General features: G+C 36.3%; 6 protein-coding genes and 3 non-coding genes across 19 annotated transcripts; 7 read left to right on the forward strand and 2 right to left on the reverse strand.

Moving 5' to 3' along the window:
- Window positions 1-4,034: 4,034 nt before the first annotated feature.
- On the reverse strand, window positions 4,035-8,284 carry LOC131954508 (ankyrin repeat domain-containing protein 50-like). Its single transcript, XM_059318229.1, has 2 exons — window positions 8,184-8,284; window positions 4,035-6,776 (listed from the first exon to the last, which is right to left on the reverse strand). Exon 2 carries the CDS (start codon window positions 6,772-6,774, stop codon window positions 4,291-4,293), a length of 2,484 nt encoding a protein of 827 aa, XP_059174212.1. The 5' UTR covers window positions 6,775-6,776; window positions 8,184-8,284; the 3' UTR covers window positions 4,035-4,290.
- Window positions 8,285-8,943: 659 nt separating this feature from the next.
- On the reverse strand, window positions 8,944-69,403 carry LOC131954511 (N-acetylneuraminate 9-O-acetyltransferase-like). Of its 2 annotated transcripts, XM_059318235.1 has the most exons (22): window positions 69,242-69,403; window positions 67,707-67,803; window positions 67,113-67,305; window positions 66,731-66,844; window positions 65,671-65,722; window positions 65,220-65,291; window positions 64,056-64,146; window positions 63,761-63,872; window positions 62,935-63,059; window positions 62,352-62,422; window positions 61,573-61,696; window positions 24,240-24,348; window positions 23,460-23,549; window positions 22,880-22,999; window positions 17,735-17,797; window positions 15,795-15,951; window positions 15,598-15,677; window positions 15,218-15,322; window positions 14,773-14,913; window positions 14,239-14,316; window positions 13,585-13,677; window positions 8,944-13,026 (listed from the first exon to the last, which is right to left on the reverse strand). In XM_059318235.1, the coding sequence occupies exons 1-22, from the start codon at window positions 69,393-69,395 to the stop codon at window positions 12,772-12,774; spliced, it is 2,496 nt and encodes an 831-aa protein (XP_059174218.1). In that variant the 5' UTR covers window positions 69,396-69,403; the 3' UTR covers window positions 8,944-12,771. The 2 variants fall into 2 exon arrangements, with proteins under 2 accessions (XP_059174218.1, XP_059174219.1); XM_059318236.1 differs by lacking the exon at window positions 17,735-17,797.
- On the forward strand, window positions 19,872-35,975 carry LOC131954510 (uncharacterized). 3 transcript variants are annotated; one of them, XM_059318232.1, is made up of 5 exons: window positions 24,714-24,889; window positions 28,517-28,699; window positions 29,500-29,887; window positions 30,915-31,040; window positions 32,153-35,975. In XM_059318232.1, exons 4-5 carry the CDS (start codon window positions 30,974-30,976, stop codon window positions 35,518-35,520), a joined length of 3,435 nt encoding a protein of 1,144 aa, XP_059174215.1. In that variant the 5' UTR covers window positions 24,714-24,889; window positions 28,517-28,699; window positions 29,500-29,887; window positions 30,915-30,973; the 3' UTR covers window positions 35,521-35,975. The 3 variants fall into 3 exon arrangements, with proteins under 3 accessions (XP_059174217.1, XP_059174215.1, XP_059174216.1); XM_059318233.1 differs by lacking the exon at window positions 28,517-28,699 and having other exon boundaries at window positions 29,667-29,887; XM_059318234.1 differs by lacking the exons at window positions 24,714-24,889; window positions 28,517-28,699; window positions 29,500-29,887 and adding an exon at window positions 19,872-20,059.
- A 1,596-nt stretch (window positions 69,404-70,999) lies between the features above and the next one.
- Trnaq-cug (transfer RNA glutamine (anticodon CUG)) lies at window positions 71,000-71,071 on the forward strand. The gene has a single exon. It is a non-coding gene; the product is annotated as a tRNA-Gln (tRNA).
- Window positions 71,072-78,969: 7,898 nt separating this feature from the next.
- Trnaq-uug (transfer RNA glutamine (anticodon UUG)) lies at window positions 78,970-79,041 on the forward strand. Its single transcript has one exon. It is a non-coding gene; the product is annotated as a tRNA-Gln (tRNA).
- Window positions 79,042-80,640: 1,599 nt separating this feature from the next.
- Window positions 80,641-91,731, forward strand: LOC131954512 (uncharacterized). Of its 2 annotated transcripts, XM_059318238.1 has the most exons (13): window positions 80,641-80,705; window positions 80,930-81,090; window positions 84,562-84,592; window positions 84,772-84,818; window positions 85,027-85,173; window positions 85,339-85,481; window positions 85,652-85,813; window positions 85,983-87,127; window positions 87,418-87,594; window positions 87,841-87,990; window positions 88,671-88,960; window positions 89,335-89,445; window positions 89,857-91,731. In XM_059318238.1, the coding sequence occupies exons 2-13, from the start codon at window positions 80,974-80,976 to the stop codon at window positions 90,466-90,468; spliced, it is 3,132 nt and encodes a 1,043-aa protein (XP_059174221.1). In that variant the 5' UTR covers window positions 80,641-80,705; window positions 80,930-80,973; the 3' UTR covers window positions 90,469-91,731. The 2 variants fall into 2 exon arrangements, with proteins under 2 accessions (XP_059174221.1, XP_059174220.1); XM_059318237.1 differs by lacking the exon at window positions 80,641-80,705 and having other exon boundaries at window positions 80,864-81,090.
- Window positions 91,732-92,068: 337 nt separating this feature from the next.
- LOC131954509 (ras-related protein Rab-5B) lies at window positions 92,069-102,191 on the forward strand. The gene is made up of 5 exons (XM_059318230.1): window positions 92,069-92,230; window positions 97,666-97,918; window positions 98,340-98,491; window positions 98,889-99,105; window positions 99,611-102,191. The coding sequence occupies exons 2-5, from the start codon at window positions 97,756-97,758 to the stop codon at window positions 99,721-99,723; spliced, it is 645 nt and encodes a 214-aa protein (XP_059174213.1). The 5' UTR covers window positions 92,069-92,230; window positions 97,666-97,755; the 3' UTR covers window positions 99,724-102,191.
- Window positions 102,192-105,137: 2,946 nt separating this feature from the next.
- On the forward strand, window positions 105,138-105,221 carry Trnal-cag (transfer RNA leucine (anticodon CAG)). The gene has a single exon. It is a non-coding gene; the product is annotated as a tRNA-Leu (tRNA).
- A 6,968-nt stretch (window positions 105,222-112,189) lies between these two features.
- LOC131954513 (innexin unc-9) lies at window positions 112,190-120,781 on the forward strand. 7 transcript variants are annotated; one of them, XM_059318243.1, is made up of 6 exons: window positions 112,190-112,314; window positions 112,681-112,802; window positions 116,701-116,766; window positions 117,503-117,633; window positions 118,362-118,521; window positions 119,119-120,781. In XM_059318243.1, coding segments are annotated over exons 3-6 (1,272 nt in total). In that variant the 5' UTR covers window positions 112,190-112,314; window positions 112,681-112,802; window positions 116,701-116,764; the 3' UTR covers window positions 120,098-120,781. The 7 variants fall into 7 exon arrangements, with proteins under 7 accessions (XP_059174226.1, XP_059174222.1, XP_059174229.1 ...); XM_059318239.1 differs by having other exon boundaries at window positions 112,681-112,795; XM_059318246.1 differs by lacking the exon at window positions 116,701-116,766 and having other exon boundaries at window positions 112,681-112,795.
- Window positions 120,782-133,406: the final 12,625 nt, after the last annotated feature.

Raw genomic sequence — 133,406 nt, forward strand, 5'->3', positions numbered from 1 at the left:
GTCTAAGTGTTCTGTTAATTTCAAGCTTTTGATTTCCCCGAATCCCCTGGTTGCCAGAAACGTGTCAGGTTAAACAAGCCGAACTTAAAAGTTTGGTTCGTTTTCCAACTCTCTGGGGTAGTACTTATTACACTTTAAACTTTAAAGGAATAGAAAAACGAATTGTTTTATTTTTTGTTATAGTGATAGTATTTTCGTTTCCCCAAAGTGATAGATTTTTACAACACTAGAAATAGAATTCGAGGGTAGGTACTGAATTGTCATGTAGTGAGAATCATTGCTTAATCGTCAGCATTAAAACGGACGTATTCGTACAGGCGTGTGAATGATTACTCTCCTAAAGCCCCGGGTTCGGACCCCGGGCAGATGAGATGCGTTGGCTGGGGACTGCAACCCACTTAAAAAAGAACCATCAAAAACATCCAATAACTGCTGCTTGGAAGCAAATCCTGAAAGGCACTCTTGAGTACCAGTTGAGTAACATCATAGTTAGCTGGGTTTCTAAATGTAGAATTCTATTATTTTCTATTATTTAGACATATTTTAAATGAAGAAAACTTAAGTTGAGAGGTAAAAGATTTTAAAGTGGATTGCAGCAAAGAATTCCGTGGACCCTTGAAAAAGTCGATTTTGTGGATTACATCGGCACCCTATCACATCGACAGCAGCAAGCCAATTCAGGCTAAGCTAAATCTGTGATGAAGTATTTAAGACAGGCTTAAAAAGATTTTGTTTTTAAAACAAGAACAGAGCTGTTGAGATTTTACAACAAACTGAAGCTAACCCTTAAGATATCATCATCATTTCCCGTTCGTGCCCAAGCCCAAGCTTCAGAGACCTAGGCATATAAATATAAAGGGATAGTGTGGTCAGTACTATGCCCAGCCGCCTTTACTTTCCCTAACATTTTTTTCCGGGGGGGGGGGGGGGCACTTGAAATTTTCGGGGGGGGGGGGGGCGGTAGACTTTCTTCGGGGGGGGGGGGGGGGGGGCGGACACTGTTAAAAGTGTGTATTTTCTATATAAATTATATAAATTTAATTTCGTTCGGGGGGGGGGGCGGTAAAAATTTTTCGGGGGGGGGGGGGGGGGGGCCCCGAAGAGATGCCTGGAAGAAACTCTGATGTACCCATTAGAGCTGGGTGGACTCATTGACGTTCCACTGATTTGAACCCGGATTAGGCATCTCGGTTTCGCAGTCTAGCCTCTATGCCACGCCGTCCCATCCCCTAAGATATAAGGTATGACTATTTATTAGGTGGATCACTTCATTCAAAAGTTGTAGTATAACATAGTAGTGAGCAAGGTTGAGGGGGAACAAACGAGGACACCAAAAGCCCAGGTACGCTTTCAACACCGCACAACCTGGACGTCAAGAGCAATGTCTACACTTCCCATAATACAACTGTTGATAAGAAACATGAGATATATTGTCCTCTGTGGTTCTAAGATGTGGAGAGTAACACAAACTAATAACAACAAACTTAACGGATGGCTGTGATGCATATTGAATATCAAGTGCCCTGAGAAAATGACCAACGGTAAATTATTTTTTAAAAGGGGAAAAATCATATAAGTATAATCGAAGAAATACAAAAGCGCAAATGGGGATGGATTGGGCATATCTTGCACAAACCAACCAACACCACCACCAGACAGACAGACATTAGATTGGAACCCCCATCGAAATAGTGAAAGAAAGTAGAATCTAGGCCAAAACAAACTTAGAAAAGGTCAATTGTGGGTGGGGGTACATGCGGCCGGAATCGCCCAAAGTTTTATGGTCCAATATACCAAAGTTTCCAGCGGCGTGGAGATTATTTTATTGGGGGGGGGGGGGGGTTAAAGTGTTCCACATCTATCTCTGTCTGTATTCGTGATTCTGCCAAGAATTATTTTTGTTTTTTAAGGCAAGGGAAGTGACCTTTGTAATAGAAGATAATGGGACACAATACTCTACATTTTACACATCATCATCAAAGTCTTTGCCAATAGGTCGCTTCTATAGAAGTCAGGTAATTAATAGCATGAGTTTTGTACAAATTCTAGAACTATGACAAAATTTTAGATCCTGTCCAAAATAATTTAGCCATATAAAAAGTGTTTCTTTTTATACCTACATAATCACGACTTAAGTTTGAAGTTGCAGGAAAATTGTCGTTTAAATATTCAAAACGTGTCTATTTGATCACCATTAACCCTTTTTAATACAATAGGAAGAGATTTTACTCGCAACATTTATTTCAATGCCGCATCAATTTAAGTTAAGTGTTCAGTCAACGAGACAAACGTAGAACTTAATGCTGAAAGGTAAAACGCGGACCTCTGGGGATATACAGTTAAGATAAAAACAATTATTAAATCGGTTAAATCTCCAAGGATAAAAGTAGAAAGTTTTTAATTGTTTGGATTCGCCGCGAGTTTTTTGTGATGTTACTAGATTCTAGAAAGGTCAATGTAAAATAAAGTTCCCATTTCGGACCTGACGATCGATTGTGTAGATGAAGTAGAGTTCATTTGTTTCTTGACCAAGCATTCAAAGAGATGATGTGGTCAGCATTATGCCCAGACACTTGCACATTCCTTAAGTTTACGCGAGTCAGGTACCTATCTGGATGGACTCAGGGACTTCGAAATCCGAACTTGAAACTTTCGAGTTGGCGATGGAACTCAGGGAGGGAGGGTGGGGCGGACGCCCCGGGCGCTAATCCTATGGAGGAGCCAAACAGGGTATTTAATTATACAGTCTACTGATTAGCTTTACAAAGTGATTTAACTGTTTTCTACATACATTTTATGACACTAAAACAACAACTATTCATGTACAGTAACTGGTAAGAAGCGCTTACAACCTCGAAGAGCTATATATAGAGTGGGTGTGGCGCTAAATCAATCGATTGAATATTCGGGGCGCTGGAATGGGTGGCTACGTCTCTGCCCATAAGGTCCGTGTATTAAACAACAACAACACAAAACACACGTAATGTAACTTTAAGTAGCAACACATTTTAGAAAGCAAATGTACAATACAAATTAATAGCTGCAGTACTGTTTTTCTTTATTTTAATAAATACATTTAATATTCTTCTAAAAAAGAAACAACTTGAGAACAATAAACAGTCAAGAGTGGTTTTGTTGGAAGTTTTCCTTCTACTAGTGTCTAACAATGGACTCTTTCAAAAGTGGGTGTAGGGTTACTAGCAGTATTGTAATATCAGTTTTAGTCTAAGTGCAAGAATATGGGCAATGGCAGAACTTGAGTTAGGTTCAGGTTTATAAATTATAAATATTAATAATATAATCATAATATAATTATAATTCTATACATTTTTAATGTATAGCTTTTAGGCAGAAACCAACACCCCTCTTTAAGAAGATTCCATTATTGTGGCATTTTCAGATGCTGATTAGAAATATACATCTTTTGTTCAGTAGCTGCCCTTGAATTCTGAGTTCAACTTAGGAATTTATATAAAGTCAAGTAAAGCTATGTAAGAAAACATAAAATACAGGCAGTTTTCTTGATAGTCAATAGTTATATCACATCATAATTATTTTGAAAAAATAGTTTTTCATAAAAAAAAATATTTTTTGAGATCATATGGGAGAAAATAAAAACCCAAAAGGCCAATCATTGTGCTGCTTATGTGATCATATGCCTTTACATACTAGACTAGCTGAGAAAAATCTGGCCAATTAAAAGGAATATATCAAAGTGTGTGGTTCAAGTGGGAGATTTTTGGTTGAAATAGGAATGTGGCACATCCTGAGTTCAATAACAAACCAATCAGCGCAGGGATTTATACCATTCTGAAGCAGGGTTTCTTTCTGACATTTTTCACTGGCTGTGGTGGGTGGAAGGGGTGGGGGGAGGATTAAAAGTGTATAATATTTATACGACTTCCTTTTTTTGTCCATAGCGGGTGGGGGGGGGGGGGGGATGGCTGAAAGAAACTATTTTAGAGTAGTGAACCATTTTTTAATTTCTGTTATAGATGTTTATGGCGCTACATTGGAAGGTTTTATTATTCAGATGTCAAACAGCTGAATCCTCATCACAATATTATTTTATTTTTATACACACATTTGTTCTCATTTTTCAAAACCAGTTAATATTGGCACTGATGCTGCAGGTCAATAACCTTGGAGTGGGTACAACAAAGCCATAAATAAATTTAACCAATCTCAAACATGAAAAATATTATTTTTTATCAATATTTCTGAGAAAAAAGTTTAAGTTAACAATCAAACAAAGTTTTTAAAAAATTCTTACCCTAATAGAGATACTGGCTATAAAAATCTATAGCATGTGTTTGTACAGATATCGCAGTCATTCTCCACCAGCTTCCTTCCATACGGCCAGTAATACAACAACGGGCGGGGACAGGGGAGGGTCTCGTACACCATAGGGTCAAAACATAACGATATGGACTGCCACTGATGAATGCACAGCTTAGTGATGGGCTCTTGGAATAACAGGAGTCTCTGAAGTCTGCCAGGTAGCTGAGATTCTTTGATGCGCTCCAGGCGTTTGGGTCCAGTGCCCAGCAAGGTGGAGACGGAAACGAAACACAACTTAACCAGAGGCCACGGCTGGGAATAAATTTCTACCAACAAACTAGCCCTATCCCTGAGTAGTTTATCTCTGTCTTCTTGATAAAACATTGAGCCTGTTGTCGTGTGGATATAGTACTTACCAAACAAATCAAATCTGTATAAATATCCCACGCAGATTAAGTATTTTGCATATTCGAGACGACAGGCTGAAAAAGATGCACCAATTGCAGAGGACCCACCACTAAAAGGCATGCAACTTTCTGCCATAGGTGGCATAATTCCATTAGAGATCATTAGCTGCAGGATTTCTTTCTCATCAGAGACAATGAGAAATCTGAATTCGTCCCACTCCATGTTTAGTTCAGCACCTTGCGATATCAGCAGTTCTAACAGCTGAACGTTTCTGTGGTAAAGAGCTAGAGGGACAACAGTTTTGCCTTTAAATGTTCCGACTTTAGGGTCAGCACCTGCGCTGATTAAAACTTCCGCGTGGTCTAATGCTAAGGAGTCAGATCCAATAGCATAGGTCAGCGCTGAAGCGCCCTCTGTATCAACAACATTGACACCAACACCTCTCTCAACCAACAGCTTTAAGATCACAGTATCTGAAGAATTTTTAACACAGTACATCAGAGTTGTCTTCCCTTGTTTGTCCTGAACATGGACATCCGCCCCATAATCTAAAAGACACTGAATACACTCGGAAGAATTATTGTTCCACCCATGTTCGATGGCATAAATCAGCGGTGTCTTGCCGATTAAGTCTGTTTTGTTCACACTTGATCCGGCATTAAGAAGAAATCTCACATTTTCCACTAAACTTTCACTGACGGCTAATGCCAATGGTGTCTTACCATTAAAATCACACAGTTCAACATTAGCTCCACCTTTCACCAAAAGCTCCAAGATGGGAATACAATGCTGGAACATTGACGCGTACATGAGTGGTGTTTTCCCCAAGCTGTACGAGTCTAGCCTGGCCCCAGCATCAATGAGATACTGAACACATTCTGTAACGTCTGAACTACCAAATGCAAAATTCAACTTCCTATGCTGGGAGAAATAATTGCACGCATTTTTTACTGCAAGAATTAGAGCCGTCTCTTTTGATTTGGATGCCTTGTTTACAGACGCGCCAGACTGGATTAAACACTGTAGACATTTGACATGACACCCTTTCACAGCATACATCACAGCAGTTTGTCCTAGGGAGCAGCATGTATTCAATTCTTCCTCCCCTAACCCAGCAATCAGTGGGGACAAGCAATCAGGATGGTTTTTCTCCGCAGCCATCATTGCAGCTGTTTTACCATCGTCGTCTTGTAAACACCGGGCCGCTCCGTGGTTTAACAAATGCTCAACACAACTCACGTGGTTATTTATTGTCGCCCACATCAGCGCGGACCTTTCACAATCCCCCTGAAAATTCACATCAGCTCCGGCTTGTATAAGACACGCAACACAATCAACGTTTCCGTATCCTGCAGCCAGCATAAGAGCCGACCGGTTTTTACGGTCCGTCCGATTTACATTGGCACCAGCTTTAATTAATGTCTGTAAACATTCACAGTGGCCGTCCACAGCGGCTATGATGGCTGTTTGGTTGTGTCTATCCACCATGTTAGGGTCAACTCCTGCTTTGATTAAAGTTTGTAAACAAGAGTGATGGTCCTTGAGAATGGCTGTCACCATGGGCGTGTGGTTGTTAAAATCTGTAAAAGCCAACTCTGCCTTTGCTTCTATTAAAAGTTCTAAACAATCGTGATGTCCTTCTTCAACTGCGATCATTAAAGCTGATTTCCCACGAATGTCTTTCATGTTTAACTGACCACCACAACTTAACAAATGTCTTAAACACTCAAGATGGTTTTTCTGTGTTGCGATCATCGTTGCTGTCATGCCAAATGAATCAGTCAAATCAAGATCGGCTCCAGAATCTGTTAAAAGTTTCACAAGCTCCAGGTTATTTTTCATGACTGCTAGCATTAAAACTGTTTGCTTAGAGCGATGTGTTTTGTTAATGTTAGCCCCAGCCTCTAAAAGAGTTTTTGCCGCTGTGGGATTCCCACTTTCAACAGCAAACCAGAGAGCTGTTTTATTGAGAATATCACTGACATCAATGTGCACTGACGGATCAGTCAACAGCTGCAAAACTTCAGCAACGTGGCCAGTACTGGCTGCTTCAAGTAGCTTAGTGGGTCCAAACTGGCGATCCATTCCTGCAAAAACAAGACATGCAATCATTAGAGAAAAAGTCGCTAGTTATGACTATGAGAAAACAGTAGCTTTAAGTTAAACCTATTATCTATTTTTATATTATGGGCCTGTAAAATTATATGATTGTAACATATCTCTAAATTAAATTTGCTCTGAAGTAATTTTTTTTTAATTTGATCTACTACTTGGGCTAGTAATTGTTAATTATTTTATTAATTCAGACATACCACCTATGCCAACTTTGATTGAACTAGGACTCTAGGTCAGTCTAGGTCCTAGACAAAACATATGTACTATTACGTACTCACCTACGTCCTAGACTCTAGGTCACTCTAGGTTCTAGGACCTGCCTAGGTGAGTACGTAATACTAACAAACAGGCCTACTATTTATATTTATTTATTATTTACTAGACTAACTATAATATAGTTTTTCTTACTAAATCTAAAATTTACGCAATTTTCAATATAAACATGACCACTGAATAATAGACATCCATATTTAATCCATTAGGCACTAATTTTGAAGTTTTTAGTTCATTTTAAACTAAATTACTTAATTTAATATTTATTGACACTCACTGCCATGGCCAACACATCTCTCCATGACAACTCTTCTAACCCTTGATGCTAAAGAAAACCGCAAATCAGGTTAGACTTTTTAAGTGGCCATGCACCCAGAGTTCCTCACTAGTAATCTCAAATAGCGGTCACGTGGTTTTTAAAAAATAAAAATAAATTGGTTGTGATATGAGAGCCGATCTTATAAAAAAAGTGCCGACAATATTTGCTTTCTTTTTACATAGACTGATAGACTTAATAATGCTTTACTTATATGATCATTTTTGTACCTACATAGTTGATATTTTTCAAATTCTATTAATTTTAATGAAACCAACTTTTAAATTTAGCCTCCGTTCTCCAAACCAAATTTTAAAATGCTTTTCTGGCATATCTAACCCTGCCACCTATTGTTTGTTGTTATGACACGGAAATCCCGCCATTTTGCGCGTGGTAAACATTTTTAAATTTAATTAGTAGAAGGTCTCTGGAATTTGGCCAAAAAATCGCCGGAAATCATGCGTCCGGTCCGGACGCCATATTGTTGTTAGCAACCGACCACGCCTCCAAGTTAGCGAGTAATACTACTATAATAGTATAGTATAGTACTATTAGTAGGGTAATACTAAGTATTATATAATATTAGACATTAGTATTAGTCATTAGTACCATTCAATAGTAATACTTGTGACATTGTAAATAAAACAATCAATAGTTCAATAGTAAAAAAGTAACTTTTTAATTTTATTAAAATTAAAATTTATTTTTATTGTTTTTAGTTACGTTAGGGAGGGCGGGTATTTAATTAATATTAATATTAGGCCTATTAATAATTTAATATTAGTATTACTTATTGACTCAATAGACAATAGGTCTGGATCTTGTTGATTCAAGTTTTTAATTGCTAATTAATAATTAGACTTCTACTGCTAGATCAATCTAGAATCTATATCTTGCTGTACAAAGCTTCATTAAATTTGTTTACATTGGAAAGGATTATTACATTGTGACCTTTCAACTTTAGGACGAAGGTTAGTCTAACTACCCGTTGCGCGGATTGATATTTTTTTAAACACAGGTAATTTAATTTGTTTTTTAGCTGACTTTTTTTAAGCATTTGGTGTTAAATCGTGCTCGTCTTTAAATAAAGCGAGGATTTGTTAAATATAGATCTATGGACTAGCTCAATGAGGCATTACTGATTTGGATACATTCAATACAATAAAGAAAAACAATAGGCCTAACAAAAGGTTATTTTATGTCATTCATATAGACTAGAGTGTTTCTTTCAAAAGTCTCTTCAGAAGAGGGGAGGGGGAAGAGCGCATCAACCGCCGCCCCCCAGATGCAATAGAAAAAATATTACGTTTGTGTGTGGGAGGGGACAGGGGGGGGGGGGCGGCGGACACTGGTAAAAGTAAACATTTTCAATATAAATTCCATTTTGTTCGAGGGGGGGGGGGGGGGGGGGCTCGAAGAGATGCCAGAAAGAAGCTCTGCACCAGCACCACCCAACACCACATACACACACACTGATTATTTTGTGATACATCTCAAACCTATAATCTACACTCAACCCACAGCAAAGATACATTCAAGAAATGAAAGTGTACAAAACAAATGGTTTGATGGCATATAAAACATTTTATTGAATCATTCACATATATTAAAAATGTATAGAGTCTATCCCAGGAAATGACTGTTTGTCATCAGTATGTACATAAGATGCATGAAACTCTAGAAAACTCATCACATCAAACATAAACAGAAAACTTTGACCAGTAGGCCTACAGTTTAAGAACCTCTGTCATAAAAATAAAACTAAATGTCATCTTTTTAAATAATTAGTAATGAGTGACATGATAATACATTGATGATTATATAATTGTTAGAGAATTCATGAAAACTGCTTCATTTTTTAAAACAGATGCAATTATTACGTGATAGATCTATATTTTAATACACAATTACGAGTGACCTCTTAAATCCAAGGCACTTTTTTGTTGTTTTGAGAAAAGTACCTTTTCTTTATACTTTTTTAAAATTTCTCCCAAATCTAACTTAAAAAAAACTTATAAAAAAGTAATTATTGTTTTTGACATGAACAAGAAAAATATTACAATTTATAAAAATCAATGATGAAATTACGTGTTCACTGTTTTAATTACAATCAAGTACCAGATAAAATAATATCCATTACATGTTATCCAAAATTTAAATAATTAATTTATAAATTAATTAGGCCTATAGAATTCAAGCACAATTTCAAGTAGTTGTCCCATTTCACATCTAATATTTTATATATTTTACAAATAAAACAACCTGTTTTTGAACTAAGTGTTATTAATTTTGATTTAAAAAATATTTCCAATAAACTGCATTCACAAAATAGCAAAAAAACATTTCTAAAATAAATAAGTCACCTAAAAACATAATAACTTTTCTCACACTTAATGTTAGTATTTATACACTAACTTTAAAACTGATTTCACCAATTGAAGATTCAGGGTAGAAAATTCACATACTTTTATCAAGTCCAAACACGTACATACTGTGAAACTTCTAGTTAATTAAAATATTATACCTAAGTTTGTACATATTTTGTAAACATAATATCAAAACTAAAATGAGTTCAAATAAAAAAGTATTTAAAATAGGTGCAAAATATTAAAGAAAATTGACATAGTGCAATGTTGATTAAATTTATGTTAACTCCACACTCCATGTTATATGTTTTAACACATACAATTTTTTTTTAACCTCTCATGGGTGCAGGTAGACTACAATGTTATTTTTACATAGGAATAATCCTGAACATGAAACCAAAAAATTGTAACATATAATTATAACGTATAAGTATAAACAGTTTGATTTTTTAAAATATACTTCATATACTGCATATAATTTCAGTCAATCTATTTTTACTATTTAACACAACCAAGTTATGATAGCACTTTTTTTTTTAATCCACAAAAAGTTGATTTTGATAAGATTTTGATGCTAGTCTGTAAACAATAAAAACAATTATGGAATGAGCTTGCTCATACTGTTTTATGGAATGTTTCTACAGCAAATTTTTTCTTCATTTTGGCATTATAAACCGGTCCGTACATTTGACTAGATATATTTCTTAACAACTTTTGTTTTTTTTTATCTAAATGCTATTCTTTTATTTTATTTTTAACTCGTTCAAAAGTTATGTGAAAAAACAAAACAATTTGACTTTAGAATAATTTGACTTAAAAGATTTATTTAAGCCTACTACAATACAATATGAACACACAGTAAGATTTTAAGTTGAATTAGGATTATAACTCTGATTAATATACATTTTTTTTAAATTAGTTTTTTTACAAATTTAATGAAATTTGTTAATCTACTGAATGTTGAGTGTAATCATGTTAAATAATATATGAAGAATAATAAACATAAAACAATCACAAGTTTTAATAATGACCACATTTCAGTTATTATTGTGGATTAAGCCACAATATTATTTCAAAACTACTTACTGTCAGTAGATTTTAAAATATTAAAAAATCTTATAAATTAAAACAAGATTATAACGAAAAAATTTATTTTTTTATTTTGGCTTTTATGAGCAGAACTAGAGAAGATGAGGGCAACTATTACATTAAGTTAAATGTTAACGCAAAGGTTGTTTATTTTCCCCTAAATGTTTTGATGTGCAAACAGTTGGAATGCACATTTTGATTGCAATGGCATAAATAATGTTTAAATTTACATAGAGTAACTAAATTCTTGTTATTAATTATATTAACAATCCAATCATCATTGGATACAAAAATTAATCTTAACTTATTATTATGTAAACTATTTGAAGTGAAAGCATCAAGTTTATAAAAAATAAAAAACTTTACAAGCCACAACAAACACAAAAAATGAAGTTCAATCTTAAGGACTTCAGAATGAACAAAGAATACTGTATTATTATGTTTGTAGAGTTGTTTTTTTTTAAATTTAAGATCTCTTATGAACTTAGGCATTTAGTTTTGCTTAGTGGTTTTACTAATGTTACACACAAAATAGTGCACGTAAAATTGATGCAATCACAATTCTAAAATGTTTTGATTTGATTTATTTACACAGTAAATAATACTTCAATGACAGAAATGCCAACAAATGAAAAGGTATTTTAATATTATTAGTGATAATGAGCATTTTTTTAGAGGAAAATCTTCATTTTCAACATATCAACACTCACAAGATAACTCAAATGGGGCGATCACTGTCTCATACATTAGAAATGAGCATGCCAGGATTTTATTTTGAGTTCATACAGCTGTTATCAGTACCTGGCAGTTTAATTTTTTTTTTTTTTAATGGCCTTGTCTGGAAAATACCCAGCTAAAATGAGTACCTGACAGTTTAAAATTAATGATGGTTCAACATTAAACTGGTCACAATAGAGATGCCATGAGACAGATAAACTATAACAAACCTTTAACATTAAACTGTTATATTTTCAAAAGAATGTATGATTTAATTTTTTTTTGAAAATTCTAAAAATTGGAAGCATGGTTTAAAAACAAGAACATTTTGTTTTACAAAATTAGATTTTAAAAATTCACACAATGAAGGATTAATTCACATTGTAATTCACGGATAAATAATGCAGGAAAAAAAATCATCACCTTCTTATTTTATAGTCAATAAATATTAACAAACCTACCAGTCCATGACTGGCTTTAAACAAAATATTATATAACCCTATTCATCCACAAGTCCAGTTTTTTCCTTTAACTTTTAATGTAAATAATTTTTTTATCTCTTCATCAATGTGAGGGATGAAAACATTACACGCTTACAAATGTGATAATCATTTTTTTTTATCGAAGAATTAAACAAAAAAATTATTAGTGCTTTTTGTTACAACAAGTTATTATTGCATTGATTTTTTAAATTAAAACTTAAAACACCTTTACACTATTACACTTCATTCACTGTGTAATTATGACTGTTTCAATAAAATAACACAACATAACATAACATAAAAAAAGAGTAGGTTTTATACCAGTATAATGAAACAGTAGCCAAGATGAGAAGCAGGATGGAAACTGGTCTACAAAGCTAAACAAACATGCACTGAAATAGAATGTATCTTCGCCAACCATAACTGTCAACAACCATACAACCTGCATTTTCCTATCATCAAGCAACACATTTAACAATTTTACTTTCACTTTACATTTCATCACACCATCTTATTTCTTACCATATTCTCTTATGTATTTACAGTACAGGCTTAGAATTAATTAAAGCACATTAAAATTTATAATAATACCTTATAAAAAAAAAATTACAAATACCAAATTTTCAAAAGCTTTGTACCTGAAGTCGTAAAAAAATGTAATAATGCACACCAAATGAAAAGAGAAATAAATAATTAGAACATGCTATCACACTTTGAGTGTCTGCTACAACAACAGCCCGTTGAAGTAACACAAAGGTAACAAGACAGCAATAAAGCCTATGATGTTGCGCAGTAAAGCTTTCAATTCTTGAGGTACAGCGTAGGTACATAACGACTGAGTGATGACGCTGATCTCGTGGGAGATGACGATGAAGATGAAAGAGGTGATGACAACGTTGAGTACGGGGTAACTAGGGATGAGGACGAGGGTGCCGTGAGTGTCCGCAGCCATCCATATGTGGTATTGGCATATAAATAACTGTGAGGATGGAAACAAAGATGTTGACATATTTGGTACTATAAATAACTAAAAATATAAAAATATGTTGACATATGTGGTACTGGCATATAAATAATATTAAGGATAGAAACAAAATATAGAAAAGTGTGGTAGTATGGTAGAGCTCACGACTGTTAGACCAAAAGTCTTGAGTTCAGATCCCAGACTAAATCCCTTAGAACGTCCACCCAGCTCAGATGGGTACCTAACTCAGTTAAGGAGAGTAAAGACAGATGGGCATAGTGCTGACCACACTATCCCTTCATTAGCTGAGGTCACAGAAACAAGTAAACTCTACTCCATCTGCCATATGGATCGCTAGGTCAGAAAGGGTAACTTAATTTATGGAAAATACAAAGATTCACTGTCGCAATACATCAACTGTAGTAGACATCAGTTTAAATATGCAACTAACACTTATTAAATAACAAATCTCTAGAGTTCTTATAATAGCCATAAAATATTGCAGGATAGCTGAGATTAATACTGAAATTGAAGGGGAAACTATTAAGATAGTTGTGGATGCAAATCTCTTACCTCTAATGAAATTTTACCAAACCATGCAAAAAATGAGCTGTATCTGGTACGCAAACAACCAAGCACATTTCTCAGAAGTATAAAAGATATTATCTGCCAGTAGAAATAAAAAATATGAAATTTGTGATGTATAAAAGATATTATCTGTCAATAGAAATAAAAATGAAATATGTGGTTTTGTAATCATGCTACATTGGTACGTTAATGTTAATTTAAAAAATTATTCTCTAGACCAGAGACATGTGGTCTAGTGGTAGAGCCAATTCCTGCTAACCTAAAAGTCTGGTGCCCATTTTATCCTTAGCTTTATTGAGAATCTGCCTTAACTTGGTAAAAAACATTGGGCTTTGAACTAACAACTAGTTTCTCTTTATTTTACCATACAAAATATTTTCACTATAATATGACAGGTCCAAATGAGTGGGACTACTTTTTAAAACTGAACAGCTTTTAAATAAGATATTTAACTGATCATTTGAGGTATCTTAGGGTTCATCCATTTATGACGTCCACGCAGGGGGGGGGGGCATCCGAAAAAAAAATATACTTGTGCGGACACATGTGGACTTTTATAAGGGAATTAGATCTATAAGGACTTGGAGGGAGGGGGGAAGGTCCTTATCAAAATTTCTAATAAGCAAAGTGTGAACTTACAGGTAGGAAGACCAGGTAGGAATGGACTTCATTGCACTGAATTTTACTGCTACACAGCACAGAGAAAACAGCATAGCTCTGCAATTAAAAAAGAAAATTTGCAAACAAGCATATAAATATAGTATTATAAACAGTGTTATTTCAGCTTACAAGGTGACAATCAAATAACTGACGGATCAGTCAACACACTAAATATTTTTAAAACCATTATTACAAGAATGAATGGAAGGCATAGCCATGTGTTAGTGCACATGACTACTAGTCCAAATGTCTCAAGATTGGCCACCTAATTCCATCCAGCTCTGATGGGTACCTGACTCACGTTAGGGAAAGTAAAGGTGGCTGGGTTTAGTTCTTACCACACAAACGATTTATACGCTAAAGTCAGAGTAACAGATGAATTCTACTTCATTTGCCATATTGACCAAAAATGTCCAAACAGTAACTAAATAACAATAATTCTAAAAGTGAATATTAAAATGTATGAACTAACTTTTTTTTAAACTTTAAAAGCAACAAAAAACATAAACTTACAGCTATTCCAATAATAGACAGCCCACAAAGCGACCAAGAGATTGGGTTAGAGAACAAATTATTTGGGCTGTCATCTTTAACTATCCTGTACCTCACGAGCACCTTGTACCCAAAGGCAAATAACATCCCATAGACTGGACTCTGTAAATATACAAATGTTCACAACTGTGTTGCCAATCTACATGTTCAGAGCACACTTTAAAAACAAAGATTCATTTCAAATCATCAATGTGTTGACTAGTCCTAAATAAAAATGTTCACAACTGTGTTGCCAATCTACTAGTTAACAGGGACTTTAAAAATGAAGATTCATATCAAATCATCATCTTGTCGACTAGCCATTCCCAAATTTTAATTCTGCTTGATTACCAGTAAAAATAGACTTAGCCTTTAGCCCAAAACAGATCAGCTGCCAGTACAAATTTTGCTTTCTAGGCCAACTTACAAAGCGGTCAAGCTGCCAACGAAATCTCCACTCATGTATAGAGTCATCTGATGTGACGAATAAAGCTTTGATTGGTCGCGTGAGGAACACTTTCTCAAAAAACACCTGGCCAGATGAAACAGATTAAATGATAGATCATACATGTTCACAAGTACAGCAGTTATGTTTTTATATCTATTCTTTTTGGTTTTCAGGAGATTGTTGATTTGTTTTACAGTAGGCCTACAATATAACATAACTTGGCCATTTAAAAATGTTAGGGCAAATATGAAATATTTTGTATAATTAAATATTTTTAAATATATTTCAAAATATCAGCCTATCAGCTCATGTTTATTAATTAAAAAAAAAATTTAAATATTACAAATTAATTGACTCACCTCTGAGAGATAGAAGAGACAGATAACAACTATCAATGCCACAAACTTTAAGATCATGTACAAGTATTGTATTGGGTTAGCTGAAATATCAATATTATTATTACAAAACCTTAGATTTCATACTATATTATTTTAGAGTTACTTCCCTTTAAATCATTTCCCTCCCCTGAATGACACAGTTAATGTTAACCACCTACCTTCTGATGATTCACTGGTCACATGTGGAGGTATGGCCATGACCAGGTAGATGACCAGGAACCAAAATGAGACCAGAGGAACAAAATAGTAGAACTGGTAGGGTCGGTTCATGACAAAACACAGGGTCACAACCAGAAAGTTGATCCGAAACAGCACCTACAAAATAAAAAATTCATCCAATAAATGGAAATACTTTCAAAAATAAAGGAAACTTAGATAATTAAAATATGATTACTACCTGTCATCATTTGACATAATTTTTTTTTAACACACATAACATAGTCACATCAGGGTAAAGATATATGATATAGTATTTTTATAAGTCTGAACATGCCAACTGAACTGCCATTAATAGTAATGGAAGTTAAGAAAGAAGAAATATCAATGAGTACATTATGTTAAAATGTATTACTGAACATTCATTCAATTAACCATCAATCAGAATGAGCAATTTTTAATTTTTAAAGGACAAAATTTAATTTACAGTATTTAATCTAGAACACAAAACCAAAAATAGAAGATATACATAACGTGATTTAGTATCATTGAGACCAATTGAATATGAAAAACAGAAGGGGATAATACAGTTATTTTTTACAGGATTTAATTAGCTTAGATAAGCAGAGCAAGTAATGGAAGGTTAAAATTACACCTTAAAACTATATAGACCTAAGCAAATATATGTTGATTATACAGTGTAATTACAACTCCACAATAACAAGTCAGAGCAGTGCTTTTTATAATTACCTGGACTCACATCTTATGAATCAACTGTTTACTAAAACACTAATGTTACTTAAGTATTTTACAGTTTATAACACAAAGTTAGCCCAGCAAAAACCTGATACCATAATGCAGTAATGTAGTTCTCGTTTGCTCTATGATTAATTTAAAAAATCAAACGATAATAGACTGGTCATCTGCCCTTGAATTTAAAAAAAAAAACTAACAGAGTTGAATAAATGTGAAAGCCAATGAAAAAGAGATCTATTTTTTTAAAAGTATATGCATAAAAACAGGATATTATCAAATCAGTGTTAAGTTTTACAAAGCAAATCCCAGACAGCTATGTCTACATATACGACATACACACATATGTGGTTGGGGGGGGGAGGTTATAAAACAGTCAATTTTGCATTTGGACTTGGGGGGGGGGGGTATTAGATGAGGATATCCATACATTTCCTTTTTTTTTTAAAACTATTAACTATTTTTTGACAAACACGAAAATTTAGTTAATCTTCATACAAAAATGTAAAAGAAATTAAAATGCTGTGTTTCCTGTTTAATTAATGAAACAGCTCTTTGTTTAAAAATAAATAATAAAATAAAATAAATTACTCCAGGGTTAGCAATTGATAAGTGAAAGCAGATACAGAAGCCATGAACCCAATGTGGTGTGATAAATAAATACAAGTATCAGTAAATATTACATTTATCCATCTGGTCGAGTGGGGGGGGGGGGGGGTAAAAAATTTAAACCGTGGATTAATTACACTTAAATGGATAACCCCTATAACACACAACACATATTTATCACATATTCTTTACTTGTATTCCATCCTCATCCACTCCACACTTTTTTTGTATAAAAGCGATTGATGCCTTCAAGATGGGTGTCAGGGCTTAATAGTTTTGCGATCACAGGATTTATTATTTACACCTTGCTAATTATCCAAAAAATAGCCATAACCCAACAGTAGATTGAAGATTGAATACTTATCTAATTAAAATATGTTTCATGTTTATTTTAGTTGAAGAAATATAAGAGCGATAACAAAAATGAGGAGAAAAAAGTAAATGATGTGTGCTATGTTAATTGTAAAAAAAAAATGTATATTACTGTTAGTGGCGACTAGGTGGGCTCAAAAGCACACTAATGATGTAGATAAAGAAAAGAGGTTTATAAAAGAAAAACAGAAGTAAGACATGAACTTACTTCACAAACTCTGCGCACCTGACTGTTACGAGAGCGCCAGACCACCTGGCAGTGACGCCAGCCCTGGAGAGACAAGTCAACAGGGTCAGGAGAGGAAGGCAGGAGAGTTTTAGTGCTGTCATTGTATGTGGTGTCGGCTACAGGACATTTACCCCCGTATTTACCCCCCGGAGCAATTACCCCCCCCCCCCCGGGGAATTACCCCCCCCCTCCCCCACCTCTCAAGTTAGAATCCTAACTCTAACTAGAATTCTATACCTATATACTACTTTGGTCCAAACCTTAAGAAAAAGACCAAAACCTAAGCATCCACCTTAGCCTAAAACTTCACACAAAACCAAAACCAACGCTAGACACAACCCTAACCCTACCCTTACACTAGCTCTAACCCTAACCCTAGCCCTAACCCTAATCTTAACCCTAGCCCTAACCCTAACCCTAGCCCTAAACCTAGCCCTAACCCTAACACTAACCCTAGCCCTAATCCTAGCCCTAACCCTAACCCTGTCCGGGGGGGGGGAGTAATGTCCTACTGGGCGGGGGTAATTGACAGGGGGGTAATTACTCTGGGGGGTAAAGTTGGGGGGGGGGGAAATGTCCAGGGGGGGGGGGGAATTGACAGGGGGGAAATGCCCTGTTCCAGTGGTGTCATAACATGAAAACAGAAGAGTTTCTATTGCTGTCATTGTATGTGTTGTCATAAAGTGAAACGATAGAGTTTATTACTGTCATTCTATGTAATGTCATATCATGAACCATAGAGGGTTTTTTTGGTGTCATTCTATGTGATGTCATGAAGCCATGAAGTATAGTTGTCATTCTAGTGATGTCATAATATGATGCCATAGAGTTTTTTATTGCTCTCATTGTATATCATGTTATAACATGAAGCCATTTATTGCTGTCATTCTATATTTAGGTTTAGCTTTAATCATGACATGAACCCACAGGAAATTTTGTTACTGTCATTCTATATTTTAGTCTAATTTTTCTCATGATAGGAAGCTATAGGAGGAATATTTTTATTATTGTCATTCTATATTTTAGTTTAATTTTACTCAGGATAGGAAGCCATAGGGGGAATATTTTTATTATTGTCATTCTATATTTTAGTTTAATTTTACTCAGGATAGGAAGCCATAGGGGGAAGATTTTTATTACTGTCATTTGACAGTCTATTGTAGAGGAAAGATTATTTACCATCTTTCTTTTAGTCCATTGGTGTATATGAAACAGTTTTATTTACTCACTTTTCAGACTATTTTAATTGTATGAATGTAATTGGTGAGACCATTTTATATATATACTTGAATCAATATTAGTGGGCTGTAGTATTATAGTGGGCTAGGTATAACACATTCAATAAGAATACACTTATAGCTAGCGCAGTGGCATAGCCAGGATCATCTCAAGGGGGGGGGGGGGGGTTCCAATTTTTACCCGGGGACAAACTTTTGATTTGCACCACCCCCCCTCAGACTTTTGATTTGCACCCCCCCCCCCTCAAACTTTCGATTTGCACCTCCCCTCAGTCTTTTGATTTGTACCCCCCCCCCTCAAACTTTCGATTTGCACCCCCCTCATACTTTATATATATATATATATATATATATATATATATATATATATATATATATATATATATATACCGAGAGTTCTATGGGGGGGGTTATGACCCCCCCCCCCTGCCTACGCCACTGAGCTAGCGGGGCTAATTACATTTGATCTCAACTGTTAGATAATTTTTGAATGAAATTCCTTTAACAAAAGGAGAAGGTAAATTATCTTCATTCTGTATCAATCAACATCGTTTATTGTACATTTTAATAATTACTACTTTATGTTCCAAACACTATAGGAATTAAGTTCCTTTTAAACAAAAACTAGAAGCTTTGACAAAGACTTGAACAATTATTTATCTGAACTTGCCAGGAGATAAAAATTCCAGGAAATTACCGTAAACAACTCACTAACCAGGGCTGTTTATGTCTGGGGTGAGGGTGTAATGACCTCCACGCCAGTTCCCGTAGAAACAATTTACACCAAGACAATTCCCAGATGGACAAGAGGGAAGGGGAGACAACACCCATTCACACGGCCAACGTGAAGTTTCCATGTAATTACAAGATTAAAAAACAGGTGGGGGAGGCAGCCTCTAGCACAGTTACCAGAAGAAAAAAAATGTACAGAATGCTGGAAATTCCAAGAAGGAAAGGATTTCAAATTATTTTGCACTGAGTGGATTATACTGACCTAGGATTTATTTCCCCTACTGTTGGAATAAGATTTATTTCCCATGTTATAGGAGTTAAAAAGAAAAACCAGGTAAGCCCATTTAGCTTTAAAATTTAATGGGATTATATACCATTTTATTTTAAAACATTCATGTAATGCTGACATCAATATATTCCTTACCAAATTAAAAATAAATAAATAAACATGCTGACAGCTAATGCACAGCCTGCTTTAAAAAAAAAAACTCTTAATGAAATCTTTCATTAAACCAAAGCTACATATTTATTACAATGTAGTAAATAATAAAAAGTAAACAACCATTCTTGATAATTCACTTGCGCAATAATGAAGAAAACAAAAATAGTGAGTCTGAATTGATTCTTTAAATTTCTTTTTAAATTAAATGATATTTCCGTTATTTTAAACAAAAGTTAATCCTTGTGTCAATATCCTGGAAAGGGTCATATTACACTTTTATCTTCTCTGGTACTAGAGTTAATAATCTATATTTAATTGCATTTTCTTGAGCCATCATGATAAGAAAATTTTTTATTTTTTTATTTTTCTTCAAACATTGAAGTGAAAGTTCATCTAGTTTGGGAACATAATGTAAGTAAAGGCCTGCTCGTGTAGCTATTTGAAACTTTTGAACATTGTCTAATCAGCCTTTATATTGGCAAACAATACATGGTTGACATGATTTCTCCCCCTTTCCTGCCTCAAAGCGAATTTTAGCTTTCTCAACATTACATATTTCAAAAATTAAAATCTCATTAGCGGCGCCCTCGTATGTCGAGATAACAGTGTACTTCAAAATTCTTAGTCAACTATGAAATACATTTTCAATTATTAATTTTTAAATTAGCAGTTTAGTAAATCCAAGAAGGATAGGGCACCCATAGTTTGCAGTATATATACATATATAATCTGACCAGTCTCCATACAGTTTGAATAAAAGGTAGATAACACTGCATTAGTGCCCAGGTATCCCATTAGTATCAAAAGATAAAAAGAAAATATTTTTGAAACACATGTAACCCAAAGGTTTCGCCATCTCACCATACACATTCACCTAGAGGGACAGTTAGAGACAATCAAAGCCCAGAAAGCAATTCAAACAAATAAAAATACATTTTACAAATACAAGTTCAAGGGCAGAAGACATTCTATTTATAGCCCACTAAACAGCTTTTGCTGTACCATTTAAAAAAAAAAGTTTTATATTGATACACTCAGCTCTATAGATGAGTTAATATCCCATCTGCTGAAAACATAGCTTAATTAAAAATTGTTTGTCAATGAAAGTGTGGGTACAAGCATCTAACTGTCAAGTTTAAATCAATCAATTATACTTATTCAAATACTGAAATTAATGTCTCAATAAATCTATAATTATACATAGTATTATATATTATCTATTATTTATTTTACTTCAATGGAATTAAAAATAAATTGAAAATAAGGGAGGATACAGATGTATTCCAAGGTCAACAAGCTGATGTTTGGTTACTAAGATAGTTATTCTGAGTTTCTCATCATCAATATGAGTCTGCCCAAGGGCAATTTATAAAAATACAAAATCGTAGACTGAGCAATTATAAAATACTTGATGTACAAGTATTTTCACACTACCATTGTAAATTTATTAAAGATAAGTTTTTTTTAAATAAATTAATCCTAAGTTATGCAGGATTGTTTCCCTTGATTTAAATATACCACTACAACAAAGTCAAGCCTTAGTGATCTGAATGTTAAAATTTACAGCAGTGTAGTCAACATAACAATCTGTGAACATTAAATGACAGACACCAGACATTCCCCTAGCAGGACTTACCAGACAATTGACAGACACCAGACATTCCCCTAGGAGGACTTACCAGACAATACCAGACAAATACAAAAAGACAGACACCAGACATTCCCCTAGGAGGACTTACCAGACAATACCAGACAAATCCAAAATGACAGACACCAGACATTCCCCTAGGAAGACTTACCAGACAAATCCAAAAAGACAGACACCAGACATTCCCCTAGGAGGACTTACCAGACAATACCAGACAAATCCAAAAAGACAGACACCAGACATTCCCCTAGGAGGACTTACCAGACAATACCAGACAAATCCAAAAAGACAGACACCAGACATTCCCCTAGCAGGACTTACAATACCAGACAAATCCAAAATGACAAGACATCAGACATTCCCCTAGGAGGACTTACCAGACAATTGACAGACACCAGACATTCCCCTAGGAGGACTTACCAGACAATACCAGACAAATCCAAAAAGACAGACACCAGACATTCCCCTAGCAGGACTTACAATACCAGACAAATCCAAAATGACAAGACATCAGACATTCCCCTAGGAGGACTTACCAGACAATTGACAGACACCAGACATTCCCCTAGGAGGACTTACCAGACAATACCAGACAAATCCAAAAAGACAGACACCAGACATTCCCCTAGCAGGACTTACAATACCAGACAAATCCAAAATGACAAGACATCAGACATTCCCCTAGAAGGACTTACAATACCAGATGAAGCCAAAAAGACAGACACCAGACATTCCCCTAGCAGGACTTACAATACCAGATGAAGCCAAAAAGACAGACACCAGACATTCCCCTAGCAGGACTTACCAGACAATACCTGACAAATTAAAAAAGACAGACACCAGACATTCCCCTAGCAGGACTTACCAGACAATACCTGACAAATTAAAAAAGACAGACACCAGAAATTCCCCTAGCAGGACTTACCAGACAATTGACAGACACCAGACATTCCCCCAGCAGGACTTACCAGACAATACCTGATGAAGCCAAAAAGACAGACATTCCCCTAGCAGGACTTACCAGACAATTGACAGATACCAGACATTCCCCTAGCAGGACTTACCAGACAATACCTGACGAAGCCAAACTCTCCCTTATCCCAGTAGTAGCAGAAATGGCCAAACCCTGTGAGGAACAGGTAGGAGGAGACCAGGACCCTAATGTGCATGTACAGAGGTAGAACCTGCAGTTGTAAAAAGTGAAACTGGAATTAGCAACAGCACAATACATATTATTACTGGACAGTCGTTTTTAAAAGTGAAACTGGAATTATAAACTGAATAAACATTATTACAAAAACATCCACATAGCATTTACACACAAAATATTTAAGCATCTTTAGACCTAGTGATCCACTGGGCAGATGAAGTAAAGTTCATGTTTCTTGACATCAGTATATGAAGGAATGGTGTGGTCAGAACTATGCCCAGCCGACTTTACTTTCCCCAATGTAAATCAGGCACCCATCAGAGCTGGGTGGACTCAGTGATGTTCTACTGTCCAAAACCAAGAAGCAAACTGAAGACTAGCAGCTGAGCACTCTACCATTTGACCACACTGCCCCTTTAAACAACATATGGGAATAATATAAACGTAATCTGGTTGATTAATACATTACAAGAGAAATGTATGTGGGAGCTAACCTTGCTGGCACCGGTTAAGTGGTATATCAGTATCACCAGCTGCATCCAGCCTTTCCATTCATCAGTCTGGTCTCTGTGTAGCACAGTCACCTGGATATGTACAAGCACAACTGTATGATGACTGGGTAAAACATGATTGCATGACTGAGACAAATATGACTGCATTATGACTGGGACAAACATGACTGTATGATGACTGGGTAAAACCTGACTGAATGATGACTGGGACAAACATGACTGCATAATGACTGGGTAAAACATGACTAAATGATGACTGGGTAAAACATGACTGCATGACTGACACAAATATGACTACATGATGACTATGACTAACATGACTGCATGATGACTGACACAAATGTGACTGTATGATGACTGAATAAAACATGACTGTATGATGACTGAATAAAACATGACTGTATGATGATTGGGTAAAACATGACTGTATGATGATGGGTAAAACATGACTGCATCATGAATGAGACAAATATGCTTGCATGAGTTACTTGCTCAAGTTATTTAAGAAACATCACAAGGTAGTTTCCAGTCTGGCTTCTGGATGATGCCCTCACCTCCTTTTACCACAGTATGTCTTCATGCATACACAATCTAGTAACCACTGGAACTCATCCATTTGGATAATATCCCCCCCCCCCCCCCACGGTTAATCACTTTAAGTTTACAACCTGATTATCACTGGAACTCATCCTTCTGTATGAGGGCCCCCCTCCCCCAAGTGATTCACTTTAAGTTCACAACCTAAGAACCCTCAGAACCCACCTTGTCAGTGTTCTCAGTGAAAAAGAACCCCAGGATCATGATGTAGGCAAAGGGGAGACAAAAGTTGAGGGTTGTGTAGTACTTGTTTTCCTTCATGAAAAAATTGGTTCTGAAAAAAAATAATATATCTTATTAGACTTTTAAAACAAAATTTGTTTTCAAGAATTTTTAAAATTATCTTTATCTTAAAGTTAAAAATCTGATTATTAAAAAAGTCACCATATCTTCATAATGCAGATAATTTTAAGAATAAAGGGGCACAACTCTCCATTTAGTAGTTACAGAGTAGGGTTATCTCCCTCCTCCTTTGTTCTTAATTGTACCAACACAATTGAATATCACTTGTCAACAAGTTAGTCACATAATTACAACTAGATTGCCACTAATGAGGCTTAATGAGGTGGTGACACATGGCATGTATGTTGAGAACATAGGGAGTGAGACACTGGTACTGGAGATTAACACACATATGAATACAAGTCTGTGTCAAGGTATTGTTAACTAGTTGAGCTAATCTGTAATCATACACGGTCCTAATAATAAGATGTTGATAGAGCTACTTCCTGGTCTAGAAAGAGAAAATACTCAATGGGATTGAGCTGGCCAGATTTTTATTTGTATGGATGAAATAAAGCAGAAAACAAAAGACAGTAAGTTTTACAATTTTAAAAGTTGTTTCATAGATTGAATCTAAAGATAATACGAACCCATAGATATTATGTTTAATTAAAGTATATACAAATTTTAATGTTAGTTATTAGTTTTGTTTAAATCTACGCACTCATAAAACTTGAGAATTTCTTCAGAAAATCTCTGATTTATTTAGACCTTTTTATACTAATTTACTTTGATGGTATTTTAAAACAATCAAAATCTAAATATTTGGCCTGTGTGCGGGTATGTGGCCAAAGTGAGGGCATGTGGCCGGGGGGGGGGGGGGGTATGTGGCCAAAGTGAGGGCATGTGGCCCGGGGAGGGTATGTGGCCAAAGTGAGGGCATGTGGCCAAAGTGAGGGCATGTGGCCCATGTGGGGGGCGTGTGGCCAAAGTGAGAGCATGTGGCCAAAGTGAGGGCATGTGGCCTAAATATAGAGGCATGTGGCCCAGGGGGGTATGTGGCCAAAGTGAGGGTATGTGACCCAAGTGGGGGTATGTGGTCCAAGTGGGGGTATGTGGCCAAAGTGAGGGCATGTTGCTGAGGGGGGTATGTGGCCAAAGTGAGGACATGTGGCCTAAATATAGAGGCATGTGGCCCAGGGGGGTATGTGGCCAAAGTGAGGGTATGTGACCCAAGTGGGGGTATGTGGTCCAAGTGGGGGTATGTGGCCCAGAGGGGGTATGTGATCTATGTGGGGGTAGGTGGCCAAAGTGAGGGTATGTGGCCAAAGTGAGGGCATGTGGCTAAAGTGAGGGCATGTGGCCAAAGTGAGGGCATATGGCCTATAAGGAGGCATGTGGACTGGGGGGGGGGGGGGGGGTAGTAGCATGTGGCAAAAGTGAGGGCATGTGGTCCATTCACTTCGTTTTATCAAACTCCAACTTTCCTCACACCACACTTCTGCACATCTATACACTGGAACGCCTATGTATTTTGTCAACACCGCACGATGACTTGCTGTTTACATCAACCGAGTTAAGACGCAGTGACCCTTACACTGGGGCCCACACTACCCCATGCTATACACCTTTATACACCAGGGCACCCCACACTCACACTGTTTAACACACCCCTGAGAAATGTTGATGCCCGTTTACATTACGACCCACCTGTGATATTTCATGAAGGGTTGAACATAAAACATGCAGGTGAGGTAATTGCTTTTAAAATACCGGCACCCGATCTGTGTGTGTGTGTGTGAGAGTGTGAGTAAGGTGAGGGGAATAGATTATAAAATGGACATACACCATGCCTGTCTATCATAATTAGATGCTAAATATTATGGCAACTCAAAAATCCAATCCCATTTCACTAATTTTCTACTTTAATTGAATTTTTAATTTCTGAAAAGGAACATTTAAAAAAACAAAAAAAAATTTGTAAAAACTTCTCAAACTATAGGTATCTAATAGTATAATGGTTATACTATGTGAAAACAGCGCATGTTGATGTAATAAAATACATAAAGACGCCCCCACCCCATTCCAAACACAAATGTCACATGACATTTAAAGAAAGACCCCCTTATAAAAGACGAGCTAGCACTGTGCCCTGGGTGAGCAGGGGTGGGGAGGGAACTACCCAGCACTAACGTGATCCTTGCATCGGTTCTAAAAACGTCACCTAAATCACGAGTGACCCCTCCACCTGTTCTAAAAACGTCACCTAAATAACGAGTGACCCCTCCACCTGTTCTAAAAACGTCACCTTAATCACGAGTGACCCTTCCATCTGTTCTAAAAACGTCACATTAATCACAAGTGACCCCTCCTGCTATAAAAACGTCACTTGACTCACCAGTGACCCCCTCCTGTTCTAAAAACGTAACCTTAATCACGAGTGACCCCTCCTGCTATAAAAACGTCACTTGACTCACCAGTGACCCCCCTCCTGTTCTAAAAACGTAACCTTAATCACGAGTGACCCCTCCTGCTATAAAAACGTCACTTGACTCACCAGTGACCCCCTCCTGTTCTAAAAACGTAACCTTAATCACAAGTGACCCCTCCTGCTATAAAAACGTCACTTGACTCACCAGTGACCCCCTCCTGTTCTAAAAACGTAACCTTAATCACGAGTGACCCCTCCTGCTATAAAAACGTCACTTGACTCACCAGTGACCCCCTCCTGTTCTAAAAACGTAACCTTAATCACGAGTGACCCCTCCTGCTATAAAAACGTCACTTGACTCACCAGTTACCCCTCCTGTTCTAAAAACGTAACCTTAATCACGAGTGACCCCGTCCATCTATTTTAAAAACGTCACCCGACTCACGAACTACCAAGCTCACTGTGTTGGCCGACCCGGCACAACAAATGCTCAAACAAACAGTGCCACAACAGAAGCCATTCATCCCGGGGCTGGGGCAATATTTGGGAACTGGCACGGCCCGGCCCTTAATGAGCCATTTATCTCACCAGCAGATCAACCTCCAGGCAGATGTATCGAGGTTAGCTGACCGATAAAGACAACAGAAAACAAAAGAATTCTCACTAATTGATGAAGAGACGATACCTTGACTGGTGATGTAGATGTAAGACTGCTGTTTTTGACGGTGTGCTGAAAAACTACCAAATGAGAACTTTATAAGTGTGCGTTTGGATGACACCATGGAGAGATGTGGCCGAGTAATTGAACGCTCGACTACTAAACCTTAGTCGATGACGCAGAAGTATTCAATTCGGATAGCTCAGATTAACATGCAATTAATGACTCCAGCCCATATGGATCAATTCTGTAGAGAGTTCATGAATCCAGCCATATGGATCAATTCTGTAGAGCGTTCATGAATCTAGCCATATGGATCAATTCTGTAGAGAGTTCACGAATCCAGCCATATGGATCAATTCTGTAGAGCGTTCATGAATCCAGCCATATGGATCAATTCTGTAGAGCGTTCATGAATCCAGCCATATGGATCAATTCTGTAGAGCGTTCATGAATCTAGCCATATGGATCAATTCTGTAGAGAGTTCACGAATCCAGCCATATGGATCAATTCTGTAGAGCGTTCATGAATCCAGCCATATGGATCAATTCTGTAGAGCGCTCATGAATCCAGCCATATGGATCAATTCCGTAGAGCGTTCATGAATCCAGCCATATGGATCAATTCTATAGACAGTTCATGAATCCAGCCATATGGATCAATTCTGTAGAGCGTTCATGAATCCAGCCATATGGATCAATTCTGTAGAGCGTTCATGAATCCAGCCATATGGATCAATTATGTAGTAAATTCTAACTCTCGTAACGAGAGAGCTACCAACGACTTTACGATAGAAGACATTACTTCATTCATGAATCAAGATTTTAAAAAAAAAACTCTGGTCCATTTATTTGTGTAGCCATGTTTGAAGCTACAAAAGACAATCCCATTAACTGGATGCAATGCTCTAATCACGTACACTTTAAGAAAGTAGATATTACATCATTCAGGAATCAATATTTTTTTTTAAAAACTCAGCTGTTTAATTTATTTGTGTCTCTATGTTTGAAGCCACCAAAGACGATCCCATCAACTGGATGCGAGGCTGTGATCACGTACGCTTTAAGCCGAAAGAAAAGAATTTACCCAGGAACTAAGTTTTTTTAAAACTACTCATTATTTCATCCCAGGTTTGTTGCGTGCATTGTGTACTCAACGGCTCCAAGCACCAGGCTGCACTTCCTGATAGGGTGCCGCTGCCTGGCGCCCTACGACTTCCGGTGCCATTGACAGAAAAAAAAAATTAACATAATCTGGGACATTTGAAATGCAGTAAATCGAGTTCAATTATGTAAAAGCTTGTTTAAGAAAACGTAAGAAAAACGTCTGTTTTTTTTTAAGTAGTAGCAAGTTAAATAATTAGAAGATATGTGATTTCTAATTAAGTAAAAATGAAAAAAATTGTTTTAATTAATTGAAAATAGAAAATAGTTTCGGGAAAAGATTCACGAATAAAACTACTCCTAAGTAATTATGAACCTTTCAATACTCGGGAACAGGGCATTCCCCCCCCCCCAGTCAATTACAATTTACTCCCCTGATATCCTCCCGTCATTCCCCCCCCCCCATGTCAATTACCCCCAGCCCAATAGGACATTACCCCCCGGTCATAGCTTAAAGTTCAACTAGGGTTAGAGCTAGGGTTGGGGTTAGGGCTAGGGCTAGGGCTAGAGTTAGGGTTAGGGCTAGGGTTAGGGCTAGGGCTAGGGTTAGGGTTAAGTTTAGTGTTAGGGTTAGGGGGTAATTGCTCGGGGGGGGGGGGGGGGGAATGTCCGGGGGGGATAAAGTCATGTAGCCCAATACTGTAAGAATCTTGCTGTCAAAAATATACAATACTTTCTTCGACAAATATTCATACCATTCAAGTCTAATTAATAATGTCATTAACCTTTACAAATTACTATTTCAAATAGAACATACTGCATTATCGTTATCTCCAAATTCAGACCCAAACACCCCAAACTTTTAATCTAATTACTTTAACTTACGTACGGAAAGTTTTAGGCGTGAAAAATAATGTATTAACGTCATATCTTTAACTCATCGCCACATATTTCCATAATCCCAACCTAATTAATCAAATTAATCACCATCCTCCAAACTACTGTTTCAGATATGATACGATTATGGTATTAAATCTCCGCCCCCACGTTACCGCCCGACCCCACGCGAGGTCACCGTGCCCCTGCGTTGTTTAACCACCACCCAGCGGCGTGCCAAACACTGCACCCGTCCCACGGGCCCCCAGCGGTAAACAAAACCCATGCCTCAATTCTCCAGACTCTCCGGGCCAGGCACCGAGGGCGGATGTCGTCACGAGAGACAGGAACCGTGGGGTGGGCGTGCACCCACCGGAAGTGCAAGTCTCCACGTTATCTATTAAAGGAAAGGGAGGTTCGGTGAAGATCTATTGGGCAGATTAGTCTCAAGGTAGAACGGTGTTTGTTACATAACAAAAACATTCCCAGGACTCACCTGGTCATTGAAAATACGGCACAAAGGTAAGTTGCTCAAATACAACGTTTATAAACGTATGTAACTCTATCTACAACACACACACACACACATATAAATATATAAATATATATATATATATATATATATATATATATATATATATATATATATATATATATATATATATATATATATATATATATATATTTATATATTTATATGTGTGTGTGAATAGGTACTTTTCAATTCGATTAAACTTGATAAATTCTTACGCTATTAACAATTATAATCGTGTTACCATGTTTCTAAAACAACTAACGATTATGAAAATAAAAGCAGTTTACTAGTGCAGGTATATTTTCCCTTCAAAGTATGGATATTTTATTCAATGTTTAATTAATACAAACCTTTGTAAGGAAGACACTGATTTAATACAAAGATAATAATATGACAGTAATGAAATATATACATTGAATGGAAACCAGAAGAAGAACTATTCTTGTAGAACACAAACTGTATCTTTTGATATTTACATTTCCCCAAAAAGGTCATGGTAAACTAATCGCAACCCCCCCCCCCCCCCCCACAAAAAACTCGCCTTACCCTGACTTAATCCAAACTAAAACTGCGATACCAAAAAATAAATAAATACTGCATTGGATACTGCCATACTCCTGACCACAGTAGAAACAGTTAATTTGTTACATCAATGTACACCTGCCGGGTACACGGAGAGGCTGAATTGGCTCAGTGCAGTATTCATATTGGGTCACTTCCTTGTCGTAAGTATTGGTACTAACTTGTTGATGGGTCAGATTTGGGTCATTACTTTACATTAAAACCATTAATTTAAAATGTCCCTCAATCCTAAGGGTTGTTTATATATATATATATATATATATATATATATATATATATATATATATATATATATATATATATATATATATATATATATATATATATATATATACGTATACATATTTAGATAGATATACTATTTACGTTCAGCTAAGAGATTACGCCTAATAAAAAATAACAGAACAGGTTTTATTTTTAAATTGTGTTTAGATACAAGAGAAACAAAGGATAAAAAGGTGGATAAACAAGCAGAGAAAATAACAAGAGTTATGGGACTTAGAGTGAGTCCGATTCTATTGGCGTTATTCATCGCCCTTTCCCTCGGACTGCACGTTGGTATGTATTCTTCTCTTTATTTGCATGCACGTCAAATCACAACACTGGTAATGTTATGCAATGAGTTCTAAATATAGAAAATCTCAGCATTTCAAAACGAAACTTTTAAAAATGTGTTTCCAGTGTGTTGAAATGTATCTAGATTTGTTACATCAAGTTATCAAGCTAACAACATTTATTATCACAAAGCTCTAACACCCAGCCCCCACCCCATTCCTGTGTATGTCTACATTTTACAAAACCATAGATTAAAAATCGCTAACTTTATATATATATTGTCATGGGTGAGAAATGTGCACAGGCGTCATCCATTATTCCATTTAACATGACATGAAAACCTAGTGACCAGAGGGGTAGCGACCGATTCCGGCGCCTTTCCTTCCCATTCTATTTATAGTTATTCCTGTCTTTGAAAAAGCGCCCCCCCCCCCCCCCATCCCCAAGTAAATAAATAAATAAATTGGCAACGTTTGGAGCTTCTTACCAGTTACTATCCCATTAGATTTTCTATTTCGGTGCCACAAAATTGATATAGAAAACAGTAAAATCAATGGGAAAAGCCTAAAAGTCGTTTATTTTCGTAACTTTGACCGCATATAAATTAATACTTCAGCTTAAAATGAGCTTAAAATGAGCTATTAAATTAATTTTGGGTCGGCGCCCGGGGCGGCCGCCCCACCCACCCTCCCCTAGCTACGCCACTGCTAGTGACTCTTCCAACAATGTCAATCATGAATATATTTGGTATTTGGTAAAAACGACTTCGCGTACAAAAACGTGTCCTGCTTCCATTATTAAATACTCTGTATCGGCTATAGAGAAGCTGAAATTTCAAGATTAAAAATAGATTTTTCTTTAATGTAAATGATGCTGCAAATGACTCATAAACAGAACAACCGGATGTTAGTGTGTAAACCCCACCCCTTCGATTTCCTGTACTTGATTACAATTCTTCCCAATCAAGGGGATACTACACTAAAAAAGAGAAGTAATTAATTAAGTTCGCTCTATCACTAGTACATGGAAGATATTGTTAAGGGAGGCAATTAAAAGTATCTGAACATTCTCTCGGTATGTTTTCCTGATAACAATGAAGATATTTTCTTTCACAGCATCGTCCGACAGGACTTCAACTGCTAGGGCGAAGGTGACAACAACACGTCGGCCGTCTTTTGGGGCTACAACAACATCAACTTTAAGGGCGACTAAAGACACAACGACCGCAACCACAGCAATGCCTCATAACACTAAGGGAGAAAACCGCGACGCCCTAGTCTGCCCCGAATACCCCACCTGCGCACAGATGTGCGGGGCCCAGGTGCAGCTCAACGACACCTGCCACTGCGACGTGATGTGCTGGGTGTACGGCGACTGCTGCCCCGACTACTACCACACCTGCCTCCACACCAGCATCTACGCCAAAGACGACGACGTCTTCAAAGCCATCTTATCCACACTCAAATCCTACTCCGAGCTCCTTAGCTTTTACGAAGGGGTACGCTTATCCCATTTATCTACTTGCGAGTCACTGGACTTGCCTAAAAACCAAGTTCACATTGTAACGAAATGCGACAGGGACAAAGAAACAGCATCCAGGTTTGATAGTATTTATCTAAAAATAAACAAAAGAAACCAGAGTTTATTTTTGGGAATTCCCAAAGAGGAAATCATCCAGCGCTGTGAAGAACTTGAAACCCTAGACCAGAATATTTGGAAAAACCCGTTGAATGATATACGCGTCACGCTTAAAATAGCGAGCGGGCATTTCCATTTCTACAATGTTTTCTGCGCGATTTGTAACGGGGTGGACCCAAGAGAAGTGACCCCATGGAACTCGGTCAGTCCATGTGACAGTAAATTCAACAATTCCGATTTTGCCCGTATATTCGCCAGCAACATCACGCAAGCTGTAACGACCTACACATGCACGACAAAATTAGAACTGCCGGACGATACCAGGCGATGTTTCGACGCGTCGTCGGCACGGCTGAGCCCGGGAACCAGAAGGAGAACCGTTGTAAAGGAAGACGACGGGCTGACCGGCTTCACCAAGCAGACAAAACACAGCCTGAACTGCAAGGACCCCGAGTCCGCCAACACGCTCCTCTGCATGAGATACCAGTACCCGTACGTCAACAAAACCACGGGACACACCTACAAAAACCCCCACTGCCTGGCGTGTCAGACGGAGACCGATGGTCGAAACGTGAATACAAGTTTTCAAGCGGCGTACTACTGTGAAAATCAAAAGTGCGTGTGTTTAACTCTGTACCGTGGGGAGAAATCAACGACGTTTGTTGGTGGTATCCCGAGTTTTCGAGTTCTCTTCGACTTCTGGTCGATTTCCGCTGCTGTGGATAATAAGACCGTTGCTATGGAAACGAGAACATGTCCCGACGATCACGTGTACGTCCCCTTCCATCAGACATGTCAAAGGTTAGTCTGTCTAAACGGCTGGACACTTCAGAGTGGACGCTGTCAAAAAAAGTGTGACGGAACACACGACGATTGCGACGCGGCGCTGAAAATGATCGGAGCCACTCCGCTGCTCAATGCCAGCGACACCCTGCAGATGAACATCGAGTACAAGTACATCCTTGACGGTGCCAGAAAAACGTCACATCCGAAAACACCCGTCACACCAGAAGAAACTAGCTCTCTGTTGCCGTCTCGGAAACTGAAGGAGACGATTCGTTTCTTGTGGGTTCAGCATATGATACAAACAGGACACAAAAACAAGCAATCAGAACAAAGAAAGTTGCTTGCTGGTATAAAAGAAACCATGGGAAGACTATCACTCAACTCGACGCGAGTCAACAACATCGATGTGTGTCCTGGTAAAACAACAGCAACGTGTGTGTCGGTCGAGCTTACGTCTCTAGATACATCAGGATTAGACACAGTGCTAGCAGAGTTAGAAGATAGTTTAATCGTAGAACTGACCCGGGCAGGACACGATAAAAACTTCGATATCCACAACATCACCATCACCAACGAGCTGTTGTCGGGCAGGGGCAGTAACTCGTCCAAAGCGAAGGTAACGAAGGTAACCGAGCTGGCTTGCCCACAAGGGAGAAAACCTCAAACAAAGGTAGTCGGGTTAACTCTTAACGAAAAGGGAAACTACCAGGTTGGCTCAGAGTCTTCGAGCTATCCACTGAGCCAGTTCTTGTTTACGTTAAACCTCCAGCCAAATCACGTGATCACGGAAGGTCAGGTGACCAAGGCTGTCGTGCGATATTGTGAATGTGACTATGTCTTTGTGAATAAATCAGAATATGTTCTCTACATGAAGACTATCATTATACCGGAGAATACTCAACATTTCATGAACGTTACACAACTTGACAGGGACAGTGGCAAACCTACTAAAACAGTACAAGATTTAATTGCAAGTTATAAAGATAGGTACGCTAATGAATATGTGTATTTGTATAAAACTGGAACGTACGCACTGGACGACGACGGCGCCTATATATGTTCTGATTTCAACACGACATACGTACTGAACACATCCGCGAATGTTATGATGTATGTTCCAAGCTCGGATGTAGAGCGGGTCAGCACCATTATTGCTTTCAGCGTCTCCATCATCTGTCTCGTCGTCACCATCGCCGTCTACGGGCTGGTGCCAGAACTGAGAAACGTGCCTGGTAAAATCGTCATGTCCATGTCGTCTGCTCTCCTTGTGGCCCAGACGATGTTCCTGTGTTGCACGTACCCCCAGGGCCTGGCCTGTGAGATCTACGCTGCCTTACACCACGCTGTATGGCTGGCGTCCTTTGCCTGGCTGGCTGCCATGTCCCTACATCTGGCCTGTGTTCTACACCTACAATCACATGGATGGCTTGACCCATCCCGGTCTACAATATTTTATTTCTTCTCTATCCTATGTTGGGGAATCCCTGCCTCCATAGCCGGAACTTGTTTTATACTTCACATAACAAACACGTCTCCTGTTAAATATGGATACAACGGAATCTGCTGGATTGGAGATTTCACGACCATGATAGTTGGGTTCGGCGTCCCCTTGTTTCTTCTACTATCATTAACATTCCTCAGCGCTGTATTCGTTCTTCGAGCCATCAGACAAAGTTCGGAATTCAGGAACAAGAACTCCCAACACCAAAAAGGGGAGAAAAATCAAATAATTCTTTGTATAAACTTATCTCTCATGATGGGAGTAAACTGGGTATTTTATTTCGTGGCCATTGCTGTTGGGACGACGCTTGTGTGGACCATCTTCATCCTGACCAACGGCAGCCAAGGGCTCTTCATCTTCCTGAGCTACATCGCCAGGAAGTCTGTGATGGTCAAGCTGAAGAAGCACGTCCAGGGGTTACTCCAGGGGACCGGTGGATCACAGGCGTACAGGAAGAACCCATCCAACAGGACACAGTCCAGCAACCTGACCAAGAGCACCGTCACGTCGTTGAGGAACATCCCGCTGGCTGTCAACGCTCAAATAGCTCAGCTGTAATCAGCTATAGCTCCACTATAATCAACTATAGATCAGCTGTAATTAGCAATAGCTCAACTGTAATGAACTAAAGCGCAGCTGTCATCAGCTATTGCCAAGTTGTGTTGATATGATTATGTCCAACATGAACTTAACCAGTGACCCAGAGAACAAGGACCACACGAGGTCGACGAGCCAGGAAAATCAGACGTGCTAACCAAACACTAATGACTTTAAGGATCCGTGATAACCGTTTGTACTTGAGGTTTGTTATGAGGTTTCTCTTAGAATATAGCAAGAAAAAAAAACAGGAACAAAAATAAACGTGTGTAACGGTTTAAGCAGCTGTGATTTTATGCTCATCGTTATTTGAATTATAGTATATAATTTTAATTGACTTATTATCGTTATTATCATGAGTGTGACGAGAGAGAACCCAATCGCTACTAAAACATGCCTCAGTGTTTTGTCAGAAATATTTTAACATGTTTTAAATCTAAAATAAATATCGTACAATAACAAGTGTTGTATAATTATTTCTCTTACTAGTGGTGTTATGAAGCTTCTAGCCCTTGTAACAAAGCAGATAGGAAAACAGGGCATGCATTTTACTCAATGCAACTGTGAAGAGCAATATTTAAAAAATGAAAATTTTTACCACACACCAAACTAGGTGTATTGTATGGGAGTGTAGTCAATAATTTTGGGACGGCGCGGTCAAGCGGTAGAGCGCGCGCTAGCTAACCCGATAGGCAAGAGTTCGGAAACTCATGGTTCCAGCCCGTTGGCCGTCCACTGACTGATCTGCGCCTCATGTCCAAACCAGATGATGCCGTGTACTGCTAGAGGAAGCAAAAGCCTGCTGAAACCCACGGGTTTAGCGGCTAGGAGATATGGACGAGAGAAATGCTCAAGTCTTTAACAGTTCCAGTCTGACTGGCCAATATGCATTGCTTTTAAGCTGGTACTGACCGTATACGAGATACAGTATAAAATCTACAGCCATTACAGCCATATGTAATCAAGGCCCAACACAGTATAGCGTTTGTTAGATCATGGAGTATGGTGAGATACTTCAGAGAAAGGACACAAAATCTGCCATATAGGCCTACCAGTCACATAAACAGATGGACTCTACTTCATTTATCCCACTGATCATTTACAATTAGATACTTCTTATAACTAACGTTACTAGAAAGTAAAAGGACGTAGGATCAAACTATTTTTTCTCCTTGGTTAAAATCTATGTTGATCTAACCTGCTACTACTTCAAGTGCAGTACGGCGATTTTCTGGTAAAACATCACGTCCTTCATTCCTGATTATTGACAGCTACATATTATACACAGCTCACTAAATGGCTTGCCACCTGGCTAACTATTTATAGAGCGGCAAATATAGTTCTTTGGTTTACACGTGTTTACGATACAAACGCAATCAGAATAACAAAACCGTCTTGTATATCTTGGTATGAGAGAGCTAACTAAAACAATGTATTATCTATAGTTAGATCAGTATCTACATTAGAATTCGACCCGACCTTCCCCATTCGCCCCCACAAGAACAAAAAGAGAAACGTGAACCGAACTCTACCCCCACCCACACACCCACACACCCCGAACTCTACCCCCACCCACTCACCTAAACACAAACACACAGAACAAGAATTTTAAAAAGTGAACCTACCTACCATTACTCCCCCTTTCCCACTTAGACAAAAAAGAACAAGAAGAAAAATGTGAACCTAACTCTACCACCACCCCCCCCCCCCCTTCGCCACCTAAACAGCAACACAAAAAAGAAGAAAAATGTGAACCTAACTCTACCAACACCCCCCCCCCCCCTTCCCCACCTAAACAGCAACACAAAAAGAAGGAAAATATGAACCTACCTCTACCACCCCCCCCCCCCTTTCGCCACCTAAACAGCAACACAAAAAGAAGGAAAATATGAACCTAACTCTACCACCACCCCCCCCTTCCCCACCTAAACAGCAAGAAGAAGAAGAAGAATATGAACCTAACTCTACCACCGCCCCCCCCCCCTAACCCACCTAAATAAAAACACAAAGAACAAGAAGAAAAATATGAACCTAATTCTACCACCCCCCCCCCCCTTTCCCCACCTAAACAGCAACACAAAGAAGAAGAAGAAGAATATGAACCTATCTCCACCAGCATCAAGCGAGAGGAGATTGTTTACCTAACGTTGTACGCCCATCTAACAGGGCCGGACAAGGTATGTTTATAGTACAGTGTGCTACACGAGAGGGGGCGCACATTATCAAATCTTTCATCAAGTTTTTTTTTGTTCTTCGGAGAATTAAAATGAAAGAAAATACAATAGTGAGAAAAAGGAAGAGCCAATTTATTTATATTCTTTTTTTTTTAATCCTAGTAATGTTTTGAATTACGCATGTTGTTTTTGGTCACAGAAGTACATTTTTAAAATCTAAAAAAAAATAATTCTGCACGGTTTGATAGAAAAAATATTTAAAAATTCAGAAACTGGTGTATGAAAAATAAGGGTCAATAAAACATATTACACAACGAAAAGAGTTAGTTCTGTACTGGTGTGTTACGTGAAGGATACCCTATGGGACCTTGGGGGTCTAAAGGGCTAATAATATATTTTTATGTCTTTTTTAATGTAATATTTCCTTTTAATAAAAACTATGGTCAGTTCTATGAGCAGCCGCCTTTACTTTCTATACCCGAGTCCGGTACCCATCAAAGCTGGGTGGCCTCAGGGACGTACTACAGACTCCAAAACGGGATCCGAACTCAAGACTTTCTGGCAAGCAGTCATGCGCTCTACGGTCCGAAAACGGCATTTAAGGGCCGGAGCTGCTCCCAAACTGTAACCCAGCAAATATTGTATTTTTTAAAGAGAGAGGGATGCAAACAAACAAAAAAGTGGCTTCGTTTTATTGAGCAGAGGAGATATTTTGACAGTGACGTCGTTTAAGTGTCTCGAGTCTGATATTTTCGTGACGATGTGTGACAAAAAAATATCTCTTTGTTGAGATGGGCACTTTACATAAAATAACTCATGTTGACTACTGATGAGCTTCACACAGAGAATTCTGGGCCATGGAAGAGTTGAGTGAACGATCATGATGCAATCAAACATCTTCAAAGTTCCGGTGCCGATCAGAGGTACTCACCGTGCGACAATAGAAACACGCTCCACACCCTTTGCCATTAGGCGTGGAGGGTGAGTTTTAGAACGTGCTAATGGCTACTTAAAAATCGTATTCCACGATTGCTCGATTAACTACAATACTCATAGGTGGATTATGCTACAGTGGTGCCCACGATTACTCGATTAGCTAACGATATCCATTGGGGTGGATTATGCTACAGTGGTGTCCACGATTACTCCATTAACTAACGATACCATATGGTGGATTATGCTACAGTGGTGTCCACGATTACTCAATTAACTAACGATACCATAGGGTGGATTATGCTAAAGTGGTGTCCACGATTACTTGAGTAGCTAACGATACCATATGGTGGATTATGCATCAGTGAAGCCCACAATTACTCGATTAACTACGATACCCATGGTGTGGTTTATGCTACAGTAGTGTCCACGATTACTCGAGTAGCTAACGATACCATAGGGTAGATTATGCTACAGTGGTGCCCACAATTACTCGATTAACTACGATACCCATGGTGTAGTTTATGCTACAGTAGTGTCCACGATTACTCGATTAGCTAACGATATCCATTGCCGTATTATGCATCAATGAAGCCCTCGATAATTCGATTGGCTAACCAGATACATATAGATACCTATATATTCATGGGCGGATTGTTTGAGAGCGACCACTATTTCTCGATTAGGTACCTACCTGCATAGGGGGATTAAGCTAGAGCAAAATTCGTGTGTGGAAAAATTCCTATCACAAAGTGTATATTTCATATTAAAAAATAAGATTGGTCCACAAATTTGCAGGTCCTGAAAATTGGGGCCCCTGAATGCAGTCTAACTTGCCATCCCCTTTCGTCCGCCATCGACAGAGATAGCAGCCCACATTTAAGAACGTATAGCTATTGAACAATGTAACGTTTAGTGCTTCGTCAACATGATAAACGCGTTTAACGTACAATGTAAACACAACTAATGGGACACTACGAGTGTTTGTGATGAATCCATTTACACAAACGGGGATGAAATTACGGCATTAGTTCGTGCAATTATGGTCACCCTTTAAAGTTAGTTATTAGTAAAACAAAAAGCGTGATTTATGAAAGTGTTGCCAGCGTACGATGACGGGAGAGTTGTGAGGTGATTAGATGGGCGTAGGTGATCAGAAAGAGTAGCGTTAAAAGGTTTGCGTCCTAGACCTATACACAAAGAAAATTGTTGTCGTATTGAGATGAATGTCTCACTATTCGAACTTTGAGACGCAGATGTCGTATACTAAGAAAACTACAATCGTGTGAAGATGAATAAGTGATAGAAAAAATTTAACTAGCTAGCTTGCTAAGAAAACAGTAGTCCTGGATAAAATATAAATTTTAAAAAGCAAGAGTAGAACAACGAAAGCTTTGGGTTTTATTAGATACACTAAGAATATTGTAATTTACTTTCATTTATAATTACCGAATAAATTGATTGGAATTTTCTTCTGTGTGACCCATAGAATATCGTCCTCACAGTATGAGGTTTGTGGACGTAAAAATAATTCAACTAGCAGTGACAGTATGTGTGTTCATTGCGGGTAGGTACAATTTTAATTAAGCTAAATTGTGGTTACTCAGTCTTCATAGTATCCCTTATAATAGTAACCATCTTCGATGTGTTGCATCCTACCCAAAACGCATATTACAAAACATCAGTGACGGAGTTTTCAATGTTTAGAATATTAAAAATATGAAAGAGCAAAGAATTTATTTCTGAAAATCACTCTTTCCTTGTCACCTACACACTAAATTATATCTCTATATCACGCTCTACGCGTAGGTATACTGTTAGGTAGCCAACAAGGCTTTTGACTAAATATATAAGCATTTAAACACAATAAGCTTTCTCTTGTTGCCATGATTTGTTTTTGAGTGTATTGGCTATATTTAAATTTTAAATACACCAACACAACAAACTACACGATTTAACCTCCCTCGTTAAGACTTAATTCTGAGCTGAACCATTTTTAACACAAGCTCATTTTAACAGGTCCAAGCCGTTCGTTTAGCTATGGAGCAGACTACGGGCAGCAAGAGAGAACTACCGCAGCCCAGGAAGGTTCTGACTTGCAGCAGCCTACAGTACTTGATGTCACCGTTCCTGCTGTAAGCCGTGGTGCCCAACCCAACACCAGTCAGTCTAACGATACGGCACCTAGTTATGGAAATGACAGTTTGGTTGTTAACAAAAAGCGAGCAGTTGACTGCCCGGTGTACTCGACATGCGCTGACCAGTGTGGGGGTACGGCTAACCAATATGACTACGTCTGTCAGTGTGACCTCCAGTGCTGGATCTACGGGGACTGCTGCTACGAGTACTACAGCACCTGTCTGAACACCAGCATAGAGCTCGATGACCTGGAAATCATCAGGGCTACGGTAAAATCTCTGCGCTCGTATTCCCAGGTGGTCCACTTCTACGACCACTACCGCTGGCACCGGCTGATGACGTGTCGGCTTGTGGTCAACTCCAGGGTTCAACTGGTCACTAAATGCAGCGAGGACGTAGACGTCCGCGACAAGTTCAATGACCTACAGCACACACTCACCCAGCCCTCGGAGAACGGTAGTGTGTTTATTGGTCTGACACAGGAAGACGTCATCACACGGTGTCATGGTCACCCAGATAACTCTACGTCCCTGCTGGACAAAGTACCGGTCACTGCCCACTTCATCTCCACAGAGATTCACTTCTATAACATCTTCTGTGCCGTGTGTAATGGCATCCACCCGGCCAATCTTGAAGCCTGGAATACAACTTTCCTCTGCGACAACTTAACCCAAACCCCCACCGAACCATCGGTCCAACATTGGCAATCAACGGTCAACGTTTGTAGCCCACAAGTCATCATGTCTAAAAGTTCTCGGCGGTGTTTTCATAAAGATGAAGAGGAAATTTCCTTGAACGCGACTGAAACCATCTCGAACAAATCTATTGACAGCTTTATGCAAAATGGTATTATCAGCCACAACAAGGATATGTTATCGTCGAACCAAGTCGATAACAAAACGAAGGCATGCACATCCGGTTCATGCGACGACTTGCAAACAACGTTGTGCCGCAGATACCAGAATCCCACCCCAAACTCCGAAAACTTGTATTCAAAAAACCCTCACTGTTGGTCTAACGCGACTGAGAACTACCAAGTATCTGACGCGAAAATGGCATGTGTGGTAGAAGATGAACAACCTAAAGCCGGGTTTTCGGGTAGTAGTAGTAGTAGTAAAAACGAGCTTCCCAACTTCCGCTGTTTGTTTGATCTCAACTGTTATAAAACACACGACGACACGACATGCCCGGAGAACCATGTCTTCGCTCCGTTTTATCAAAAGTGCGTTCAAGTCACGTGCCCGTCAGGGAGTCAACTTCAAGGTCGCGCATGCGTCAGCGACATAGCATGTGATAGCGCCGATGCCACGTGTGACGCAAACACTTTATCTGTTATGAAATCTTACAACATGTCGTTGCCAGCTAAACACAATGAATTGAAGCTTTATATCGTGCTAGAGTACACGCTGAAAGACAGCCACAATATGACAGATCTATGCGATTCTCAAAACGACATCCAACAACCGCTGGAGGAAGAAACATCACAGATTCAATACCCAGACAAGGAAGAAGGAACCAGACAAAACTTGCTGATATTCCGTGAGCTGGTGTCTCTATGGAGGGAGCAAATGGTGGAGTCAGGTTCAGCCGACAGGCAGACGTCAACCTCACAGTTGCTACACGACCTCGCTCAAGCGGTCAGTCAGACCAATGTCCAGGCCACGACGAGTCTCGTCTGCTGTACAGACGTCCACATCGAACGGCCAACAGATATCATTACTTCTAACACAATGAACACTTGTGTCTTAGTGAAGCTTCAGCTCAACGACTCCAAGACTATAGACGACGTAATATCAGATATAGAAACCACCGTTTTCACTCAACTAAATGAAATCGTCAACAGGAATAACTTTCGTTTCAAATTCGTCACACTGACAAATCACGTCAGGGGTTCTAAAACTGTAGAAAACCTCACTTGTCCCTTAGGCACAACACTTATCTTTAACGAAATGACAATGTCTATCAGTCAAAACAAAACATACCTCGTTAACTTCAACTCTACAAATTTGCCGTTATCCAAATTTATATTTTACATTCACTATAACGGAGAATATATTTCATACAAGAAGCCTAATAAAACAACAGTGGGATGGTGTAATGTGACAAAGCTAAAATGTCAATATATCCACGTCAAACGCTCAGATACCGTTGTCTTTGGTGATTATCTTCTAGTAACGACAAATACAGAACGCGTGAAGTCATATTTACAACAATATATAAATACAAATATATCTTTGGCTGAGCTTACGACAATATTGAACCAACAATTTCAGGGTGACAGTATTTCTGTATTCAAAAACCAAAACTACATGTTCACATCTACGGATGCTATGGTGTGCTCTGATCAAATGAACAACAAAAAACCACGTTCAATGATGCCGTCAACTCGAACTGAAGGGTTGATTACAGTGATCGCCCTTGGTGTCTCAGTGACATGTTTGGTTATCGTCCTTGTCGTCTACGGGCTGGTGCCAGAATTGAGAAACGTGCCTGGTAAAATCGTCATGTCCATGTCGTCTGCTCTACTTGTGGCCCAGACGATGTTCCTGTGTTGCACGTACCCCCAGGGCCTGGCCTGTGAGATCTACGCTGCCTTACACCACGCTGTATGGCTGGCGTCCTTTGCCTGGCTGGCTGCCATGTCCCTACATCTGGCCTGTGTTCTACACATCAAGTCACAACGTTGGTTTAACCCATCAAAACCAACTACATTTTATCTGTTCTCTATTCTTTGTTGGGGGCTGCCATCTTTGTTAGCTGGAATTTGTTTTTCACTCCATAAAACTGGGACAGTGGCGATTGATTATGGGATAATTGGATTCTGCTGGATTGGTAACTTGAACTCTGTCATCTATATATTTATAGTTCCAATATTTTTATTTCTTTCTGCATCCGCTGTTTGCGCCGTTTTAGTCATCAAAGCGATCAGACAAAGCTCAGATTTCCGAGAGAAAAACTCGCAGCACAAGAGAGAAAAAACCCAGCTGATATTGTGTGTTAACTTGTCCCTCATGATGGGCCTGACCTGGGTGTTTTACTTTCTGGCTGTCGCCGTGGACACGACTTACATGTGGATTGTCTTCATACTGACCAACGGCTCTCAGGGGATCTACATCTTTATGTGCTATGTGGGCAGAAAGCTGGACAAACTATTTCAGCTTCTACATAGAAAAAAGGATTCCCATGAAGTTAAAACCAGCATGACAAGATTTGAAAACTCAACTGGTTCCACAAGTGTCGCTGTTTATGAACATGACAGAAAAGAAAAACCTACACAATAAGATATGACAGACCAGCAAAAACACTAAATGGCATACCAGACCAACACAACACGACATAACACGCTAGTAAAGTAACACGCCGGGGGGAAAAACGGTTGAATACACGTAGTAAACCCTGAGATCAACCTCTCTCAAATTTATAAACACTTCATACCTATATCTTTATTATTTAGTGTCATAGGTCAGTACGTAAAGGGGGATAGTGTGGTCAGGAAGTAGAGCGTATGAATGCTAAATCCAAAGTCCGGAGATCGACTCCCGGATAGATGAGGCGGTTAGCTTGGGGCAGCAACATATCTAGGCGAGATACCTCCAAAATCAAACAACTGTTGACTTGCAGGTTGCTCTTGAATGGACAAAAGCTATGGAAGCTAATTCAGAAATAAAAGCAAGCTGAAGTCGATGGCGCATAGCCAGTTAACATTTAATTGTGATGGAGACTATCTCCTTAAATATTACATATTGATGCTAAAATAAAGAACGAGGAAGTATAACAATGTTCATATGACATCTCCGCTTTGTGACCTGACAATAACTTTTTTTAAAATATGAAAGCTTTAAATAAAACAATATTCAACATCAGAAAACTCATCTCTGTTAATTTCAAACTATGCTCCGATTACTTGTCTCTGTTTCTCAGTTATTTCAAGAAAAAGAACTTGTCAATAAATGTTCAATATAAATATAGTATCCATAAAACCTCGATTCAATCGATACATATTTCTTTTAACGTATGAAACGATGTTTGTACGATTGTGATGAGAAATTGTATTGTTGTTTACGTCGACTATATTGAGCAGAAGAAATACTTTATTTAAGTGTAACATAACATACAAACGGTGTTTACTTTCACCAAAACGTTTTCTGTAGTACTTTAAATGATATTTCCGAAGTTCATTTTATTGTTATCAATAACGTTACAGAAAAAAAGTATATCTCTACTGTTTTTCGACCATATATTGGGAGAAACTCTCGTGCAGACTACAAAAATTGACCTTGTTTGTTAAAAAAAATGACTTCCTTTGTTGGAAAAAATAAACTTTGTTGAATAGAAAAAGTGGAAAAAGGACTAAGCTTAATCAAGAATCTAAAGTTCTGAAAACAATTCAATAAAAGACACTTATTTTTTTAAGCAATTTTCTGGGCTATTGATTGAGATTGCCAATCAAGTTTATCAAATTAAATGAGGAGAAAAATAAAGTGTTCAATCATACCGGTCCTTTTGAACAATAATGAAAAGTTCATCCTATGCGACACCTTCAGTCAAATAAATCCCGGTTTAATTAAAGGCTGACTGTAGCGATTGTAAATATTTAAAAAACCGTAACAATGTAACAATATTTTTAAAAGAGGCTGTACTGTATAACGTGAGTTAATTATCTGGGAAGACAGCTATGCCACTGGACAACTTGAAACATACAGACACATACAGAAATTGTGTCTGAATAAAACAACACCCCATTTTACAATACTAGAATTTTTTTTTAATAATGAATTTTCTGGATGTGTGTGCACCTTTAAGCCGAGGCGTAGCGAGGCGGGGGGTGCGGGGGGTGCGGACCGCACCGGGTGACACCACTTAGGGGGGTGACACCAAGGCAAAAAATAGTAAAATATATAGAGAAAAAATTTGAGAGGGGGGTGCAAATCGAAAGTTTGAAGGGGGGGGGTGCAAATCGAAAGTTCGAGGGTGGGTGCAAATCGAAAATTTAAAGTTTGTCCCCGGGAAGAGTCGCTACGCCCCTGGAAGGGTGACACCATTAAGTGCCGCACCGGGTGACACCCGACCTCGCTACGCCACTGCCTTTAAGTACGCAACAATGTCGATGGCAGATCTATTCAAATCGTATGTAGCTTGTGAAAATGTACGTCAGAGCTAACCACGGCAGCCATACGCTGTAACATTGTTAAAGAAACGCCCCATGTTGTGATGTTATTTGTTGAGCTATGCAAGTACGGTGTTCACATGATCAGATATTATCTAGACATCAACCAGTGCAGATCAAATAGAAAACAAAAAGAAATAAAACAAATATTGTAAAAAAAAACTTAAACAATAAAAAGCTTTTAAATGCACTAAAAATAAGAAAATAAAACAAACTTGCATTCCTTAATAAAAACCTTGGTCGCTCATGATATCACTTATATATTTTATCGACCAAAGCTTTTATTTAAAAAGCGTTTAGAAGCTCTTTATTATAAAGGCTTTTATATTTGTTATATTTGTATATCTAATGTACAATAAAATAAAAAATTGAATATTCTTGCATTGTCATCAGGGACGAATGTATCTGGAAAATCGCTGCATTAGAAGTAGGTCAAAACTGAGTTAAAAGATTTGCCGCAAACCCATAAACAAAGAGACACTATAAACAAAATTAAAGGTTATAAAAAATTGCCGTGTTTATTTATACTGTTTAATACTCAGTCTTAATTCAACGGGTATTCAATAAAGAACGATCGATGTGATCATAAATGCGAAAAATATAAACGAAACGAGAATTAGTTTGCAAGCTGCCAGTCTGACAAGCGCCTAATTCAAAGGATCAAAATATCAACCAAAGACAGCTGGAGCCGAGACGTGAAAAAGACAGCTGACAAGTGGAAAATCAGAGCAAACGCTTCTTCCATGGGCTGTAGAGACGCATTGATGGATGGGAATATCAAAATTAATTAAAATTGATGACAATTTTTTAAAAATCTAATTAATATAAATAATTGTGTTTTTTTGTGTAAAGAATTACTTAGAATCAACCACGGCTTAAGATGGTTTTGGTTAATAATTTGTTCTTGAGCCTGGCGATTCAGGTATTGCCGCACTTAACCGGGTACTGGAATGATTTGGTCAGTCGCCGTGTCTCTAGCACTCCGTATCCTACGTCGCTGGCGAAGAACCGGAGCTATGAAAACTGTAGAAAATAGACGACTGTACTGGGGATTGTTGCGTTTACTGCTCCTACTCACAGGTAAGTTATTGGTATAGTTGAGTTTACTGTTCCTACTCACAGGTAAGTTATTGGTATAGTTGATTTTACTGCCCCTACTCATATATATATATATATATATATATATATATATATATATATATATATATATATATATATATATATATATATATATATATATATATATATATATATATATAAAAGAAAATTGTGTCTATCAACAGAGTTGACGGCGAATGTTGAACATCAGAATGTATCTCTCAACGCCACTTTCGACGACGTACTTGAAAGAGAAGCAAGCAACCCACTGGTAACAATGGCAACGCTAAACCAGAATACAAGTGCAGAGGGCGTATATGAGATGAATACTAGAGTATACGTAAAAACAAACAGAACTTCTCGACAGGCTTCGATTCTCAGTTCAAAGAACAAGAACAGTTATGAGACAATGGAAGATGTAGACTGTCACACAGACATTGTGTGTGTGTTGTACAGGGACTGCTGCAAAGGGTACGGTAGAGCCTGGAATGAGGTTGAGGCACTGGCTGTGATCCTACAAGAAACAAAGTCCTACTTGCAACTTGTCCAGTTCTATGAGCTGTATCGTTGGTACCAGCTGTCGTCATGTCGAGATGATGTCCGTCTAGTGAAAAGTTGTTGCAGGGATGAAGACGTCCGTGTCAGATTTAACCACTTCTTCAACAAAGTAAAACAACCCTCGGGGAAGGTCAGTTTGTTGTATGGTCTCTCACAGGAAGACATCATCACACGATGTCACAAAACTACAACAACACGGGATCCAACTGCCTATAGAGTACCTGTAACCTTAGACACAGGTAGTACTAAGGTAGATTTCCGAAACATGTTCTGTGCTGTATGTAACGGGTTAGATCCGGAAAGTTTGACACCGTGGAAAGTGAAATCCAGTTGTGGATTTGAAGACTCAAGCAAAAACACAACAACAGAAACAATAAAACATAACGGTACGAAAAATAACGAGAAATGTAGGCTAGAAAAGATTACACCGATTCATGCACGAATCTGTTCCGAAGTTGACGTAACGAAAACAACCAGGACTTTATCTACTTTAAGACTTCTATTTGATTTAAATTTATATTCCCCCGCCAGAGAAAAAACATGCGGAGCAAATGAAGTTTATACACCGTTTCTTGATAAGTGTTTACTAGTCACATGTACAGCAGGACGCACGCTGGTTGGTCAAGCGTGTGTGATGGAAGATGTTTACGACAATACAACTTGGGACAACAACACCGCACTCGTCATGGAAGCCTACAACATGACTTTACCCACACCGCCGAACGGAATCGAAATTGTCGTTTGGCTGGAGTATATTCTATCAAGCCAAGATAACACGTCTTATAGTAATGAGACGGCCAACCTTTATAGCTTAGAAGAAACAATCGTCAACATGATCCAGAACATCGCGGAATCTTTCCGTGTCTCGAGTGAGAAGACGCACCTCTCTCTACAAGATCTAACGACACTCTGGAAGCAGGAGGTTTTGAGAACAGCGACTATTAATAAAACTGAAATGGTGAGCAGGTTGTTAGAAGATTTGAAGATCATGAACAACAGCATCTCGTCAGTTTTAATGCCTATTCAGCAAGTGAGTACAAGTGTATGTTCAGGCGATGTTGGAACAACACTTAAAAACAGCAGGTCAGATGCCTGTGTAGTGATTGGTTTCAATTTAACTTCACCGCGCGAGATTGATAAGATGGTATCCGTGACCGAATCGGAGATTTTTCCTGTAATCAATAAAATAGCAAACCAAAACAACTTTTTCCTTACCAATGTCACAGTGACTAATAATGCCAACGAGTCCAAACCAGACGAAGACAAAATTTGTCCTTTCGGTGGAAAACTTGTCTTTACTGAAATGCCAATTTTTACTCATCAAAACGGAACTTTTCTTGTCGACTTCAATATTACAGCTTTAGAGTTAGCAAAGTTTATTTTTTATATCAAATTCAATGGAACTTTTCATTCAGAGGAACAGCCAATTGATCAAGCTACAGTGGGATGGTGCAGCCAAACAATATTACAATGCCCACATATCCATGTCAAACACTCAGAGTTAGTCGCCTTTCAAGGTTATCTTCTGTTAGCTAACAACGCAGAGCAAGTGAAGAGATATCTACAACATTATAACAATGCAAATGTATCTTTGGGTGTTCTAAAGGGTGATATAAACCAACAGTTTCCAGGGAAGAGAGTATCTATAGTTAATAAGAAAGACTACATGCTAACCTATAACGGCGCTAATGTGTGTGCTGATCAATTTGACAATAAACTACCAAAAAAATTTGTACCGACAACTGAAGAAGAGAAGTTGGCTACAGTGATCGCCCTTGGTGTCTCAGAGACATGTCTGGTTATCGTCCTTGTCGTCTACGGGCTGGTGCCAGAACTGAGAAACGTGCCTGGTAAAATCGTCATGTCCATGTCGTCTGCTCTACTTGTGGCCCAGACGATGTTCCTGTGTTGCACGTACCCCCAGGGCCTGGCCTGTGAGATCTACGCTGCCTTACACCACGCTGTATGGCTGGCGTCCTTTGCCTGGCTGGCTGCCATGTCCCTACATCTGGCCTGTGTTCTACACATCAAGTCACAACGTTGGTTTAACCCATCAAAACCAACTACATTTTATCTGTTCTCTATTCTTTGTTGGGGGCTGCCATCTTTGTTAGCTGGAATTTGTTTCTTACTCCATAAAACTGGGACAGTGGCGATTGATTACGCGAAAAATGGAATCTGCTGGATTGGTAATTATTACACAGCCATTGCTGTATTTGTAAGCCCCATGTTTTTTCTTTTATTAGTAACTGCATTGTGTGCCGTTTTTGTAATCAAAGCCATCAAACAAAGCTCAGATTTCCGAGAGAAAAACTCGCAGCACAAGAGAGAAAAAACCCAGCTGATATTGTGTGTTAACTTGTCCCTCATGATGGGCCTGACCTGGGTGTTTTACTTTCTGGCTGTCGCCGTGGACACGACTTACATGTGGATTGTCTTCACACTGACCAACGGCTCTCAGGGGCTCTACATCTTTCTGTGCTATGTGGCCAAAACATCTGTCACAACCAAACTTCTAGCAGTATTGAGGAAGTTCAAATCCCACCAATTCAACACAGCTCACACTGACTTGTCCGGGACTACTATCCTGTCGACCATCTCATCCACAGAGCTCAATCAAAGGTCCAGTTTTAAAAACATCAATGCCTGAACATTCCAACTACCAATAGGAAGAGAGTAAATGCCTGAACATTCCAACTACCAATAGGAAGAGAATAAATGTCTGAACATTCCAACTACCAATAGGAAGAGAATAAATGTCTGAACATTCCAACTACCAATAAGAAAAGAGTAAATGTCTGAACATCCCAACTACCAATAGGAAGAGAATAAATGTCTGAACATTCCAACTGCCAATAGGAAGAGAGTAAATGTCTGAACATTCCAGCTACCAATAGGAAGAGAATAAATGTCTGAACATTCTAACTACCAATAGGAAGAGAATAAATGTCTGAACATTTCAACTACCAATAAGAAAAGAGTAAATGTCTGAACATCCCAACTACCAATAGGAAGAGAATAAATGTCTGAACATTCCAACTGCCAATAGGAAGAGAGTAAATGTCTGAACATTCCAGCTACCAATAGGAAGAGAATAAATGTCTGAACATTCTAACTACCAATAGGAAGAGAATAAATGTCTGAACATTCCAACTGCCAATAGGAAGAAAGTTAATGCCTGAACATTCCAACTACCAATACGAACAAAGTTAATGCCTGAACATTCCAACTACCAATACGAACAAAGTTAATGCCTGAACATTCCAACTACCAATACGAACAAAGTTAATGCCTGAACATTCTAACTACCAATAGTAAGAGAGTAAATGCCTGAACATTCCAAATACTAATAGGAAGAGAGTTAACGCCTGAACATTCCAAATACCAATACGAACAGAGTTAATGTCTGAACATTCCAGCTACCAATGCTAACTAATGTCTGAACCTATAAAAACACAATAAACAATAAATAAATGAGTTTTACTAAACTATTTCCGGCCTTAAATAGTTCATATTAATCTTTTTTTTCTTAACATTGGAATATATTAAATAATGATATAATTAAATTAAAACAAGATTTTACTTTATGATTACGAAAATACTTTCACCGATTGATATGAGAGTTCCTAACCAATATGATAGTGCGTTAGCTTATCACTCATTGTCATTTTTTTTTGTTTAAATGTTCCCACCCAAAAAGTGGACAGATGTAAGTCTCAAAGCAGGCAAATATCTCTAAATCATTGCTGGTTTTTTTTTCATTTTTGACGTTTGGTTATATAATTCATTTATTTATTATTCATGTGAGGTTCGCGCTCAAAAAAGAAGCCGCCTAATTATTTTGACTCTTGATTCAGACTTAAGTGAATCGCGGGTTTTGTTTTGAAAGTTAGTTTCCTAATTTTAATAAAAAAAATACAAATGGGGTGTGCTGAAGGAATCAGTTTACGACTGGCAGCTCCTTTCCAACCGGAATTCTTTCACTATTATGGAGACGATAGCTTGCGTGCTCCACAGCATATCCTCAGCAATGCGACGCATACACAAGGGACGTGCTACCACCACAAGCGCGCAGCGCACTGCGGGTGCTTTGCTGGTATATATATATATATATATATATATATATATATATATATATATATATATACATATATATATATATATACATATATATATATATATATATATATATATATATACATATACATATATATATATATATATATATATATATATATATATATATACATATATATATATATATATATATATATATATATATATATATATATATATATATATATATATATATATATATATATATATATATATATATGTATACATACATATATATATATATGTATACATACATATATACATATATGTATGTATACATATATATATATCTATGTATACATATATATATATATATGTATACATATATATATATGTATATATATATACATATATATATACATATATATATATATACAAATATATATATATATACAAATATATATATATATATACAAATATATATATATATATATATATATATATATATATATATATATATATATATATATATATATATATATATATATATATATATATATATTGTATTTACAACTATATAATATAGTTTAAAATGACGTATGTGCTTTAGTAAAATGCATTTAATAGGTTTCTTATCTTAACATAATAGTAATGAAGGATAAATGTTTTAACCTAGTAATGGATGTCTGATGTTGGGTTAGTGGTTGATTACATTTACAGTTCAAGTACGACTGATTGGAATTGGGTTACACAGGATCAAGCACTGTTTTGTGATCAGATTAAATAAAGCACTTATTTTTGTTTTTCTCATACCAAGGCAAGTACGCTAAGATTTTAAAAAAATTAAGTGCATGACTTTAAATGAATCAGTCTATAACGTGTTATGATGTATCTAAAAATAACCATTGATGTTTGTTGCTTTAATTTTAAAAAAAAGCTTTTAGCGACTATTTAGAAGTCAAGTACTTAAAATTTAATTAAGCGTCAAAGAGGTATGCTAACATGGACTAGTCCACATTGCGAGGGGAAAAAAATTGAACGACTGAATAAGTTAATTAGATTATCTCCCCGTACCTAAGTAAGTCCCTAGGTGAATCAAGGCTAAAAGAGTACAAACATTGAAACAAATCCGATTAAATCTCCACACGAAAACAAAATTAGAAATCCCACTGATTAACTAGAAAATGACCTTTTAACATTTTCAACGTAAACATCAGCTTGTTGATGGAGGGTATGTGATAAAAACCCGTCAGGCCACGCGATGTCGACAGTGAGCAGTAAAACACGGACATGGTAAGGACAGGGTAAAACTGTGACCATTGGTCAAGTGGGTAGAGGTCACTGACACTGGCGAGTCTGGTTTGGTATACACTGGACAGTAGTGACAGTAGAATGTACAGATAGATGATATTGGAAAGTACTGGCCAAAGACAGTATGGAAATTTTAAAATTACTGAACAAAGATAGTAATGAAATTTGAAATTACTGACCAAAGACAGTAATGAAATTTGAAATCACTGACCAAAGACAGTAATGAAATTTGAAATCACTGACCAAAGACAGTAATGAAATTTGAAATTACTGACCAAAGATAGTATGGAAATTTGAAATTACTGACCAAAGACAGCACGGAAATTTGAAATTACTGACCAAAGACAGTATGGAAATTTAAAATTACTGACCTAAGACAGTATGTAAATTTGAAATTACTGACCAAAGACAGTACGGAAATTTGAAATTACTGACCAAAGACAGTATGGAAATTTGAAATTACTGACCAAAGACAGTACGGAAATTTGAAATTACTGACCAAAGACAGTATGGAAATTTGAAATTACTGACCAAAGACAGTATGAAAATTTGAAATTACTGAAGAAAGACAGTATGGAAATTTGAAATTACTGACCAAAGACCTCGCTGAAAGTGTAGAGTACTGACGATAGGCAACATTGTAAGTGGAAAGTACTGACCATTACCAATATTGACAATGGGGATTACTTGCTACTGGCCATAGAAAATACTGATACTGATCACGAACAACACTTAAAATAAGAAATTTGACAATGGACATCACTGATAGTGGATAGTATTGAAAGTAGACAGCACTTAGCAGAGGGAATACTGACTGTCGAAAGCACTTACTAAAGTAAGACAGTAGTACTGATTTAGTGGTCAGATCTGAAAATGGATTACATATTAAAAGATGACAGGAATGTTAATTAGACGATTCTGTCAGTAGATATCTATTTTACCCCACTGACATTTCACAGTCATGTTTCAAAGCTTAACCCAAGGGAAAAGATAAAACAATTTCAGAGATGGTATCAGCAAAAAAATGGCGGGTGTTTTTAAACTTTTTCATTTTACTACTTCAACTGAAAGGTAAGGGCGTACATCGGTAATAATTTGTAAGCTAATTTTAAAAGTTGTATCTTTTCTTTAAATATGATGAAAAGTAAAGGTTCCTCTTTAGAAGTAGCGATCCATTGAGCAGATAAAGTAGAGTTCTTGACCTCGTCATGTAAAGGGATAATGTGGTCCGCACTACGCCCACTATGCCCAGCATTTACTTTCCCTAACGTGAGTTAAGTACCTATCAGAGCTGGGTGGACTCAGGTACGTTCAACTGACTTGAACCCGTATTCGAACTCGAGACTTTCGGATTATATAAAAGTCACAGGGTTTGTATGTTTATTTCTATATAAATGATTATATTTGTTTATGTGTGCATTTCTTTAAACATAAGATCAGCATGTTTTCTATACATTACATGTAGCATTAAAAAGTGCACTAACAAAATTGAAGAGACCGAATGTTTCAACTCAGTAATTTAAAAGTTTATTCTTACAAAGATGTGGACCAAGTTATACTTTTTAATATAAGGAAGTTTCAAAACTAATATTTAGCCCATTATCAAGTTGTTTTTTTTTTTAAATTTAATATATATGTCCGTGGTCATTATCGCTAATTCAAACTTACTTACATTCCGACACGAAACTCAACAAAAAAAAATAATGATAATTTATTTAGGCAATATAATCATGCTTTATCTCCTATGTTTTTGCTATAAAATTCAGGATTTTTAATTTTTTAATTTTTTTTATTTTCACGTACACGAAGTATAGAGGAAGTATGTAATCGCGCTAAACATCGAAATGGAGATTTTTACCCCTCAATAAGTATAAGTCGGAAAAACTTAGTTGTGCAATTTTGTCTGTATGTCTATAAACACGATAACTTGAAAGTTATGCAGACAAAAATGTCATAATATATAGGTATTATATCAAATTCTAAGTTGAGTATCAACTTTTCAACTATTTCTGATAACCGAAAGTGGTACTTACTCTAATTCCGGTTTCCAAAAAGCCAATAACTAGAGAACCATTCAAAGTAGGTGGACCAAATTTCGCATGTATTATATTGTACTAGCCGTCCCGGCCAGGCCCTGCTCTGGCTTCTGTGAAAAACCTTTCTGTTAAAGACCATTACCTGTGTGTTTAGTAATCATCATAAACCCGGCATTGCCCACCCAAACCACAACCAACCAAAACAACAAAACGCAAACATAACGCTAACACAATTACACATACAAACGAAAACAAAAACCTAACAACAAACCCAACCACAACCACAAACACCAATACAAACACAAAGAAAAAATAAACAAAAAAGCAAACGAAAACAAAAACCTAACAACAAACCCAACCACAAACACCAATACCAACAAAAAAAAAAAAAAACAACGAAAAAGCAAACGAAAACAAACCAAATCCAAACGCAAAACCAACCAAAAACACAAATACAAACCCAAACAAAAAAAACACAAACAAAAACGAAAAAAGAAAGAACAAAAATGAACCAAATCAAAACGAAACCACTAACGCAAACCCACCTAAACACAAAGAAAACACTAACGCGAACATAAACGCCCGGGGCGGAATCACCTGTTTTAGCTTAATGAACGACTATAGTACCCCAACTTATTCATAGTCTTTTGCACTCACTTAAACGAACGCGCCTGTTTCAATTTAATGAACAATTTTAATACTCCAAGCTTATCCGTAAAATACCTACAACATTTGCACTTGATCAATCCCCGCTAATTATGTAATTATTTTTTTTTCCCAACACCAAAACAAAGTAATTAAAAAGTAAATTATTTTCCACAAAATGCAATGGTTTTATAAAGGGAAGTAATTTTGTTTTCCTAATTTATCAAAGGGAAGTAAGTGCTATAGGACTAAATAAAGACATAATTAGAATTTTTGTAAAAGATGATATTTTTTTTAAACTTGTGTTTAATGAACATGCCGACAATTATTATTATAATTTGAAAAATGAAAATTATTTCCCAACACTTTCAATAGTAATTTTTTAGCTCATAAATTTAGACAAATGCGCACGATAATTTTCTAACACTTAAATTCATCCAAGACCAACGACAAACATATGCATTACATACAGAACTGAGCTTTATATATTAGATTCACATATTTCTATCATTTTAATCTATTTTCGGTAACCGGAAGTGGCATTTTACAGTATTTTTGTGGGAACGCGCTAACTTGAGTACTGTTTCAGTATAAGATTTTATTACTGGATCATTTTAATTTTTTTAGGGACCTCCGATAACCAAAAGTGGTACTTTACTATTTTTTTTATGTCTAAACTACCGATAATTTAAGTATCGTTTCAGCTAGATAGATCAAATTTTATACATAGGTAAAAGTATTTATTCTCTGGATTCTGTTAAATTTTTTGTCATTTCCGGTGACCGGAAGTAGTACTTGACGCTTTTTCTTCAAGTTATCATAAAAAGATAAGAAGTTTCTTTTATTAATTTTCCGCTGCATTATATACTAGCTGATTGTGTTCAATAGGTGTGCAATTTTGTTTCTACTTTATTCTATTCTATCTTTAGAATGTAAGCATTAAAAAAATAATTAAAAACTCATTTCTAAAGGCCGGTCGGACTGAAAGTGCCGTGCATATTTCTGTTATATAAGAATATGCGAGAAAGTTTAGGGGAGATCACCCCCGCTTTATTCAATCAAAGAATTGTAAAGCTTTGAAAGTGTAGAATACAAATGAAATAATTTAAGACAAAGTTTTATTGTGTCCGCGCTCTCGAACATACAACGAGTGTATAGACACTGTTTTTAAATGCTCCCCGATACATAAGGGTTAAACATTACATATTAAATTATATAAAATCTCTTCCACTCAACCAGAATCGTCGTCCAATAAGGAATCACATGAACTTTTATCAAATAAAACTGGAGATGGGCAATTAAATTTTTCACGGCAATGGTCGTTTAATGATACACCAGGTACGACCACACAGGATACTGAAGCAACATATAAACACCAGGACACAATGTTATATGATACAGACATGGGTACTACATTACATACTACAACTCCCAAAGACTTAGATACTACTATACAGGATACAACCAAAGACCTGGATACTTCATCACATGATAGAGACCTGGATATATTACATGATACAGAGCTGGATATATTACATGATACAAACCTGGGTACTAAGTTAGATGATAAAGATTTGGATACTAGATTACAAGATACAGACCTGGATACTAAGTTAGACGATAAAGATTTGGATACTAGATTACAAGATACAGACCTGGATATATTACATGATACAGACATGAATGTATTACATGATACAAACCTGAATGTATTACATGATACAAACCTGGGTACTACACCACCCCCAGTCAATAAAAACACCTCTCAGTGTCAAGACTGGATAAAGGTCAATATGATAAACAGTTCTGATAACTTGGACACATATTGCCACTCTGACAATATGTGTATGTTTTACTACGACTGCTGTTCAAATAATCCTCTTGTCAATCTAAGAACAGCAGATGCCATAGCCTTAATCCTAACTCAAACCAAATCCTACTCGCAGCTTGTTCAATTCTATGAGGAGTATCGCTGGTACCAGCTGACCTCTTGTGAGTCATGGGTCAACGTATCCATGGTTACCAAATGCAGCCAGGAAGAAGACATACGCGCCAAGTTCTTAGACCTACACAACAAACTCAACCAGCCTTCGGAGAACGGGAGTTTGTTTCTGGGTCTCTCACAAGAAGACATCATCACACGATGTCACAAAACTACAACAACACGGGATCCAACACTCTACAGAATACCTGTAACCTTAAACACAGGTAGTACTAAAGTAGATTTCCGTAACATTTTATGCGCTATATGTAATGGGCTAGAACCTGAATCTGTTACACCATGGGAAGCAGGATTGTATTGTCCAAACTGCAGCGTCAGCTTCAACAAACAATCCGCAATGCTGAATTTACTTCAATTCAACAACACCAACAGCTACAACAATACTTGTATGATGAGAGTAACACCACCAACTCATTCAAGAAAATGTGTCTTTGGTTCCTCAACCGATTACGACCATGAAAAACAAACTTGGACACTAGACTATGGAACTCCGATTCTTAGCTTCAGAAATCTGTTTGATCTTAAATCCTATTCTGATATAGTTGAAACCTGCGGAACTAATCAAGTTTTCGCACCATTTTATCAGAAGTGTCTAGACGTCACATGTCCACTGGGAAGAAAGCTCATTGGTCAAAGCTGCATTATGGAAGATGTTTGTGACAATAAAACATGTGACAAAAACATATCACTTGTCATGGAGGCGTACAATATGACATTACCTAAACCTTCTAACAAAATAGAACTGAACATCATGTTGAAGTATATTCTTACAGAAACCGATGATGAAAACAATGAATTTTGTTTTTTCAACAAAACAGACCAATTTATTAGCCTAGGCACAAAGATACAGCAAACTGTAATTAAGAAAAGTAAGAAGCTACGGTCAAAGTTCTACTTCTCTCTACGAGATCTGACTTGTATCTGGAAGGTAGCAATGCTGACGTCAAAAGCTATCAATGAAACAGAGATGACATTACAAATAATGAGTGATTTGAAAACTGTGATGGAAAACACTTTTTCTGACTTGCCCATACGGCAGGTTAATACAAGCTTATGTCCAGAGACTGGCTGGGTGATGTTGGATGATTACCACTGGTCAGATGTATGTGTACTGGTCACCATCCAGTTACATTCATCAAGTGTAACAACTAATATGATCTCTGTCATAAAGACCCAATCCCTATCAAAAATCAATACCATAGCAAACCAAAATAACTTTTTCCTTACCAATGTCACAGTGACTAATAATGTCAACGAGTCCAAACCAGATGAAGACAAAATTTGTCCTTTCGGTGGAAAACTTGTCTTTACTGAAATGCCAATTTTTACTCATCAAAACGGAACTTTTCTTGTAGACTTCAATATTACAGCTTTAGAGTTAGCAAAGTTTATTTTTTATATCAAATTCAATGGAACTTTTCATTTAAAACAACAGCCAATTGATAAAGCTACAGTGGGATGGTGCAGTCAGCCTATGTTAAAATGCCCATACATTTATGTCAACAACTTGGAGATGACGGTTTTTCAGGATTACCTTCTGGTAACAAAAACTGTAGGTAACATTAACTTGTATCTACAACAATACCAAAATAGAGCCATTTCTTTAAAAGAACTTCAGACAACTTTAAATCACCAACGCCAAACTATATCTGCAATTAATAAGGGGGATTACATTTTAACTGAAAATGGTGCCAAAGTGTGTGCTGATCAATTTGACAATAAACTACCCAAAAAAATTGTACCGACAACTGAAGAAGAGAAATTGGCTACAGTGATCGCCCTTGGTGTCTCAGTGACATGTTTGGTTATCGTCCTTGTCGTCTACGGGCTGGTGCCAGAACTGAGAAACGTGCCTGGGAAAATCGTCATGTCCATGTCGTCTGCTCTCCTTGTGGCCCAGACGATGTTTCTGTGTTGCACGTACCCCCAGGGCCTGGCCTGTGAGATCTACGCTGCCTTACACCACGCTGTATGGCTGGCGTCCTTTGCCTGGCTGGCTGCCATGTCCCTACATCTGGCCTGTGTTCTACACATCAAGTCACAACGTTGGTTTAACCCATCTAAACCAACTACATTTTATCTGTTCTCTATTCTTTGTTGGGGGCTGCCATCTTTGTTAGCTGGAATTTGTTTTTTACTCCATAAAACTGGAACGGTGGCGATTGATTATGGGATAAATGGAATTTGCTGGATTGGTAATTATAACACGGCCATTGTTGTATTTGTAAGTCCCATGTTTTTTCTTTTATTAATAACTGCATCATGTGCCATTTTAGTCATCAAAGCCATCAGACAAAGCTCAGATTTCCGAGAGAAAAACTCGCAGCACAAGAGAGAAAAAACCCAGCTGATATTGTGTGTTAACTTGTCCCTCATGATGGGCCTGACCTGGGTGTTTTACTTTCTGGCTGTAGCCGTGGACACGACTTACATGTGGATTGTCTTCATACTGACCAACGGCTCTCAGGGGCTCAACATCTTTCTATGCTATGTGGCCAGAAAGTCAGTTGTGGCCAAACTACTTGGACAGTTAAGGAAATTAAAACCTGACATACAGAAATCTACCAAAACTACAGAATAGATTAAATCAATGACATTTTGGAACTTATATTCACAGAGTGTACCAAATTAAAGAAACTTTAAAGAGCCAGGAGACTCTCATCTCAATTTAACTACCGCTAAAAATACACATAATTCTGAGAGAGGACACCTGACTTGACTGTCACTTAGAGAAGCAATTGCAAAGGGGATGTGGTAAAGTGTGTTTTTTCTATTAATTTATTATAATGAGAGTGTCATAGTGAGCAGTAGTATGCAGGACCAGTAACCCAAAAGTCCAGACCCCTGGCAAGTGAGGCTCTTAGCTTGGGACAGCAACCCATCTTGGACAGAAAAACTCCAGAATCAAACAATTGTCGCAGTGTAATTTTTTCTTGGATAGAAAGCAAATCCAGAAAGAAAAGCAGGCTAAAATCAGAGTCAACGAGGTATATGGCGCATAACAAAATTAACATGTTAACACGTAATACTTAATTGTGTAGGAGGAAATTCCATCCAACATTACAATTAACGAAGGAAAAAGAAGAGAGGATAATGTTTTGACAAATTCTAAGACTTTAGAAAAGCAAGGATTTTTGCTTTTTAAATCATAAAATATACGTTATAATATTATGTTACATTTTTCATCTATGTTTCATATTTCAATCATGTATAACATAAGTTCTATTGTAGGAATTTATGTATAAGAATTCCCTTTGTTATCAAAATAACTATTTATTATCAGGAGTTGTGGTATGTATATTTTGGGAGCCGCATATTTTACGTTTTTAAGAAAACTAAAAAAAAAAACCAGAATAACAGCCGAAATATAGACTAATTTAGTATTTATATTCTGATTGGTTCCTGATTGGTTCCAAAATAATACACACTTCAACTACAAACTCAAAAAACCAGCAAAATTACTTAGATAATAAGACAATATCCTACTAGCAAACACATTTTGTAGACAAGTAAAAGCTAACCAGAAACAGACCACAACACACAATCATTAAGTAATTTCTGGTTTCAAGATTTTTTTTTTAAATTTGGTAAAGGTGGATGACATTATTGGTTTAAATTAGTTTTGATACTTAGCCATACACACATTTCTCTGTAAAGCAGTTTCTATAGATATTGGTAGTTTGATCCATATGAGTAGAGTTAGTGATTAGGTATATTGCTGATGATAAAACTAGCTACACAAAAAAGTGGGTATGACCGTATTTCTCTGTAGAGCAGTTTCCACAGATTTTGGTATTTTGATCCATATAAATAAGGTTAGTGATTAGGTATATTGCTGTTGATGTTAAACAAAAAAGTGGGTATGTCTAAACAACAAGTGCCATCTAAACCTACCTGTCACACAGATAGAAGTATGCCATGATCAGCCCCATTTTAGCCAGGGACGTTATGATCTCCCAGAATGTTTCATTATAATCTTTCTGTGTGCCATTAGTACCATTCCGTTGACCATTTTCAGCTGCAGTATAATAAAAAAGTGATTTTAATTAAGTATCATATTTTGTAGTCTAAAAAGGGCAGTACTGAAATACTTAACTACAGCAATAAATACATGACTCTATGTATTTTATTTCTGTATAATTTGTATACATTTGTAAAAAATATTTTTTTTACACATAATTAAATGTGGTGCAGTCCAAAATTATTGAAAGTCATAACATTTTGATTATCAAATACGAGTTATTATAAAGTTAGCATTCATATTATCACCCACCTCTTATTAAGTAGTTAGCACTGAGGTTAGCATTTGCCAATTTTACACCAGTATAGCTACCATTTATTAAAAGAATTATCACCTACAAGTTATTAAAAGTTAGAATAAACATTATCTACCAGTTAATTAGAGTGCTAGAACATTAAATTGCTAACCCGATAGTCTCAAGTTCAATCCGGGTTCTAATTAGTAGACCGTCCCTGAATCCACCTAACTCTGATGGGTACTACTCAAATTAGGGAAAGTAAAGATGGGTGGGCATAGTGTTAAACACACAATCCCTTAGTATGCCAAGCTCACAGAAACAGGTGAACTCTACTTTAATAGCCCCATCCATGGACTATCAGGTTCAAAAAGAAAACTTTACTTTTTAGTTTTAATTTAAAAAACTATCACCTACCAGTTCTGGCTTTGTTTCCATTTCTAGGTACTCTGCGTCTGTACAGCATTAGACCCCCACTGATGCACATACTAAAGAAACAAATCAGACAGATATTACGTTCTAACTAGCTTTTATAGTAAAGATATAAAATTATGAGTCTTAAATTTAAAAAATAATGAGCTATTATATGTAGCACTGGCAGAACTAAACTATTGAGTAAATAGTATAGTAATCTGCACTCCAATCACCTAACAAGTAATTAGTAACTAATTTTTACTCAACCATAAAATAAAAATTCAAAAGTATCTTGTATCCTTAATACCCCAGGTTACCTCCCTTTAAATAGGTTAGTTGATCTGTTGAAATATTCAAACCAACTTTCTTATTTGACTTCAAGATTAGAAACAAATGACTAGAAATTTTCACTCGCGCTACTAAATAGAATCAAATTAACATTTTCACAGAATTAAATATTACAGTTTATTCCAACTCCAATGACTCATTTCTGATACATCTTTATTTAAAGCACCTATGGCTAAGCTATTATTTGTCAGCTATACCAAATAAACAGGTTTATAGAGTGTAAATTACAAAGACTCACCAGACAATGAAAGCAACTCCAGTGATTATCTGCAGGGTTGTTGCCCTTTCAGGTGTGTTACAGCAAGTGCCGTCATTGTGATTCATGTCATTATTGCAGTACATGTTTATCAGCATTTGGGTGTCCTACAGTTTCAGACACATAAAAATTGTTCATTTAATTTATGATTCATGTCATTATTGCAGTACATGTTTATCAGCATTTGGGTGTCCTATAGTTTCAGACACATAAAAATTGTTCATTTAAATTTAATTTATGATTCATGTCATTATTGCAGTACATGTTTATCAACATTTGGGTGTCCAAGCGTTCCAAACACATAAAAATTGTTCATTTAATTTATGATTCATGTCATTATTGCAGTACATGTTTATCAACATTTGGGTGTCCAAGCGTTCCAAACACATAAAAATTGTTCATTTAATTTACTATTCTTGTCATTAATGCAGTACATGTTTATCAACATCTGGGTGTCCTACAGTTTCAGACACATAAAAAAAGGTGCACAACATTTTTGTACCAAAACTGGTATCTTTCAAGTAACTCACACTGAACCAAATGTCCACCCTATTACATTGATGAAGAATTTTCCATCATGCATTTCTTCATTTTGATATTGTAACCTTCAGATAATCCATGTACTGTTTTTCTTTTTGTTAAGTCTCTAATTAAGCTTGCTAATAAGACCTTGGTTCAAAATGTCTAATTTATATAGGCCTACTTATAATCATCTTTAAATTGTAGGGTTACTAACACTATGTTTAAATTTCCTGTTGAATATGTTTTTTTTTTACAGAAAACTTGGTAAGGTATTTAAAAAACTTACTATTTCAAGGGCTTTCTTACGCAAGTGCAGACCATCTGTAGAAAACTCTTCCTTTTTTAACCCTTGGGCTACCAGGCGAGATGAGCTCCATAGGTGAGCTGATGAGTCTTGTCTGCATCATTATTAAATAATAAAAATTACATGCATGAATAATATATTAAAAAATAAGCCTTTTGGACAATATTTTAGAAAAGAATTACAATAATACAAAAATATAATTTTTTTTATAATACAAATTACTTTTCCTACAATAAAATACAGGTTTACTTGATTTAAAAGGAGCAACAATACTCACAGCACTGTAATCGCTATTTTATTATATTTGTCAATCTGTTCATTTGTAATCATTTTCCTGTTTTCAGACAACTTATCTTCTTCAGCTGGATCTACAACCAATAAATACTTTTAATGTACTCATTGCCTATACTATTTTTAGCTAATGCAACACATTATTCAGAAGTGCAACGAGAGGGGAAGAAAAATAAACACAGCATTAGTGATAAATCAGTGGTAATTTTTTAAATTAATTTTCATTAAAAACTAATCACTATAACTAAAACCATGAATGTTTAGTGTTATAATTCTATACAACATTTTTGCTTGTTTTTGAAGTTTATTTATCTAATCATGTCCAGCCTATTAATTAACATATTTTTTTACCTTTATGTTTGCATGCTAATTTCTTACAAAATGTTCATTCTCATTATATATATATATTAGTTAATGACTTTTTATTTGAAATACTTGTGTGTGAGTTTGTTTGTGTTTTGGTTAAGATATCTTTTTGAATTTACATTTTCACAGTTCAATTGTTACTCTGTAATTATATTAAGCGTTGTTTAAATGTTGTATTAAACATTGTCACGAAAGGATTAGTTTAATTTTATTTTCAAGTTATTTATACATATCATGAAATCTTTATTAGACACCTTAACATCATTAAGTCAATATATAGCATACATTTAAATTAGCAATAAGAAACATCACTACCACTACTGGTTTACTCAGTGTAAGGATAATAAAAATAGAAGTTATTTCCTTTCAAACATATTTACAGAAACATGTCTCATTTTATTCATCATAATAATATACCATAAAGAATCCTCTTCAGACCTAGCAATCCATTGGGCAGATGAAATAGTGTACGTATGTTTCTTGACCACAGCACATGAAGGGAAGGTGTGATCAGCACTTTGCACAGCTGCCTTTACTTTCCCTATATGAGTAAGGTACTCATCAGAGCTGAGTGGACTCAGGGACGTTATACTGACTTAGACCCGGATTCGAACTTGAGACTTTCGGGGTTAACAGCCTATTGCTCTATCGCTTAAGCCACGCTGTCCCATAATAATATACCATAATCCTCATATACTACATATAAGAGAATGACCTAACCTTGTTGACTATCATATGTTTGGCCTCACACACACAACGAAAAATAAAAACCATAGTATCTTACCTTGCAGCATCCATACAACTTTAGTGGAGTCTTGGAGCTTGTTATACATCTCTTTGATCATAGTCAAGTTTGCTGGAGAAAAAAAAATTCTGTTGTAGACAAACCATATCAGATGTTGCATTTGTTACAGTTAGGGGTAGGATTAATAATTTCAAAGCATGGATTAGTCATTTTATGCTGCTATGTAATAGTACACAATGAAATTAAATAACCAGAATAATAGGCAACCACTAATTATCTCCCTTGGTATTGAAAGTCATTTCAACTGTTACAAACCATTTACAACGAAAAATTTAGAGTGATTTTTCTTATAATAATTTTTTTTTATTGTGATTCAAACATACACTCAGTCTGTGATTTCTATCATCTTTCTTCAAGTGGAGTAAATTAGCAGTTTGAACATTGATATTCTACGAATACATTTTCCTCAAATGCAAATGTATGTACTTACATTGAAAGTTTTTTGATGCCAACGTGCTTCCATTGAATAGCTTTATGGCCCACTATAACAACAACAACAAACTTTCACCAGTCTTTCGAGAGTAATACACACATTTTAAAAAATCATTTATAGTAAGTTTTTAAAGCAATAAAACTAAAGAAAATAAAATGGACTTTTACTTCTTTTGATATAATAGTTAGTTGGTCGCTAAAATGTATTTGTGCTTTTGTGAGCCACCAACTAGATGGAAATCATTTGATGTAAACCAATTTAAACAGTGTAACAAATATAAACTTTCTATATACTCTAATATAGCAAGCACCCAGAACTGGAATAGCAAGTATTCTTGCATTGTTTTCCTCAACAAACCATAAAAGCATCTCTGATTATTTAGAAAGAAATTTTAAAATTCAGGTAGGGGTTTTAGTTATTTCTAATTACTTGTAAATTAATAAATATACTGTAATGTATTTTATCTTAAAATTCTGTCTAAATAACTTATGAAAAGCAGGACCTTTTAATTTAAAATAAATAGTATTTAAAAAAATAAAGCTGCAAACTTTTTTAGAAATCTTAGTACAAATGTGATAAATAAATTATTGGGAAATATTTCACATTGTTTTTTTTTTAAAAAGAATGTATAGATGTGGTACTTGGAAACTAGAGGGCACACTATGATCTACATTAGATGGTGTGCTCACTAACTCGAGAGCTATGAGTTCAAAACCCAGACTTGGGACCACAGGTTGTCCCATGATCATACTGCCCTTCACATCCAAACCAGTTTGTGAGACCCACTAGGGGAGGAAGCTAAAGTCTGGCCGAAACCTACAGGTCTAGCGGCTGTCCATGGAAGAGAAAAATGCTCTTCATCCTGGTATAGCTGTCTGACTCATGAGCATTGCTTAAGCCAGTAATTTCAATGTACATCAGAGTTCGCTTAAGACTAAAAAATTACCCTAAATTGCAAAATCACACAAAACTTGACAGAGGGTCTCAACTTTAGATAACAAAAAAACAAAGAGTTCAATCCTAACCAATCAAACACAAAAATATAGATGTAGCTTACAGTGGCACTGCCTGTGATCACTACATTGGGCCTTGCCCCTGGCTGGTCACTTTTCAACCACTTGTGATAAACATCATACATTGAAGCATTCACCATTGGGTGCCATAAAAAATCCTGCAGGAAATAAAAACATGCACTAAATTCTAAAATCATCAGCAAGATTTTAGTACAGCAAATACTTTCTATTTATAAAGTTTTTTTGCTGTTTTTAAAATACATAATTTTGCTTTGATGCCTGTTATTTATTATAAACTCAAATAATTTCATATATAAAAACATTTTAAAATGATTTTTAAGTTAGGTTATTTTGTTTTAAGTAAGCACATGTTATATGATTTACAAATAATTTTAAATGCTAAGTAAAATAAATCACAAATCTTACAATTTTTATATTGATTTTGTTATCCCGGTAATGCATATCATGATGTACTTTTGTGTCAGTGATTTCTTCTCCACCTTCGCTAATTAGATCAACCATTTCATGATAAAGCTGCCGTATTCTTGAATCTCCTATGAAAGCTATGTGATTATGCCCACCCCAGTATGATACATAATGCATACAGGTCCTAGCATCTCTGTGGAAAAGGAAAAAAATTAGATAACATAAAGATATAGTTTTTTTTTTTTTTTTTTTTACAATTAAATGCAGAATTTTTTTATAAGTAAAGTACACTTTTGAACCTTACACTCCAGGAAGCAAGTGAAGTAGAGTTCACTTATTTGTGTGACCTCTGCATATGAAGGAATAGTGTGGTCTGTACCATGCCCAGTCACATTTACTTTCCCTAAATTGAATCAGGTACCCATCAGAGCTGGGTGAGCACAGGGATGTTGTACAAACTAAAGACTTTCAGATTACCATCTGACCATGTCGATCCTCTAAAAGTTTATTTATTTTTGGAATTCACGAGCTGTGTAGTAAATTTCAGAAAATAAATAAACGTGTTACATAAGATTTTTTTAAATTTAAGCTTACGCTTTACTGTATTTATGCATCATACATCCATACGGCTGCCAGCTGTCACTACCAGGGAATCTTCCTTCACTCATAAGCCACTTACAAGAATCATTACCTGTAGAGAGCAGAGAAGATAAATAAACTTAATAGCTAACACTTAAATATTTATCAGCAAATGAAGATTTTTTTGTACAAAATTTATGAAAACAAACTGTTCATTCTGATTGTTAATACAAGGAAGAATTAAGTTAACCCAGCTCAATTTTTAGTTATGGATTACTGTGTTCATTTTTACTCAATGTATTTTGTGTTTGTTTTATTTATATTGAATAAATATATTTTATTTTATCAAAATTTTATTAAAATTCTTTGTAGTCTTAACAGTAGTAATGTATGTTTGTGCCTTGACACTGAGATGGAGACTTATAATGCTCAAATCTGAGAAAGCGGTTCAGTTTTTAAGGAGAATTTAAAAGTTGTCTACAAAAGCCTGTAACTATAGTTTTTAATTAAAAACAAAAAAGTTATACATTTTTTCTGGCATAGAGTGATAAGGCATTCATTTTTTAACAGTCTCAAATAAAAATAATACTAGAGATGTAACAAGTATGTACTACTCTTATGTTGGTTTTACTGACGAAATGATGCAAAGCAGGTCATACATTATTAATACTTAGTAAAAATCTAGTTCACTCAAAATCCAATTACTTTTATATATTGCCCTGGAGCAGAAACAATTTTTGACAAACTTTCACACTGTAGCTCAACAACAAGAAATAAGGTCATATACACATGACTCTAGGTCTTGATTAACTGAATATATTATTATAGTAGACTGACAGTAATTAACCAAGAAATATAAAATAATCCTCAGTTAACTTCAACTTCAATCATCAAATACCTGTAACTTGAAGAAATAATGTATCAAAGTAAGCCATTTTTACAAGCACTTCCAGAATGAGGATGGATATAAAACAATAAAATTGAAAGTTGACATACATTTGCACAGCTATTTAAAGTGTTACGGGTAATCTGAGCCCATTGTGCAGCTATTGAGGTTATTGTGTTTTGCATCTTCTCTACAAGCCAGACTAGCGCTGGAGGAAGAAGTTTCTTCCGAGTAGTTAGGCACTTAGTTTAAGTTTAATAAAACTTGAAACTCAATCAAGATCTAGACTTGTGACTAATAGACTACAATAGGCAAGACTATAAGAAGACTAAACTGAAGATTCTGAAAGAATTTCGGGTAACTGTTACCACAGTTAGTGAGTTACGGTTAACAGTTAACTTAAAATACTTAAATCAAACTTAAATTTTAAATCTTTCTACATAGGGATCTAATTAATAATTCTAGTTTATTTAGTTTAAATTTTAAAAAAAACTAAACTAAAACTCACTTTAAAAAATTGTTCACAAAAAATTAGGCCTACAAACTACGAAATGTTTAATAAATTTTATTTATTAATTTTCAAAATTAGTCGCTTTTCATTTTCTAAAATTTTTTTTGAATCTTTGAAACTATTTTTTATTTAGCCTTGTATCAATCAACATACCGTATTTAAAATGTAGAGTACTGTGGTATAGGATAAATGCGAAAACCATCGCAAGTGCAACAAGTTTAGCATTGTTAACATTTAAGTACTGTGTGATTTCTTTGGTTGCACTACTAGTAGCAGTAGTGGTCGTATTACTAACTTGGTCGGCCATATTGTTTGCATACTGCTAGTGAACTCTTTTAAAGTGAAAATTAATTCAGTGTATTGGTTCACTTCTAGATATAAAACTGCCACGGTTCCCACAAATAGATTTTTTATTAAAAAAAAATAGGCCCTGTTTTTAATGTATGAATGACTTTAAATGCAAGATGTTTCCATTCGCCATGCTGATTCAATATAATTTTATAAAAAGCACATGAGCTCCTCCATGGCCATTGTTAACTAGGCTACCAGAAAATCAATAATAATAATATTAATATGCCGAAAACCAAGCCATAAAGGCAATAAAGTATGATGACGTTTTTCATAGTAAAAAGACCCCCCCCCCCCCCCCCCGCACAACCACACCCATAAAAGAATTCACATTATCAATATTTATAAAATATATAGATCTATATATTATTTTAAAAAAAAAAACTAATGTAAGCTTGTGAATCTACAAATTAACTATGTGACTCAGCCTGGGTTTTAAAATAAGGCCTCTACTTATAGGCCAATATGCTTTTAATGACGTTCCCATCTGTGACTAGAACTAAATCCGTATAGGATATACGGGGATCTGGAAAGGTATTACAGTGTGTAACTATAATATATGGGTCCATTTGTTCGAAGTTTTACTAATATAATTTCTATATAGAAGTCACAAAATGGCAAAGTAGGTATGTTGCGACGAGTTCGATCCAGCGCACGTACGAGTATGAGTGTTACATTATTGATTATTGTAAATGATACGAGTTGTGGCTTTCTGAGAACCGACCTTCAAAAATAATGATGTATGCCTAACCAATTCATTTTCGTATTTCATTCTCAAGTAGACTTTTATAATAGACATTTAGAAAATAGGTTCAACTACAATGGTTTAGGGGTAGTTCATAAAAGACGTTACACTTTTAATGGAGGGGGGGGGGGGCGGGGCGGATTTTTGCGACAATGTGTGACAAGGCCAGGGGGAGGGTCAGAAAGTTTGACGACTTTTTATTTGCAAACCCCCCACAAACTTTCATTTTGTTTTTCAAACCCATTTTGGCGCCCCCTTAAGGTCGGCGCCCGGGGATATATGCCCGTCCCCCCTCTGCCATACCATATATCATGACCGATACTGATTTAGCCGAGATAACCGCAGCCTTGCTGGCCCGTAAGCCGTGTCCTTATATATAAAACAGTAGCGTAGCGAGGGGGGGGGGGCGGGGGAGGGACATATGTCCCCGGGCGCGGACCTTAGGGGGGGCGCCAAATTGAAAGTTTGAGGGGGGGGGTGCAAATGAAAAGTTCGAGGGGGGGTGCAAATCGAAAGTTTGAGGGGGGGGTGCAAATGAAAAGTTCGAGGGGGGAGTGCAAATCGAAAATTTGTTCCCAAGGGGGCGCCAAATTGAAAGTATGTCCCCGGGCGCCGGGAAGGGTCGCTACGCCTCTGATATAAAACTAATAAATGTTTAACGCCTGCCATCTACCATATGTTATTTAGCTTACTAGACTGCTTATATATGGACTTTCCTGATCTATGTTATGAAAATAGTCTAATATTTCTGATTTTTTTAAAATTATTAATAATTATGTTAATATAGTTGAATATAGTCTTATAACATGTGTATCACTGGTTCCATGGTGTAATGGTTAGCACTCTGGACTCTGAATCCAGCGATCCGAGTTCAAATCTCGGTGGAACCTAAATTTTATATAGTTTTAATTTTGCCGTTCAACGTCAATTAATATTACTATCTTTTTAAAGGAATAGGACGAATTAATCTAAAAACATAGGGATCGAGGGGATTTGCTAAATTCTGACATCATTAAAGGTTTAGGTGTTTGACGATATGTGACAATGAGCAGACGAAACAAAGAGCTTGAATTTAAAAAAGAAAAAAAAAGACCTTGATGAAGAAAATAAAATCATTTTTAAAACGTTCATACAAAAAATTTCTTCAAACTGCACTGAACATAATTTTTCAAAATAAAAATTAAAAAAAAAAAACAAGTTAATAAAAAGTCTAGTGACAATTTAAGCGCAATTTCCTTATGTTATCCATAACAATTTTTAATTTTTTGTGACCGAACGAAAGGATATTTTTTGCGCTAAAAAAAACAACTATATTAACCTATATCAACGGAAATAGTTTTATTTTAACGAGTAGGCCTACACGATGCTCATTTAAAAAAAAAATATCATCCTAGGCCTACACGATGCTCAGTTTAAAAAAGTAGCAATTAATTTTTTGTGACCGAACGAAAGGATATTTTTGAAAACTTTCTTCGGCAATATTGGTCTAAATTATGGCAGGAATCGATTGGTAAATGTTTCAAGTCGCTAAGTGGTTTGGTTGCCGAGATATGGATCAAAAACTGTATTTGTTCGAGTTTTTTGGCTTTTCCGGGAAATCCAGGAAGGAATTCCGGGAATTTTTTTGGCCCACAATCATCCTTGGAACTTGCTTAACATATTTGCTTTGGAACTAGTCCTCGATATTGCTTCGTTGAGGAGGAGATACGACTTAAAGCTGCGGACCCACATCCATCCATTCATTCATTCATCCATTCATCCATCCAGAAATGACGAGTTAATAATCGCAATTGTCCAGTATGGAAATTGCGCTAAAAAAAGCATCAATCGCTCAAGTCTCAAGAAATCATTGCAATTCATTTCGCCAAATAGTTTGTAAATAATAGGCTTCTCTGATTTTTTACCACACATGTCGGCTCCTTTAAAACTGGTCTACAACTTTAAAAAAAATTAAGCTTACAATTATTTCACTATTTGGTTATATTTGATTTTAAAAGTACCTGTATGTTTTATCTTAAGATAACATATTGGAATATTTTAGGTTTTTGATATAGTTTTATAATAGAATTATACAAATAATGGCTCTGGATATGTGTTGATCTATAGTGGATTCGCCTCATTTCTACCTCTAAAAATGTACACTGTCTCACTTTTTGGTATACAAAATAAATCAAACGCAAAATCAGGTGAAACCCTTCAACACGCACATACATATACATGCGGCTACACAAATACCAACTACGACACCATGTGTAAATCTTTCTTTAACCCTTTATTTACGGAATTAGGTTCCGAATGACATTTTTTCTTAAATAGTGTGTTATCATATTGCTTTTGGCACATTTAAAGCATATGTGGAAGGAAATTTTGTTTCATAAATTTTTAAGGGCCCAAACTTGTATTGGTACTTATAAGTACCGTCAGGAATGTAGGACATTTTTTCCAAAAATAAAAAAAATTACAAAACAGGAAAAAAAGCTACAAGTTATTAAATAATAACATGGCAATCATTATAACAATCATTGTTTTGTAATTTTCACACATAAACCCAACACAAAAGTATATTTTGAGTACGATTTTTACTGGATTTTCTATCGAAACACATCTTAGACCTCAAACACAGCAAAAGGTGCCGACATGTCATGCTCCCGGATTCCTCATTTCTGAGACATTTGTAATAGATTGAGATAATTGTGAGGTCAAGGGAACTCACTCTTCTGTATTAGTATTATATTTATATTGTTATCTTGAGTGATGTCCCTTACATATATATAAATAGTTGTCTCTCGTCATTTCCGCCTCTCTCTGGTTATCACCATGTAGTTAGACCCAATAAACGTTTTATATACAACCACATGCTTCTATCGTCAATCTATCACATTGGCGACGAAGGATAAACATCTACTAGAAAGAGCACCTACTTACGCAAAAAAGAGGTTTGCTAGAGCTTATTAGCTAAGTATTTCTAGAATAATGGCGCTGTATGGCCAAATAAAAGAATTTGATTCGAATGATGAAATCATTCAAGATTACCTAGATAGGTTAAGCTTTTACCTTGAAGCAAACAACGTGACGATAGAAGCCAAAAAGAGAGCTGTTTTGTTAACAGTCATAGGGCCTCAGCAATTTAGGCTACTAAAGGACTTATGCGCACCAGCTAGTCTAACTACCAAGAGCTTTAACGAGCTGAGCAAATTGCTAACAGACCACCATGCGCCTACCCCATCAAAGTTTCTATGTCGAGCTAGATTTGACAGTAGGACTCGTCAACCAAACGAGTCAATATCAGAATATGTTGCTGCTTTACGTCATTTAAGTGAATTTTGTGAATTCGGAGACACGCTCAGTGTTTCTTCCAGACTTTTTTCTCCGGGGGGGGGCTCTTGAAATCTTCGGGGGGGGGCGGTAAACTTTCTTCGGGGGGGCGGACACTGTTAAAAGTATATATTTTCTATATAAATGATACAAATTTCATCTCGTTCGGGGGGGGCGGTAAAAATTTTTCGGGGGGGCTTCGCCCCCCCCGAAGAGATGCCTGGAAGAAACTCTGGACACGCTGTCTGACAGACTATGTGAAAAGTTTGTGACAGGTGTAAACAGCCCTGATGTTCAAAGAAAGTTGCTGCTCGAGTCAGATCTAACATTGGAAAAAGCAATACAACTTGCAACTTCATTTCAGCAGTCATCAGATGCGGCGAGATCTTTAGCACCTTCAGAGATCCATGCAGTAAACAGCAGGTTAGTCAATAAACATCAACCCCATCAGAGCATTCCAACTTATGCTAAACAGCCTGCTCGTTCAAATCCTAGATCTAAATCTAGTAATAATTATCAAAAATGTCATCGATGCAAAGGTCCCCATGCATCTCATCGATGCAAGTTCAAGTCTGCAACTTGTTATAAGTGCGGTAAGCAAGGTCACATTGCCAAGGCCTGCTTTGCAAAGTCTTCGTCTGTTGCTAAATCTAGCCAGTCAAGACAGTACCGCAACCAAAAGCAGCACTATGTTAACTCTCACCAAGACTACCTAACCCAACCAATGAACCACTCTACCGGTGAAAATGCTCAAACTGATTCGCAGCCGGATTTCAGCCTGTTCTCTGTAAAATCAATAAGTCATGCTCCCATCAATGTACTAGTTAATATCAACGGTAAGAGCATCAGCTTCCAACTTGACACTGGAGCATCTCTAACAGTCATAACAAAGAAAGATTTTGACGCTGTCACAGGAGGATCAGTGCCTCTACAGCCATGTCACAAGTGTCTAACAACATACACTGGTGACAATGTTCCGGTAATAGGAGAGTGTATGGTTCATGTAAGTTATAATGGTCAAAGTGTTAAACTTCCTCTTCTTGTGGTTGAAGGAAATGGACCACCATTACTAGGTAGGAACTGGTTAAGTGATCTTAAGTTAAATTGGGAGAGTATTTGTTCATTGAAGAATGTAAAAGAATCTAGTCTTACTTCACTAGATAAAGTAATATCTGAAAATAAAAGTGTTTTTGGTAATCCAGGATTACTAAATGATAGAACAGTGAAGATAAGCATTAAAGACACAAATCCAAGATACTGCAAAGCTAGAGTTCCACCTTATGCAATGAGGAATAAAATTGAAAATGAGCTAAGTAGATTGGAATCTAATGGCATCATAAAGAAGGTAGACTATTCCGATTGGGCAACGCCCATTGTGCCAGTGTTAAAGAAGGATGGTTCTATAAGAATTTGTGGAGATTATAAAACTACACTGAATAAGCAAATAGAGCTAAATAGGTACCCTATACCTAACATTGAGGAAATTTCTTTGAATTTGGCAGGAGGAGACAAATTCACTGAATTAGACTTTAGTCATGCTTACACTCAACTAGAACTGCATCCAGATTCAAAAGTCTATACGACAATAAACACACATAAAGGACTCTACCAATATGAAAGACTATGTTTTGGCATATCATCCAGCCCTGGAATTTTCCAAGCTGTCATGGACAGTATTTTTAAGGATATTCCAAATGTTTGTGTGTACTTTGACAATGTGTACATAACTGGTAAGAATGACACTGAACATCTTAAAACACTAGATAAAGTCTTGAAAATTGTTGGTGAAAAAGGTTTAAAGATAAACAAAGATAAATGTCAATTCATGTTGACAGAAATTAGTTTTCTTGGTTATATATTAAGCAAGCAAGGTATCAGACCTCAACCTGAGAAAACAAAAGCCATTAAAGAAGCACCCAAACCTGAAAATACCCAACAACTAAGAGCTTTTTTGGGCTTGATAAATTACTATGCAAAGTTCATAGGAAATCTGTCTGGTAAACTATCACCACTGTACAAGCTGCTACAGAAAAATGCAACTTGGCACTGGGGTAAACAACAAGAAGCTGCTTTTAATACAGCAAAAGAGGCTTTGTCTTCTGACACCTTACTAACTCACTATGACCCAGGGAAAAGACTTGTATTGACATGTGATGCTTCACCAGATGGTGTAGGAGCAGTCTTGTCCCACATGGATGAGAAGGGTGACAGACCCATTGCTTTTGCCAGTAGATCTTTGAACCAGGCTGAGAAAAATTATTCTCAGTTAGATAGGGAAGGCTTAGGCATCATTTTTGGTGTTAAGAAATTTCATAAGTTTCTGTTTGGTAGGAAGTTCACCATCTTTACAGATCATAAACCATTGCTAGGTTTATTTGGAGAAAACAAAACCCTACCTGAGCATGCCTCACCAAGAATTCAAAGATGGGCTATCACACTAACTGCATACAATTATGAATTGAAATACAAACCTGGATCTGAGAATAGTGCAGATAGTCTGAGTAGATTACCTTTAAAAAACCAAAGCCTGAGCTATGTACCAGAAGATGTATTTGTTCTCTTCACTATCATGGATAACTCCAATATAAATGTGAATGATATTAAAAGAGAAACACAAAAAGATGAGTGCTTAATAAAAGTATATGAGTACTGTAAAAATGGTTGGCCTGAAGAGTCAGTGAATGAGGACTTAAAGCCATATAAAATAAGAAAAACAGAGTTAAGTCTAGAAGATGGATGTATACTATGGGGGTCAAGAGTAATTATCCCCAAAATGTTACAAAAAGAAGTTTTAAGAACTTTACATGATACTCATCTTGGTTCTTCCAAAATGAAGAGTCTAGCAAGATCATGGTTCTGGTGGCCACATATGGATGCTGATATTGAAAAATATGTAAAACTTTGTTCAAGCTGTGCACAACATTCAAATCAACCAGCTACAGCACCTTTGCAAAACTGGGACTGGCCAATCGAACCATGGAAACGTATACATATAGATTTCGCAGGACCTTTCATGAACAAAATGTTCTTAATTGTTATTGATTCACATTCTAAATGGTTAGAAGTTAAAATCATGAACACAATCACTGCAAATGATACCATTATAGAACTGAAGGAAATATTTTCAACTCATGGATTACCAGATCAAATTGTTTCAGATAATGGGCCTAGTTTCACAGCTCATGAGTTTAAACTGTTTTGTGTAGCAAATGGTATTGAGCATATAACCACATCCCCCTATCATCCTGCTGGGAATGGTTTGGCTGAAAGAGCGGTAGGCATATTCAAAACCGCTATGGTAAAAATGAATACCGGTAACAAGTTTTCTCTTAGAGAAAGAGTAAACAGGTTCTTAACCAAATACCGCACAACTCCTCATATAACAACAGGTGTTGCACCATGTGAATTGCTATGTGGTAGGAAAATTAAAACTCATCTTGACCTACTACATCCAACTGTTCAAAGGTCTGTTTCCCAACATCAACATACACAAAAAGTAAATCATGACAAATCATCCATTGAAAGAGAATTTGGTGTTAATGACAATGTGTATCTAAGAAATTATGGGAGAAAGGAAAAATGGATACCAGGTCAAATTGTTCAATGTACAGGACCTGTGTCTTATAAAGTAAAAACAAATGATGGACTTATTGTCCGTAGACATGCAGACCAGTTAAAAATAACTTGTGCAGATAATAAGTGTGAATCTGTCAATCCCACCAAATCTGATCAGTTCACACCAACTCAGTTTGTTCCACAACCAAGTTCTGTTGATATGAGTGAACCAAGTTGTCTGGAGTCAGAAAATGTAAATTCTGGAGTTAATGATTTAAATCCTAGACCTCCTGAGATAGAGAATCCAGATGGTCAGAATCTTGAGTCACCAAATCAAAAGCCACTGAGAAGGTCAAGCAGGACAATCAAAGTCCCAAATAAGTTAGACCTATGATTTTAAGGGTCAAAAGGACTTTGACATTATTGTTTTGTATCTTGATTATGTTGTAGCATATTGTGCATTGTTTGTAAGAATGTAATCTACCATAGTGTTCATGTTACAATATAATTGGTGATTTTAGGATACTATCAATTGTTCTATTGAGAGATGTGTTATTGTGTTCTAAGGGTAAAGGGATGTAATAGATTGAGATAATTGTGAGGTCAAGGGAACTCACTCTTCTGTATTAGTATTATATTTATATTGTTATCTTGAGTGATGTCCCTTACATATATATAAATAGTTGTCTCTCGTCATTTCCGCCTCTCTCTGGTTATCACCATGTAGTTAGACCCAATAAACGTTTTATATACAACCACATGCTTCTATCGTCAATCTATCACAACATTCTTGTCTGTCGTCTTTCTGGTGTGGCAACAGTTGCCGGACTGAACCTGCTTTTGCTGGAGGCTTCCTATAGCCATTACAATGAGCCGCATAAACAAATATTTTGAAAACGAAATCCTAGTCATTCAGTTCACAACTACTAGTAATACAAGTATAATTGTAGCCTACTAGAATGTTATGACAAGTCTACACTACAGTGTAAAGTCCATAAATAGAAGTGAGCTCAATGTGTTTGGAATAGCCGTAGTTGCCTACTGTTTTGTGTTTACTGATTCAAAATTACAAAACGATCTATATTACATGCAGATGTATGGACTATTACTAGTCTACATGTATACATTACGTACATGCTAGCTATTGTATGCAAGACAGTTTTTTGCAACAAATATAACTTACGAATCTTACTTCTAGAACTAGTCTTTAGTATACAAATAACGTATACTAAACCTAGTAAACGAGCCTGCAACTGCCACCTCTATTCTTGTTATTCTTTTACTACTTGAAATCTGCAATTAATTACAATTTTTCTGACGAAAACCCTACGCTAACCTTCTTATAAATGCATAAATATATATTTTTTAAGTACATTTCTATAGTTAATTATCAAAATAATATATATGTCACATCACATCGAAAATCAGCAATTTCCAAGAAATATTTAAAAAATGTCCGTGTGCCCTGACGGTACTTATAAGTCCACTTGTAAACATCGATCTATTACAAAGACAATTTGATAAAAATTGTATAACTAGAAGTTAAACGCATTTGCTTGACTATTGAAGATGCCAATAAAAAATATTCGGTCTTGAAAACGTGAAGAATAAGGTAAAACAAAGGGAAATCAGGAACACATGTGAGATATGTACAGAACAATTGTGAACTACCGATACAGGTAGAGATTGAAAATGGCACCACACCAGAAATTTTCAAAAAACATCGATCCCTCCACCCACCTGTGACTCAAGGGAGATAATACTATCAATTACATCAATAATTTTTAAAATTCGTCTTAAATTAAAAATAATACAGGCGCTTAATTAAAGTGGTACTTATAAGTACCGTCAGTAGATAAAGGGTTAATAGCTATCATCTGATAAGAAAATGTAGTCTGGCGCTTGAAGCAAGTATGAAGGTTCCATGGTGTAATGGTTAGCACTCTGGACTTTGAATCCAGCGATCCGAGTTCAAATCTCGGTGGAACCTACCTTTTTAGAGAAAACGTTTATTACCCCTCCCCCCAAACGAAATGGAATTATATGTATTTATATAATAAATAATATAATTTATTACCCCCCCCCCCCCTCCGGAAATTTTAGTACCCCCCCCCCCCCACCTCCGGAGAAAAAAAAGTCTGAAAGAAACACTGAATGAGGACATGAGTAACAATATTTTAGACCTATTATTCAATAATTGAATCTATTTTTAAAAAGTGTATACATCTTTTTTTATTTGATTTCCAATCAAATACCGAGTACGCAGAATTTTGAACTAATCGACACCCATCGGCCGCATCCAAAGTGTCGGGGCGTCGCTAAGCGTTTTTGGGAGCCAATGCCAGGGCGCCGGGTGCCACCGTGGTTCGGTTTAATCATCTATTCTAGTAGCCTGCCCATCTTATATATAGTGCGCTCTTTAAATCTAATGGAGGCGCCACAGTGCTCATGGGGGAGTACGGGGGTCACCCGACAGCCAGGACACCGTTGTCTGTTTGATAATTGAGTGAAGTAGACCTCCGACACCTGAGCTGGACACCCAAAAAAGTATATCCCCCCCCCCCCCCCGAACGAAATGGAATTTATATTAAAAAATATATACTTTTAAAAGGTGTAGGCCCCGCCCCCGGAAATTTTAGTCCGCCCCCCCCCCCGGAGAAAAAAAAAACTTTAAATTTCCCCCCCCCCCCTCCCCCCGCCTCCCCCGGAGAAAAAAAGTCTGGAAGAAACACATCCAATCAACAGATCCCAGATGCTAAGACAGCCGCTAGGAAACTTCGGGCGCAAAACTGCACCCTCCTGCCGGGGCGCCGCCCCTCTGAATTTGTTTTTATCGCACAAACCCCCGCAGGAGTATTTTCAATAACTTCCGTGGCGATCTGTTGAAAGACAAAAGGCCCACAGACACTCAAACTTTCACTTTTAAATAGATGATTTTAAATCTCTTCACAGGCTGACGACGTGCACGATCTCTAAATTGTTACTTTCAGTTTAGCGCAGTGTAACTTGTAAGTGAATTGGAGTTTCTGTGACCTCAGCACTATGTCCAGCCGCCTTTACTTTCCCCAAGTTGAGTCAGGTACCCATCAGAGCTGTTTGATACAGGGTTGTTCTAAGTACCTAAGCCATGTACCCGAACTCGAGACTTTTGGGTTAGCGGTTGTGTTTTCTACCATCGGAAGACGTGGTACTTTCAGGAGGAAGGCGGACACCGGTTCAAGTATGCATTTTCTATATAATTTATTTTTTCTAATTCGCTCGGGGGTGGGGGGGGGGGGGGGAAGGGGTTCCAATTTTTACCCGGGGACAAACTTTCGATTTGCACCCCCCCTCAAACTTTCGATTTGCACCCCCCCCTCAAACTTTCGATTCGCACCCCCATCATACTTTATATATATATACCGAGGGGTCTATGGGGGGGGGGTTATGACCCCCCTAACCCTCCCCCCTGCCTTCGCCACTGCTAGATTCATTTACTGGGAAACTATATAGATCTAGATCTAAATGCGTATAAACATTAAATATTTTCGTTAAGCATGCCTAATTTTAGTAATTTAAAGGGAACTTTGGTTGTTATTGGTTAGTGGCGGTAAACTTCTAATGTCTGCATATTTTGCCTGATTGCCTTTTATACTTCCTAATCAATTAAAGAATGTATGTAAATTATAATATATAAAATATTAAAGAAAGAATCGACATACTATTCCTTTTATTGAACTATTTTAGATTCTTCTTAATAATATTTTGATATATTAATTCTGACAAAAGTCATTAAGAATGTTTAACACTTTATATGCATTTGCATCTGGCAAGACTGCGCCATTGTCGATATCATTCATTACTGTGATAAAATTACGGTTATTTTGCTGTTGATGTAGATTTTAGATCCAATTTCTTCACGAATTGTGACAAAGAACGCAAAATGTCTGCGGCACCGGTTCCAGTGACGGATAAAGGAAGAAGACGAAGACGTCTGAATGATGAGGGTGAAGATGAAGATGTTGAAATATCACCGGTTATCGTCAGACCCTCCGAATGTGTAAGTCAGTCAGTGGCCCAGTGAGTGGGCAATCTCAATGAATATCTCATCATTCATGGATCCAGAAGATTTACTAATGTAGTAATAGTATTTCTAATTTATCACAAGGATTTGCCTTGTATTCGAATAGAGTTGTTATTGTTGTAGTTACATTCTTAGATTCTACATCTAGATCTACAACGTTACTCAACGTAAATTTTGTAATTTTGAATTTAAACCTTCCTGCCCTCTTTATAAATTATGAGAAATAAGAATTAGCCAGAGCACTCGACTAATAAAAAAATTATATTACTAAAATACTAAAACTATTGGAAGTGGCTATTCGAACCCGGGTTATTCAATTTTGAAATCTTTGCAAAAGGTGACTTTAAGACGAGACAAACCAGCCCCTCCTTGTAGCAACTGTTGCTAATTAATAGCACGGCTCGTTGCTTAGATGGCAGGATTGACCTCTGACCCTGAAACGTCACGCGTCGTTTTCTGACTGTTTTTACGTTTATTTTAGGGGTCCTATCCACGACAAATGAAAAAACTGTTTATGTCGCCAATTCTCATCATTATTTTAATGCAAAATGCTAATAAAATGGATAATATGCCTTAGAAAGCCAGAAAAAAACCCAAGATTTGTGGTTGTAAATAATGAGAGGATTTCTAGTGGAGCACTCACAGTAAAAACTGAACCGCCGTCAAAAACGACCCGATAACGGGGAAAACGGCTCTGATAACACTAAGTTAATATATAATTGAGATATTTATCATGTATATTTACAGTATTATCGATTCTGGTTTCCAAAATCTTATTCCAAAGTAAGGTACCCACGCTGACATTTATTTCCGCTATTTTTAGTATCATGACGTCATTGTTAAGCTAGTTGCCTCACAGAAACAACTAGTTTTTGTTTTTTGCGGAATGAACTGTACTAAAGTCTAGTATTTTAATTAGAATTCAATTGTAGCACGTGCAGCAAAAGTAAAATTATGGACATTATTATTGAATTAGTAATTTTATTTGTATATTGATTTTTTTTCTTCACTGTGGGCCTACAGTAGCTGCATTGAATTTAATTCGTGACCGGTGGTTAACCTCGTCAACGCTGCGTGGCCTATTCGTATAGATATATATAATTTGTATGAAATGTTGTATGGTATTTCTAACGATGCTCGTTCAGTGGCCTTTTTCAGAGCTAGGCCTAATTAATTACGGGTGACTATTATACTTTATTGATCAGCCGTTAACCTTTGCAATTTTTTGCGTATTTTAAACAATGCTCGTTCAAGGGCTTTTTTTTTGGTGCTATGATCTGTTTACGGGCATTTTTAGCGACATTTTTTTCTTTTTTATCTAGGCCTAGATTTTACGCGAGCATCGTTTTCGTCTGTCAAAATTACAATAGGTATAAGTACAGGATGGAGAGCTTTTATCGTTTTTTTTTCGTGACAGATTGTATCAAGATAGATGGACTTCAAGTTGAAATTGAATATTTAAATTACTTTACCTTTCTACATTAAACTACATTTGCTTTATCTTTTAAGAGTTTAAAAATAACGTGTGCCTTTTGTGTAGACAAAAAAAAACATTAAGCTAAGTTTTAAAATTAGTCTTAGCTTTGTATCCATTCGTTAAAAAATGTAATAATTAGTTTAGGTGATATGTGAAAAAATGACCAGGAGTAGCGAAGTAGGTCTGTTTTTCAAATTTCTTGAAAAAAAGGGGGGGGGGGGGGTGAGAAGTGAAGACACCTACGATCTCGTGTACGTGTGTTCATTCTATGACGTGTATTATAGGCCTGCTGACCTCACAGTGACTCCTCGACCGTGGTGGGATTTTTCACCCACGGGATAGTAAACGTAAGCAAGAAATCATGCGAGTGACGATGTTTGGAGATTTTAATTTAAAAAAAAAATCACACGTCATGTTTTTAATATGAAACAAAAATTTAATGTAAAAAAAAGAAAAGACACTAATACCGTGTATGAACTTTCAGCTTCCACACTGTTGACTCAATATAGTGTGAATTGAGTGCAAAATGTAGGCCTATTTCTTGTATTTATTATAAACTATTATAACAATCATATTATTTAAGCATATTTAATAAAATTAGAATTTAAAATAAAAATATTTTTATGGTAATTTGATTTATGCAAGTGTTCATTATTTCATAAAATGGTATGAATAACATGTAGAGTAGATTTTGAAATGTATATTTTCCTTTACCAATTTACTAAATATCTAGATCTAGTTTTATTATCAACCAGTTGTTTTTTTGTTATTTTCCGGTGAGTAAATGACCTAAGTTGACACAATTACCATGGCGGGATTTAAAAACTCGTGAACACAAGTCCATGAAGTCCTGTTATGCCGGCAGGGGGGCAAGAATGTTGTTTTGGCTTTCATTTTCCATTCTAGGATAATTTTAAAATTCTCTCTTTTCTCGGCCACTGAGTAAGCTAGATATTTAAATGTGGTGTCAAATGTTCTCTTAAGGGGTAAGGAACTTAAAAGTGTATTTGAAATAACAGAATATTTTATTTTTAAAAATCCATAATTAAACCTACTAGGCTAATTAATAAAGTTATTAAATTAAGCTTATGTGTGCTAATTTCTAAGCTTATGTGAACTTAAAGTTATTTGATACTGCTTATATTTAGGGAAAATTAATGTGCAAAATTAATGTGCCTCATTTGCCTGGGTTTTAGAACTTTAGAATTTTGAGTTAGTAATCATGAGTTTTCCCACCCGACCAAGCCGTTTAGTCAAAAACAGAGAACCCTCTACCCTTTACTGTACATAATTATTTGCAGGTTCATCACAAATATCAACAAAGCTAAAGCTGGTAACTAACTAGTAACTTTGAATGCAGATTTACAAAGATATATAAATAAGTTATAGCATACTCAAAATTGAAAGTTCATATAAAAATAATTACTTGAGTGATGATTGTTGTTTTTATCAAACAGAATTAATGACATTAATTTATGTGATAAGAAAATTTGACTAGGTAGAGACTCGAGTTTCTGTTTCATAATACAATTTTCTCTAAAACTGTTTTACTCGGATAATTGACACTGGCAATTAACATTGGCATCTGAAAATCAACATAAATATAGCTGTAAGATAAGTTTATCTAGGCTTTCAACACAAAATGTTTAATATCAACCAAATTAAAATCATAATCCCATTTCAACTGACTGCTTCTAGAATAGATGCTCCGTATTTAGGAGTATAGCTGTCAGCATGATTGTGTCAGACAATTTTTTACTGTGTGAAACACTGTTTACTTTTTAAATTAAAATAAATTAAGCTATAATAGTTTGTTAAAATCATTGACTGCTAAAAATTATGCATGCTATCTTATCACAAACTACTTAACAGTTAATTTGAAGCTCATCTTGAAAAACAACTTAATGTTAAGTTTAGGCTGTTTTTAAAATTCAATTATTCTAGAAAGTTTTTCCTGTTTTTCTTTTTAGGAATCTGAAGGAGAGACCCCAGATATACAAGGTATAGTTTTTCCTATGTTTTTAGCTCACAAAACTAAATGTAGATGTTTTATGATTAAATGTTCATCACAAAATGGATTGCTGTTAAGTCATATTTGCTTAGGTTATTATAAATATAATCACAGGTTCTATATTAAGTTATACATGTTTGTCTTGACTTGTTTATCTTTTATTCAACAGATTTATCTGAATATGAAAGTACTGTAGAAGATGCTGCTGGGCCTGGAGTAAGAATTTTTTATTTTTAATATAGAAGACGGCTAAAAAAATAATGTTTACTATTACAAAAATTTTTTTTACCATTTATTTATATTATAATTATGTAAAAATGTAATCATAATATTATGTAATGTTCAAACCAGCTTTATTTTTGAGTAACTTAGAAGAGTTTAATTTAACAGCATCCTGAATATAATTTAAATAAAATTATTATAGGAAGAAAGTGAAGAGGAAAGTGAAACAGAGACTGAAGAAGGTTCTGAGACAGAATCAGAAAGTGGATCAGGGTCAGAAACAGAGGGAGGAGAAGAATATTCAGATGAAGAGGGTATTGAAGAAGAAAGGCAAAGTGGTGATGGAGAGGTAAGTCTGTAGAACGTATCTTATTTTCATAAAGCTCGTATTCAGTAAGTTATTTCTTTTAAAATGTAAAAAATTCAGTTTGTTTCTGGTTATGTAGATCTAGTTTTTTTTTAAAGTTGTTATCATATGAGATTGAAATAGTTTGTTTCACTTGATTAATATTAGGAGCAGCCTAACAATGATAAACCTGATGATGATGAAGATAAAAAGAACCCAGCTTACGTCCCTAGAAAAGGTGCTTTCTATGAGCATGACTTTAGGCATGGTGATGAAGGCCCTTCAGTACAGGAAGTTGCAGATGATTCAAAGTACATTTTCTTTCTTCTTATGTATCATTTATATTTTTTTTTTACATTATTTGTTTATTATTTATGCTGTGCTATATCTTTCAGTTTATCTACAACATTGTTAAAGTAGAAATTATGTAAAAATTTTGTGCACAAATAATAAACTTACAAAAATAACCATTGATTAACAGACCAAAGAAAAAGTTATGGCAAGATGAAGGTAAATGGTCACATGATCGCTACAGTGATGACCTGCAAGCTCCAAAAACAAGAGAAGAATTAATTGCTCTCTATGGCTATGACATTCGAGCAGCTGATAAGCCACCTGAAGCTCCGCCTAAAAGACCTGGCAGGTCAGAGCATTTTCTTGAATGAAAATTTTTTTATTTATCATTTCAGTTATAGTTAAGGAAAAATTTGCAACAGTATTTTGCAAAATGGCAAAGGGATTTATATTATACAAAGTTCTCAAACATTTTTCCAGATCAGGTTATCTTACTGATTTATATATATTTTTTTTAGAGACAAAGGTCCCAGAAAACAACGCATGCAGGACTTTATTCCTCGTATGGCTGTCATTGACACAACAGAAGATGGTTCTGATTCAGTTCCAGCTTTAGGAGGAGAGCTAATTCTTTATGATGGAACTTCACCACCAAGTGTTAAAAGAAACAACACAAGAAATGCTGAAAGTAAGCGAGGAGGCATGGGCTACAAGAGGGCAAGTGGTGATGTTGATAAGCGCAACAACAGAAACAATCAGTACGGTGATTCAAAATATAACTCAGAACCTGAGATGTGGGATGATCCTTCAACTCAGGAAGTACTATCTCAAGATTTTCCAAGTTTGGAAGACTCCACAAAATCTTCAGTGGCTAGAGAATCTGAAAATGGAGACAAACCCAGGAGTGATAACAAGCAGTCCAGTGAGAGAGGGCCTAAATCATACCCTGCTGATGCTAGGGATGTTAACTTCAGGAAAGATAATAGGGAAAACAATAAGAATGTAAAGATGAACCAAAGTCAGGATGTTAGACGCTATGATGATAGTAACCGCTACCAACAAGGCTACAGAGAAGATAAGAGGGGAGGCTTCAACAATAGACCAGTGGGTAGAGATGGAGATTTTAACAGAGGCGTGGAAGAAAACTGGAGGTCATCACCAAAAGATCCAAGGGATAACAGAGGAGGTGATTTTAATAGTGATTATAATTACAACAGGAGGTCACAGCAGTCATACAGGGGGAGAGATAAAGGTCCCCGAACTGGTAACCCAGCAGAGGGCGATAGATATTCTTATAACAACCGTAATAATCGTTATGAACAGCCACCTCGCTACCAGCAACAGAAGGGTGATGCCAGTTCGGCAAAAGAGACCAGGGAATACACCAATACAACTTACAGATCTACTGAAGACAAGACGAAACAGAGAAACAGCTACAATGCTTCAGCTGTAAACACGGAAAATATAGTTGGAGAAAATGGGGATGGAAGCTCATCACAGAATGTTGTGTTTTCTAACAAGGAGAATGTTCAAACTATTAATGTTACTATTACAAGTACTACAACAGAAAAGAAGTCGTATGCTAAGGAGCGCAGAGCTAAGGGATCCTCTAGGCTGATGGAAGGGGCAACTATGGTTGGGCATCCGGAACAGCAAAATCATGGTATGTGTTTAGTCAGTTGAGCTTGTTTTGTCCTTTTAAAAAAATTACACTTGCAATAAAACACTACTTATATCCTATCTCGACTCTACTCAAACCAATAGGAGACAATAACAATAGGATTAAACACTTTCCTAGAAATTATCAATCAGTTATAGTTTTACACAAGATTAAAGGATAGTCTCAAACTTAGTTTCTTTTTGTTTTGATTCAACTTTTTATTTAGTAGGTAAAATGCCTCTAAATCTGCTTAATTGCTTGCTTACTTATAAAGTGTAATCGTAATTGTCTAGGTGGTACAGGCTTGCAGTACCATGGACCTCCACCTGGCCAGATAAAGTTGGAATCAAATTCAGTCCCTTCACAAACTGGAGCTAAACGTTACTCATCTCAGAGACAGCAAGGTCATGCTAAAGGAGTTTACTCTGAGCCTCCTCCTATAGATAGTGGTGCAAATCTTTATAACCCAGGTAAGCTAATTGTTTCCAATAATATTGTAGATAGTTTGTAATTCGTATTATGTTTATCAACTTGTTGACTTGTATTATTTTTAAAACACTGTTTAATATTCAATTCTATGTACTTAGAACACCTTCACTAAGAGTAAGGTTTAAAAAAAAAATTGCAATATTATTTTTATTATATTACTATTTATTAAATATGATTTGAGAACACTTTTTTCTTTAGTATTTTAAATCAGTTTTCTGTATTTTCAGCTCTTCCACCCCCATCATTTTACAGAGAACATGGTTCTGTTGCACCTGGTCAGCACCCCACACCTTCATCACCAGGGGTGGTACAGGAAGCTGCTCATTATCCTCCCACTCTTATCACTCCTACAGCTGCATTACCTTATGGATTGCCTGGTAAATTCATTGCTCATTTTTAGCGCAATTTCCATTCTGGAGAATTGCGTTTATTAACTCGTCATTTCTGGGAATGGATGGATGAATGTATGGATGTGTGTCCGGGCTTTAAGTCGTATCTCCTCCTCAACGAAGCAATATCGATGACTAGTTACAAAAGCAATTATGTTAAGCAAGTTACGAGGATGAGCATAGGCCATAAAAATTCCGGGTTTCTTTCATGTATTTCCCGGAAAAGCCAAAAAAACTCGAAAAAATGCAGTTTTTGGCCCATATCTCGGCAACCAGACCACTTAGCGACTTGAAACATGTACCAATCGATTCCTGCCATAATTTAGAACAATATTGCCGAAGAAAGTTTTCAAAAATATCCTCTCGCTCGGTCACAAATTTTAAAATTACATAAACACCTACAAACCGATCGTTCTTCTAGCTTGAATGCAACCCAGCATTATACGTCAGAGCTATTTTTAGATATCATAAGGAAATTGCGCATAAATGTCACTAGACTTTTTTAATTAACTTGTTTTTTTATCTTCTGCTTTAAGTTAAAAATATGTTCTTTTGTGGATCTGTTTGTTTTGAGTTAAGCTTAACATAGTTCATAACATAACACGAAAAAAAAAATTAGCTATACAATTTATGATTTTCATTATTTATATCATTTATGTTTTATTCAGTATCTAGCACAGTTCTACCAATACCACCTAACACAGCTGGAATAGCACCCAATGCTGCCTTATTCCAGCCCCCAACTGGCCCTCCTCCTGTTGGCGTATTAGGACCGCAGTACTTACCAGCTGGTCTCATGTATGGGGGAGCAGCTAGAGTCCCACCCCCAGGGACGGCAACGGGATTTACCATGCCCATGGCTTACACATCACCGCCACCAACAGCTGCAGGCGTGGTTGGTGGCCAGCCGCCACCGCTAGGAAATGTTCCTCAACAGAGTATGCATTCTACAGCTCATGTAAGTTCTGGTGTTAGCATTGTACCACAATTGTTTAGGGGTTTTCTTAATTTATCTCTTCACATATTTTCATTTTCAAAACTATCAAAATGATCATATTGATCATTACCACTGAATAGTCTTTTTTGGTCTTAAAGATAAACATTTATATTAAATATTGATACAATAAATATTTTAAAAAATTAGCAACTGTTATAGATGTACAAGTTGAAAAAGTGTTGCACAAGTTGGTATACAACACACTGTTAACAAATGAGTTAACAGCTTAATATTTTTTTTTATATAGTTTTACTTGTTGACACTTTTAAACTGTTAACACATGTATATTAGCAAAAAATGCTTCAAATGTATTAAGATTGTGTTGCATTCTTCAGCATAAAAAAGTTTACAGAGGAGACATAACCTACTATTCACCTGAGTTGCAGCAGCCCTCTAGAACTCCACAAAAGCGACCTAAAGCTGCTATTCCTATTATTGATCCACAGGTAGGTAGATAGTAAAGTAGTTAAATAATTTTATGACAGAATTAAAAATATAGTTCAGTTAGTTGAAATACAGTAATCATAGTTTCCAAAACCTTAGTGAGCACCAACAATGCATTAATAGTAGTTTCAAGAATAAAATAGGGTTCTTCTATTTAGTTTGAAGTTTGAAATAACAAGGAATTTAATTTTTTTTTTGTTTGCTTTATAATTTTAAAATCATTTATGAAGAAGAAAATGATTGTCAATAATTTAGTTTATAATTTTTGAAGGTTTAAATATTATTATTTTTTGCATATTAAATGCGCTCTTACATTATTTTGGCTTACATGTCATCTTTTAAAAACAAAACATTTGTATTCACAACTTATGTATCTCTTTTATTTAAAACTTGTTGTATGGTACTCTAAACAGGAAATGCGTAGACAAAAGCAGAAATCTGAGCAACGAACAACTCCTGAAAAGTCATCTCCAAGTAAGCAGTCAGCGCCTTCCATTTCTAATACAGTTAGTAAAGGAGTCAATGCACACCCTCATACCCATCCTGCAAAACCAGGGGTCCAATTGAGTGAAAAAGAATTTAAGCAACCTGTTTCGGTTCATAACAACACAGATTCAAGTAGGTTAGATCAGCCTGTATCACCGAAAACAGAAATAGCAACCGAGTCATTACAAGATGAATCACAAATTACTAATGGTATGAACTCCTTGGCTCTTAACCCTGAACATTCAGAAGTGAACACACAATCACTATCTATGGACAATCCAGCTGAATCAACATTATCTAGTTATACGAAAGATCCTTTGTTGAATGCAAACAATGATAGTGCAGACATAAAAGAAAATTATTCTATGCCAACTGCACCAGTGTCTTCTAGTGATGAGCCAGTGAAAACAGAAATTGTGATAGATTCATCTGATAACAAAGCTGTCATGGAAATAAAAGATTTACAAGTTGCAGAAAATCTACTACCTCAGCAAATCAGCACCGTGCAATCAGCTGTAGAAATTAAAACTGAATTGTAACAAAATGGCTAATTAGTTCATTTTTAATTGTCAGATATTTTACTCTAAAAAGGATAACTTCCATTTTGTAGTGGTTGCTTCAGATGTGTGCTTACAATTTTTTTTTTTACTTCAAAGTTTAGTTCCCAACTAAATAAATCTTGCTATGCAAGTTGTTGACAGTTGAAATTAAAAAGTGCTTAGATGTGACCTGAATATTTTCACTTAACATTCTGCATTTAATACTTGTTGTGCTTTATTAGTTACTATTGAACTTCAAAGAACAGTTTTTTGTTGTTGTTTTTGCTGTAACCATAACTGGTCTTTTTTTTGTTAATAGTTTAGTGATTTCCTCCCATCCTGGTAGTGATGCAAAATTGCCTCTTATTTATAAGAACATTTATTTTATTTGTGTTATAATTGTATCCATTTCTGTCATCAAAATTATATTTCTCCCTGAAGGTCATGAATTTTTGTAGCTTTTTCATTTTTCATCAGAAACTGAATTTGTTTCACAAATTCTATTACATTTACTAGATACCAAGTACACTTTATTCTAACTAATGAGCACTAACAAACATTAGAGTTGATATTGTAAACCATTTAACTGCTGTTAACGTAGTTTTTTTTTATGTTTTAGAATATAGTTTATTTGGCACTCCTGTTTAATCTTCGTTTTTAGCATGTTGGATCTTAAACTCTAGCAGTGGTCATTTTTCTGAGTTGTTTGCTATGCAAGTCAATGGCTGTAATTGTAACGAAAGTAAAGATATTTTAATTAAAATTAGCTACTTCATTGTGTAAGATCTAGGTCAGCAAAATAGTTTATTTTTAATGCAAACCGGGCATTGATCTATGTTGAGACAAAAATAATGTAGCCCACACATTTTATATACTTGTACTGCAATGATTAGTGTTGTGATGCAAAACATTAGCATTGTTTGAAAAGAACAGAAAAATATTTTAAGAGAATATATTAATCTGTTTTATGAACTTTGTGAGCAACAACTATAAATAATTGGTTTATATATTGTATAACTGATAATTGAACTGCAGGTGCAACAAATGTGTGCACAATTTTAAGTTAAGTAAACCCAATTTTTGTCAAGTTATTTTACATTGGTTTCAAAAGAAAGTGATTGATGCAGCCTTTTTATACCATCCTAGTGTGGTTGTATTTGTGTAAGGTTTTGCAACTTATAATTTTGATTTGTAAAATATGTGTATTTATGGTTTACATTTGCTTTCACTTTCAGCATAAATTAAACTTTAAAACATTAAAAAGTTTTCTCTTAAATTTTTAAATCAATTTGTTTTGTTTTCTGCTAACATTACTAAAAGGTAATCGTTTGTGTTGTACTAAATAAAAAGGCGAATGCATAAGTTATTTAATAAAAACATGACTTGATGATTAGGTGTCTACTTCCGTATTATGAATGACGTCATATCGTATGTGGTGGTTCGTCTTGGATAGATTACTGCGCCTAAATAGTGTTCAAGATTTTATTACTGTTAGGCAGCTTGAGAAGAGATTCATATTTAAATTAAATTTAAACTTCATGTTAGTTACACGTTAACTGAAAACAATTTAATAAACTTTTTTGATAGTTGATCAACTTCCGGACTATATTTTAACACGCAAGGTTTTCCTGTTTTATACATAAATTAGTCCAACATCACAGAGGGTGTATCTTATAGTAATTGACTAGAAGAATTTCCTTACCATTTTCTTTCTACGGTATATAGTAGTATACTTGCGAATTATCGTATACTAAGATTATCGGTAAGTTAAAAAATTAAATATAGAGGGCGAATAATATACATTTACGTACAAAAAACGAAGTTCGTCGTCAGCTGCTCGAAAACATGGCCGACTGTCTACTGTAGAATCTCTTCCGTGTTTTAGACTGTTTACTAGTGTTTACTCAAGTTTACTGTTTACAAAATCTTTCAAAATAACTTAAGTTTATTTAGTATGCTCACGGTAATGTGTTCATGCGCTACAAATTATTATGATAAACCTTATTAGTTAGCTGCCCTGAATTCATTCTCATTATGTAAATTAAAAAAAAGGTTCTCACTATTATACTATTATTTGCAACCCCCCCCCCCCTTCCCACCCCTGGCTGTAGTGACTGGTAGTGTAGGAAGAGTGAAACGAATTTTTTTGATCTAGCATATTAGTAATTACTAGATCTAGATTCTAGGGATGATTATAGATCTAGATACCAGTTCCGATAATAGACTCTTCCATAAAATAGGTGTGTTGGGTTGTTAGTAGATTTTCTTACTAAATCTAAAATTTAGGTCTAGGGGCCTACTCAATTTTCAATTTAAACATGACCACTGAATGTTAGACATATTTAATCCATTAGGCACTAATTTTGAAGTTTTTAGTTTGTTTTAAACTAAATTACTTAATTTAATATTTATTGTCACTCACTGCCAAGCATGACACACCTCTCCATGACAACCTCTCTTACTAGGTTGAATTATGGATTTTTTAAAATAAAATATTCTGTTATTTTAAATACACCATTAACTTCCTTACCCCTTAAGAGAACATTTGACACCACATTTAAATATCTAGCTTACTCGGTTGACCAGAAAAGAGAGAATTTGAAAATTAATCAAAAATGGAAAATGAATGACAAAACAGCGTTCTTGGTCCTCGACCGGCATAACATGACGTCGTCGACTTGTGTACACGAGCTTTTAATTCCCGCCATGGTAATTGCGTCAGCTTAGGTAATTTACTCACCGGAAAATAACAAAAAGTAACTGGTTGATTTGATAATAAAACTAGATCTAGTTATTTTATTATTTATTAAATTCTAATCTACATGTTATTCATACCATTTTATGCAATAATGAACACCTGCATAAATCAAATGACCATAATAAATATTTTTATTTCAAATTCTAATTTTAAATAATAAATATGCTTAAAATGATATTATAGTTTATAAATACAAATACATTTTATTTTACACTCAATTCACATTATATTGAGTCAACAGTGTGGCAGCTGAGGTTCATACATGGTATTAGTGTCTTTTTTTTTTTACATTACATTTTTTTTTAAAAATAAAATCTCCAAACATCGTCACTCGCGTGATTGCTTGCTTGCGTTTACTATCCTATTGATGAAAAATCCCACCACGGTCGCGGGGTCACCGTGACTTCAGCAGGCCTATAGTACACGTCATAGAATGAACACGTGTACACGAGATGGTCGGTGTCTTCACTTCTCTCCCCCCCCCCCCTTCTTCAAGCAAATTGAAAAACAGACCTACTTTCCTACTTCTGATCATTTTTTTAAAAGTTCGGTAATTTTTTTTTTTTTTAAAGTTCTCATATCAGGCATGCTAGATTATTTTTTTAACTAGATCTACATCTAGCTTAAAAAATAAAATAAATAAACGCTTAAAATGCCCGTAAACAGATTATTTAGCGCCAAAAAAAAAAGGCCGCTGAACGAGCATTTTTTAAAATACGCAGCAATGAAAATTGAAAAAGGCTAACGGCCGATCAATAAGTCTAAAAATCGCCCGTAATTAGGCCTAGCTCTGAAAAAGGCCACTGAACGAGCTTCACTAATTATATAAACTAATAGGCCACGCAGCGCTGACGAGGTTAACCACCGGTCACGAATGCAGCAACTGTCGGCCCACAGTGAAGAAAAAATCAATATACTAATAAAATTACTAATACAATAATAATGTCCATAATTTTACTTTTTCCGCACATGCTACAATTGAATTATAATTAAAATACTAGACTTAACAGTTCATTCCGCAAAAAACTAGATCTAGTTGTTTCTGTCTGGCAACTAGCGTAACAATGATGCAACGTTACTAAAAATAGCAGAGAGAAATTGTCGCATGGTTACTTACGGGGTAATTGGATTTTTCGTAAAAATCATCCATAATACTGTAAATATACATGGTAAATATCTCAATTATATATTAATCTACTGTTATACGGGCCGTTTTCCCCGTTATACGGTCGTTTTTGGCCGCGGTTCAGTTTATACGGAGAGTGCTCCACTAGAAATCCTCATTATTTACAACTACAATTCTAGCGATTTTTTCTGGCATTCTAAGGCATATTATCCATTTTATTAGCATCTTGTGTTAAAATAATGATAAGAATTTGCGAGATTAACAGTTTTTTCATATGTCGTGGATTGGACCCTAAAATAAACGTAAAAACCGTCAGAAAACGACGCATGACGTTTCAGGGTCAGAGGTCAATCCAGCCATCTAAGCAATGAGGCGGCCTATCTCTTACGTTTGCCGCTAAAGAAAACCTCAAATCAGGTTAGAATTTTTAAGTGGCCATGCACCCAGAGCTCCTCACTAGTGAAAAATAAATAAATTTGGTTGTCATTCAGAGGTCGTGTCTTATAAAAAAAGTGCTTGCAATATTTGATTTATTTTTTCATAGACTGATAACCCCAAGTTCTACAACCTCCAATTCATCTCCAGGCTGTATTTTAAAAGTTCTATTAAGTTTAATGACACAGACTTTTACATTTAACCTTCATTCTCCAAAGCAAGTTTTAAAATGCTTTTCTGGCATATTTAGCCCTGTCACCTATAGCATGTTTTTATATCGTGAAAACCCGCCATTTTGCTCGTGGTAAACATTTTTAAAAATAATTCTAAGAAGGTCTCTGGAACTAAGACAAAAAATCGCCAGAAGTCATGCATCCGGTCTGTACGCAACCAGCCACACCTCCAGGGTAGCGAGCAATACTAGTTAGTAGTATTGTAATCTCGACTAATATTATGGTTAGAAATTAGGGTTAGGCGTAAGGTAGGACTGGGGTTAGGGTTAGGGACAGGGTTAGCATTGACATTAGCCAGCCATGTGTGTATTTAGTTAACTACCAGTAACCTAACACCCCTTTTTTAAAGAAGATTCCATTATCTGACACCGGTGTAAATATTCTCCCATTATGGCCTATCTTGTTAAATTATTTGAAGCATTAGTATTTCTAAATGTTTTGGCTACTTACTAAACTTAAAGCGTGATTTCAGTCCTAAACTGGATGAAATTATGAAAATCTCAATAAACCAGAGTCATCATTATTTGGCATACCAATGTCCAACAAGAAAAAGGATTGCCCTGTGTCCTTCTCCTGGCTCATCACTCACTTCATTAACCGGTGTCAAACCTAGCTGGAGACTTGTTTAACCCATGAACCATTTATGGACAGTTATTTGAATTTTCTAGGATTTGTCACTAGGTTTTAATCTAATTTAAAAAAAAAAAAAAATACCATAGGATACAATTACAAGTTAGTTATTATATCATAAAATTACACAACTCTAACATAGTAAGAAAACAAACTTACAGAACAAATTTTATTGGGTAGTTGTTTAGGTTCTCTGCACTAAAATGAGCAATAACTAAAATACAAAGGAATGTAAATATGTTTGTGTGTGTCTGTCTGTCGTTTATGCATTACTACACAATCAACTGATCGCAGTGAAACTTTGGAAAGTTGAGAATACTCAGGGGGTGGTTTCCGCATGGGAAAACATTCTGAGGCGCGGCATCACGTAGGGTGCAATTTGGCACCCCGGGCTCTCTTGTCGACATTAATGATCTGATTGGTTAATGTTATCATTGATTAAATCAAATTTGGCGCTTTCGTCGGTGGTCAGGTGACCCTGAGTTCCCATATGAGCAATATGGAATCCTACATTCGTGTTAAATGGCACCATACAATTGGGACGCTCTATTGTTTTCAGAGATTAATTGCTCCTTTAAAGTAGAGTTCACCTGTTTCTGTGACCTTTGCTTATGAAGGTATAGTGTAGCTAGCACAATGCCATATGCCTTTACTTTCCCTAACAATAGTCAGGTACCCATCACAGGGACGTTCTACAGATTTGAACCCAGATTCAAACTCAAGACTAGAACTCGTTTGCTCTATTTGACCATAATTGCTCCTCAAAGTGTTATGAAATAATTTCCCATTCAAAGTTCTGAGGTTTGGTAAATAAGTTAAGAGTGGTAAGAAAATCCTATTCATAATAGGGTCCAAGTAGAACTTATTTGGTCTGCCATCTAAAAACTAGTATTGAAAAAAACAAACACAATTTACCTATTTATTGATCAGCTTGAAATAAACAGCTAGGACATATTATAATTAGTAAAGGCAATTATACCAAACAGTTGTGTGTTTATGACAGCAATTATGTCCTCATAGTCAAGCCTTTTAACCACTGGCTGTGTTCACCAAACCTTCATGTTAAGTATGGTTCCCTAATATTACCTATTCTATACTTTACCTCATATTGAGATAAATAATTGTTGTTCAGTATAAATTAGAAGCTGTGCCTGATTTAACTAAATAATCATTACCTTAAATTCCATCTTAGTATTATTTCAATATTTTTCCTGCCCTAGACATTGAAGTACTTAAAGTAGTCCAAGTACTAAAAAAAAGAATAGCTGGCCTAACCACTATTAAATCATTAACTCTGACAGCTGATTATTGGCAAATCAATAATAGCATTAGAGACACTTGCCCTCAATCCATAAAAGACCTTTCTATCTCAATGATAATGGCTTGTTTTACAATTCTCTTTCGTTGCAAGCACTAAACTACCATTAAAATTGCTTTGCTGAGCCAGAGAATTTTTTTAAAGTAATTTACAAATAGTTACTTTTTGAAGCCAATTTAGCACTTACCAACTTGAATGTGTTTAACTCTATTTTTTGCTGGTGACAGAAAAGAGTGAATACTACTATTATTTTAGCATGACATCCTCTTCCTTAACATACAATGAGACCTTAGTTAATTGACCATGCAAACATTAGCATCACATCAGAATAATAAAAACTGTTCAGCCATGTGAAGGATTTAGCAGTCATTTTTGAGATTTTATAGCACATAGCTTACAACTGACATCATTTTTTTTTTGTTCTAGTGTTTTTGAAGTGGTTTATTTTTTATTATCATGGCAAATTTTGTGCTTAAAAAATGTGTGTGGATTGATACTCTACTTCTTTGCATCTTGACCTCTTGATGGATGAAGTTTATTCATATTAAGTGATTCATTGCAGTTGTGTTTAGTTTAATAGTTCTGTTTTTTTTTTTTTTTAAATTAGTACTTGACCTGTCAAACTTGTTATTTCACAGTTAAATTTATGTGCAGATAGGAGTGTCACCTAACAACAATTGTAACTTTTGTATTTTAGTATCAAGTACTCATAACATCAAGTAGCAGGAAACAGTTTAACATCATTAAGTAGAGACTTTGCTCTCGCCAGTAACGAGAGACTAGAACCATGGCAACTAGAGGTGGCCAACAGCGTCCTAACGGGGCATCACAGGGAAAGATATGTCAGTTCAAATTAGTGCTGTTAGGGGAATCAGCAGTAGGGAAGTCCAGTTTGGTTCTTCGTTTTGTCAAAGGACAGTTTCATGAATACCAAGAGAGCACAATTGGAGGTAAGGTTTCAATGCATGAATGGGGAAAAAAGTACTTCAGTGTCAGTATTATAAGTGCCCTTTATAAACATGTACCAAATTAATTGTGTTTGGGCTCAAGTTGAATAATAGCCATGTTTTTAAGTTCATTGTATTCTTGATCTAATTATTCATGTGCATTGTTAAATGGTTTTTATAGCCATGACCTTTCAAAGGTCAACATAATACAGTGTCACCATTCTGACTTGTGGTCTGGTGTACAAATGATTGACTAAAGGATAAGAGATATCACACATTGAAATATTAAACATTTTAAATAATCAGTTTTCTACATTATTTAACAGATAGTTTTAGTTAATAACTATTTTCAAATTTTATCATTTTGTGACAGGAAGTTTTAGTAAATACTTCAATTTTTACATTTTGTTTCTACTTTTTACAGCCGCATTCCTTACACAGACTGTCTGTCTAGATGACACAACAGTTAAGTTTGAAATCTGGGATACGGCAGGTCAGGAACGTTACCACAGTCTGGCCCCCATGTACTACAGAGGAGCCCAGGCAGCTATTGTTGTATATGACATAACAAATCCAGTAAGCCTGGGTCTCTTAAACCTAGTTTTTATTATGTGAATTCAGTTACTGTTGTATATAACATAACAAATCTAGTAAGTTTGGGTCTTTTAACCTTGTTTTGAATATGTTGATTCAGCTGTTGTTGTATATGACATAACAAATCCAGTAAGCCTTGCTCTCTTTAACCTTGTTTTAATTATGTGAATTCAGCCATTGTTGTATATGATTAATCCAGTAAGCCCTGCTCTCTCAAAACTTGTATTAATTTTGAGGAATTATTTTTATATTTATTCCCATGTTTTGTTTTTATTTACTAGATAATATATATATTTTTAAAGGTTTTCAATGTTTAAAGAATTATTTTGTAATAATTATTGGGAGTTTGTGTTTGACTAGCTGTATTGTTCTCTTCTAGGACACATTTGGCAGGGCCAAAACGTGGGTTAAGGAACTTCAGCGTCAAGCCAGTCCAAATATCGTGATAGCTTTGGCCGGCAACAAGGCAGATCTGGCTAACAAAAGGATGGTGGAGCATGACGAAGCTCATTCTTATGCTGAAGAAAACAGCCTTTTGTTCATGGAAACCTCAGCTAAAACAGCTATGAATGTGAATGATATTTTCCTTGCAATAGGTAAGCTAACATTCTATATTGTGGTGTTGTTCTTAGGAATTTTTGTTGTTGTCTAGTTACTATGCCTTGTCACTTGTTTTAGTAAACCTTTGACTTTCATTTAAAAACATAGTTCAATTAACATGACAAGCATTTCACTAGCTCAGTTTTTTTGCTTCAGAGAATTTTTCTTGTTGTATTATTGTACCACATACAACATGCAAGAGGTACCTTGTACAGAATTTGGCACTTGATTTTGAAGTGCTATGGTGCAAATAAAAATGAGTTAATAGATGTGTAGAATAGCAATTCTTCATCAAGTGTGATAAATTATTTATTTGTATTACTTCTTTAACTTTTGTTTGAGGTTGTTAAAGATAATAGTTATTTTTTAAATTAAATATTCATCACAGACATTTATCCAACGGATAGCTGGGTCGTCTAGTTATATATGTATATAATAAACATAATTTGTAGTTTATTGGTCTAAGGATATGGGTTATTAAATTTTTTCTTGAACTTGCAGCCAAGAAACTGCCCAAGAGTGAAACAACAGGGACACCACAACAAAGGCAACAAGGTGTTCGACTCAATAATGAACAGGGGGGTCAACAGTCAGAAGGGGGTTGCTGCAAGTAACCAACCTTACATTGATTCCTTTTATTTCCATTTTTTTTTAAATGTCTTAAAATGCCCCAGTACGATTTTTCTTCTGTCGAGGTGATAAAAACATTAACAGAAATTGACTTACTGTGAAATGTATAAATAAACAATGGAAATGCTTGCACAGTGAACAGTTCTGATAAACATTTGTTTTAGGTTGAAGAATGTGTAAGTTTGTGGACAGTATTTGTATGGTTTGATTGAGAGTGAAGTGAATGGGTTGGAAGACTGGATTCTTATTACATATGAAATGCTTTTTTTTTTTTTTTGCTTGCCCTGGCTATTCAACAAAGCTGGGCATTATGGTGAGCTTTGCCCAATTACTTGTAAAAAATGTAATAATAATTTAATACAACTGAACAGAGACTTTCCGACAAAGGACGCGACATTATGAATTATCAACAGCTCAGTAATTTCTATACAGCGGTGTAATTGAACAAACAGACTATTGTTCTGTGTAATCTGATATCTTACAGTTACATGCTTACATTTTGATTTAATGACCTTTGACTAGCTAATTTTAGTTTATTTTTTTTTTTTTTACTGCAAGCATTTAGGGTGATGTTGTCTTGCAATCTTAGGCAAGATTATTAATGTGACTGAATGATTTCAGTGATGTGATAGTCATGCATATGGTCAGTGGATGTTTCAGGAATAATCTCTTTGATAAGTTTAATTTTAAACTGTTTGAACTGAAATCAGCTGGTTTGACATGACTTGATGATGTACAGTCTTGTTTTGGAATACATGATGCAGATTAATTTTTTTGTGTACTTTAGTTTTGTATAAGTTAAAAGTGCTATGAAAATTAATAGTTTATTAAGAAGATTTTATTGTAACTGTTTTTTTTATTTAAAAAAAAAACACATAAACAAAAGGTGGTCCAAATATGTGGGGATGTTGTAAACTAGAACTCTTGTGAATTAAACGAAAATCATGAGAGTTATATACCCTTGTGAACTTATTAACTTATTGTTGTTTTTTGGTCTTCTGTTTTTCTGAAGTAAAACTGAATATTTCATCACTCAGTTAATCTATTCATTCAATGACAATTATTGTACAATGATATATATAATAAATTGTTTATACACCCTTTTTTGTGATTTAATGTCTTGTCCACTGGGATGTTATGTTTATTTTTTTTTTCTTCCACCCTTTTGTTTTGCGATCATAATCCTAAAGTTATTTTAAAAACTCCTCACCTGATTGAATTATTACTACATAATTAAATAACCAAGTAACTTGCAACTTTTATATATTAAAACCCCCACTCATTTTCTTGTCACAAACAAGTTTTATCTGGCAACTGTTTAGATTTATCTGGCAACTTTGTTTAGCTAGACACTTTGCCAGCTTGTATGTTAGACCTTACATACACAACATTAATGTGGATGTAGACAAATGTCAATTTCATACCATGCAAACAGCACCACCACCACATTAAATAATTTGGTTTATCAATAAGCACCTCTGGACTATTTTTTTTTAAACCTGTTGTATATCATGTACTTACTTACAATCTCAAAAGAAATTTTAAAAAGGAAGTCTGGAAACAGTCACATTACTAATAAAATTCTTACTAATAGGCTGGAGATTTTTTTTTTTTACTCCTTAAGGAATACTTTTTGTGTGCTTGATGCATTTAAATCTACACTTGCAATAATTATCACAGAAAACTGTCTCTTCAATATCTTTTAACTGTTGTTGTGAAGGGTAGATAAACTCAGTTACTTGTCCCAAGTAAATGATAAAAAAAGTAATTGAAAATAGATAACTGTCCAATAAAGTTTTAGGTTTAATTTGCTGCTAGTTCACAGAGTTCACTCTGATTCCTGTCTGATGTAATGTTATGAACATTGTGTGATAAATAAACTTGCACAAGCTTTTTATATGGGTTTATTTTTTGTTTTGTTTCAAGCTGCAGACTTTAAAAAATCTGGCAGGAAGACAAAATGTTTTCATACACAGGAATCCATGTCACAAAATTGTTTCCTTGTGATGTATAAAGAGCAACTCTAGCTTCTTGTAATTGCTGTAATTGCATTTTAAATTTAGGGGTTTAAATCAGAGGGTCTTATTTTTTTTCCTTTTGGTCCTCGCTTATTTTAAGGTAATAAAGTAAGTTAAGATGGAAGTGAAAAGCTCATTTTAGATTCAATAAAAATTGTTATAGGACCCTATACATGTTAGTTAACACTGAATTACTACTGACCTGATTCACATTTGATGACTTTCCCTAGTGATTTAGCACTCAAAATTTTTTAAAACATCAGTAAAACTGAAGACTGATTGTATCAACATGCACTTCTTTAAATTACTTTTGATTAATTAATTATTTTCATCAGGACTATGAAATTCAGTCGATTGTTTAAGTATGATAGTTCAATTCTTTTCAAAACAGCAAGTAATGTCATATTTATTGAAAATACATACATTGTTAAAATATTCCCAGTGTGTGTTATTTTTTAAATGTGTTGTTAAACTAAAGACAGTAATGTTAAAAAAAAATGTACATTGTATGATATGGTTGGGTTGGCTCGACTAGAATACTGGTGCTTTCCTTTGTCAATGACGAATTCTTGTAAACTGAGACAAAATAACTTGGAATTCTGGTTTGCTATTTTTTTTTATGACTCATAAAAAAACTGACTTCACATAGGTTAAAAATAAACTGTCTTTACCTGGGAGGTAAAGTGGTACAGCAAGTCTGTGATTTAAATCCAGTGTTGTAGGGCTAGTGGCCTAGCTGGCTCATTGTAAAGCTCTTAAAGTAAGATACAGGAGATACAGTTTTTTTTAATCTTGGTAGAATTCCCTTCGCAAATTAGGCTGGCAGGATTAATTATGTTTGTTCAGTGATTGTGATGGGTTGTTGAGAAAGAAAAAAAAATCGCTACTTGCACCACATTTGTTTCCAAATCTTAAAATTTGTCACCAAAAAAAAATTTGATGCTATAGCATTAGATAATCACAAGTATTCAGATTTTTAAATCATCATTCCCTTTTTTATTTACTTGCCATTATAAATACCAAGCTTTACAGTTTTTTTTAGCCAATTTGTTTTTCTACTCGGATAAATTATTTGGTTTCTTACAATGTAGGATAGCAGCTCTGTAAAAATTACTGTTCTTCTAACGCCTGTGAATCTAGTACTGTTGGTCTGTGACATTCAATCCTAGTTACCGTTACCGAACTTCTTTTTAGGCTTTTTAACTCGCTATTTGAAATAAAAACTCAGTTGTTGGTAATAGATTACAATGAGCCAACATGAAATTAACTGAGTTTGTCAAAGACTTTTATTTTCACCCACATAAAAATAGAATTAAATTTACTTTAACAATCTCAGAGTTCTTTTTTGAAGCTGAGGGTTTCCACTATCCGCCACCTGCACTCTCTTATTAGTTGCTCTGAGATTTTCTCCAGCCAAACACCATATTAGACTGTCAACAACACATGAGGTTTTTTTTTTTAAACAATGTCTACTGTACAAAGCTGTAAGAATCTGTGTCACTGCTGTGATTTGCTTATTTTCTGTTGCCCTTGGAAACCAAGGACTGGATTCACACAAGATTTCACTTTTTTGTGGAATTTTTACTTTTTCCTTAATTTTGTTTTCTTTGTTGTTTTTATTATATACAGAGAGTATCAAGGTTGTATGTTTTTATAATTATATTGAAATGCTCTTTTTTTTGTTCTTTATATGTTTAAAATGTGTAGTACAATTGATATGAATATTATAAACAAGTTAAACAAATACTGTAAACATTAAATATGTTACCAAAAATACACCAAACAAAACACCTCAGCTAATACAAAACTAATCTAATTTACCTTTTAGTTACTTTCATGAGCTGTAAATTAGTTGCATAAATTTTTTTAATAATTTGATTCTGGTACATCTGGCTAAAACATGGTTTTACATCACTAAAGGGTATGCTTGAATTGTATAGACCACAGTCAAATCACTGTCAGGTAACTAATAGAAAAAAGTTCTACAAAACTGTCCTATCATTTAAAATGCATAGACTAGATTCTCATGTTTGGCATTTTTTAATTTTTCATCTGTTATTGAAATTCCATTATGTATGAGGCTTATGTTATTTGTATTTTTTATATGTTGGATTGTATTTTTTTTGTGTATTTGAATGTCAGGAATGTTAATTTTTCACAAAGATAATTGTTTGTACTGTAATTTCTTTTACATTTTTTTTTCAGTAACCAGTATTGTGTGTGTCTTCTAGATTTATTTGTTTGTCTGTCATAGATACGATGTGGAATAAAAGTAAAGTATGCAAATAAGCAGTTGTTGTTCATCTTTCTGTTGTTTCAGTAGTTTGGTAAGTCTCCGTGGTTCGATGGAGGCCACGACACACACCTGACTCATATGATTCACAATCAGATTTTGTCAGTGCCAACGATAAAAGGGTTTGATGAATGCTCATAAGCAACTGTTGAAGTTCGGTACCAAAAAAATGTTAAAAATCACAGACCTAGGATGACCAAGTCAATCCAGTTTTGAAATTTTAACGCGAATGTGGAAAATCTGAGAATAAATTTAATTTCTTTGGTAAAAGCACATGAGCCAAAATTTAAAGTTTTACTAAGAAGGAGGAAGTGGCGCTTTGTGGGACACACACTACGAAAGGCTCAATTTAATGTAACACTCCAGGTGCTTGAGTGGAACCCCTAGGGAAAGTGAACGAGAGGGCCATAAAGACAGATATGGAGGTGAAGTCTTCTTGAAGAACTGAAGACAGCAGGGATGTCTTGGGAGACTTCAAAATCAACAGACAGGGACTGGGCAAAATGGAAGGATGGTTGAGGTTCTATGTTCCACAAGTAGGAAAGAGGATTAAGTCAAGTCATAATTTAAAGTTTAAAGCAGAAAGATTCATGATTTTTGGGAGCTTTTGTTGTTTGGATTAAATAGATCATTGCAATTTTTGAATTAAAAAAACCCTACAATGAATGAATTGTAGACCTACATGGATGATAGATAAGTTTCAAAATAGACTTTTAACAAACAAAATGATGTTGTTTTAAAAGGAAATAGATAATGGAGTCCTTGGCTTATTTATTAATGTTTTTGTTAAAAAATTATCAAAAGGAATAAAATTCGGTTTTTACCTATTTTGTCGCAACTATTTAAAAAATCGCTGTCTATTATTGTATCAACAATAAAAAAAAAAACCAATCACACAATGTTGTATATGCTATAACATCTTGATATAAGATGATTAGGCTATGACCAGAACTAAGCTAGTATATTAAAAATTCAAGGAAAAGCACCCATGGCTCTTTAATCGTCCGTCTATTAAACAAGATTATCTCTCTTTGGTTTCAACAATCTAATTAGTAATAACCTGTTTGATTTTCACTATGTGAATGTAGTCAGGATGGCCGAGCGGTCTAAGGCGCTGCGTTCAGGTCGCAGTCCACTTCTGTGGGCGTGGGTTCAAATCCCACTTCTGACAATTTATTTTTCTTTCAATTTAGACTAGACCGGTCCTTAAAAATTCTAAGTAGGCTGATAACAAAATTTCATAATTGTATAATAAACTATTACAAAAAAGAAATCGTTTTATGGTGGTGCTAAAACTCTACTCCTGAAATACTCCTTTCATTGAATTACGTCCACGTATTATTTCCTAGGTTTGTTCATTTTGCCGGTCTAGGAATATTTTAACCTTTACCCGACTCCTATAATTATCTGGTTTATTGGGTATTAATTAGGCTAATGAAGAGATTGCGATTTCGTTTGGACTTACTTCGTAGAGCTAGCAACCCAAGCGGATCTGCAGTTATGGGTAAGTAGGAATTTGTGTGGCCATGTTAATTGTTGGTGTGTATAGTTTCTTTCAGGCATCTCATCTGTAGAGGGGGTTGAGGGAGGGGGGGAACTTTCCCCTCGAAAGACGTCTCCCCCCCCCCCCCCCCAGCGAAATAACATGCATTTTCAAAATAAATACTTAAACCAGAGTCCAAACCCCGTCCCCCATTAGAAAAATGCATGAAAGAAACACTGTATGTGTGTTAGTCTAGATCAGTGGCGTTGCTTGGTCGGGTGTCACCCAGAGCGGCACTTCCTGATGCCACCCCACCCCCAAGAAATTAAGTATATGTATGTGTGTGGTGTGGTGTGTCGGCCTAAACACGCCTATAATTTCAATATATGCCACATTCGCGTACATGTATGTGTGTAAGCTTTAATCACTGCAGACTTAATAGTAACGAAGTTTCTCTGTGGTCTGTTAATAATACAGTTAGATGTAGAATTGCTTTTTCTATAGATAGTTAACATGTTAACGTCATGGTGTCACCCCCCCCCCCCCCAACCTCTTGTAATAATTTTCGATTTGTGCTTTAAAAGACTATTAAACTTTAATTAATCATGAATGGAACTGGCAAAAACCTTTTTTATCTCCTTCATATTTTACAATTTTTTCCATGGTGCAGTAGCGTAGCGAGAGGGGGGGGGGGGGGCGAGGGGGGGGACATGTGTCCCCGGGCGCCGAGCTTAGGGGGCGCCAAAATGGGTTGGAAAAATAAATTGAAAGGTTGAGGGGGGTGCAAATTGAAAGTTTGAGGGGGGTGCAAATCAAAATCTCGAGGGGGGGTGCAAATCGAAAGTTTGAGGGGGGGGGTGCAAATCAAAATCTCGAGGGGGGGGGGGGGTGCAAATCGAAAGTTTGAGGGGGGGTGCAAATCGAAAAGTTTGTCCCCGGGCGCTGGGAAGGGTCGCTACGCCTCTGCCATGGCGTCACCCTCTATATTAAATAATGTCACTGGTGCGGTCAGCACCTCCTCCCCCCGCCCCTGCGCCTCTGGTCTAGATTAGTACTGTCGTCTGCTGCTCGAGGGACCATATTGTGTCTACACGTCTAGACAGCTAGTGCTGGTACCAGGTGAGCAAGCGAACACGGCCAGTCGTGTCCAGCTGCACGCGAACACACTTAGGCTGCTGTGTCTAGTCTAGACGGATGTTTGTTGACGTGAAGTTGTCTTGTCTGGCTTGGGGTGTCGCTTTTTTTTAAAGTGGGAACTTTTTTGTGTGTGTGTTAATTTTTTTTTAGTCTTATGTTAGGTGTTTGTTTTGTTTAATTTTTTTTGGTTTGGTGTCATATGTTTTAGTGTTCTCTATTCTGCACTTACTGTTGTCATTTATTTTGGTGTTAATTTCTTAAACAGGTTTAAAATTAGCTTTAAATTTTTTTCCCTACCTTTTTAGGCGCCTCCTTAGGCCGGCGCCCGAGGCGGCTGCCCCAACCTCCCTCCCATAGCGACGCCACTGCACGTGATGGGTGTTTGCACGTACAGTAGATCCTGTTAAAGGTCACGTGTGACTAGCATCCTGTGTCCAGACTGGTCAAGCCCACGATGGTGTCTACGTGACCCATGCTATTGTCTATTTGACCCATGCTATTGTCTATTTGACCCATGCTAGTGTCTACGTGACCCATGCTATTGTCTATTTGACCCATGCTAGTGTCTACGTGACCCATGCTATTGTCTACGTGACCCATGCTATTGTCTATTTGACCCATGCTAGTGTCTACGTGACCCATGCTATTGTCTACGTGACCCATGCTATTGTCTATTTGACCCATGCTAGTGTCTACGTGACCCATGCTATTGTCTATTTGACCCATGCTATTGTCTATTTGACCCATGCTAGTGTCTACGTGACCCATGCTATTGTCTATTTGACCCATGCTAGTGTCTACGTGACCCATGCTATTGTCTACGTGACCCATGCTATTGTCTATTTGACCCATGCTATTGTCTATTTGACCCACGCTGGTGTCTACGTGACCCACGCTGGTGTCTTTTGACCCATGCTATTGTCTACGTGACCCATGCTATTGTCTACTTGACCCATGCTATTGTCTATTTGACCCATGCTAGTGTCTACGTGACCCATGCTAGTGTCTACGTGACCCATGCTAGTGTCTACTTGACCCATGCTATTGTCTATTTGACCGATGCTAGTGTCTACGTGACATTGCTGCTGCCTACATGACCCATGCTGATGTCGACGTGACCCACGCTAGTGTCTACGTGACAACGCTGGTGTCCACGTGACCCTGACGTGACCACGCTCATGTCCATCTTCTCGCCATGGTCAATCTGCTGCAGGATTTGCATTTTATTCTTCAAATCCTATTCCATTGTTTTTAGACAGTCAAGCCTTACTCCCCCTATACTCCTCCCTCCCCCACCCCCTTCCCCGACCCTTAGCGTCAATCTAGGGGGTAGTAATAAAGATCGCCTTTGTTCCAAGTTTTACCTGTTGAAATGTCGGCCTGTGTGTGCGTGACAAGGTCATCTTGTCCTAATCCAACGCGAAACAATGTTTGCTCATTGTCGCTTCGCCATTTTGTTTTTCTAGTCTGTAGGCTAGGCAGATTTCCCTCCCTGCTCCTTCTTTTTTCTCCTCCTGAGTTATGATGGCGTGTTCCCCCCCCCCCCACCTCCCTAGTGTTCACCCTTCTCATTTAAATAATGGGAACGCACATAATTAATTAGCGCATGATGAGAGCTTAATTAAAGCTGTGGAGGTGCATGTGTGGGGTGAAATAGGAAATTGTTTTAAAGTGGGAGGGGGGGGGGGGGGGAATCAAGCGGAGAGATATACCTTCACTTTCCCTTTGCTAATCCATTTACACCTAACAATCACATACACTAGGCCCTTGGTCTAACGAAATGTATCATCTGTCTTATATAATTAGGCTATAAAACTTAATTTGTTTTTTTTAACGTGTTTTAACAGATAAACGTATAGGCAGTGGCGTCACTAGGTCGGGTGCGGTAACCCAGGGTGACACCCCCTCCACCAGAGACAACGTGTATCATATAGTAAACATTTTGGCAATTTGTTGTCACCCCGTCCTAGATGGTGTCGCCCTGTGTCTAATAATATAATAAGCTACTAACCTAATAGGAAAATACAGACTTTCTCTTAAAATGTATTCTATTTCGTCTGAGTGTCACCCCCTTTCAGATGGTGTCACCCCCTTAAGATGGGGTCACTCAGAGCCCTGCCTTGTGGTGCTGCAATAAAATGTATACATCACTAACCATCAAGTTACATTAAATAATTTTCCATTACATAATTTAGGTGAAATTAAGTTCCAACCATCCCTCCATTTAATTTAGGTACTTAATGACCAATGGACAATCAGAAAGAATGCTCGAACTTTAGTTGTTTTTTTTTTTTTTTTTTTTAGATAGAAAGAGAGGCCACTTGGGGTGCCGAATAACAAGGAACGATAACCAATAGATCCTGATTTATTTTTATGTATCGGCGGTTTTGGGTGATCCCAGCAATTATGTGACCGCTAATTAGTATAGAGAAAATAAATGTAAAAAGTATTAGAAAGAGCTTCATAATTGATTCAGCGATTTTAGAAATATTAAACTGAGTGAGTTTTGTGGTTTTGATTACTATTTTATTACTGTCCTGTTTTTTTTGTGCGAGGGTCGGGGGGGGGGGGGGGGGGGGAAATTTAGGAATGTTGTGACGTCATTTGAGAGGGGACGTGACTTTTGTCATTACATGTGACGATAAGGAGTGGAGAGTAAAAATTGGCTACAAATTTCTTTACACTTACACTTTTATGGACGACCAAGAGAAATCGTGCTGCAAAAATATAATATGGCTACCGGTATTAGGAGAGCGCTAGACCGCTAACCGGGAAGTCTAGGGTTCAAGTCAGTAGAACGCTCCTGCGTTTGCACAGGGAAAGTAAAGACGGCTGGCCATAGTGCTGACAACACTATCTTTTTTTTTGCCCAAGACACAGAAACAGTTGAACTCTACTTCACTCGCCCCATGGACCGTCAGGTTCGAAAACGGAACTTTATCTTACCGATGTGTTATGCACCAAGGTATAGATCTAGGTCTACCACTGAAATGATAAACTTTGGTGAACATAGTAGGCTAGTACCACATTTACTGCTGTGCGTTTAATGACATCAGAAAGGTCACTACCATTGCTGAGTCGTTATTTTGTTGACTGACATTTGACTTTTGACCTCAACCTTTCGGTCATTTTTTTCCCAGAATTATTTTTTTTTGGGGGGGGGGGGGGGGGGGGGGAGGAAGTTTGCTATAGATCTACCACGCCACTGAGTTATGTGTAGGTTTCAATTATTACTGGTATAAATAAGACCTATATTAGCGGACGATACTCTACGTCAGTGGGTTTAAAACGATCTCTCTGAATTTATGCGCTTGCAAATGACATGTTGGAGTGTAGAGGCCTAAGCTATTCCTCACAAAAGAATTAAATAACCACAAGTAAGAGTTCGACGGTTAGGGTTTGATATTGAATACATTGATATGTTTGTGTTAAGGAAGGCCGATGGTTAGGGATTAAGTTATGTTAACTGTTGGAGATAGATATGTTTTCAACGAATGAACAGTCGTGATTCTCCTTCAGACTTAACAGGGCATTGCAGACAGTTGCAAGCAGTGTTTCTTTCAGACTTTTTTCTCCGAAGGGGGGGGGGGGCACTTGATTTTTTTGGGGGGGGGCTAAATTTTTTTCTCTGGGGGAGGGCGGACACTAGTAAAAATGTATATTTTCTAAATTCCATTTTGTTCGGGGGGGGGGGGGGGGGGTGAAGGGGTAGACTTGCCTTAGGGGGGGAGTAGATATGCCTGGACAAAACTATGGTTGCAAGACCTAGCTAGGGAAGCTAGCCTGTACTATATTATTAGACACGTATTCTCAACGGTCAACCCGTCACGCATATATTAATTAATTAGTGTGCTCTCACCGTACAGGTCATCCATCACCAGAGTTCATAGGTCACCAGTAAATTGTATGGCGTCCCATAGCAGCATCCACACTATCAAATTTAATTGCCTAAAGCCTAATCTAATTATTGAGTCGACATGATCTCTTAATCAGTGGCGTAGCGAGGCACTTAATGGTGTCACCCCCCCCCCCCCAGAGGCGTAGTGACCCTTCCCGGGGACAAACTTTCAAGTTTTCAATTTGCACCCCCTCAAGTTTTCGATTTGCACCCCCCTCCTCAAACTTTCGATTTTCGCCCCCCTCAAGTTTTTCTCTATATATTTTGCTATTTTTTGCCTTGGTGTCACCCCCCTGAATGGTGTCACCCGGTGCGGTCCGCCCCCCCCCCCCCCCACCCCCTCGCTACACCTCTGCTCTTAATGACTTAAACCTCACCCTTACTGAAACCTTACCCTTACAATCAACAACATCCGTTTTGATAAAGATTCAATTATTGGTGTTGGGAAACTTTAAACCCCCAAAAAGAACCTGAATTTAACTGATGCAATCTTTTACCACTATTACGTCGACGAACATCAGCAGTCACGAGGGACCCTAGTTCACACCTACAACTGTCCATCGAATGAGCTGTAAAAATAATTCCCACGCCAACCTACAAACAAATAAACATGTACTGAATGCAAAATAAAAACAAACACTTGATAGTTATGTCGCCGGATAAACACGATGATGACGAGCGAGAAAGGGAGATAATATTCAGGTCAGATAACTCTTAAGAAAAAATCACCTTATCTAAATTGATAAAAATAAATAAATAAAAACAATTTGTAATCATTGTATTGTACTAACAGGGTGTGTCCGTATATTTAGGGTGTATTTAGGGCAGGGTGGAGGAATGTGGCGGCTCTATCCATAATGACGGTGGGGTAGGGCGGCTTGGGCCATGTGTTATACCTTAAGTTATACCAAAGTCCGATAATGGATCAAAAATGGAATCTTCTTTAATTAAAAAGGGGTTTGAGATTAAATGGTAGTTAACTAAATACAAACATGACTTGCTAATAATAATAATAATATCCCTCACCCAAAACCTAACCCAAGTATTAACATAGCCCTAATCATTTCTGACCATTACACTGAACCTGAGATTAGAATACAAAATTATACCATACAGTAGCGTATGGGGGGGGGGTCAAATTTTTTCCAGCATTATATATATAGCACCCCCTCCCTCAAACTTACTTTCGATTTGCACCCCCCTCAAACTGTATATATATATATATATATATATATATATATATATATATATATATATATATATATATATATATATATATATCGAGAGGTCTATGGGGGGGTTTAAACCCTCCTAGCCCCCCCCCCCCCCCCCTGCCTACCCCACTGATACCATAACAACCTAACACCCCCCCCCCCCCCCAATATTCGGACGACTTTATTGCCGGACACTGTAGCCTAATACCAATACTCTCCGGCAGTTACCAGTACTCTACCTCAATAAAACACGCGCGTGTAGCCCTAACTAAAATGACCAGATGTAAACAACATGCTCGCGAGATCCGTCACTGATGACCCCCCCCCCCCCCTAAAGCGCGTGGGTTTGGAGGCTAGGATAGCGTGAACGAGGTCCTGGAGTATTTGAGGTGTGCCGGTGTGTTCCGCCGTGTGTGTTGATTCATCCTAAACAGAGAACACCCAATGGTATTGTCTTAAGAGTGCTAAATTTGAACTTGGATAAAATTCGCATGTCCGGGGATTTGTTCTACTTTATGTTTAGCTAATCATGGTAATCAAGCTTTACTAGATTGTGATTAATTAAGTAATTTTAAAGTTTGTTTAACCTTTACGTTTTAAGCCTGTCATTATAACACGGCCTCACCTATTAAATTATTAATTACTATTTAATTTAATTTATTTAAATTGTATAGGCCTAGGCCCTATTAAATTATTAAATTAAAATATTATTTATTAATTACAATAGGGGCCTATATCTTGATTTAGGCTACTTAATTAGATCTAAATCTAGATCTAGTTATAAAATAATTGTTACGTTATAGTTATAGTTATAGTATAGATTCTACTAATTGATTTGGTTAGTCACATGGATTATTTATTAATTATAAGATTACAGTTAGGCCTAATCTTTCTCCAGTAACTAGATCTAAATCTACTCATTTGCCTGGTGTTGCGTGTCCCAAATGAATTGAGATTGAATGATTAACCTTCTGAAAGTCATACTTGGAAGTTGGAAGTCACAAGTAGAATCAGTAAGTAGTAAGTACACTAGACTCACTCAACTTTCAACCTTTGTATAATAGTCTAGATTAGATCTATATAGACTCTCAGTAGAGAGAAGAAATTAAAAGCGATCTTGTAATATTATCATTATTATGTGATTATTATATTATTTTGAATATTTTCATATGGGCAATCCTCACAAAAAATAACATATTTGCCTATTTTAGGGGTCATCCATAAATGACGTCACGCTTTTTTGGACGATTTTTACCTCCCCTCCCCTCTGTCACACATCGTCACAAAAAGCCAGACCCCCCTCCCTAAAATGACGTCACACCTCAGCCCACAACCACCCCTCAAAATTGCAGTTGAATTTGTTTTAAAACATCGATATTTTTTTCCCAAATCTTGTCTGAATTCTGTCAAAATAGAGAATTTTAATCAATTCCTATTACAATTTATTAAAACGCAAAATAACGTCTAAAATTTGTTTTCTAACATTGCTTTTTTACAATGCAAAAGTGTGACGTCGCACCATCTGACCCCCCCCCCCCTCATCACACACCGTCACAACGGACCCCTCCCCCCTACGAGTGTGACGTCATTTATGGACGACCCCTTACCTTTCGTATGTCGGCTGCTCCCAGTTTATAGAATACCTCACTGATTGCTAAATAAAGTAAAAAAAAAAATAGACTAGGGGTCGTTCATAAACAACATCACACTCATAGGGGTCCGAATTTTGTGGCGATGTGTGATAAGGGGCGTTTCAGAAAGTGTGACGACATGCTTTTGCACCTTGAATAGTAATGTCAGAAACTATATTTTACCGTTATTTCGCATTTTTTAAAAAAGGCTGTTTTTTTTAAAAAAATTAAAGCCTAATTGAAAGAATTAATTAAATTAGTATATTCTCAGTGTTGACCGAGCTCAGTAAATATTTTAGGAAAAAATCGATGTTTAAAAAAAAAAAAAAAAAAAAAAAAACAACCAACCAACCAACAAATGCAGTTTTGTGAGGGTGGTGCAGGCTAAGGTGTGACGTCATTTTAGGGGTGAGGATCTGGTTTTTTGTGACCATGTGTGATGGTGCTGAGGGACGGGGAAAATCATTTTAAAAATAGCATGACGTAATTTATGGGTGAAACCCTTATGCCATATAGTGATAGTCGGCTGTAGTCCGCCTGCTATAAAATAATGTCATTATTTATAGGTCTATATTCCTCTATATAATATCCTAAAATTATCAGTGTTTCCTTCAGACTTTTTCTCCCTGGGGGAGGGGGGTGGACACGGCTTTTTTAAAATATAAATTACATTTCGTTGGGGGCAGAGTTTCTTCCAGGCATCTCTTCAAAATATTCTACCCCCCCCCCCCCCCGAACGAAATGAAATTTATATAATTTATATAGAAAATATATACTTTTAACAGTGTCCCCCCCCCCCCAAAGAAAGTCTACCGCCCCCCCCCCCCCGAAAATTTCAAGTGCCCCCCCCCCCCCCCCCCCCCGGAGAAAAAAGTCTGTAAGAAACACTGCTTGGGGGGGGGGGGTACCGAAGAGATGTCTGAAAGAAACGCTGAATGTAACCGGCCTTTGATTAATTATAACAAGTAGATACACAACACTTGGATGCAATTGTTCCCATATCTTTGTAGCTTTAGTGTTTAAAAAACAAATCAAAGAACTTTAGTCTAGAAACTATTTTAATTTATTTGTAGCCACAAGTTATATTTTACTTTCTACACTGATAAGAGACGGATACACAACCCGGTGTGATAAAAACACAGGTTTTATAATGCGTAGATGTTTTGTGAACTCGGAATTTTAACTATCCATTTACAGGGATTGTGTTAAATTCGTGCCTTCTTACATATTATAAGGCCTACGCCTAGTAGGATCTAGATATCTAAATATAATTACTAAGTACTCAATCGCATTTAAAACTAAACAGTGGAGTCTCAACACATTTCTTTAAATGTAAGTTGACGAACTGACACGTATGGAACTCTTTTTAAAACCATGCTATATTTAGAACAGATCAAACTACTTTTGTTTACTTTTGATGTAGCGAAGTAGATCTAGTTTAGTTCTCAAGGCAGTAAGCCTAGAAGTAGAATCTAGTCTACGACTCTACATTCCTACTTTAATTCTCTTCGCACATGTAAAAGGTAAGTAGGGGACCAAGCATAGCCAACTGTTAATGGTGAATAACTAAAAAAAAACAAAACAATCACATTTTCCCCCGAAACAAATATATTCGTCTATTGTTTATTAGTTACAACCATCCGAAGCATGATTAGAGATAAAAAAAAAAAGACTTGTCAACACAGCTACCTCATAACCCCCTTAGGCATGGCCTCAATTTAGATGTGAGGTTGTTTTTTTTTCTTCACTACACATGACCCGGTCCTAACCTACCGTCTGCCTTCAGACACTGCGTGCCCAGTGTAGGCTTGCTTTGGTAGGAGGAGGGGCCGACTGGGCTTTTAAAACGTTTATTTATTACCGTAACCATGCATTGTTATTAAAGACTAGATTCTAATTCTAGGTAAGGCAGGTAATGTTGCTATTTATAAGTTTATTGTTTTTAGTTTTCAACAACGAGCTTATTATTTTATAATGATAAATTAATTAACAGAACGTTGCATACAACAACTACAGTTACAGGCACTACGATGGTGCCTGTTTGTAAAAGTAATTGATCTAATAATGGTGATTTGCTCTTTGGGTTGACTCTTTTAATTATTTCTACCGGAGCATAAATATGTTGAAAGTCTATTCTAATTTAATTTTTTTTTTCAAATTTAAATTCAGTTAAGAATGTGCACATTAAATTAAAATGATAACGCTAGATCTAGAATCTATTCTATGTAGGCCTATAATTAATTATACTATAAAAATTAGAGTATTCGTATCTAGATCTAGTTCTAGATCAACTAGTTAGCGTAGAATTTGTAAGACAACAGTAGTTTTAAAAAAAAAAAATTACTTAGAAAAGACCCCCACATTTCTAAGTTAATGATGATAGCCAGACTTAGAGTAAGCATTTAGATCTAGTGTAGTCCCAGCCAGAACAGAAGTGTGGTTTATGCTTGTAACTTTTAAAATGCGGTTTAATATTTATATATAGTATATAGTATATAGTCCTACATATTAAATATTTAAACAGTAGGTCTATACTATAACGGGGAGGCCCTTTATTCTTTTGCACATGTCTACCTCTAGATCAACCCTTAGTGCCTGCCATTAATCGGTATCTTGGTATTATGTTCAATGAATAAATACCAAGTAAAGCCTACACTTACACATCATTTGATACAAAGCAATTAAAAAAAAAAACCATCAAGTAAATACCCACTGTGTAGGGAGTGCCTGTTAAAATAAACTAGGCCGATAGTATTACAGTTGTACTATAAAAAGGGAGTTAACATGTTGTACTATTTTGTTATGTCCCCTTATTGTGTGGCTAGTGTTATTAAGATGTCTGATGAAAACAACAGATCTAGATCTTATTTGGCCTTTCTAGTTGGTCATTTTGACTGTGCATTATTTTAAATACTTAACAAGTTAACGAAATCAAACTCATAAGTTGTTCTTCATTTTTAATTACTTTAAAAAAATTGGATTCATAATACAAAAGTTATTTATGTACCCCAGTTAAATTAATAAATTAAAAAAAAATTAAAGATAAGGCTTATATTTATATAATTATAATTAATCATACTTTAATTGATGACAACATCACTGTTTTTGTGTTTTGTGAAGCATGAATCACATAATGTAAATCTTCAGTTTAAAAACTAATCTGTCCTCTTCATTGTTTTCGAATAAACACTTAAGGCATAAATAGTCATTTTATCTCACATAACTGATGCTTAACAGTTATTAATTTTTGACTTTAACAATTTTCACTTTTTTGTTTTGTTATACAGATTTGGTAATAACATTTTGAGAAAAAACTAAATATTTAAAAAAAGACAGGTTAAAATATTCATCATGTAAGTATTTTATTCTACAGATATTTTGATTTTCTATCTCACTGATTGTATTTGAGTTATTTTGAAGTGCAGTGTAGTGGACTTGATAGTGATAAGGGATCTGAAACAATGTGTAGGGTCTACTCATAGCTCTTCATGAAATGTTGAGTGGCTGCAGGCACTAGAACTGGTTTTCAGCATTGAAGAGTAACTTTCACCTGCTAGTTGTAGATAACTGATAACCAATGCTTGCAGTTTCTATTCTTTAAAGCAGAAATAATGAGTTTTTGCAATTATTTTAAGATTGTTACCTCAATTTTTATTTACCTTTGTGACTAAAAAAAAAACAACTTTACGTTGACACTAATTTAGGTATATTAAAAATTTTAATTTTTAAAGTGACTTAAAGATTAAGTTTTAAAACTTGGACCCTAATTTCTTGGATTTTATTTTTTAAGCTGGTTGTAAATGCAATGACGTTTTACGAAAATAATATGTTTACAATTATATGTTTCCAATCATAAGAAATTGTAGCTTCTTATATAAAATAAAAAGGTTGTATGAAATATATGTATGCAGTTGTATGAACTTATACCAGCTGTGTTCATACAAAATATAGGCTACAGTCCTATTCATGTCAATAAGTCTTTAGATTTTGTACAGTGGTTTACAAAATAGCGGCCCACATCTACTATTTCAATGTTTGATCAAATGTTTGTATACAAGAGTACCAAAACCATGTTGCTTGTCACCCCAGGCCTCCCATTATCAGCACCCTCTTGACCAGCTTCACAAATATAGCGCTCAGAAGTCGAGTCCGGGACGATGATGTGATCGACCAGCTGAACCATTGGGCCACGGTTGGGCTGCTGTTTGCCCTGGCTATGGGTGAGTTCATCTTTTGTACATTCATTAGGTTAGCTTGTAAGGACTTAAGATAATCTTCAGTCTTAAATAACTGGATTTTGGTATGAGTTTAAGCTAAACTGTGAGGATTATATTAATGTTTTTGTCTCATAAAACAATTTTAGGTTTGGCGTGGCCTAGCGGTAGAGAGCTAAACTGCTAACCCAAAAGTCTCAAGTTCAAATCCGGGTTAAAATCAGTGGAATGTCCTTGAGTCCACCCAACTCTGATGGGTACCTAACTTACATTAGGGAAACAAGGGCGGCTGGGCATAGTGCTGACCACACTATCCCTTCATATGCCGAAGTCTCTGAAGCAGATGAGCTTTACTTCATCTGCCCCATGTGTCTTGGGCATGAACAGGAAATGAGGATGATGATGAGATAGATGGTTCATATAGATCTTCCCATAACACCACTTTTTCCTTGTTTAATGAAGTATAACAAGAATTAAAACTGAGAGCCCTTTCTTTTAAGTTAAGAGCTGGAAGGTTGCAGGGTTAGCAGTCTAGCTCTCTCCGTTAAACCACCTCAACCCATGTAATGATAACAGAAAGCCCTTATACTAGTGGCAAAAGGTAAAGTGTGTCAGGAATATAATACAGGTTCCAGAGTGTCTAGCTTACTGTACCTCACTCTTTATTGCAGTTAGCAAGATTTACACTAAAATTTTAAATATCTCAATGATTTTTTTCATGTGATTTCCTACAGGCACTGGTGCTAAACAGTATGTTGGTGATCCCATCCATTGTTGGGTACCAGCAGTGTACTCAAAGAAACATTACCAACAATATTCAGACAGCTATTGTTGGATACATCCCATGTACAACGTTCCATTTGAAGACCAATTACCATATGATGAACAAGACAGGTATTTTGTTGGTCAAATCTGTTTTATGTTAATTATTGATTCTATTTAATATTTTATTTATTGAGTTATGGGATGGTGTGGCCTAGAGGTAGGGGGCTAGACTGCTAACTGGAAAGTCTCAAGTATGAACTCTACTTCATCTGGCCCTTGTGTATGGGGCACAAATGGGAAAAGATGATTTATTGAGTTACTAAAGTTAGGAGTTTAATCAGAAATTATTTTCAGAAAGTGTTGATATACATTACACTTTACAAAATACACTTCTTTTTAAAAAAAATATATAGCAGTTTAAATCATTTAAGCTCTAGTAAATCAGTTGTTTAATCCCCAAGTGTGGCTAAAAAAATTAAATTTTTATTCAGCCTTTTCAAGAATTTTATCATTGCTTCTTGTTAATTTTTATCTTTAAAAAATGTTCTAGTTCAATAATAAAAGTACATTTGCAGTTTAAAACTGATTTTTACTTTGGGTTTTTATAAAGTTACAAGTAATGCATTTCCCACCTAAATTTTTTTGTATACATATTTTTTAATGACATTTAATTAAACAAAACAACTTGTATGTCTAATAACTTGTACATGTAAACAACTATTTCAGATGGTACAATGACTTAGGCTACTACAGATGGGTGTTCATTGTGTTCCTGATTCAAGCCTTCCTGTTTTATTTCCCGTATATGGTCTGGCAGCAAATGAAAAACTACTCGGGGCTAAATGTTACAAAAATTGTCGGTATGGCCCTAGACACATCCATGTTGACGCAGGATAAGAGAGATGAGAAAATGGGCCACATTGCGCATTTCATGGACAGGTGGCTGTTGACTTACTCGCAGTACAAGTACAACGCTCTAACAAACTTCCGAGACAAGTGTTCTCGTGTTATGTTTTGTTTTGGTAAGAGATCTGGCACGTACCTAAGCGGATTGTACATGTTCATCAAACTTTTGTACTTCGCGAATGTGATCGGTCAGTTTTTCTTACTCTCGTCGTTTCTGGATATCAATTTCTGGACATTCGGGATCAAGGCAATGGAAACCTTCGGCAAGAAAGGGAGATGGCAGGACCATCATACGTTCCCTCGAGTTGGGTTCTGCGATTACAAAATCCGTCAACTGTACAACCTCCAGACCTTCACGGTCCAGTGTGTTCTGTCAATTAATTTGTTCCTAGAGAAGATGTACCTCATCTTCTGGTTCTGGTTGGTTATTCTTCTTGCCTTCAACACAGTCAACCTCATTCAGTGGATACTTCGCAGCATTGTCCCAAGCATTGGCGGAAACTTCCTCTCCAAGTATAGCATACTTCTCAAGCTGAACACTGCCAGTGAGAAAAAATTATTCCGGAAATTTGTCGGGCAGTATCTCAAAACGGACGGGGTGTTTGTGATGAGAATTGTTTCGGCCAACATTGGGGACATGTTGACGCTGGACTTGGTCAACCATTTGTGGAAACAGTACAAAGATAAATACACCTTAAAAGATGACGTGGCTGCTAGCCCGGGGCGTAATGGTGGACTGGCCAGTCCTAGTGCACCTGATATTGATGATGACACTATCCCACCTAAAAAGGTTGATTAAGTTAATGAACTCTTAATAGCTTACTAGCAGTCCCACCAGAGAAAATAAATTAAAAAACGCACACCCAGTAGCTAAACGTAGATTTTTACACCATTTTCCTTAAGTTATGTAATAACTTACTTTCAGACATAAGTAAGATAGTTAATTTAATTATTTATATCTTTTATGAAGTATATTACACTGCAAGGTTATATTACATTTATCAAGTAGTTATTTATCACTAGATCCCATGGTATCATACTATAACTAAAGTTATTGTAACTCTCTAATTGTAGAATTAACAAAACATATTAGATGATGATTTCACATAAACCATCAAGACTCAAATCACAGGGTTATTTTCTTACTGTGACAGAAACAACCAGCATAAAATATTTTTAACTCTTTGCTTTGGTTGCATCTCATCATCATCTTTTCCCTTTTGTTACCAATGACACATGGGACCACAACAGAAATCTCTTTCCACTTTTGCCAGTCTCTGGCAATTTTGTTTGTCAGTCCCCCAAGATGGTGGTAGCATCCAATCTGGCTGCAGTGATTGTATTTTACACATATCAAAACATCCTCCAATTTTTTAAATGTTTTCTGTGGTAAACACTTCTTATACTATGCATCAAAGGCAGGTCTAAGTAGCACAAAACTGTAAAATAGTAAAAAAAAAAAAAAAAAAAAAAAAAAATGAAACTTAATTAACAATCTCATTTTCTCACTATTTTATTAACCAGGCATTAATTCAGAGGCATTATTGAATTAACTTATAAATACACAAACATAATTTTACTGTGTTGATTACTTCAAGCTACCAGTTTAAAAAAATATTTTCTTCCTTAATTATTTTAACTGCCTTAATTTATTATAAATTATTTATAAGAATAAACCATTTATGAGAATATATGTCATGACGGCCAGTTCATCCATTGTTAGCTGCATCACTCAAATGATCATTTAAATATCCACATATAAAGATGTTTGTATACTGTTTTTTCTCATGACCAATACCCAAATCAGCAGCATCAAAGAGCTAATGATCTTTCATTCCAAGGTTCTTGACTCATTGCTTTAAACTTAAAGCATTCCTAAAACCAGACTCATTAGCATTAATTTTAATAAATTACTTTTGTACTCATCTGTTTCTGTATATATTTAAAATTTTAAGAAAACTTTATCAATACATTACAAAAGCAGTAATGTATGTTTTTTTGATTTGCATGTTCAGTTTTTTCATGCAACTTTTGAAATAATGTCTACATTTTTTGGTTTTACACCTTTACAATCTTTTTCCCTTCAGTTTTGTTTCAACTTGAATTTCGTTTCAAGCTGTTTGGATTGTGAGCTGTATATATTTTCATTTTTATATTGCCCTAAGGAGCATATTTTGCTTATCAGTTGTTTCATGTTGATCGTTGCCATGCTGGTTCATCAGCTATTAGATCATAATTGATACAAGAGTCAGATCTTAAGCAGAGATATTTTTTAAATGTATCTGAAAAAAAAAATGTGGAAAACATATAGCAGAATATATCTAATTTCAGTGGGGGATTTAGACATAGGCAAACTGGGCTGAACAAGGAGCCTTCAGAACAATTTAAAAAAAAACACCTAAACATGAGCATTAAATAAATCAAGGATATTTAGAAATTATTTTTTTCAGTGAAAAGTATTGATTTGGTTTATATTTAATAATTATTTAAAATAACAATGGTTTATTTTCTCTCATTCTCTCTGCCATCTTGTTATTTATGTAAAGTGTAACAAAATTCTACAATGTTTACATCAGATAATTTAACTATACAAAGTTGTGTTTGTTAACTTGCTATAGCAAGTTATGGTGTCAGTTACTGGAGTCATTTTTCTTATATATATTTGTATACAACTTTTTTGAACAATTGTCAAACACAAATTGTTGGCATTTATGTTGTGGTTTCCTTTGTGCCTCTGGGGTGGGGTGTGTACCTGGGCATTAGAACATAATTGCATTAATTAAATATATTATAATTAAAACATGGTCATGGTCTATGCTTTTATGCCCATAATGTTTTCTAATCCATCATTCATTGGCCATCCTCTGATCTCCCATCATTCCAATATCTCTAACCCATTAGCCTATAGGCCCCTGAAGTAGAGCAATGTTCAAGCTCTTCACAACCAAAGTTCACATTTGTAGGCCCTGTGTCACTAATTAATTCTGCAGGATTTTGAACTGGTTGAACTACTTAATGTGTGCTTATAACATTCATTAGTCACCAGCATGATCATTAGCTGTGGCATGGCTGCAATGTAGTCAATTATGACAAGTTATGACAGGTGTGCTTGTCAGCACAGGACACTCACAGTACTGCCAAACTGTCAACACAGAATTGAGTCATAGCTGTCAAACTGTCAGCACAGGAGACTCATACTGCTGTCAGACATTACCCCACGGGCAATTTTAAATGAATTGTTAAAGTATAAATATTTTCAATTCAAGTGATTATCATAATTTCCTATAGGCTGAAGAAAAATTACATCTATGATGCATCTGGTGTGGCTGGTTTATTTAGTTATACATAGCTGTAGAAATTTATTAATGGTGTAGTTCTCTACCATCTATATTATATATCTATTATATTTAGGCATGTACTGGCTACAGATATAGAAAGAAATGTTGCCTGGGGCGCAGAATACCTGATGTTTTCAAATACTGCCAATGGTGATGGTAGTGATGAGGAAAGGGGGCTGGTAGCTTCTTGTTACATAATTATATTGTTATGGTCAATAACAAAGTACTTTTTTTTTGTCATTTCATGGAAATTCTATTTAGTTTTTTTCTGTATAAATGGTGTTTCAGTACTTGTAGTACTGGCCCTCTAGACCTATACCATCTACATTAACTTGTGCTTACTTTTCTTTATTTTCTTTAAAGAGGTCTTTAAGGAAACGTTTTGTGTGTGTTAAAATGACATGTATCTATGTAAATAATGTTTTTGCGTGTTATTTTACAAAATATGTCATTGCAATGTATGGCTTCACAATCAGTTAACCAAAGTTGTTTTTAATATAACATCTGCAGATGTTACTTTTTGAAAACTTCATTCAGTCTTTTGATTTTTTTTTAAATCAGCCAACATGTTGATCTTTTGTTTCTTAATTTTTTATTTAAACTTTTGATTTTTTTTTTAAATCAGCCAACATGTTGATCTTTTGTTTCTTAATTCTTTATTTAAACTTGTGTATCTTGCTTTTTATGTACAAAAAAAAACCGTTTCTTAACTTTTTTTTTTGAGCCAGTAATCAAAATACAATTATCAATTCATGATTGATGAAGACAAAATTCTTCTTTCCAATTTTTGGAATTTTGAAACTATTTTTGCAAAAAGTTGTATTGAATGCTTCATCACTATATGTATGTAGTTTCTAATGCTTTGTATTCCAAACAAACTTCGGTTGTTTTTGTTTATTTACATCATGATTGTTTTTAAGTGTTTAAATTACATTTTATCTTAACAATTTTTGTGTGAATTAGAGGTAATCTCTAGGTAGCATTAATGATTTGGCTACATTTACATTTATATCCTATCTAGCTCCGCTAGGTCAAATGTAATTTTAATATTTGTATGCACTGAATTTATTATGTTTTTAAATTCTGAATTTTTTAATGATTTATTTATTCCACCCAACAAAACAAATATTCCATTAAAAAAAATTTAATTCCATAAAAAAATAATTATTCCATTTTTAACATTGTCTATATGCCGAGGTCACAGAAACAAGTAAACTCTACTTCACTTGCCCCATAGACCGTCAGGTTTGAAAGGGAAACTTTTACTTTACATTGTCTAGCAAAAAAATTAATTAATAAAATGGAAGGGGGGGGGGTGATGCAGAGGCGTAGCGACCCCTCCCGGCGCCCGGGGCGAACTTTCAGTTTGGCGCCCCAATATATATATATATATATATATATATATATATATATATATATATATATATATATATATATATATATATATATATATATGTGTGTGTGTGTGTGTGTGTGTGTGTGTGTGTGTATGTGTGTGCGACAGTCCGGAAAAAGATTAATAATTACGCTGTATGATTGTCGTTCCCTAAATCTTTACTCAGCGCCAATTAAATTCCCTGTAAGATGCATTATCCTTTAAAAAATTATTAGTAATGTCAGAAAAAAAAAATTTGTAGAAGGTGCTAATTCGTTTAGGACAGTCTTTTTATGTTTTATCTTTAGAGCAATCTCTGTTATGCTATAGTACATAGTTGGATTATAAGTTTGTTAGATTAAGGTCACACAATTGACATACAATAGCAAATTATGTTCCCTTTGGACTACGATATGGGTATTTCGTTGACTGGTTGATTGTATAATGAAACAAGCTGAAGGAAACAAACTGGAATCCAACGGACACAACAGCTCGAAGTCTTGGATTTATCAGATGTGCGCTGCCTTCTCGCTCACAGTCAACAAAAAAATCAGAATTAATTGTACTGGTTGACAAAATTGTATTAACCGGTTTAATGATAATATCTGACGCCCATGACGTTCAGATTAGAATCAGCAGCGATAAAATGTGTATTAGTATTAACATTCTAAGTCGATGTGGAAAAAAATGCGTTGTCAAAAAAAGTTCAGTCATGCTCTATAGCTAAATATGAAATATCTTTTACTGTATGCAGAGTTTCTTCCAGGCATCGCCCCCCGAAAATTTTTTACCGCCCCCCCCCCCCCCCCGAACGAAATGAAATTTATATAATTTATATAGAAAATATATACTTTTAACAGTGTCCGCCCCCCCCGAAGAAAGTTTACCGCCCCCCCCCCCCGAAGATTTCAAGTGCCCCCCGCCCCCGGAGAAAAAAGTCTGGAAGAAACACTGACTGTATGGCTCGGAGCTAGGTTAAAGACAGTGGATATAGAAAATATGGTGGTTAGGACACAATATGAGAAAGATAAAAAATAACATCACTATGCAGGTGTTTGTGTGAAGTCCACGGGGAAAGAGGAAGAGAAAAAGACCAAATAAGTCCTGAAATAAATCGTTTGAAATAGAGAAAGGGGAAGGCTGGGATATTACAGTTCGATCTTTATAAAAATCAAGTGATTTGACGAAGTTTCACCTACGCCTATGTTCCTTAGGAAGCCGATACGAATAAAAAGAAGTAATCAAAAGAGTTTATAACAGTGGGTTCCATCGAACCAAAGAGGTTCAGTAAGTCAGTCCCAGGGCTTCCGTAGAGTTCAAGACACACAATCGGTTTCTTTTCTAAGTGTTAAAAGAGTTATCTAGTCCTGCGCTTTTTGTTGGTGAAAAAGCGCCCCCCCCCCCCCCCACAACCACCATGTTGGACAAAAATGGTAGACCGAATTTTAAACGGCATTAACTCTTTTTTTTAAATGTTACACAATCGTTAAATAAGCTTTAGTACAATGGGTTTCTTTTCTGAGTGATATCGATTATTTATACCTTAATCCGGTGTGAATTTTTCCGATTTAGTCTTCGAAAAAGCGCCCCCCCCCCCATCTAGGAAAGCTGGAAAGCGGTCTTTCCGATCACTGTTTCTTAAGAATATACGTTGTACAGTGAAACAATCAAGGTAGAAAACAGTTAAATCATAATGCAAAGCTTTCAGCCGTTATATTTATTTACTTCGACTGTTTATAATTCAAAACTGCAGCTTAAAATGAGCTTAAAATTTTTTTTCTACCCCTTTTGGCGCCCCCTAGGGTCGGCGCCCGGGGCGGCCGCCCTCCCCGCCCTCCCCTAGCTACGCCTCTGGGTGATGCCAAAGCGAAAATACTAAAATTATCGGTGTGAGGGGTATCGGTGGGGGTGGGGGGGGGGGATGATGACACCCAACCTAGTCGTGCCATTGTTACTTTTTGTTTTCGTCTTTTTCAACTACCAATGTAGCATCGCTCATTTAGCCTGTAACATGCTTCCATGCTTTTTCTCGGCTGCATTTTTTAAAATTATTATTTTTTTTCCATTTCTCTACTCCATGTGTTTTTGGGTTTCCATCTTTTTTTCCTCAAATGTCTTGCTCCATTGCAATTTATTTTTTACTGTCCTTATCAAAACTGCTGTGTTCGGTACTTTGTCTAACCACCATTGCTGCTATACTCACAACAATCGTGTGATCACCGCTAAGCTAGAGCTCATGACCACCCAGAGCAAACACAGGGATGTTTCAGTATTTTTCATGCATCTACACTTTACCCACCTTCACGGAATCAGTTTTTCTTTCAGACTTTTTCTCCGGGTAGAGAGGGGGGGGGGGGGGGGCGGTGCGGGCGGACACTGGTAAAAGTATATATATTTTCTAAATAAATTCTATTGCATTCGGGTGGTGGGGGGGGGGGTGGGGGGGAGCATTTTGCCGAAAAGATGTCTGAACAGAGGCGTAGCGACCCCTCCCGGCGCCCGGGGACAAACTTTCAATTTGGCCTCCCCCCCCCCATATATTTTTTATATTTATAATTCAAAACTGCAGCTAAAATGAGCTTTTTATTTTTGTTCCAACTTATTTTGGCGCACCTAGGGTGGGTGCCCGAAGACATGTGTACCCCCTCTCCCACGTCTGAAAGAAAAACTGCCAGAGTTTCTCCCAGGCTACCGCCCCCCCCCCCTCCGAACGAGATGGATTTTATATAGTAAACATACACTTTTACTAGTGTCCGCCCCCCCCCCCCCCCTCCGAAAAATTTTGACCGCCCCCCCCCCCCCCGAAAAGATCAAGTGCCCCTTCCCCTAACCCCCCCCCCCCCCCCCCCCCCCCGGAGAAAAAAGTCTGGAAGAAACACTGAACACTGCACTGAATATTAAATTGAAAATATAATCACTCCCCACCCTCGGGACAAAACTTGAGGATCACCCCTATCCTCCCGTTGAAGGGTATAAATTGTCATAAAATTTTACCGGCGTTGTTACCGAGCACAGACCTAGGCCTAACTCTGACAGACCTGCCAGTTTTATTTATCACGTATGCTTACAGCACACCCCATTGTCAGCATTAATTACACAAAACTTCATTCTCCGACAGGACACATTCATTGTTTTCTCGCACTTTAACCCAAGGCTGTTCCAATATATCTTTCTTATCTCACCTGATGTTAGGGACCGTGTGTACGGGTCTAGGACATTACCCCCCCCGTCAATTACCCCCTTGGACATCCCCCCCCCCCGGAGCAATTATATTCCCTAAGAAATTACCCCCCCCCCTCCCCCAAGCTTCAGAATACTTACTTTAACTCCAACCTCAACCTAAAACTAAACCGAATCCTAGACATTAGTAATCCTAGCCATAGCCATAACCCTAACCTTAACCCTAACCTTAGACCTAGCCCTAGTGCTAAGCCGAAGCCTAATCCAAACCCTAGCGTTAACCCTAACTGTACTTAAAGCTATGATCCGTGGGGGAAAGCGGGAATGTCCTACTGAGTGGGGGGGGGGGGGTAATGCCCTGTTCCCCGTGTGTAAATCTGTGGGGTGGGGATTGGTAGTTTATTATTGTGTACCGGGCGGTTAAGGCAGTGTTTTTTCCAGACTTTTTACTGGGGGGGGGGGGGGGGTGGAGAGAGACTCTGGGTATGGGAGTGTCCCCATTTTTGTATTTCAAAAATACCGGCATTGTATTCTAGTACCATGTTTCATTTCTCGAGAGCACTTTTGAGACTTTCAAGTGTGAATAAAAATTTCTCCATGAGCGGCAACACTAATTGGTTGGTATTTTATAAGAATGTTCCAAACTTCTTGTAGCTTGTTGGTCTGTAGGCCTACAGGGAGCATGGACGGCTTCTCGATTTTGGTATGCAATAGTGGGGGTGTTTATTAATTGATGAATAGTTCTATATGGGATATGGTGGTGTGTCAATTGTATTTTGTAAGCTTTGCTAATTATATGCACAATCCGTAAAGCAAATCGCTAAAAAACAACAAAAAAACGCTGAAAGTGGTTTTTTAATTAACTATAGATTATCATTTATCTTTCTCTTTTACCTAAGTGTGATTAATGATACAGGATCACCGTAGCGTCTCACATCTAGGGGGCGGTCTGCTTTTGTTTTATATCCTTTAGGGGGGGGGGTGACTCTAAGACGAAATATATCGTTAAATGTAGTGTTTTACCCCGTTAAAATAAGACAATAGTAGATGGGGGGGGGGGGGTGAAACCAAACCGAAAATGCAGAAATGTACGAGGGGGTGGCAGTGCGATCAATTATCGCACCGGGCGACTTCCGTGACGCCACTGTAAGATTAAGTTTATTATAATGTTCATGTGCATAAACGTCAAGCTCATGTTCAACGATCTACTACATGTAACATAGCCCATGAGATGAGCCAGACATTGCTTCATGAATGTAGACTGCAGTCAGCTCTTAGTTCTCGCGTATACAACAATCTTATGGACTTTTGTGAAAATACGTTTGGTGATATTGTTCTATGAAAACTAAGTGCTGCTAAAGCAACATTATACTCTGCCATAAACTGAAAACCTAAACAAGTCGCCTAAATCTCACCCTAATTTTTACTAGAATCTAGTTAAATTTGTATGTGCTTTGGGCAAACCATCGATTTGTATGCCTCAGACAAGTATTTGAAAACGGCTTGGACGATAAGATCAAAGGATTTAAAAAAATCTTCTCTGTATCTAACTGTAATCGTTGCATCATTTGTCTTTTTTTTTTAAATTCTTATAATGTATGCAAGAGCAACGTCACAAATTTCGCCCCAGGTATCAGTAACTCTGAAAAACTTAGAACTACTACTTGTTTTTTACCTGGTTTAATACATATTATCTTTGGACATGGTGGTCGAATGACTGCTATACACAGTCTAGAGTTCAGATCTTAGGCTTGGGTACCTGATTCATTACGTGTTTAAACTGTTATCGATAATCCTAATTCAAATAATTGAAGTGTCTCCGATTTTGTGATACTTTTTAAAAAACTATTTTTATATAAATTTTCAATATAAACAATAACAAAAATTATTTTGGCTGTAACTATGATTTCACTCTTATCATTTAAACAGAATCTCATTTTTAGGTTTAAAATTGTATATTTTTGTCATTAAAAATACAGTTTTGTAATTGACGATAACTTACGGTTATATTTAGGTTTGCGATATCAAAGAAGGCCTACAATTACAATTAGGCTACTTGATTGTGACGCGAAAGTAAAAGTTGATGGTGATACGCTAAATTTAAAGGGGCTTTGATATAAGTTACAATCTAGTCACTTCAAGTCGTGTGGTAAATGCCCCCCCCCCCCCCCCAGGACGAAATAGAGAAAAAAAAATTATACTTTAATCCGTATCCGGCTCAGCTCCCGGAAGTTTTTAATGCCCTCCCCTTCCGGAGAAAACTGTCAGAAAGAAACCCCTTGATGTGAGTGTAGGCTAAAGTCAGGGAAAATGAAGGGACATGAGATTGTGGAAGTGGTGGACTGGTGGCACTACCGTGACACAAGCAGTTGTTTCACATACAGTTATATACAGGTACTGAGTACATTATAACACAAACCACCACTTTGATTTACTAATTGAAATAAATAAATTTAAAAAAAAAACAATATCGTACTCAACAATTTATAGCGTTTGATTCCAATTTTCTTTAATTTTTAAAAATACATTATTTAGATATACTTTTTATACTGCATCGTTGTAAATAAAATACAAATTAAGAAATTTGACTTTTTGTTTTGGTTCTATTTTTAGTACGTTAAAATACGCATGTTTAAAATGTATTGTTTTTGTTATCAAATGAAAACTGGCATATGGTTAGTGGCCTGAATTGTTTACTGAAAACTAGCGTATGGTTGGTGACATTGGTTATTTATTCAAACCAATCAGAACTTTAATCAGCTAGAGTGGCTGCTAAAGGATATCCTATTTCCTCTGACTTAATTGTATTTTTCCTGCGACTTTTTTTTCTTTGACAAGAAAGGCTAAAACGAGCTGAGTCCACCCAGTTCTAATGGGTACCTAACTCACGTTAGGGAAAGTAAAGCTTGCGGCTATACATAGAGCTGACCACAGGGGTCGTCCATAAATGACGTCTCACTCGTAGGGGAGAGGGGGGTCGTAATTTGTGACGGTGTGTGATGAGGGGGGGGGGGATCAGATGGTGTGACGTCACACTTTTGAGTTATGAAAAAGCAGTGTTGGAAAACGAGTTTTAGCCGTTATTTCGCGTTTTAGAAAGCGGTTTTAATAAATTGTAATATGAATTGATTAAAATACTCTATGTTGACAGAGTTTTTGGAAAAATATCGATGTTTTAAGACAAATATTCAACTGTAATTATGTGTGTGTGTGTGTGGGGGGGGGGGGGGGTTGTAGGCTAAGGTGTGACGTCATTTTAGGGGGGTTTAGCTTTTTGTGACGGTGGGGAGGGGGGGAAGGTAAAAATCGTCAAAAAAAGCGTGACGTCATTTATGGATGGACCCCACAATATCCCTTTAAATGCCAAATTCAAATAAACAGGCGAACTACTTCTTTTCGTGCCGAGGTCAAGAAACATACGAGCTTTAGATAATGACTGTTGTTAAACGGAACAGACGAAAAGTCTGTAGAAGAATTGTTGTGATACTGAACTATTGTAGTCCAAGTTGTATGCTCGTAGATAGTGTCCACTTCAGCAATGTTATTCTGGGTGATAAACAGAAGTGTTTCAAACTTTTTCAACCCGGAAATCGTCAGCCGGACGTTTCGTGGTGTCGACATGCTTTAATAAATAACCTACATTTAATTAAACTCTCGGAGGCGTATAAAACATTAATCGTACCCCCCCCCACCCCCACCCCACAAAGCACGTCTACCCCTCGAAAGAAATATAATTTTTATACAAAAAAATATGCTTCAACCAGTGTCCATCACAAGTGCCAGACCCCCACCCCCCACCCCTTAAACAGTCAACCGCATATAATACATCATATATTATTAAATATTATGCGTATAAAAAAACTGGTTGAAATAGATATTTTAAATTTGCGAAAGAAAATTTCTTCTTCTCCGTTCTTAATTTTTAGTGTTGGAAGGGATCGAGCCTCATCAGCCCGAGGATTCGAATTCGAGCATTTTAGGTTTAGCAACCATGTGCTTTACCGACTCGACCACGCCGACCCCGACTCCAAACAATATCAGCACTTTTTTTTTAAAGCTTCAGAAGCTAAAAAATAAAAATTCCTCCATGAAAAATGTTGCTGCAACTACCAGTACTGAAAAGGGAGAACAATACGAAGGGCGTGCCAGTAATTGAATTTCAGAAAAAAATTCTTTAGAAAATGCAAAATGAAAAAAAAATGAAAACAAACAAAAAACAATTGTCATTATAAACATGTGTATCTTTTTGAGGCAAGTTTCTTGTGTCCCGAAAACCCGTCAACGCCCCTGGCACTAGGTTTAATAAAAAAAAAAATTAAAAACTGTGTTTCCGTGTTTAATTTAGCTCTACAAGTTTTATATGTTTATCGGGTAATGGAGACAGAAGAATAATGTAAATTGCTGTGTGGTAAATCTGATCAACATTTATCAAAAGTATTTTGGTTTGGTAGTTGCTGTAAGAGATCGTGCACATAATATAGTACATGATATAATCTAACAGCTAACACGAAGGGTTAAGGTGTGGTGGTTTTGATTCTGTTATGCCGTTATATGGGGTGTTGTGGTATCAAACAAAGTTTCTTCCAGGCATCTACTGCCCCCCCCCCCCAAAAAAAATGAAATGGAATTTATATACAAAATATATACTTTTACCAGTGTCCGCACCCACCCCTCCGGAAATTTTAGTCCTCCCCCTCACCCCCCGGAAAATTTCTTTTTCTCCGGAGGGGGGGGGGGGGGCACGACATTTTTTTGGGGGGTGGGGGGGGAGGGGCTGACACTGTTAAAAGTATAAATTTTCTATATACATTCCATTTCGTTCGGGGGGTGGGGTGGGGGCGGTAGACTTTCTTCAGAGATCTCTGTAAGAAACTCTACATGAATTTACGTGATACTTGATACAGTATGACTATGTGCACGTTCACTGTCATGCTTGCGCATTAAACAAATTAGTGGCGGCAGTATTTTTAAAGCGAGCCATCTCCAAATCACATTCTCAGTAAGGGGGTCGTCCATAAATGACGTCACACTCGTAGGGGGGAGGGTGGGTCCGTAATTTTGTGACGGTGTGTGATGAGGGGGGGGAGGGGTCAGATGGTGTGACGTCACATTTTCGCATTATAAAAAAGCAATGTTAGAAAACGAGTTTTAGCCGTTATTTCGCGTTTTAGAAAATGGTTTTAATAAATTGTAATAGGAGTTGATCAAAATACTCTATGTTAACATAGTTCTGACAAGATTTTGGGAAAATATCGATGTTTTAAGAAAAATTCAACAGCAATTTTGAGGGGGGTTGTACGCTGAGGTGTGACGTCATTTTAGGGGGGGGTCTGGCTTTTTGTGACGACGTGTGACGGAGGGGAGGGGGGGGGGGAGAGGTAGCTGTAAGATTACAGGGGAGGTAAAAATCGTCAAAAAAGCGTGACGTCATTTATTGATGACCCCTAAAGACATAATGATGCTATAAAATTGTATAAACCTGGACAGGTTTTTTTTTTTAGTTTTAAAATCAGGTTGTAATAAAACTTTCTTTAAAACAGATGTTATTTAACGTTTTATGATTCTTTCGAAGTATTTCTTTTCCTTTTATATGGTAACTATTTGTCATTAGCCTAAAATGGTCTAAATGTTATTAGCCAGTTCCATGCACACAGAAAAATGTGACTTATTTCCTGTGACTTTTTTTCTACAATCCATGCCCACACCCATGTACCACAAGGGTGGGGAGGGTGATGTTGTAACATTTTTTAAATATCATGTTACATGAGTATTTGGTTGGGTGGTGGTCAGGAACTGTGTATGTAACACTTAGAAGCAATATTAATTTGGTTTTCTTCAAATTGATTACTATGTTGACCGAACTTATCCAAAATTTTAGAAAGAAATCGAAGCTTTAAAAAAAAATTGCATTTCAGTTATGAGAGGAGGGGTGGGGGTGTAGGTTAGGGTGCAGTGGCGTGCAGACCTATGTAGATGCCCGGGGCAAACTCAAGCGGAAGATGCCCCCATAAATATATATATATATATATATATATATATATATATATATATATATATATATATATATATATATATATATATATATATATATATATATATAAAGCTTACTTACAAAAATAAACATAAGTTGTCTTGGACGTTAATATACATAGAAAAGCATTTATTTAAAAAATTGTACTTATCTTAATTAAGATGAAAACGTTGACTACAGCCAG

This window comes from Physella acuta, unplaced genomic scaffold, assembly GCF_028476545.2.
Source record: "Physella acuta isolate Inbredline_101_S28 unplaced genomic scaffold, ASM2847654v3 ptg001007l, whole genome shotgun sequence".
NCBI classification, from domain to species: Eukaryota; Metazoa; Mollusca; class Gastropoda; family Physidae; genus Physella; species Physella acuta.

Bases quoted from the DNA above. Each gene is read 5' to 3' on its own strand.
- LOC131954508 (XM_059318229.1), bottom strand. From the start codon at position 6,774: ATGGATCGCCAGTTTGGACCCACTAAGCTACTTGAAGCAGCCAGTACT.
- LOC131954510 (XM_059318234.1), top strand. From the start codon at position 30,974: ATGGGACTTAGAGTGAGTCCGATTCTATTGGCGTTATTCATCGCCCTT. The intron at 31,041-32,152 runs GTATGTATTCTT...TTTCTTTCACAG, and splicing joins TTCCCTCGGACTGCACGTTG to CATCGTCCGACAGGACTTCA.
- LOC131954511 (XM_059318235.1), bottom strand. From the start codon at position 69,395: ATGGCCGACCAAGTTAGTAATACGACCACTACTGCTACTAGTAGTGCA. The intron at 24,349-61,572 runs GTAGGTTTAGAT...ATTTTTTTTCAG, and splicing joins TACTTCTATCTGTGTGACAG to AACCAATTTTTTCATGAAGG. The intron at 14,914-15,217 runs GTAAGTTGGCCT...GTATATTTACAG, and splicing joins GTTGGCAGCTTGACCGCTTT to AGTCCAGTCTATGGGATGTT.
- LOC131954512 (XM_059318238.1), top strand. From the start codon at position 80,974: ATGTCTGCGGCACCGGTTCCAGTGACGGATAAAGGAAGAAGACGAAGA. The intron at 85,482-85,651 runs GTACATTTTCTT...ATTGATTAACAG, and splicing joins GAAGTTGCAGATGATTCAAA to ACCAAAGAAAAAGTTATGGC. The intron at 87,128-87,417 runs GTATGTGTTTAG...GTAATTGTCTAG, and splicing joins TCCGGAACAGCAAAATCATG to GTGGTACAGGCTTGCAGTAC.
- LOC131954509 (XM_059318230.1), top strand. From the start codon at position 97,756: ATGGCAACTAGAGGTGGCCAACAGCGTCCTAACGGGGCATCACAGGGA. The intron at 98,492-98,888 runs GTAAGCCTGGGT...GTTCTCTTCTAG, and splicing joins TATATGACATAACAAATCCA to GACACATTTGGCAGGGCCAA. The intron at 99,106-99,610 runs GTAAGCTAACAT...TTGAACTTGCAG, and splicing joins TGATATTTTCCTTGCAATAG to CCAAGAAACTGCCCAAGAGT.
- LOC131954513 (XM_059318243.1), top strand. The intron at 117,634-118,361 runs GTGAGTTCATCT...GATTTCCTACAG, and splicing joins GCTGTTTGCCCTGGCTATGG to GCACTGGTGCTAAACAGTAT. The intron at 118,522-119,118 runs GTATTTTGTTGG...CAACTATTTCAG, and splicing joins CCATATGATGAACAAGACAG to ATGGTACAATGACTTAGGCT.